At 43.6% G+C, this 122,509-nt stretch overlaps 3 protein-coding genes across 7 annotated transcripts; 2 read left to right on the top strand and 1 right to left on the bottom strand.

Moving 5' to 3' along the window:
- The first annotated feature begins 4,768 nt into the window (after positions 1-4,768).
- On the top strand, positions 4,769-65,396 carry LOC112248479 (adhesion G protein-coupled receptor A2). Of its 3 annotated transcripts, none has more exons than XM_024417540.2 (20): positions 4,769-5,251; positions 5,491-5,796; positions 36,164-36,235; positions 52,813-52,884; positions 53,888-53,959; positions 54,082-54,153; positions 54,469-54,632; positions 56,510-56,723; positions 56,934-57,098; positions 57,204-57,402; positions 57,586-57,735; positions 57,904-58,065; positions 58,153-58,353; positions 58,686-58,875; positions 59,016-59,227; positions 59,382-59,509; positions 59,603-59,726; positions 59,807-59,955; positions 60,849-60,938; positions 61,103-65,396. In XM_024417540.2, exons 2-20 carry the CDS (start codon positions 5,552-5,554, stop codon positions 62,520-62,522), a joined length of 4,101 nt encoding a protein of 1,366 aa, XP_024273308.1. In that variant the 5' UTR covers positions 4,769-5,251; positions 5,491-5,551; the 3' UTR covers positions 62,523-65,396. The 3 variants fall into 3 exon arrangements, with proteins under 3 accessions (XP_024273308.1, XP_024273307.1, XP_042176514.1); XM_024417539.2 differs by having other exon boundaries at positions 4,769-5,376; XM_042320580.1 differs by lacking the exon at positions 36,164-36,235 and having other exon boundaries at positions 4,769-5,376.
- A 912-nt stretch (positions 65,397-66,308) lies between these two features.
- Positions 66,309-82,598, top strand: LOC112248478 (rab11 family-interacting protein 1). Of its 3 annotated transcripts, XM_024417537.2 has the most exons (7): positions 66,309-67,231; positions 67,341-67,670; positions 73,673-74,112; positions 74,214-75,150; positions 76,811-79,759; positions 80,247-80,349; positions 80,437-82,598. In XM_024417537.2, the coding sequence occupies exons 2-7, from the start codon at positions 67,438-67,440 to the stop codon at positions 80,641-80,643; spliced, it is 4,869 nt and encodes a 1,622-aa protein (XP_024273305.1). In that variant the 5' UTR covers positions 66,309-67,231; positions 67,341-67,437; the 3' UTR covers positions 80,644-82,598. The 3 variants fall into 3 exon arrangements, with proteins under 3 accessions (XP_024273305.1, XP_024273304.1, XP_024273306.1); XM_024417536.2 differs by having other exon boundaries at positions 66,309-67,670; XM_024417538.2 differs by lacking the exon at positions 76,811-79,759 and having other exon boundaries at positions 66,577-67,670.
- Positions 82,599-89,478: 6,880 nt separating this feature from the next.
- LOC112248476 (prolactin-releasing peptide receptor) lies at positions 89,479-91,329 on the bottom strand. Its single transcript, XM_024417534.2, has 2 exons — positions 90,869-91,329; positions 89,479-90,359 (listed from the first exon to the last, which is right to left on the bottom strand). Exons 1-2 carry the CDS (start codon positions 91,327-91,329, stop codon positions 89,723-89,725), a joined length of 1,098 nt encoding a protein of 365 aa, XP_024273302.1. The 3' UTR covers positions 89,479-89,722.
- Positions 91,330-122,509: the final 31,180 nt, after the last annotated feature.

Genomic DNA, 122,509 nt, shown 5'->3' with positions numbered 1-122,509 from the left:
GGGGGTATGCAGAGAGAATCTTGGAACGACATTAAAGTTTGTCTGGATGCCATTAAGTACAATTTGATGTTATGTGCCGTTTGGGATGTGAAACTGTGCTCTCCAGATGAGAGATTTTTGGGCTGGTGAGCGGGAGTTGGAGGGGGTGTTGGAGGGGGAGTTGGAGGGGGTGTTGTTCTTGAAGCCTTATTTAACGGCTTGGATAAATAGCCCTCTGTTTCATCGCTGAGCAGGCACCCATCCACTCTTTCTGGTTTCCTTAAGAAATCATGCTGTCTCTCTGAGCCTGCTCCAGTGTACAGTATCACATACAGGAATAACAAACCGGGGGTCTGCAGGGTGGGTCAGAGCACACTGCACCATTGTACGACCGGGCATGCTAGCATGACTTGAGGTGCCTGCCTTTTGGATATGTCTGTGAATACATGTTACCAGCCAATTGCACCAAGACCCCTTTCAAATACTCTCCTGGTTCACCTTTTCATATTTCAAAATGCACTCCAGATTTGAAACTCTAAAGATTAATTCCTCCCCTGCCTCTCATACTGTATATCAGCAAGTATTTTTAAACAGAGTTGCAGCACTGTTGGGATTTTTTAAAGACAAAGACAGACTTGTTGAAATGGACGCCTGCAGAAAGTTTCATGTTTGTTTTTTTGAGTGTTCAAAATTTCTTTAGGATACAAAAAGTCTTACCAGGCTGTATAACATTTTATTCTTTGCTCTCAACAAAACGTCCTTTTAGAGTTGGAGGAATTGTAATGGCATTGCCATGGAATCTCGATTTCAACCCATCAGGATCAATAACCATCACAACCTGATATAGTCTACCTTGAAAGCAACTGCAAAACGTACATTTATCTGTAACTTTTAAGCTATGCTTCTTTCTCCCACATAAAAATGATGCATCTTTCTTTAGATAGGTGATCACTGTGGTTGCCCTTACAATAATGTGGATAACGAACTAAAGCAGACACTTTCATTGGTGATGGGCATAAGCATTAGTTGGGGTCATAATGCTATGAAAACAGTGCCATGAACTAAATCACAACTGCTCACTGGAAGTAAAAGGGACCATCTATTTCAATGACCAGTAGTGTAGTAAGTACTACTGCTTGCTCACTGGAATGACCAGTAGTGTAGTAAGTACTACTGCTTGCTCACTGGAATGGCCAGTAGTGTAGTAAGTACTACTGCTTGCACACTGGAATGACCAGTAGTGTAGTAAGTACTACTGCTTGCTCACTGGAATGACCAGTAGTGTAGTAAGTACTACTGCTTGCTCACTGGAATGACCAGTAGTGTAGTAAGTACTACTGCTTGCTCACTGGAATGACCAGTAGTGTAGTAAGTACAACTGCTTGCTCACTGGAATGACCAGTAGTGTAGTAAGTACTACTGCTTGCTCACTGGAATGACCAGTTGTGTAGTAAGTACTACTGCTTGCTCACTGGAATGACCAGTAGTGTAGTAAGTACTACTGCTTGCTCACTGGAATGACCCGTAGTGTAGTAAGTACTACTGCTTGCTCACTGGAATGACCAGTAGTGTAGTAAGTACTACTGCTTGCTCACTGGAATGACCAGTAGTGTAGTAAGTACTACTGCTTGCTCACTGGAATGACCAGTAGTGTAGTAAGTACTACTGCTTGCTCACTGGAATGACCCGTAGTGTAGTAAGTACTACTGCTTGCTCACTGGAATGACCAGTAGTGTAGTAAGTACTACTGCTTGCTCACTGGAATGACCCGTAGTGTAGTAAGTACTACTGCTTGCTCACTGGAATGACCCGTAGTGTAGTAAGTACTACTGCTTGCTCACTGGAATGACCCGTAGTGTAGTAAGTACTACTGCTTGCTCACTGCCTTTTCTTATTTTTGTTTTTGTTTAAAGCAGACGGTGACTCATGGATAAGGCCCCATAATATTGCTTGCTATAGCAACAGGCAATTGGCAGAAGAAGTACAGTCATTAACCTGTAAAACTCTCTAAACACAATGGTATAGTATTCACTAGGAATATAATGTTTGCAATGAAAGCAATGTTCACTCAACATGTTATTTCCGTTGCAAATATCCAGTCATGTATAGACCTACAGTGGCAAGAAAACATATGTGAACCCTTTGAAATTACCTGGATTTCTGCATAAATTGGTCATACAATTTGATCTGATCATCTAAGTCACAACAATAGACAAACACACTGTGCTTAAACTAATAACACACAAATGATTGTATTTTTCTTGTCTATATTGAATACGTAATTTAAACATTCACAGTGTAGGTTGGGAAAAGTATGTGAACCCCTAGGCTAATGACTTCTCCAAAAGCTGATTGGAGTCAGGAGTCATCTAACCTGGAGTCCAATCAATGAGATGAGATTAGAGATGTTGGTTAGGGCTGCCTTGCCCTGTAAAAAACACTCACACAATTTGAGTTTGCTATTCACAAGAAGCATTGCCTGATGTGAACCATGCCTCAAACAAAAGAGATCTCAGAAGACATAAGATTAAGGATTGTTGACTTAAATAAAGCTGGAAAGGGTTACAAAAGTATCTCTAAAAGCCTTGATGTTCATCAGTCCATGGTAAGACAAATTGTCTATAAATGGAGAAAGTGCAGCACTGTTGCTAACCTCCCTAGGAGTGGCCGTCCTGCAAAGATGACTGCAAGAGCACAGCACAGAATGTTCAATGAGGTTAAGAAGAATCCTAGAGTGTCCGCTAGACTTACAGAAATCTCTGGAACATGTTAACATCTCTGTTGACAAGTCTACGATACCTAAACCACTCAACAAGTATGGTGTTCATGGAAGGACAACACAGAAGAAGCCATTGCTGTCCAAGAAAAACATTGATGCACGTCTGAGGTTTGCAAAAGTGCACCTGGATATTCCACAGTGCTACTGGCAAAATATTCTGTGGACAGATGAAACTACAGTTGAGTTGTTTGCAAGGAACACACAACACTATGTGTGGAGAAAAAAAAAGCACACCAACATCCAAAACGTATCCCAACTGTAAAGTATGGTGGAAGGAGCATCATGGTTTGGGGCTGCTTTGCTGCCTCAGGACATGGACAGCTTGCGCTCATCGATGGAAAAATACATTCCCAAGTTTATCAAGACATTTTGCAGAAGAGGCTGTCTGCAAATTGAAGCTCAACAGACGTTGAGTGATGCAACAGGACAACGGACCAAAACACAGAAGTAAATCAACAACAGAATGGCTTCAACAGAAGAAACTACGCCTTCTGCAGTGGCCCAGTCAGAGTCCTGACCTCAACCCAATTGAGATGCTGTGGCATGACCTCAAGAGAGCGGTTCACACCAGACATCCCAAGAATATTGCTTTTACAATATTTTTATTACAATTTTATAAAAAGGAATGGTCCAAAATGATTCCTGACCGTTGTGCAGGTCTGATCCGCAACTACAGAAAACATTTGGTTGAGGTTATTGCTGCCAAAGGAGGGTCAAGAGTTCACATCCAAGAGTTCACAAACATTTCCCACCCTGCACTGTGAATGTTTACACGATGTGTTCAATAAAGACATGAAAACGTATCATTGTTTGTGTGTTATTAGTTTAACCAGACTGTGTTTGTCTATTGCTGTGACTTGTATTGAATTGTATGACCAATTTATGCAGAAATCCAGGTAATTCCAAAGGGTTCACATACTTTTTCTTGCCACTGTACCAGGCCAATTTATCTGACCCATCGAGAAAGGCTGATTTAAGCTCCTCAAGCTGTGACCTTAGCTTCTAACATGATAGCCCTCATAACATTATGGCCTCACTACATTCTTCCTAAAGCTGGGAGGAATTGATTTATGTGAATATGATCTCTCCTGATGGGCAAAAGCAAAAGTTCAGAAAACCCTTTTGTATTGTAAGAAACATGTCAGAATCATCTGTTAACAAGGAACTTTTAGAGGTTCACTCACTTTCTTTTGCTCTCATAACCCATGTGCTCATTGAAGCCAAGCCCTTTTCCAGTCTTCTATAACCCTGCTCACACACAAGATCTTGGGTGGATTGAAGTCCATGGGAAACTTGCAAATGAGCACTAGTGCCCAAAGATTGGTAAGGGGAAGAAACATATGAATGGCCAGCTTCTTCTTACCGCGTGTGTTGGAATCCAGCAGCAAGGCAAATCCCTGGATGTTGGCTTGTATAAATACTACATCTACTGGCAAACATATTCCAGCAACAGGGGATCATGCATAATCAAATGCATTGTTATTAAAAGAGTGTAGTCAGTCAGAGAGTCACTTGTACATCTGGGGTCGTTTGCAAGTTTTTGTTATCTATTCATCACCTGATAACCAATACTTTAGATCTACTTTTAAAGACAAGTATTGCATTTCTGCTGTACTTCAGAGCAAGCTACACTGTGGGATATGGTAGTTCATTAAGTATTTGATGTGTGAGTACTGTATTGATGAATATATAAATTGTCATTGTTAATTAACTAAAGGCTTGTCTATGACTATTGATGTCATATTGATATTACAGTTATCAATTGAACTCTTCTTTACAAATGTCAATTTATGGCACATGAAAATGGATTATGCAGCATAATATCATGTCGTCGGTAGGCCTTCATATGTTTATGAATGTCAGATGTGCACAGTGCACCCCCTTCAATTGCAGATCTACTTTCAGACAGACTGTAGTCTGGCTACCATAGACATTAAGGCTGGCTACCGGTGACACAAAAGAATTGAGAGCAGACAAGTTAAACTTTCAAAGAAGAATCTGCGCTAGGACCCCGCGTATCAGCGCGAGCAGGCGACGGAATGCGCGCGCTGGGGTAGTAACTGAATTTCAGTGTGACAGAGTGGCAGGCAAAACCGCTAGATTTTGTGAATACAGAGTATCCGATCAGGACCAGTTCTACCGTCTTCCAAATTAACTCAGTTACTTTCAGACAAAGTTTAATTTAAGTTGACACCCGGAGATATCTTCAGAACATCGTGCCAAACGTATTTCTACATCTATGAATAAACTTAAACGGTGGAGGGCATCAGATCTTATTCAATTCAGTATGGAATTTGATTGGATTTGTTTGGATATAGGTGGCTTGGACAGATAATGGTAACCAAATTCTATTTGTAACAATCAAATCCAGTGTTGACGCGTCGAAGTGTGTATCAAGGAGATACAAAGTGACCGAAAATTGGACAAATACTTAATCTTCATCTCGAATCTTCACATTTCAAGTAGAGTTTTAGTTCAGGACAACTGAACGGGGTGAGCTTTACTGGTATTTTCTTATAGATGAGAGCCACATAGGACTATGCGCGCACGAACTTGACATGGCATAATGGAAAGCTAGAATATTGGGAGTGCCAAATACTGGGAATGCCTTATTACTAGTAAGTTTCTAGCATCTTTGAATTTGAATTTAAACGGAAATTGGCCATTTGTCACACATTTGTAAAAATTAAAATTTAATTAAAAAAGCTGTTTTCTTCCTGTCATCGCCACAGGCACCTTCGTGGTGGAGAAATGGGATGACAGGGGGCAGCTGAGGTGAGACTGATAAGGACAATGATTGTGCCCGGCGTTGGCATCCCGCTCCCGGAGCGTCTGTTGCTGATGTTGGTCCTGCTGTCTGTCTCTGAGTCGAGGCTCACTCAAGCTTGCCCTGGGCTCATCACTAGTGGCTGCAGCTGTACCGATGACCGCTCCAAAGCCCACTCCACTCAGACTGTTCGGAAAAGAGTCCGCTGCGGTAACGAAGAACTTTCTGAAACTCCAGAGTCAGGTCTGCTACCGAACCAGACCGTTACTTTGTAAGTCATACATGCTTATTTTTCCCCGCTTAAACCTGTGAATTTAAAATGAAAATAAATTTGATCCAAACGGAGGAGATGTGGTCTGGGCATCATGAGTGTCCAAACCAAAATTCCAAACACTGTAGACTGATGTATCACTAGCATGATGTAGATAATATATAAAATAATGTTGATAGGGCTACATCTTCATCATTAAGAAACTCAGTTGGGCTTTATTATAGCCCAGTACTGAGTAAGAGAAAAACATTATGAGAAAATAATTCTAGAGGATGATAGACGGGGCAAAGTGCCAATGTGTAAATGGATTATGGGAAATCTACACCTTAGAGGATAGTTGAAGTTGTGGCAAATGTTGGTATCCTATTCATCTTAACAGTGTTATTATACACTGACTATAAGTGAATATACACCTGAGAAAATACTTTATAACCTAGTGTTCACATGCTATGGTAGTATCCACCTTTAGTAGTTGCTGGACCCTTGACATTATGAACATTTGAACACTTTATGCATACGGCATATGCCGATAAACCCTCCAAACCTCACCTTGCAGTCTCAGTTATGATGGTATTTAATGACTGCCTGAGATAATGGACATGGTTTCGGCCCATAAAGACCATACGTTTACAGCAGCATAGTAACAGACCACATGAGCTGAAAGCTCAAGTCCAATGTCAGTTGTGTCTCTGAAAAGCACAATGTAGGGAGTCTGGTCTGGTCTGGACTGGTGTGGATCCTGACGGAAGACTTTGTGAAGTAAAGCCATAATCTGACCCTGCCCCTTTGTCACAACTCTGTCACTTTAAATCTGCTTCTGGCGCAAGGAAACACACTGGGGTTCAGTTCCCTCCTCCCTCCTCGCTCCCCATACCCACCCCACAATCCAGCTGACTTGGCCTTGCTAAACTAGAATAAACAGAAACACATTTCTTCTCTTTTTATCCTCCCTCTCTGTGCTTTAATGGCGGCTTGGCTCCTTCCTTTAATATCATAACTTCCCAGCAATCTCAGACAGCCGCCTCACAATCGCCTTCTGTTCAGGAAGGAAGGCTGACTGACAGACCGTTGTCCAGCCGACCGGCCCATGATGAGACCTCACACTGCTGTCTGACACTTCGATCATCCTGTATCACTGTTAGTCTGATAGGCTATTCATGTATGGCAGACAATCTCAATTGCTATGATTGATGTGTCTATTCACCAACAAGGGTGGATTTACATGAGTAAAATATGTCTAGTGAGATCTCGCTTCAACATCAGATTTGCAACTTTTCATTTTACACAAGCCTTGGATGTGGTGTGGCCATAGCCATATTCCTGCTTAAGACGTCCACATACAGTGCCTTCGGAAAGTATTCAGACACCTTGCCTTTATCCAAATGTTGTTATGTTACAGCCTTATTCTAAAATGGATTAAATTTTTAAAAATCCTCACACAATACCCCAAAATGACAAAGCAGAAACAGGTTTTTAGACATTTTTGCAAATGGATTAAAAAAACGAAACAACTTTTTTTTTAAATGTATTTACATAACTATTCAGACCCTTTGCTATGACACTCGAAATTGAGTTCACGTGCATCCTGTTTCCATTGATCATCCTTGAAATGTTTCTACAACTTGATTGGAATCCACCTGTGGTCAATTCTACATGTCCATGTAAGGTCCCACAGTTGACAGTGCAAGTCAGAGCAAAAAATAAAAAATAAATACAAATAAAATAAAACCCATGAGGTCGAAGGAATTGTCTGTTGAGCTCTGAGACAGGATTGTGTTGAGGCACATATCTGGGGAAGGGTACCAAAAAATGTCTGCAGCATTGAAGGTCCCCAAGAACACAGTGGCCTCCATCATTCTTAAATGGAAGAAGTTTGGAACCACCAAGACTCTTCCTAGAGCTGGCTGCCCGTCCAAACTGAGCAATCAGGGGAGAAGGGTCTTGGTCAGGGAGGTGACCAAGAACTCAATGGTCGTACTGACAGAGCTCTAAAGTTCCTCTGTGGAGATGGGATGTCACGCCCTGACCTTAGTTTTCTATGTTTTATGTTTTATTTTGAGCAGGTCAGGGTGTGACAAGGGTGGGTATGCTTGTTTGTCCTGTCTAGGGTTTTTTGTATATCTAGGGGTGGTTGTTAGTCTAGGTTTATTATAAGTCTATGGTGGCCTGAATTGGTTCCCAATCAGAGACAGCTGTTTATCGTTGTCTCTGATTGGGGATCCTATTTAGGTTGCCATTATCCATTTTGGTTTTGTGGGTTATTATCTATGTGTAGTTGCATGCCAGCACTCGTTCTATATAGCTTCACGTTCATTTTGTTATTTTGTTAGTTTGTTTAGTGTTCTTTCTTTACTAAAAGAAGAATGTATTCATATCACGCTGCGCCTTGGTCTCCTCTATATGACAAACGTGACAGAATAACCCACCAAACCAGGACCAAGCAGCGTGAAAAGGAGGAAAAGCTCTTAATGGGGAAATGGACCTGGGAGGAGATATTCTGCAGCGAAAGCAGAACGGCGATACTACGAGGAGAAATACCGGAGAATAAAGGAACAGCGACGATATGAAGGTACACGGCTAGCACGGAAGCCCGAGAGGCAGCCCCAATAAAAACAATTTTGGGGGCACACGAGGAGATTGCATGAGTCAGGTCGGAGACCTGAGCCAACTCCTCGTGCTTACTGTGGGGAGCGTGTTACTGGTCATGCACCGTCATGCACCGTTATGCGGTAGAGCGCACGGTGTCTCCAGTGCGCTATTCTAGCCCGGTGCGCTCTATTCCAGCTCCTCTCATTGGCCGGGCTAGAATGGGCATCCAGCCAGGAAGGAGGGTGCCGGCTCAGCGCTCCTGGTGTCCAATATACCTCTTTGGACCAGGATATCCTGTGCCGGCTCTGTGTACTGTGTCCCCGGTGAGTCCGCACAGCCCAGTGTGTCCTGTGCCACCAGGGTGTTGTGTCCAGTGACAGTACCCAGTCCAGAGCGTCCGGCGACAGTACCCAGTCCAGAGAGTCCGGCGACAGTACCCAGTCCAGAGCGTCCGGCGACAGTACCCAGTCCAGAGCGTCCCGCGACTGTACCCAGTCCAGAGAGTCCGGCGACAGTACCCAGTCCAGAGCGTCCGGCGACAGTACCCAGTCCAGAGCGTCCGGCGACAGTACCCAGTCCAGAGCGTCCCCCGACAGTACCCAGTCCAGAGCGTCCGGCGACTGTACCCAGTCCAGAGCGTCCGGCGACGGGCCACAGTCCGGAACCTCCAATGACGGGCCACAGTCCGGAACCTCCAACGACGGGCCACAGTCCGGAACCTTCAACGACGGGCCACAGTCCGGAACCTACAACGACGGGCCACAGTCCGGAACCTCCAACGACGGGCCACAGTCCGGAACCTACAACGACTGGCCACAGTCCGGAACCTCCAACGGCGGGCCACAGTCCGGAACCTCCAACGACGGGCCACAGTCCGGAACCTCCAACGACGGGCCACAGTCCGTAACCTACAACGACGGGCCACAGTCCGGAACCTCCAACGACGGGCCACAGTCCGGAACCTCCAACGACGGGCCACAGTCCGGAACCTCCAACGACGGGCCACAGTCCAGAACCTACAACGACGGGCCACAGTCCGGAACCTCCAACGACGGGCCACAGTCCGGAACCTCCAACGACGGGCCACAGTCCGGAACCTACAACGACAGGCCACAGTCCGGAACCTACAACGACGGGCCACAGTCAAAGAGGGGCAAAGATGAACGGAGCGAAGTACAGAGACATACTTGATGAAAACCTGCTCCAGAGCGCTCAGGACCTCAGACTGGGGCGATGTTTCACCCTCCAACAGGACAACGACCCTAAGCACAGAGCCAAGACAATGCAGGAGTGGCTTCAGGACAAGTCTCTGAGTGTCCTTGAGTGGACCAGCCAAAGCCCTCACTTGAACCTGATCGAACATCTCTGGAGAGACCTGAAAATAGCTGTGCAGCAATGCTCCCCATCCAACCTGACAAAGCTTGAGAGAATCTACAGAGAAGAATGGGAGAAACTCCCCAAATACAGGTGTTCCCAGCTGGGTACAACTGTATTTCAGGAGTTTCTCCCATTTTTCAACAAAGTACTGAGTTAAGGGTCTGAATACTTATGTAAATGTGTAATTTCTGTTTAAAAAAAAATCTAAATTAGAAAACATTTCTAAAAACCTGTTTTTGTTTTTTCATTATGGGATATTGTGTATAGAAAAACGATTTAATACATTTTAGAATAAGGCTGTACATTTTGAAAAAGTCAAGGGGTCTAAATACTTTACAAAGGCACTGTACATATATTTGGGTTCCCCTAGCAGAACTAGGCGAAGGGACCATCTGTGCTCTCATACTCCCTCAGGGATGGTTAGAAATGTACAGAATGGGGCCCTGGAGGAAAATGGGGTCATGCTTTTTCAATTTCAGTCTGGGGGAGGGTTTAGTCTTTTTTTATATTTAGTCCAGTGGAGGGTCATGTAATGTAATTTGTAATTCATGAAATTCCTATATTTCTCAGTGTTTTAGAATTAGTTGCTTATTAGTCTATATAATAAATATATCGATGTGTGCTAGGCGCGCAATATCAAGTGTGTGTATTGGCTAATTAGTGTGGTCTCAATCAAATGATTCATATCAATTTCTATCTATCTGCTTGCGATTATGATTTTCATATGCACATTTTCGTGGAACAGATTCGTTACAATAATAACGTTTTCATTTCTCAAAAACATTGTCACGTGGTTAATCATAAAAATATGAATTAAAATTATGAAAATCTACAAATCTACAAATTCAGCTAATGTGACCATCAGCCTCTGCCATGTGGACACATTGATACACCAAGAGCCATTGGCAGCTAAAGAAATGAGCGCATGGAACTCAGAGATGGTCTATAGGCCAATGCAGCAGTAGTCCTATAACTTCCATTGTCAACTAAATATCCTAATGAAAATCCAGGTTCATTCAATCGCATTCATCTCTCTACTCCGCCTGTCTGCCTCCCTTTCTTTCTGTCTTGACTAGCTATTGCTTGTGAAGTGCAATTTTTTTAATCAAATCAATCAACTGAGTCCAGCCCGAAGCTGTTGCTAGCAAACTTGCAACAATGTATCAACTGGCCTGTTCCGGGCCCTCGAGTTTCCCGTGCACACTGCTGTGAGAAGTGTTTAACTATTTTATCACGTTTCCACTAGATATATGGGATCATCAGAGCATTTCATTTGGCTCTTTCACACCAAGAATTTAGATTATCAAGGGCGAGAGTGTTGGAAAGATTTTTCAAATAGGCTACTGTAAGGAACTATTATCATTAGCAATGGATGTAAAAAAATATATATATATAGTGTTGAAGTCGGAAGTTTACATACACCTTAGCCAAATACATTTAAACTCAGTTTTCCACAATTCCGAACATTTAATCCAAGTAAAATGGCCCAGTCCACCTGGCCGTGCTGCTGCTCCAGTATCAACTGTTCTGCCTTATTATTATTTGACCATGCTGGTCATTTATGAACATTTGAACATCTTGGCCATGTTCTGTTATAATCTCCACCCGGCACAGCCAGAAGAGGACTGGCCACCCCACATAGCCTGGTTCCTCTCTAGGTTTCTTCCTAGGTTTTGGCCTTTCTAGGGAGTTTTTCCTAGACACTGTGCTTCTACACCTGCATTGCTTGCTGTTTGGGGTTTTAGGCTGGGATTCTGTACAGCACTTTTAGATATCAGCTGATGTACGAAGGGCTATATAAATAAATTTGATTTGATTTGATTTAAAAATTCCCTGTCTTAGGTCAGTTAGGATGATTTATGATTTGATTTATTTCATATTTTATTTTTTTCATCACATTCCCAGTGGGTCAGAAGTTTACATACACTCAATAAGTATATGGTAGTGTTTCCTTTAAATAGTTTAACTTGGGTCAAACATTTCGGGTACCCTTCCACAAGCTTCCCACAATACATTGGGTGAATTTTGGCACCTTCCTCCTGACAGAGCTGGTGTAACTGAGTCAGATTTGTAGGCCTCCTTGCTCGCAAATGCTTTTTCAGTTCTGCCCACAAATTTTCTATAGGATTGAGGTCAGGGCTTTGTGATGGCCACTCCAATACCTTGACTTTGTTGTCCTTAAGCCATTTTGCCACAACTTTGGAAGTATGCTTGGGGTCATTGTCCATTTGGAAGACCCATTTGCGACCAAGCTTTAACTTCCTGACTGATGTCTTGAGATGATGCTTCAATATATCCACATCATTTTCCATCCTCATGATGCCATCTATTTTGTGAAGTGCACCAGTCCCTCCTGCAAAAAGCACCCGCACAACATGATGCTGTCACCCCCGTGCTTCACGGTTGGGATGGTGTTGTTCGGCTTGCAAGCCTCCCCCTTTTTCCTCCAAACATAATGATGATCATTATGGCCAAACAGTTCTATTTTTGTTTCATCAGACCCGAGGACATTTCTCCAAAAAGTACAATATTTGTCCTCATGTGCAGTTGCAAACTGTAGTTGGACTTTTTTTATGGCGGTTTTGGAGCAGTGGCTTCTTCCTTGCTGAGCAGCCTTTCAGGTTATGTCGATATAGGACTCGTTATACTGTGGATATAGATACTTTTGTACCGGTTTCCTCCAACATCTTCACAAGGTCCTTTGCTGTTGTTCTCGGATTGATTTGCACTTTTCGCACCAAAGTACGTTCATCTCTAGGAGACAGAACGTGTCTTTTTCCTGAGCGGTATGACGTCTGTGTGGTCCCATGGTGTCTATACTTGCGTACTATTGTTTGTACAGATGAATGTGGTACATTCAGGTGTTTGGAAATTGCTGGATGAACCAGACTTGTGGAGGTCTACAATTTGTTTCTGAAGTATTGGCTGATTTCTTTTGATTTTCCCATAATGTCAAGACCCACTGGAATTGTGTGAAATAATCTGTCTGTAAACAATTGTTGGAAAAATGACTTGTGTCATGCACATAGTAGATGTCCTAACCGACTTGCCAAAACTATTGTTTGTTAACTAGAAATTTGTGGAGTGGTTGTAAAACGAGTTTTAATGATTCCAACCTAAGTGTATGTAAACTTCCTACTTCAACTGTATGACTTTGATGACTTACTGTGTGAGGTGAAGAAAAAGTGACTGAGAAGCTCAGCTTATTAGTGGTGGATGTGGTGAGTTAAGACAATTAGAAATCAGACCTCCCCAAAAGGGCACGTTCCTACATTTGCATGCAGCAGGCCAGGTACATCTATGCATGCTCAAGCACTCATTCTGTCAACATTAACAGGACAGAGAAACCAGATACATGCTCATTGCTCACATAGAGCACTCAAACAAAATAATAATAATTATGTATGAAATAAACCTAAACTTGTTTCTCACAGGTGTAGCAGGTTGTGAACTTTGCAAACAACTTTTCCACTCTGAGAATGATGTGCTTTAACTGAAATGAATGGACCAAATGACAGGGAGTAAGGGCACATGTACTACTGGTGGCATATATAATGGGGAATTTATCAAATATGAACAAACAAAGGGCAAACAGTTCACACAATGAAACAATGAATGAGCAAGAACTGGCGAAAGACAGCTAAGCACATTCTGAAGAGCTGAGATCATTCTGGATTGAAACATGCCTGTATCTTACCTACACACATCTTCTTGTCTCAACTTTTTAAATTATACCCAAGACACATTATCTTCACATATGTTTTAGATTATTTTCTCTGACAGCCACAACTCTATAATCACCTAGGCTGTTTGTCATGCACGCTGCCCAAATTGTGGGCTCCCCAACTAGGCAAAGGCCTACGTGCTTGTGATTTGAAACAATCCACAGCAATTTTTTTAAAGGACCTAATGATCCTCTGTGGCTAAGTCATGCTCTCTGGAGAAGTATTTTGAATTATTTTATTTAAATTTACTAGGGGAAACTAAGTTTGGAGTTATGTTTATAAGAATATGTACTTCCATACCGAGTCTTTTGCGCTGCTGGGATGGTGTAAATAAAACTGGGCTGCATTACACACTGGTATGGGTATTCCAAGGAGATCAACTTTGATGTCTTGCTATAATTGATTTGAATAAAAACAATATGTTTCTTGCCCATGATGTATTTATCAGAGTTATTGACCTCACAATATGCCAGATTCGAGTAACCTGTGACTCCTGTGTCTACACAGGCAGCCCAACTCGGATCTTTCTCCACTAATTGGTCTTTTGACCAATCAGATTGGATTATTTACCAATAATTGGGCAAAATATCAGAAATTGGGATGCCTGTGTAAACGCAGCTATTGTGGTGCTGAAACTTGAAGCGGCAGCAATCATTAGGAATTGGACAGCTCATGGTGCTGAAAGTAGGCAAGTTCGAGTAGGCATAATTAATTTAAACCGTCTTCATTTTCATTTGACTTTACAAACACCAAGAGGGCTTTGTGTTGGAGGTTACTTCTTCCTATTTACGTAGGTAGGCCTACGTGTTTGACAGATTAATTTAGGCTATAGGTTGGTATCCATAGATTTGTTGGTCAATTCCTTTACCCACCATGCACTCTTTAAATAGCCTACTGTACCTCTGTGTCAGTGAAGGGCTGTTTAAACCACGACTCAAATTGAGGGGGTATGAGAGGGTATGCCATAGGCCTACCTTTTATCAAAGAACATTGCATTGCATTGCATACCCATTGTTAAATAAATATTTTGAAGAAAATTTAACAGATCAAATTATATAAAGTCATTTATAGAAGTGCTTTGGGTCTGCAATGCTTTATGCTAGAAACAAGCTGTAAAAGACGTTGGAAAGATGTGACTCCGATGCATATGGGGATATCATTGTTTAGTTTCTTTGACATTCAGAAGCTGAGCTACAGCTTCTATAGCCAAGGAGCCAAAAATGTACTTTGCTTGGGAAGTAATCTCATTCTGTCACTGTCAATTGATTAAGCTGTTCGCTCTCTGTACAATAGAAGATGATCAAACCCAGAAAGCTTTTAGGGACTTGTGACCTTCTCACAAGGTGACCTTCTGTTGTTGGGTTAAGCCACGGAACAAGAGTAGCTAGCAGTTAAAGCTTACATTTTTCTGTGTTGGTAGGCCTACTCTGTCTGGGATGGAAATTACATCTCAGATTTAATTATTTGCTAACAGGGAGAGTTTCGTTGCAAACAAGACACAGTGTTTTGGTACTGGAGAAATATGATGAAATAAGATGAACGCATATGCCAAGATGAACGTCTCTCTGTCCATTTTTTGCCTATAATTTCAGTAATTTCTGTGGTATTCTGCTAAGGTCTCCAGACATAAAATGACGTAGAATTGCATGAAATGTATATAAAAGGAAAATATGATGATAGATTCAGTGCTTTTACAATAAAGGAGATTTTTCCATCATTACTCTTGTCCATGGTGGTCTACGAACCCACATGGTGGCCCGCAGCACTGTGCGCTATCAAAATGCCTGTGTTGTCATGTAATGCTTACAGTAGGAAGAACAATTTCTAAAACTGTGCAAGTGATATAAAACACAAAATATTCATTGATATGCTGTAATGTGTAAATACTTTACCAAGTAGCCAACCTGCTTGAAACAAACCCTTGTGATTACAGTAAAATACTGTGAAATACAATAGGTAGGTAGCCTAGCGGTAGGTAGCCTAGTGGTTAAGAGCATTGGGAGAGTAATTGAAAGGTCCATGGTTAGAATCCCCGAGCCAACTAGGTGAAAAATCTGTCAATGTGCCCCTGATTCCAAGATGGCTTAGCAGTCGGACATTTGTTTTGTCTTGTCCTGTCCCATGTTTTCTTCGTATCTATTTCGTATCTATTTTATTATATTTTTGAATCTCAATTTCCATCTACGGACTGAACATACTCTCCTGCAACCCACCTCACCCAATATGGTATGGATCTACTATTTTTTATACTTTAGAACCCAAACCCCCATCAGAAACTAGCCAGCTAACTAGCTACTAGCTAGTAGTCAGTTAGCCACTGCTAGCGGTCATCACCGTATCGGACTGCTCGTTCTCTACCACATTTCCAGATTCCTACTGCAAGCTCTGAACCTTACACCGGATCATCGCAGCTAGCTAGTTGCTATCTGAGTGGCTACTCCTGCCTAACGTCTCTCTCCCAAAGCAAGCACCAGTTAGCCTCGAGCTAGGCCCATCTCCCGGCTAGCCAAAGAGATCTATCAGACAATTCCTGGGCATCAATACCTCTTTTGCCAATTGGCCTGGACCCAATGCTGCTGACACGGAGCCCCGCAGATCCATCACGACTGGTCTGCCGACGTAGCGTCTGAGGGGGTTTTAACAGGTCTTCCGTTCCGACGTCCCCCTGAGGCCCATCTGCTAGCCTGCTGCTATCCCCGGCCTGCTAGCTGTCTAAATCGCCGTGTCTTCAGCTCGCCTAGCTACTCACTGGACCCTATGATCACTCGGCTACACATATCTCTCCCTAATGTCAATACTCACATCCTACCATACCCTTGTCTGTACATTATGCCTTGAATCTATTCTTCCGCGCCCAGAAATCTGCTCCATTTACTCTCTGTTCCGAACGCACTAGACGACCAGTTCTTCTAGCCTTTAGCCATACCCTTATCCTACTCCTCCTCTGTTCCTCTGGTGATAGAGGTTAACCCAGGCCCTGCAGCCCCCAGCATCACTCCTATTCCCCAGGCGATCTCAATTTTTGACTTCTGTAACCATAAAAGCCTTGGTTTCATGCATGTTAACATTAGAAGCCTCCTCCCTACGTTTGTTTCATTCACTGCTTTAGTACACTCTGCCAACCTGGATGTCCTAACCGTGTCTGAATCCTGGTTTAGGAAGGCCACCAAAAATCCTGACATTTCCATCCCTAACTATAACATTTTCCGACAAGATAGAACTGCCAAAGGAGGCGGAGTTGCAATCTACTGCAGAGATTCTTAGATTCAGAGATTCATAGTTCTTTCATACTATCCAGGACTTATAAAAATCCACCTTTCCAGAAACAAGTCTCTCACCTTTGTCGCTCGTTACAGAACCCCGCCAGCCCCCAGCTGTGCCCTGGACACCATATGTGAATTGATCGCCCCCCATCCTATCTTCAGAGTTTGTACTGTTAGGTGGCCTAAAGAGGGACATGCTTAACACCCTGGCTGTCCTACAATCTAAAATAGATACCCTCAATCTCACACAAATTATCAATGAACCTACCAGGTACAACCCTAAATCCATAACCATGGGCACCCTCTTAGATATCATACTGACCAACTTGCCCTCTAAATACACCTCTGCTGTCTTCAACCAGGATCTCAGCAATCACTGCCTCATTGCCTGCGTGCGTAATGGGCCCCCGGTTAAACAACCACCCCTCATCACTGTCAAACGCTCCCTAAAACACTTCAGCGAGCAGACCTTTCTAATCGACCTGGCCCGGGTATCCTGGAAGGATCTTGACCTCATCCCATCAGTAGAGGATGCCTGGTTGCTCTTCAAAAGTGCTTTCCTCACCATCTTAAATAATCATGCCCCGTTCAAAAAATGTAGAACTAAGAACAGATATAGCCCTTGGTTCAACACAGACTTGACTGACCTTGACCAGCACAAAAACATCCTAAGGCTAGCTTTTTCAAACATAAATTTGCTTCCTGTAGCACTGATTCCAAAAGGTTTTGGGACACTGTAAAGTCCATGGAGAATAAGAGCACCTCCTCCCAGCTGCCCACTGGACAGAGGATAGGAAACACTGTCACCACCGATAAATCTACGATAATCGATCATTTCAATAAGCATTTTTCGACGGCTGGCCATGCTTTCCACCTGGCTACCCCTACCCTGGCCAACATCTCAGCATCACCTGCAGCAACTTGCCCAAGGCCCCCCCCGCTTCTCCTTCGCCCAAATCCAGACAGCTGATGTTCTGAAAGAACTGCAGAATCTGGATCCCCACAAATCAGCTGGGCTAGACAATCTGGACCCTTTCTTTTTAAAATTGTCCTCCAAATTTTTTTTCACCACTATTACTAGCCTGTTCAATCTCTCTTTCCTATCGTCTGAGATCCCCAAAGATTGGAAAGTTGCCACGATTATCCCCCTCTTCAAAGGGGGAGACACTCTAGACCCAAACTGTTATAGACCTATATCCATCCTGCCCTGCCTTTCTAAAATCTTCGAAAGCCAAATTAACAAACAGATCACCGACTATTTCGAATCCCACCGTATCTTCTCCACTATGCAGTCTGGTTTGCGAGCTGGTCATGGGTGCATCTCAACCACGCACAAGGTCCTAAACAATATCATAACCGCCATCGATTGGCTTCTCAAATGGCTTTCTTGGCTTCTCAAATGACTGCCTCATCTGGTTCACCAACTGCTTCTCAGATAGAGTTCAGTGTGTCAAATCAGAGGGCCTGTTGTCCAGACCTCTGGCAGTCTCTATGGGGGTGCCACAGGGTTCAATTCTCGGGCTGACACTTTTCTCTGTGTACATCAATGATGTCACTCTTGCTGTTGGTGATTCTCTGATCCACCTCTACGCAGATGACACCATTCTGTATACATCTGGCTCTTCGTTGGACACTGTGCAAACAAACCTCGAAATGAGCTTCAACGCCATACAACACTCCTTCCTCCAACTGCTTTTAAATGCTAGTAAAACTAAGTGCATGCTCTTCAACCGATTGCTGCCTTCACCCTCCTGCCAGACTAGCATCACTACTCTGGACGGTTCTGACCTAGAATATGTGGACAACTACAATACCTAGGTGTCTGGTTAGACTGTAAACTCTCCTTCCAGACTCACATTAAGCATCTCCAATCCAAAATTAAATCTAGAATCGGCTTCCTGTTTCGCAACAAAGCCTCCTTCACTCACGCTACCAAACATAGGCTCGTAAAACTGACTATCTTACCGTTCCTACCGGTCTACAAAATGGCCTCCAACTCTCTACTCAGCAAACTGGATGTAGTCTATCACAGTGCCATCCGTTTTGTCACCAAAGCCCCATACACCACCCACCACTGCGACCTGTATGCTCTCGTTGGCTGGCCCTCACTACATATTCGTCACCAGACCCACTGGCTTCAGGTCATCTATAAGTCTTTGCTAGGTAACGCCCCGCCTTATCTCAGCTCACTGGTCACCATAGCAACACCCACCCGTAGCACGTGCTCCAGCAGGTATATTTCACAGGTCATCCCCAAAGCCAACACTTACTTTAGCCTCCTTTCCTTCCAGTTCTCTGCTGCCAATGATTGGAACGAATTGCAAAAATCGCTGAAGCTGGAGTCATATCTCCCTCTCTAACTTTAAGCATCAGCTGTTAGAGCAGCTTATCGATCACTGTACCTGTACACAGCCAATCTGTAATTTGCACACCCAACTACCTCATCCCCATATTATTACTTACCCTCTTGCTCTTTTGCACCCCAGTATCTCTACTTGCACATCATCATCTGCACATCTATCACTCCAGTGTTAATGCTAAATTGTAATTATTTTGCCTCTATGGCCTATTTATTGCCTACCTCCCTACTCTTCTACATTTGCACACATTATACATAAATTTTTTGTTGTGTTATTGACTGTATGTTTGTTTATGTGTAACTCTGTGTTGTTGTTTTTGTCGCAATTTCATTTGTCGCAATTTCATTAATTCATCCATCCATCCATCCATCCATTCATTAATGATTATAGTAGCATTTACTTTTTTACCGAATAATACTGTCAATACACAGTAATTGTTTTTATACCGTATTTATATTACAGTAGGTGCACTGTAATATTAGATACCGAATTTTGCTTTCCACCGAGCTGCCTCCAAAGAACACAATGTTTTTGCTAATTTAAGTGTTTCCCAAGGTACTCCGCTCCTCCACAATCCCACAATACTCCTTTTCTCTGACCCAGTGGGAGCATCACTTGCCTTCATATGGCGCAGTAAAACCTCATACAGGGCCATTGGTGCATGCAAAGGAGGTACATCCAGAGGATTTATGCCAGAGGGAGCCCAAGGCGGTTAGCGGTCCATTTATAGGGCCTTGTGTTTTTGCTTAATAAAGGCAGCATAAACATCTGCGGAACACATTTCTCAGAACTAGAGGAGAGGAAAGAATTTTAAAAATTGCCTAGGTGGCAGCAGTGGAGGTGATGGAAGATAATATCGCATCCCTGCACCTACTAATTTCACTTTATTTGTTTTCCTACACATGTTTAGCATACTGTGACACTTTTATGTTGTTGTGTATTAGGAGCAAACAATTCCTTCCCACATTCATATGAAAAACTGTCCAAGGCCATCCTTACCATTTCTTTACTGAAATACGAGGTGACTGGTAAGGTAATTTGCCAGAAAGCTTTCAATGAATTGCTCCAAACACTGATGCTCTCATCCTCGCCCATGGCATTAGCTCCAGATGTGGAATGTGAAAAGTCGTGTTGATATTCCTGTTATTCCTGACATTCCTTACTCTGTGCAGACTGTATCCTAGGTGCAGTAGGGGGGCTCAGCCTTTGCCTGCTCTGCATCATTCCCTCCCCAGATTTGGTTACCTGTCGCCCAGGCCCTCTCCTGGGGCAGGTTAGAGGAATATCCTGCTCCATGTTTCCATGCAGCCAGCGGTGGACAGGGCTATGGTGCTAGGGGACACCAGGCCTGACCCAGGTCTTCTGGGGCTGACTGCTACGTTTAATGCAAAACAGCTGGCCCTCATGAACATTCCAGCTGAGGCCGCTCAGCCCATGGGAAATCCCAACGGGGGTTTGTTTATTAAAAGTATTAGTTGGATGTTTGTTGTTCCAGTGGACCATAAAGGAACAAACAGTGAGCCTAACACTGTCACCTCCTTCTGCGACTCAACACACCTTGTGGGCTTTGGATTGGTTGAACATTGTGTGGGAAATTTAAATCAGTTAGGTTGAAGTATATCATATAGCATTGGATATCCTCCATTGGTGTACGTTAAAATATTTTAAATGGCTGCCCTTTGGTACATTTTTCATTGACTTATCAGTGGTTTAGGGTTACAATTCTATTCCCAGCCTATTCCCAGCCAATTCTCCATGAGTTAGTCATCTTTTCCCTCATTCTCTCTATCTCTCCCTCTTTCTCTCCCTCCCTCCCCACCCCTCTATCATGAGTTCATCCACACACAGTAACTCTCAACATAAATATTTAGCCGTCTTGGTAGGATACTGCCATGTCTAAACTCCTTCCAGATGTGAGCCTGCTCAGGGCTGGGCTGTGTTTAGGGCTAATTGCACACGGCTGTGAAGGCGAGGGATAGCAGGGAGAGGGAGAGAAGAGGTATAGCAGAGGGAAGAGGGGAGAGGGAGAAGAGGTAGAAAAGAGGTATAGCAGAGGGAAGAGGGGAGAGGGGAGAGGGAGAAGAGGTAGAGAAGAGGTATAGCAGAGGGGAGAGGGGAGAGGGAGAAGAGGTAGAGAAGGGCGAGAATGAAGGAGAAGAGAGAGAAGAGGTACAGCAGAGGAGAGAGAAAAATGGTAGAACAGAGGGAGAGGGAGAAAAGAGAGGGAGAGGCTGAGTCTACAGGCTTGGCAGCATTGTCGGTCGGTGCCGTTTAAGATTAGGGAGGACAATTTGTTTTTAATGAGCATGGCCTTATTTCTATTACAGCATACTAGATGATTGTCATTCATATTCCATTCACCTAGCTCAATGTAACTACGTGATACTCAAACTTGCCCTATACCCATCATGAAGTTTACAACGTAGGTGCACAGATCGAGAGAAAAATTGGAGTAGTCAAGGTGACAGACAGTGACACATTCAATAACGCCTTGCACGCTCTTGCCTGCATCTAGCTGAACTTGGGTGTCAACATAGGTCCAAAAAGTTCAAATTCAGGTAGGTCCATCCCCGTTTTGTTCCGTATGCGTGCGTTTAAGAAACGTTTTGCAACAGAATCGACGGAATTAATACAACCCTGATCACCCGCACACATAGTTCACTTTCAAAGCAGCCACATACAGCATCATCACTTTGCTAGTAGTATACTTCCTTCTGGCATCTACGCACTGTCCTCGTCTCACCTTTTCCCTTCTCTTGTGGACTTCAGTGTACAACACACCAGCTGTCTGTGACCAGACAAAAAAATCTCTCCAAGCCAAACTTTCCTATGATAACTGTTAACCGCTACACGTCCTACATCGTTGTCACCATATTAGCCAACATCATAGTCAACACAATCCAATCCATGTGTACAATCACACAGTACAGTGTACAGCAAGCAGTTTAGCAGTTCATAGGTGGGCCCGGGTGGCAATAAATTAATAAAACCAAAAGATTACCTTGACTTGCTGTGTTGGATAGCCTTAGACAGCTAGCTAACATAAAGACCTTTGTGGTAGTTGTCATAATTACTATGTAAGTCTATGGAAGGGCCTGTGAACCATGATGAGCTTAGGTTTGGTTTTGAAGTCAATGTACCCAGAGGAGGATGGGAAATATATGCCCTCCAGCTACACCATGGTGCTACTCTACAAAGTGCTGTTGAAGTTACTATAGACCTTAATTGCAAAACAGTGTGTTTTAATAGTTACTTGGTGATGTGGATATATTTAGTTTAGTTTTATCTAAAAAAGGATCACTTTTTGTACTTTTCTTAAATTCACTGAGTAGAATGGTCATCCCCTTCCTCCTCTGAGAAACCTCCACTTGTTCATAGGGATGTGGCTCAGGAGGCTGGCTGCTCCCCAGTCTCTGCCTCTCTCTTTGCCCACCGGACCTCAGGCACTGGGGGAAGAGCCAGGGAAGAGACTAAACCTATAGTATAGTTTTGATACAGTAGCATCATTTCATGAAAAGTAATTTGATGTTAACCACCCGGTAATTAGTATTTATTTATATATTTAGCCAAATATTAGGACTTGTTTTGGGAATGTGTGTGTGTGTTTGGTTGTGTGTGTGTGTGTGTGTGTGTGTGTGTCTGTGTGTGTGTGTGTGTGTGTGTGTGTGTGTGTGTGTGTGTGTGTGTGTGTGTGTGTGTGTGTGTGTGTGTGTGTGTGTGTGTGTGTGTGTGGCGTGCATACTTGTGTGTTATGTAGTTTAGCACTTTGTGAAGGATACAGAGGAGCTACACATTGGAGGTTACACATCACATTTCTTTTAGCAAGGTCTGGAGAACCATGGATCCTCTGTCTCTAATGGTAAATACACTGTAGCACTGAGGTGGTGAAAACACATCTTCAGTGGGAGGGAGTGTGCTGCCTATAAGTCTGGGTGGTTATAATTTATGCTTTTCTAAAAGTTAAAACCTCTCCCCTCCTTTGCCATTTGTTTTCACTGTTGCCTGTTACTGATGACCTTGGTCCAGCAAGTGCCAACCCAAAGGAGTGGCCGCAGATGTGAGGGGTGGCAGGCTGGGCGGCACCAATGCCTGTTCTTGGCTGTCAGCAGGCACTGAAAGGAATGTGTAGCAGCAGGACACCCCCTCAGACAGCTGCAGTGAGGCTGCTCTCTGCCTGCGTGGGCACAGTAGGGCCTAGGTTCTGTCCCTACTGTACACCACTGTCTATATGGATTCTAATGGGAGTGTTATAGTGTATCCCATCCATCCAACATTGTGATCCTCAAGTTTCAAGTTTTATTAGTCGTATGTACGGGATACACATGGTATACACCATCCAAAGAAATGCATCTTGGAAGTGGGGTGAGCCGTGTGGGGTTATCAAAAGGGCTAGCAGATGTGCCATTGGTTTGTGTTGGGTCTGTGAGTCAGTATGTGTTGAGACAGGAGTATGTCGATGAAATTTCCCAACAGCCATCTTATCAACAGACAGAATTCCAAATGCTTGGAGTTGTGGAGCACTCGGAACACACAGGCATTCCTGCTGGGAGAGGGTTTATTTGTGTGGGGAAAGGTGTTGAGAGGAGGGGGAGTGGGCTCTCCTACGTCCACACATGTTAGGTGGGGCTAGGGTTGTTGCGGTGACAGGTGACCGTATTACCACCACATCGTCGGTCACGAGTCATAAAGGTAGTCAAATTCCACATGACCTTTAAGTCATGGTAGTTATGCTTCTCCAAGCTCTGATGCTCCTGATGGTCAATAGTAGCCTACCAAACTTTCTAACTGCCTGGTATTCAGCACTCTATTGTTCCTCTTATCACTCTGACATCAATGCAAATGTAATCGAAAATATAATCAAACACTTCATGAGAGCCCATGAGCTCATGTTGCGCAACATTTCAATAGGCTATGCAATTGCACGAGAAAACAGAGTGATGGTATCACATTTCAGGTAAGACCCAAATGCAGACTTTGTTGAAGTAACACTGTTTATTACAGCAACAGGGGCAGGCAAACAACAGGTCAAGGCAGGCAGGGGTCGATAATCCAGAGTAGTGGGTCAAAGGTACAGGATGGCAGGCAGGTTCAGGGTCAGGTCAGGCATAGGTCATTAATCCAGAGTAGGGGCAAAGGTACCGGACAGCAGGCAGGCGGGCACAGAGTCAGGACAGGCAAGGGTCAAAACCAGGACGGCGAGAAAAAGAGTTGAACAAACAAGACAAACTGGCAAAAGACAAACAGAAAACACAGGTATAAGTACCCAGGGGATAATGGGGAAGATGGGTGACACCTGGAGGGGGTTGGAGACAAGCAGAAGGATAGGTGAAGCAGATCAGGGCATGACAGATGGCCTCTACTAAAAATTGGAGGATCAGCTTTTTTTAGGCTAGGCCTACTATATTTATTTCTCAACTTTCCTAATATTAAGCACATTTCTTATATGTACAACAGGAGTATAGCCTACCTGGCTGGCATGCAAATATACCACTGGGAAAAGTGTCCTACACTTGTTATTTAAGTGCATATATTCCTTTTGTTTTTATTTCCACTGACCCTGTTTCGATACATGTGCTTGATAAAGGTCCATTCTAAAGCAAAACAAATTTCAAACATATATTACTTAATATATGTAAAGACAAGATTAAATCAAGAATAGTCTGATGGGTGAAAATATTAGCCTATCACATGTGAATTAAATATTATCACTTGTGAATGATTCCCAGCATAAGAAACAATGTATTTTTTTTGGCAACTTTTTCGAATCATAGCCGCACACCTCACGTAGCCTAGCTCAGAGGCCTATTGTTTTTATAAAGGTAACTTTTTTAAATTAAGCACATTCGCTTTACAAGGGGTGTAGAGCCTAACTGGCATGCACGTGAGTTTCAAGTTTTGGAAGATAATTTTCACCATAAAAATGTATGGGGAAAAACTTGATAATGGTGTTTTCCACTAATGGAACATTTGTGCTTATAGCCTATTACCATGTGCGCATTTCTGTGCTTGTAATGTGATGAAATAGCCTAATAGTTTATCAACATTTTAAGCTAAATGTTCTGATCTGTTGCGTCAGCCACATTACGTAAAAAAGTTTTTGTTGATGCTAGTGGTTGTATTAATTTTGGATCTATTGCATCCCACAACTGTCCCAGACTGTTTGGAACATTTATTTCTCACATAGAATAGAATAGCTGAACCTTTGTACTATGAGGGATAGTAGATTGACATAGGGTAGTGTTTTTGCTGTTCTTTAGGCCTACTCATCTTGTTGGCTGACGAATAGTAAATGTGGACAGTTCTTCTAATATCTTCAATATGCACCTCGGAATTGGATAAGGACGCGTGCAGTTACGTCCCCAATGTGTCTGTCTTCACTTATAGCCTATGTGAAAGACCCGATCATGTGATGGAGTGTGCAGAACTCAGGGAGAAGTGCACAATGGCCACTGACCGCAAAAGGCATGGATTTCTTTTGAATGTATTACGGCCCCACAAAGTGGTTGCCGCCGGGAAATTCTAGGCATTATCAAGTGCTTGTCAAATTGGGAATGAGTGACTGTTGCAGTGTGTACAGCCGGCGCAAAAAAACAATGCAGAGCTCATGTCTTCCAAGCGACATTTTTCAAATCATCATTAGAGTCACATCAGGCAGCCTTATAATGTATTAAAACCCGGCTGACGAAATTGTGTAACCACCACAGCCCTAGGTGGGGCACTGGTCAGCAATAAATAAAAACAAAGTCCTGACACTGGATACCCAGGGCGCTATGTACAGCCTCAGCACCTGTCAATGCCACACATACCCTGGACCCCTGCCTGACTGGGGGCTCAAGGGAAAAGTCACAGCTCTAGAAATAACACTTCTTTGATATCTACTGTATATTTCCGTTTGTCCATCTTTGATGAATTCATACATTTACATTTTTGTAATTTAGCAGGCTCTCTTACCCAGAGAGACTTACTGATAGTGCATTCATCTTAAGATACTGTAGCTAGGGGGAAGCTAGTTCCACCATTGGGGTGCCAGGACAGAGAAGGTCTTTGACTGGGCTGAGCGGGATTTAACCTCCCCGTAAGGGTGGGACGGCCAAGAGACCAGAGGTGGCAGAGCGGAGTGCTCTGGTTGGGGTGTAGGATTTAAGTAATAGTCAGGAGGGAAGAAGTTCCCCTTGCTGCTCCATAGGCAAGCACCATGGTTTTGTAGTGGATGCGAGCTTTGACTGGAAGCCAGTAGGAGGACTTGGGAAGGTTGAACACCAGACGGGCTGCGACATTCTGGATAAGTTACAAGGGTGTACATAGTTCATTCATCACTTGAGATTGTTGCTCAAAATGCCACGATCTTCAGACTTGACAAAAACAGAGAAATATGTTGTCATGGCAACATTACACCCTTGATTGACTTTTGTTATTATAGTGTTTCCTTTCATACAGCTCCTTCTTATCTTACTCCAAAAAGTAAATGACTCTCTGGTTATTCTTCTCCAGATATAGCCCCCACCCGTCTGTCTGTCTTCTCCTTCCCCTCTCTTCCCCGTGCTGAACCACAGAAATGGCCTCCAGAGTTTCTGTTTTGGGAGCAGTAGACTGCAGACCCACAGAATAAGGCGGTGGGTGTCCGTGCTGAGAATGCATGTGGTCACAAGTTTGTGTGTGTGACCACTTCTGTGTAAGTGTTGTGTGATACTGAGTATTGATATCTGAAGATAGTAAGAATATCCACCCGTATGTTTAGTGTTGGACATATTTCAGATAATTCTACTTAATTTGCCAAATGTTAATAATATCTCAAAATGTACCCTCATCACTTCTGATTTACTGATTGAAATTAATCATTGAATTAGTGAAAAAGAAAACGATGCATTTGCTCTCTTTTGAACTAAAACATGATTATGTTCGATAAATGGGTTAAATGTGTCATAAAAACAAATGGTTCTTCGACTATAATTATACAAACTGAGATATCGTCGTTGTAAAAGCTTACACTAAGAACATCTTTTTGGTGAATTATATGAGAACCATTTGCATGGTGTGAAAATTGGTCCAATTGAACTAATTCTAAGGGAACAATGGCTTTACAGACGCCCGTTACTCAGTAATTGGAGTGGAATTGTGAAACCTGTTGATTGTATTCCACTTAGCGTTACAGAGCCACTCAATAAGACAACACCCATTTCTACTGTAGATATTTATTGCATGAAACAAACAGTGTCTAACTCACCATCTAGCCAAACAGCATTGTTAAGTTATTTGGGTCAGAATGATTTTGGCCCTATCCTTTGTAAAAGCAAACCCATTTCCCAGCAGTCTTTGCATTGGAGCAGAAAACAGAGCTTGGTTATGAGACAGAACAATGAGACAATGTTAGTCAGGCATGGACCACATTCCACTTGTTTGAAAAGCCTAGATTCACTAAATTGCCTCATTAAAAGAACAAACTTTACACAGTGATGGAGTTGCTGACTTGATTGGACTTTGCAGTTTGTTACATTCTCTTGTGTAAATCTTAGTTATACTTTCATCATTTACTTGCTGTGTTTTACCCTTGATTGTTAGGATTCTAGGCAGCCACTGGCTTACATCTTTCATCTTTCAGTCTTTGTTGGATGCCCAGGTTTAAAATATGTTGCGCAACTAAAAGGAAATAATGAATAAAAACTATGTAGAATTAAAAACCCACATGTCATGGAAGTTGCTTTCTCATTAATTGATAGTGTTGCTGCTTGAATTGTCCTGAGACTGTTTCCATGTGGGAGACCATCTCTGAACACAGGAGCCGTGTGTGTGTGTGTGTGTGTGTGTGTGTGTGTGTGTGTGTGTGTGTGTGTGTGTGTGTGTGTGTGTGTGTGTGTGTGTGTGTGTGTGTGCACATGCGGGAAGGGCGTGCACGGCCACAGCATCCAAAATAGTATTCCATCCTCCCCTCTCTAATTAGAGACTGTTTATAAATCCCCAATTATAATTTTAGACTGAGGAATTGTTGAAGGACTGCTTGCCATTTTACACACACACATACACTCAAACATATGTATATGCTGTTGCATACATCTGACTGTCTCTCTCTCTCTCTCTCTCTCTCTCTCTCTCACACACACACACACACACACACACACACACACATGCAACCACACACACATGTAACCACAAACCATAAAGACTCCATTGCCCTGCCTGGTTACCCAAGCACAATGCAGTATACTCTATAATAAGCACTTCTACAATACAAATAATATGAAAAAGCTCACTACACTATCCAGCTTCAAGATGAGACACATTGAAATCAACTGTCACAATATAGTTTCAATTTTATATTAATCTTTAATTTCTTTGTTTTCCTGAGTCTTGGAAAACAAATATTGTACATAGCATCTTAGATATACACTATTTGGATGTACACTATATAAATCTTTCTGGTTTTCACAGCCTTTGACTGCACACCAAGAATGACCCTGCACAACTCTGAGAACAAGCAAACTCGTCAGGGAGATTCTGTTCACTTTTCCATAATGCTTGAATAACTCAATCAGTGCCTGTGACATGATTTTACAAAAACATTTGACGTGCAATTACATGGATGTTCATGTACATGACAGGAGATCAATAGGACTTGTAGTCTGGCAAAGCTCCCTGTTCCCTGCTGGAAGCACACTGGTGGCTTAGGGACAATGGACACATTCACGGCTCAAGATGCATTTACTGCTAAAGTGCTTGTTGTGCTCAAGGGCCTTCAGTGGCCTGCTGCATTCAGTGTGGTGACCCAGGCCTCTGAGGGCAGAGCCAGTGCCCCTGGGCCACACAGAACTGCTTCCTGTCAGAGGTAGCTTAGTTTTCTACCACTGAGTGGCTGTGGAGTCTCCCTTGTCCACCTGATTCTCCCTGTGATGGGTCTGGAACATTGGCAGACCGGGGCACTGAATGGTGATTCAAGGGCACTCAACTAGCCATCAGGATAGAGCTACCAGTCCAGTGCAGAGGCACTGGAAGACCTGCCAATGAAAAGAGGCCCTTTAATATTGGGAAGGTCGATCGTACACACACGTTCTCTCTCTTTCTCCCTCTTTTTCTGTGTCTCTCTCTTACCATCTCACTCACTCACTCACTCACACACTCACTCACTCACTCACTCACTCACTCACTCACTCACTCACTCACTCACTCACTCACTCACTCACTCACTCACTCACCTACTCACCTACACACACACCACACACACACACACACACACACACACACACACACACACACACACACACACACACACACACACACACACACACACACACACACACACACACACACACACACACACACACACATGCTCCTGCTGAGATGGGGCTCCTGTGGCTAAAAGCTTACAGCAGTAATTGGTCTGGGCCTTCATTTGTAGCAGGACTGAGGACTGTGACATGTCACAATGAAAGTGTGTGTGTGCAGGTGACCAGACTCCCTCCCTCATTAGCCAGCTAACAAGTGAACACACCCCTTAACCTTATAACCAGCTTCGTGTTTCTCTGAAACAGACCTGCTCCTGGTCCATAACTTGTTGGCCAATGCAGAAAAAGTGGATTGTCATTGCAAACCAGACGCTAAAGCTGTTCAAATGGTCCCCAACCATTCAGAAAGTCACACCCATCCAAAGATGCTGCTTCACTGATTCATTCCTCTACCACCCAATGATCAAACATCATGTTTTACAGTGTATACATACTCACACACACCTTACAGTAGTTTTTGTTGAAGACAATTGCCCCATCTCCCAGTAGAGAGAGGGGCAGGCAGGCTTTGGCTAACTCTTTGGCTGGGGCTTGCCTGTTAGAGTCCATTCCATGTGTATGAGGTGAGGTTGGAAGGTGCTACGTAATGTGCTGGAGTTTGGTAATTGCTTTTGATGTGTTAAACGTGGCACTTGGAAAGACTAAGACATCTTGAGAAACTTGTTAACAGCCAAGTTAAGTAATGGAGTTTTTAATAAAATTGTGGGTTCACCCGCGATATTCATAGACCCGATCTGTCTGTCACCATCAGTCCAAGTTCCAACCTTGTGATGTCTTTATTGAAAAATAGACTGCCATGTCTCTACTTTACAGTAACTGTTCTCCTATGCATTGCCAGGACGCTAAGATCTAATTAATGCATGAGTATGAAATTACTAATGCTTAAATAAAGATTAGTCAAATATGTTTTTTATTACATGAAGCTACAGTATTCTAGATAAAGTGTCCAGACTGAGAATGTACCCAAAGGTGTATTGTGTCTGCTTTAGCGTTGAGAGACATGAAGTCACTTCTTCCTTCTTTAAAAGTCTCATTCGGTTTCCTCTATAAATTACTTTCAATGGGTTATTGGATTTAAATGGCTACATTTTGCTGTGACACAATCTGATGCTTTCAGAATAAAATCACCATGCAGATTAAACTGGTTTGAATTGGATGCTCAGAAACTCTCAGTGAATCATTTTCTTATTGCGGCTGCTATTGGTCTTTTAATCTCTGAGCTATAGAGCCTTGTGTCGTGTGCCGAGTTTGTGGCGCTTTACCAAACTCTTTCAGGGGTTCTTGTCTTTCACCTCGCGTGTGGTCCTTTAGCGAAGAGGTCCATCCAAAGTTAAATTATGTTTAAACAGTGGCGTGTTTAGTTGTTTTGACTCTCTTTATTACATTGAACCTGCACCTCTCTTTGTTTGCCTTGGTCTGGGTGGGGTTGGGCGTGTCGTGTCTAATCTGTACTCATATCCTCATGTTGTTCCATTGGACTGTGTCTCCACAGTGTGTAGTAGGACAGCCCACAGCCATGGCTGATCTTTGAACCTCCCTCCCCTCTCCCCTGTCTCCTGCACCCTTGTTTCAGAACGACTCTGGAGATGATCAGTGTTATGATAGAGAGGGAGATTGTTGATGTTATTGTTGTAATGAGATGCTGGGTTGGCAGGTTAGAGACGGTTAATGAGAGTGTAGAGTTTAGCCTGCGGAGGGATTCTTATTAAATAGAACCCCCTCCTTAAGACTGTTATCCTACTTTTGGTCGGCCGTAGGATAATGCAACTAAAATCAGTTGTTCCCTCTGGAGTGGAGAAAGGGAGAGAGAGGCTCCAAGATGACAGTGTATTTGGGAAAGCAGTGGATATCAGGGAAATGGGAACACGAGACTCTTCATTCATACATTACACATCTCAAACGTCTGCAGTAAGCCATGGAAGATGAACTATCATCTAGTTAGTATTTTGTTTGCTTTTGTTTGTTTCTTTGTAACAGCCCTTCTTTTCTTTATGTTTGATTTGATTGCAATAATGATAATGATGATAACATGATGAATGTAATGTATTGGTAGCACAGTTATTGAAGAGAGAGAAGGTCTCCAAACGAGGACATGATTAGAAAGAGAGCAAGACAGTGGAGCAGAATCAAAACGTGTTTTTTCACACCAATGTTTATTGGGAACAGATATGTGCGATTTGAAAGAGAGGATATCCTGTCTTGTTTGAGAAGGATTTTATAAAGTGGAGCCTGGAGACTCATCCTAAACCAGTTTTTCTGCCCTCAGCTGTCATTTGAATAGCTGAAAGGTTTCTCTTCCGCTGTGTACAGTGTACGCACTGAACATTCTTTAGCATGCCTTCAGATTACCACCAGAGGAACAATTGTTCACTAAAAAAAGATTACTGGCAGAGGAAGACCTGAAACCCAGTGCAGCTGCAGGCAAGCATGCACAAATACACAGAGAGACACACAGAGACACAGAGACACACAGAGGCAAACACGTACAAACACACAGAGACACTCACAGACATAGAGACAGAAATAGACACAGACTCCCACACATACTCTCTCTTTCCCACACACACTCCATCTGCCCACTCTTTCACACCTGTGTGAGTGTGTGCTAATGTTGGAGCTGATCGGATCCATGATCCACCCAGCTGAAGAGGTTCGGCCTGAAACAGACAGTGGCCTGGAGTCACCATTCATCCTCTCCTCTCACCAGAGAGGAAGGAGCAGAAATTAATCAGTGAATGAATACAATTTGAGACATGCTGACATGCCCCCATCTCTCTCTCAAAGGCTTTGTGGGTTGAGGAAGCAAATTGAGCAAACCAACAAAGTGAGTGGCACATCCCAGGGAGGGGTTGCTGTGGTTTGTATTGCTGGGACATGGCTCTTTGTCTGGCAGTCAGTGTGCATCTCCCTGACTTACTGTCTCAGCCGGGCACCAAGAGGGAGGACTAAGGTATAGGCTACCAGCAGTTTCTATTGTCTTTCTGCTTTTACAATATACTCTCCATCTCTCAGAGGTGAATGTATCCGGTTGAGTAATCCCAGCATGATACTGTATCCCTATTAGGAGAGAAACGAGAGGAGATGAGAGGAGTATGTGAACCTGACCAGAGCTGTGATCGGGGTTAAGGCCATTAACCTGTAGACACTCAGCCTCTAATAACAACATGCCTACTGCTCCAACAGCTGAATCCTCCTGGATGACCTGGCTCTTATCATTGGCCCTGCTAGTATTTGATCTTCACTGAATGGCCTTAGATGAAGTGTCTTTGTGTGTCCCCCCATGCTGACCTGCAGCCCTGGTTTTACACACAGCTGATATAGATTCTATTACTGGCTCTGATCTCTGATAAGCCACTGGTCTGAAAGGGCTAAATTAATGAGGAGGCTAATGCAGCGCTGCTGTACCTTAGAGGTCGTCTGGATTGAGTTAGTGCACTTTTCATATTGTGCACCATAGAGCTGCAATTGTATTTGGAGGCAGACTAACTCAATGTGCCGTCTGTCATTGGGGCAGTCAGTGTGGAGACGCAGCAGGCCATTCAAACAACACAGGCCACTCTATCAATTTGAGGGTGAGCAGTAGTGTTCCCCTCCTTCTCTTCACTTCAGTGATGAATGCTGTATGTGATCCATGCTTTTTCAATTAAGCTCAGACTTCGCTCATCTCCAGTGCTTCTGAAAATACACCAATTCTCTATACAGCCTTTGTGTACTCTGATGTAGGAGTTTAGGTTTCTCATATCCCTTGCTTGTTCTCTCTTCCGGTCGCTCCTGTCTTCCACCTGCTCATGGACAGTGCTCTGCTCTGTGCTCTCCTCCTGACCCCTGACCTCTGTCAGCCGCATCCTGAATAAACAGCTAATTGGCTGGTTTCCTGTTTAGCCTGTTGGGAGGGAGCATCCAGCCTATTTCAGGCTGTTTACAGAGCTCTGTCTCACCTTCACTCTTTCTCAGAGTCCTACTCTGTATTGTTTGTGTTGATCAGGTGAAAGAGCAATGTATACTCTGCTACAGACATCAGAGATACATGGGTGTACTAGAATAGGAAAATTACATGCTAATGTCCTGAATCGCCAGACCTTTTGTTTTCCTGGAAATGAACATCTTATGTTTCCAAACAGTGGGTTCAATGAACTTTACTTTATCATGTTTGTGTATTTACTGAAGTGAGCTTTCCAGTTCTTCTGTGCAACGTAGAAAATAGGTTTCATTATTTTCTGTTCAAATGGATGCGCTTGAGACTAATAGTTTTAGATTCTGAGCTGATTGTACACAATCACACAAAAAGAGCAGGTTGATGTTTATCATGAATCTTGTCATGGAGGGAGAACTGAGTGATTTCCCCTTAGATAGGCCAGCTGCAAAGTCAAAATTGGCTATATTGTACAAATCAAAACATATCAAAGTGTATTTGTCACGTACGCCGAATACAACAGGTGTAGACCTTACAGTGAAATGTTTACTCACAGGCCCTAAGCAACAGTGCAATTGTTAAGTAAAAAATAGGTATTAGGTGAACAATAGATAAGTAAAGAAATAAAAAACAACAGTAAAAAGACTGAATAAAAACAGTAGCGAGGCTATATACAATATGTACATGTAGGTATGGTTAAAGTAACTATGCATATATGATGAACAGAGAGTAGCAGTAGCGTAAAAGTGGGGTTGGCGGGTGGTGGGTGGCGGGACACAATGCAAATAGCCCGGGTAGCCAATGTGTGGGGGCACCAGTTAGTTGGGCTAATTGAGGTAGTATGTACATGAATGTATAGTTAAAGTGACTATGCATATATCATAAACAGAGAGTAGCAGCAGTGTAAAACAGGGGTTGGGGGGACACAATGCAAATAGTCCGTGTAGCCATTTGATTACCTGTTCAGGAGTCTTATGGCTTGGGGGTAAAAGCTGTTGACTTGGCGCTCCGGTACCACTTGCCATGCAGTAGTAGAAATATTGATTGCAAAAATGTAATTTAAGGTTAGGGTTAGGCCTTATGGTTAGCACTGTGGTTAGGATTAGGTGTCAAATCTGATTTTATGACTTTGTGGCTGTGCCCACTAGTGACCGCTCTGCAGAGCAGCTTTCAGAACAAGATTCATTATGAAAAAAGCTAACCTGCGCAAAAAGATGAACATGAACACACACACTGTCTGTGTTGAATTAAATGGCTTGTTGTTTTGCCAGACCTTACTTTCTGCTCTGCTATCTGTGTTGAATTATTCAGGCCGTTCCGGATCTTCTGTAGCTTTCATCTCAGGCCTGCATCAAGTTATATGAGAGATACTGTGTCTAACTGATGCATGAGACCTTAGGACTGGGAGTCACAGGGTCAAGTTCAGTTTACGCCCCAGGACGACCACAATACACAAGAGTCTGCATTTTCTGCTCATTGGTATTTGCATATGGATTTGAATATAATTTGGTTCAGCAAAAAAGGAAGGGAAAACAGTATATAGTTTAAGTAGACGGATAGATAGCTCTAGACACTTTGCAGGTATATGTCTACCAAATATATACTTCATTTCTTACAGTGCTGATTTAGTGACTAATGACCAATGTATTCATTATCAACCCCTTAGCTGGAAATGTGACCGGTTGGTGCTGCTCATTACATCTGCTCATTAAGTGAACTAAAAGGTGAGGAGGTGAAGGCTGAGGGTTGTATTTGTATTAATGTGGCAAGAAAGGCTGTTCACAGTCAGCTCCCTCTTTTAAAGACACATACACACCCGTGGTCCACTCGGTTCTGTTCCTCAGCTTCGATTAAAAACACACTTCATCTCACAAACAGCCCATTAAGTGCCCCGGGGAACGGGGAGAAGACGGCGTGAGGCTGGGGGGCGTGTTAATGATGGGGGCTGTCGCCTGAGCCGGGCCCCTGCTGTACCCTGCTACCCCACTGAGGGGCCAGGATCACAAAGACATGGTGTTGCAGACACACAGCCAACCTGACAGGACCCATGACACACAACCAACCTGACAGGACCCACGACACAGGGGTTTGTAGGGTAGTAGGGGTACAGGCTTCAGGACCAGGGACTGTATCTCCTGAGCAGGTTATACTGATAGGGAATGTCACAGTGGACCCTGTGAAGGCCTGGCTGTGTCTGGGGCTAGGCTGGCGGGCTCTGTTGTGGTGTAGCCTCTCTGTCCATCTGAGCTGGTCCGTATGGGCTGGCTGATCACTGTACATTCAGTTTCCTATGATGCCCCTTGAGACAAAGCAGATCTGCTCTGCTCAGTGCAGGATGGTTCTAGAAAGCCCCTCACACTCTTGCCTGATAACGGCCCTATAAGCCTAATGATTTGCCAATAGGGAAAAGGGTAATTGTCATGACGAGTACAGACTTTCCTTTGATGTGAACGCTGTTGGCTTTTGATGTAAAAATGTATCCAGGATGATTATCACAAGCTTCCTCCCCCCCACCCCCTGTCTCCTATTTAGTCCTTAGGATGAATTGGAAACAGCTTTGTGTAATGCCTCTGGCCAGGGTGGTCACGTGTGACTGCTGCTCGTGCAGTTTATTTATCCTCTCATGGAGATTCTGACCCTCTTAGAGGAGTCATACTTTTATCTGAAACCCATTTTCTGGGCAACTGAGTTGTTGGTCGTCTCTTTCTCTGATATTGCCCTTTCTCCTTTCATATTCTATATGGGTCTGACTAATACAACTCAGGTAGGCTAAGTATGAGATGAACGTGTGTCCTTGTGATTTTTAATGTTTTGTTGAAGCACAATACTAATGATATCTTGGTTTGCTCCTTTTTTTTAACAGAATTTTGAGCAACAATCGCATCAGGGTTCTGAGAAATGGATCCTTTGTTGGACTCTATGCCCTGGAGAAACTGTGAGTAACGCTTGTGATTTTCACTAAATCTGAATGAGTCTGTCCTGGGTTCTCACTCATTAGGTTTAACATGGGCAGGTTTAACACCAACAGGTTGGGTGCTTGTAGCCCATATGGCCTTGTGCTGCGGAGCCCACAGTCCCACAGAGACAGGGTATCAGGGAGATCTGTGCTTCTCGCAGCTCTGCTATCCAGTGGGCTGGCTTCCAGCAGGGAGGATGAAACACTCAGTGTGGTTATCACAGAGTTATGTGGAAGAGATCACATAATTACCCCACCATTCGTCATTATCAGAGAAGCCCTGCTCTACAGGACAAGATAAGAGGTTTCCATGGGAGGAGGAGGCTGTTGGCGCTGCCTGCACTGCCTGTAGCTCAGATTGAGGCAGGCAGCTGGCTGGCTGGCTGGCTGGCTCTACCCTGTGGATGTAGGGTCCCACTGCCTAGCTGGTCCACTGGCTGTTTCTTATTGTTTCTTACAGTTTAGATGACATTTGATTCCTCTGAGGATTTCATCAGTGGCACAAACTGTCCCTGCTGTTGTAAACATAAGAACACAAATATAAATGCTGAGTGATACTGAGGAAGGGAGTTTTATGTTGCGTCAACAAAAGGATAGTCTACAGTGGTCTTCTAGTGTTGTACTGTACAATATGGAATGGGGCCAACTCTTGCCTGTGTATGTCTAGGAGGCAGCAGTGTTTTTTTTAGGGGGGAGGGGGGTGCGCTTAAGCAATATTAGTTCCACATGCGTCTCTGAGCTGCCACCAATGAAGTTAACAAGATTTACCGAAATGTTGGAAGATGGACAACTATGGTAATTTGCTGCAGTTGTTATCTTGTTAGTACCTACCTATTGGAGCTCAACACAGACATGACAGGTCTGAAAAAAGAGCAAAATCTGTTGAAACTGCTTGACCCTCTTTTATGTGAGCTAAACCGGACAAGAACACTCCTGTGGGACAGTGTTCTTACTTTCTTCTTACTCTCTCTACTAAGCAAAGTTAGAGCCTCATCTATTCAGTTTGATCATCTTTATGACCAGTATTGTTAGATCGGGTGTAGCTGAGATTTGATTAGTGGTATGGGGCTTTGGCAAACTAGGGGCTTGGGCAGAATTGTTTGTTTGATGTAAAATGAGATGGTATTACTTGTTTTTGCAAGTGCAGATAAGGCCCCCCAGAATGCCATGGGGTTTGTGGGTGGGTAACCTGAGCTTGGCCACTTGCAGGCCCTTGTACCTGGGACAGTGGTAAAACTAGTAGGGGGTAGGGGTGGAGCAGGCTTGCAGTGCTAAAACCATGACCTAGTGAGAGGGACACAGAACAAGAACCCCCGCACACACACACACACACACACACACACACACACACACACACACACACACACACACACACACACACACACACACACACACATAGAGGACATGTTGTAAATCACACAGGGCTCGTTTCACTCCTCTGCTCAGACCTCAGACCTCCACCAGCCCTCTGACACACTGCACTGGAGGTCTGCTCACTCATCTTGTGCTCCACACTCTGTAATTGAGCATTTCACGACTTACAATAAAAAATGAGCTCATGGGAAAACAACAATTTTCATATTAAAATATACCAACTTGATATAATAAAAATCAAACTGGGCAAAGATGGATAGATGTGAAGTAAAAAACCACAACTGCAAGATTAATTGAGCTTTTTTATCCACCTACTGTGCTGCTCCCCCTGCGAGTTGCTATGTTGTTTTGTTTTGTCTCTAGCTTGGTCACCGTTTAGGTCTTTCTCATTATTTCCAGCCTGTTGTCGACATGTGCTTGTCATTTGGTCCAGTGGCGAGCAGTTACTCATATATGTGGTCAGTGCTGTAGAAGCCAGCCCAGCTAGCACATTTGGTTCCTCGGAAGTTGTAGGAACGTACGTTTATGTTTTCCCATTGGTCCTGGGAACAAAGCCATACGTTTCCTGAACGGTAAAATGTTCTGAGCACAGAAGTTAACATTTAGTCTGTTCTGAGTTTTAGGTTGCAGGCCGGTTCTGAGAACATTTTACAATGGTTCCCTGAAAGTTTTCCTGGGAGGTTTAATTAATGTTCTGAGAATGGAAATGATAGGTTATTTGAAAGTAATTAAATAAGGTTTTTAGAACATGTTTCAATCAGACTTTGAATAATGCTGTTAGCTCAACTGTTCTGAACTCCAAGCACAGATAGGACACATGGAGATTCCTTTGCTTAGGCATTAACCATGCAAACACATTTCTTATTTATTGTGTCACTGAGATTCAAACCTATGATCTTATGTTCTCTATCCATGTAATGAGTCCACTGTGCCACCAGGATGCAGCTAGCATGCAGTTTTTTTGGAACTCATACAAAGCTGTTCATTTTAGTCTATTCAACCGGACTCCATCTAAATGGAAACAAGCACTCATTTAAATCAGGTGTAGCCAATTAGTGGGTGTGGTTAACACACCTTAACATACTTAACAGATAGAGGATAGTTTTGTTGATGCTGAGAATGGAATGGATCTGTTTTAAAAAAAAATTTATTAAAATGTTCTTTGAACGGTACTAATGTTTTCTTGTGTTTTCTATTGAAAGTTCTCTTAATGTTCTGAGAAAATGACTTTAAATTGAACCATGACTAAACCTGCAGAAAACGTTATGTTGAAGTACTGAAATTCCAACAGAAGAACGTTGTTTCTTAAGAGTCTCTGAACAATTTGAGAATTACTTTATATAGAACCATGAAGAAACCTGTAGAAAATGTTATGCTGAAGTACTGAAATTCCCACCTTAGAAACATAACAGCTAAGATGTGTATGTATGCTGGGTATCCTACACCATTCCCAGAACATTGTGGGAAGGTTGTATGAAAAATAACCATAGGATAACCACGCTCTCACCAATCTCTAAGAAACATATGGTTCTCAGAATTGTATGTGCTAGCTAGGAGCCCACAAGGGCCCGGCTGAACACACACCAGGGAATAACACCACAGCAACCCCTCCCCAAAGTCAGGAGGGCAACCAGACAGTCAACTGCACCCACACTTTCAGTGGATATCAGTCTCAACTGCAATGTCTGTCTGTGTGTGTGTCCTATTATGGGCATCCCAAACTCCTCCATGCATAATTGTAAGAAGTAGATGTCTAAACAGAAATGATGTCCCTCTCAGCCTACTCAGCCATGTTTGAAACAGTAGTCCAAGCAGAGGCAGAGCTGAGTATAATCAGAGCTTTGCTGTTATAAGTATAAAAGCACAGCTACAGGACAGGAACCCCTTCCTCCAACCAGAGCAGAGCAGGCCACACTGTGGATTCCTCCACACAGTTAGCCCTTTCATTGGGCTAAACCTCCTCAAAGCCACTGTTGCCTTCGTAAACTGTCATGCCACCCAAGAGCAGAGAGCAATTTAGCTATGTTTGTTTTGCCCTCTTATAAGGACATCTTCAGCGTTCCAGTGTACGACACTTAGCGTTCTAGTATACACTCATACACACACCCTCACACACACATTCTCACACACCTTTCCTGGTACCTCCACCTCCTCGCAGCACACCCTCTCTGATGGGAGCTGACGCAGGCCCTAACAAGGCTGGTCCACTAACGAGCAGGGACCTTTATGAGTTGTGGACAGATCCCAGTGGCCTGTCCTGCACTGATTTGAGGCGAGGTAATGAGAATAATGAGCAGAGAGGGGGTCTGGCTCCTGTCCAACTGGGCCCCACTGCACCATGGGACACAGGACAGCCAGGGCATAAGGGTCCCTCATTACCAGGCTGCTCACCCTACAGGGATAGATGGAGCACAGAAGTGGAGAGTGAGAACAGAGGGGAGAGATAGAGTAGATAGGTGAAGGAGCAGGAGCACTGTGGTGGACAGGTAAGGAAGAGCTAAGTTAGCTGCATGGGATTGGGACCGCCAAGCAGGATGGGGCCAGCTCACACACTTGAAAGTTGTCCAAAAATACTCACTTTTGGATGTGATTCTTCCGGAACCTATACATTTCCTTCATAGCTATTTATAGCTATTCTAACCATGGTTCAAATCAAATCAAATTTTATTGGTCACATACACATGGTTAGCAGATGTTAATGCGAGTGTAGCGAAATGCTTGTGCTTCTAGTTCCGACCGTGCAGTAATATCTAACATGTAATCTAACAATTTCACAACAACTACCTTATACACACAAGTGTAAAGGAATGAATAAGAATATGTACATATAAATATATGGATGGTTTGTGTGTAAGACATGTTTGGATTGCAGTTGGCCTTTTTTACCTCCTTTTCCCTTCACTTCCTGCATAGTTAAAGCCACTTCAGCTAAGAACAGGAAATACACACTGTTTGTGATGTATATAGAAGGCTAAAAATGAGGGGACGTTTGCATTGAAACTCCTGGTCATCAGAAGTCAGGAAAGGCATGGGAATTTGCAGATGTGGAGAGGGAGAGTTTAGCAGAGGGTTAAAGTTCTTGATAACATTGAAATAAGTCTACCGCGTCTCTGAAATACTGTGTCCTATTCATTCATATTTACCCTGATAAAATCAGTTATGTAAAGTAGAGACGGGAGCTTCTCAAGTTGGGCTTGAGCCCTGCTAAAACAGACCTTGAAATCGTCTCTGCCATTCTGAGAAGATAGGGTTAGGAACTAGGCCAACTTAAACAATTTTACCACACGATGCAGGGGAGACGAGATGGCTAAAGATGGTGTGAAGGCTGTTGGTGAAAGAGAGTGAGTGCACCAGCAGTTTCCCTTATATACTGAACAACAATATAAACCCAACATGTTAAGTGTTTGTCCCATGTTTCATAAGCTGAAATAAAAGATCCCAGAAATGTTCCTGATGCACAAAAAGGTTATTTCCCTCAAATGTTGTGCACAAATGTGTTTTACATCCCTGTTAGTAAGCATTTCTCCTTGGCCAAGACAATCCATCCACCTGACAGGTGTGGCATATCAAGAAGCTGATTAAACAGCATGATCATTACTCAGGTGCACCTTGTCCCGGGGACAATAAAAGGCCACTCTAAAATGTGCAGTTATGTTACACAACACATTGCCACCGACGTCTCAAGTTTTGATGGAGCGTGTAATTGGCAAGAATGTCCACCAGAGCTGTTGCCAGATATTGAATGTTCATTTCTCTACCATAAGCCACCTCCAATATTGTTTTTAGAGAGTTTGGGCAGTAATCCCAACCGGCCTCACAACCACAGACCATGTGTATGGTGTTGTGTGGGCGAGTGGTTTGCTAATGTCAACGTTGTGAACAGAGTGCCCCATGGTGGCAGTGGGGTTATGGTATGGGCAGGCATAAGCTACGGACAACAAACACAACTGCATTTTATCAATGGCAATTTGAATGCACAGAGATACCATGACGAGGTCCTGAGGCCCATTGTTGTGCCATTCATCCTCGCCATAACATCATGCATGATAATGCACAACCCCATGTCGCAAGGATCTGTACACAATTCGTGGAAGCTGAAAATGTCCCAGTTCTTCCGTGGCCTGCATACTCACCAGACATGTTACCCATTGACTATGTTTGGGATGCCCTGGATCAACGTGTACGACAGCGTGTTCCAATTCCCGGTTTTGCCCAGAAACTCCGCACAGCTATTGAAGAGGAGTGGGACAGCACAATCAGGGACAGGTCACAATCAACAGCCTGATCAACTCTATTCGAAGGAGATGTGTTGCGCTGCATGAGGCAAATGGTGGTCACACCAGATACTGACATTTTTTTCTGATCCACGCCCCTACCTTTTTTTTAAGGAATCTCTGACTAACAGATGCATATCTGTATTCCAAGTCATGTGAAATCCCTAGATTAGGGACTAATTTCCTTATATGAACTGTAACTCAGTAAAATCTTAGAAATTGTTTCATGTTGCATTTATATTTTTGTTCAGTATATAATCTTGTTTTCTTTAGTGGGGGAGGTGAACATTATTTCCACAGAGGCTAAGCAAATGACCTTGATGAGGGGGAGCAGTGCAGAGGTGGGCTCTGCTTTGCTATGTAAATCTGTCTAAACCCTGTCTAAACCCCCCTGGACACAACAGAGCAGAGTCCATATCCAGGTTGCAGGAACGCTCTAATTTAATCTGTCCTCCCAAAAACAACCTGAACTCCAGGCTGGAGCAGCTAGGGATGGCTGGACATGGGACTCTCATTTCGCACAATCCAAACAAATGAGCGTTTGTGTTGTACTTTCTCCTGCATACGGTTTTGAATGGCCCCTGTGAGGCAACGGTCACTTAAAGAGTGTGTGTGACATGAGGGGTCGAGTGAGGAAGGGGTTAAGCGTGCTAGAGAGTGGAAACAGAAGGGGGGGGGGCTGTTGGAGTTGATAGACTCCAGATGTGTCTGGAAGATAAACTGAAGGAGCGGGGAGTGTTTGTATTGCAAGCTTAACCTAATCGTGGCTCTAGGCGTTTATTGAAACGGCGAGCAAGTCCTCTCCTAAGCTCATTACTAAACAGAATTCCTTATATACCAGTGGTTCTTGAATGCACATGCAGCAAACCTGACATGATTTCAATGGCTTTTTCCTTCACAAGTTCTTGAGGTTTCTCCCTGTTCCCTTCCCCCCACTTCCATTCTCACTCCTTTTCTGCTTTCCTCTTTGCATCTACCGGACGGTCCCACCCCCCCTTTCTCTCACTACTCCTCTCTTCGCTGTAGTCCGCCCACTGGATGCATATTCACACATCGCCCATGATTGCCCTCCTTTTCATTGATATTTTGTATGAACAGCATTGTTTGCCAGTTCGCTGGTAGAGTTGGCCCACTCCCAACCCTAAATGGAGTATTTCCAAACTACTGTATGCAAGCTCGTTGGAAGAGAGATAGAGGAGGTGGCCTTTTGCTGGCTTTGTTTTTGTCTGCTTTTTAAATAAGTTTATGGATTTACTACACTTTCATTATCTTTTTATGGGGTGGGGGGCTTCTGTTCATTTACTGCTGAAAACTATATGAGCTGGCTGGTTTTTAGGACGAATATCTCCATACTGTTATGATAGTTCTACATAGAGGGACAGCTGTTCATGAACAAACAGCAAAATAAACATGAATGGGTTCTACATTGGTGACGTAAAGTGAATTGTGGTCAATTCCTGAGTCTTTCCTGGTTGAAGTTGTGTATAACAGTGTTGCTACCAGGACCTCATGCATACTAATTGCAATCAAAAGAACAGCCAAAGTGGACATCACCTCCTTTTTGTCATCTAGCCCTGTTCCTGCCAGAACTCAGAGTTGGAGTCAGTAAGTACATGGTTCCGGAGTTTTCCTTGGCAGAATGATCTCCAGTACCCCTAACAGCAGACTGTGGAAACATATAATCAACCTAGGAAATGTTACACTTCAAATAAAAGTATAACATGGCTATTTCAGTCCTTTCATACTTTCCCCAACTAGCATGCAGTTGGTACCACAGTTTAAATTAGTGCCAGTCTTGGCCAGAGCTGTGGCCATTTTCCTTCAAGACAGTTCACTCTAGAGCTCTGTGGCATGACATGGTTGAAATTACCCAGTGTTGGAAGAGGCTCCTTCTTAGTTGCACCCAACATCAGATGTGCCCATATGTTCCTTCAGGTGAAGCGCTATTTATCACGAGGATTTTAAATCACCTGGATGTTTTTTAATGGTATTTCTAACTGAGGGTTGTGTGTGTGGCCTATTTTAACTGAATTTTCCAGAGTAATGATTGGCTTGTTTCTAATTTATCATTATTATTAGGTGATTATTGCTATGAAAGAATAGGCTGCATGGAGTGGTTAACAACTGTAGCTCTGGAATGGAGAATCAACCGACAGGGCTAAAGCAAGTGGTTTCCAGATGCACACCAGCTAACGTAGATTAGAGATTCAATCTGAGGGGAACCAGAAAAAAATGGAAGAAAATAATCTGTGGAAGGGGCAGGAAAGCAGGAAATTAGTAGAAAAACAAGACCTCAGCAGATCCTGGTTTCCTGTTTTGGGGGGAAGGCAGGAGTAGGTTTTGGGGGCTGTGTTACAGAGCCCCCATTGTGAGCAAGTGTGTTGAGGAGTGGGGGGGTATCGGGGGCCGTTTCACAGGGCCGATTCTACTCAATGCCGAATCCCTCAATCCCCCATCCCCACCTGCCCCTCCCTACAGGGGAAAAGCAGCTCGTAAAAAAAAGAGAAACTGTAAAAATAAACGAGCAAGGGCCTCTATTCTGGAGACACCAACGAGACAGGAAATGACACACGGCACAAAAATGGTCTCCACTGACCTCTGGTGCCAGTTAACCATTCAGTCCATTTCTCTTTTTTCTCTGTCTCACTCTGCACACCCAAACAAACTCTTGTTTCATACCGTGGTTTTTGATTGTGTGAACTGTGTTGTGCATCGCAGCTAGGTACAGTATAGAACATGGGAAATGGAATGTCCTTTCTCTCTACTTATAAAAAACCCTATCCCTAATTGAGTGAAACAGGAAATTCTTGATTCCAGTCTGGCGATAATAAGTGGCCATTCCCTGGATTCAGTCCTTCTCCCAGCATTCCCCAGGGCTATGGTCTGAACAATGTCAATGGAGCACTCCATCCCCTGCCACTGTGGGCCTGATAATGGAGCACTCCATCCCCTGCCACAGTGGGCCTGATAATGGAGCACTCCATCCCCTGCCACTGTGGGCCTGATAATGGAGCACTCCCTCCCCTGCCACTGTGGGCCTGATAATGGAGCACTCCATCCCCTGCCACTGTGGGCTTGATAATGGAGCACTCCATCCCCTGCCACTCTGGGCCTGATAATGGAGCACTCCATCCCCTGCCACTCTGGGCCTGATAATGGAGCACTCCATCCCCTGCGTGCCTGATAATGGAGCACTCCATCCCCTGCCACTGTGGGCCTGATAATGGAGCACTCCCTCCCCTGCCACTGTTGGCCTGATAATGGAGCACTCCACAGTCTGGAGCGCTATACAGCAGTCAACTTAATTATAACCCTCTTGCTGCCCTGTGAGCACGTCACTCCTCTCTCCTCCTCTCTCCTCCCCTCCTCTCCTTTCCTGCCTGGGCCCCAGGTGCCCCGTCCCGTCCCAGACAGGAATGACTCTTCAGAGCAGCAATAGATGTGCCCCATTGATCGGGAGAATGCTTGGAGAAAAAAATATAGTCTTTAATGGCAGATCCTGGTGTCAGGCCCAGCTGAAGAACACAATGGCTCTTTTTAGACTGGCAGTGGGTTGGATGCTGTCAGGGCCCAATCATATGGGCCACATGTGGTACAGGGGATAAAGCACTGGGCTCAGAGGGATGTTGGTTACAAATCAATTTGAGGAGCAGTTATTTCTTTTGAACAGTAAAAAACGTTTTTAATGCTGTCTGGCCAAGGTACTGCTGCCATACGTCATTTAGAAGTGAGGCTTGTGAATATCACATCAGAAGTTAGATTTTCCATTCATTTCAAATATGTTTGTGCTGCAACTATAAGGGATGATAAGTGGGAGTGGGAGTGGGTGATAGTGGATAAGAGTCAATATAAGGGAGGGAATTTACTACAGAATGTATTGTTTTTGTTGTTGAGATGCCAATGATGAGAACATACCCACCATCAAATGTCAGATTCATAGAGGACATAAGGCTGCAATTCCATGCCATTATGTTTCAAGGTGAAATTCAGTACCTTGAGGATATGCATTTGAAATTCCTTCAGACATTGTGTATGCTGCTCCTCTTCTCTGTTGACAGCTGCTGTCATCAGTGTGAGGGCCAGTGAGTTGTGAAGTCGTAGCCTGGGAGAGTGCTGCCTCAGAGGGCAGAGGGGAGTCATTGCCTGGGTGTGTGGCCTGCATGGGGCTGCATGGAGCTGGGGCTGCTGGCTCTGTTGACTCTGGTGCTCTCCTCCACATTCCCCAGCTCAGTGATAAGAGAGTGTATCGGAGTGCCCAACTGTTGATATTCATAGGCCTAAAGCACACATTGCTCTGCCCCTTTCCGGAGATGTGAATGAAAGGGAGATTGTGGAGAGTACAGATTTGTGGGTGCATATGGAACTTGATTTTATCTCAAGACTTTTGTTGACATATTGGGCATCAGATTCATCTTCTGAGAGGCGACGTGTGCTGAGGCTTAAAGGAAAACTCCACCCAAAAACTATCTGTTGGTATTTCTTTCATTAGTCCATTCTTAACATAGTCCCAAAATGTGTTGCATGTCAGTAATCAAGTTTTCAAGATATATAACTTTCAAAATACATAAATACGCAATGAGGCATTTTGCATCATATGATGCTGTGTTTTAAATGCATCATACCGGCTGTATTTTGTAAATTATATATCTTGAAAACTTGCTTACTGACATACATAAAATATTATCAATGGACTAATGAAACAAATACCAACAGATAGTTTTTGAGTGGAGTTTTTCTTTAAGAGGACCCAAGTACCTGACTGCCTGTGTGTCTGTGTGGTACAGAGTGTGTGTCAATGTGGTACAGAGTGTGTGTCTATGTGGTACAGAGTGTGTGTCTATGTGGTACAGAGCGTGTGTCTATGTGGTACAGAGTGTGTGTCTGTGTGGTACAGAGTGTGTGTCTGTGTGGTGTGTGTGTCTATGTGGTACAGAGTGTGTGTCTGTGTGGTACAGAGTGTGTATCTGTGTGGCACAGAGTGTGTATCTGTGTGGCACAGAGTGTGTGTCTGTGTGGTACAGAGTGTGTGTCTGTGTGGTACAGAGTGTGTGTCTGTGTGGTACAGAGAGTGTGTCTGTGTGGTACAGAGTGTGTATCTGTGTGGTACAGAATGTGTGTCTGTGTGGTACAGATTGTGTGTCTGTGTGGTACAGATTGTGTGTCTGTGTGGTACAGAGTGTGTATCTGTGTGGTACAGAGTGTGTGTGTCTGTGTGGTACAGAGTGTGTATCTGTGTGGTAGAGAATGTGTGTCTGTGTGGTACAGATTGTGTGTCTGTGTGGTACAGATTGTGTGTCTGTGTGGTACAGAGTGTGTATCTGTGTGGTACAGAGTGTGTGTGTCTGTGTGGTACAGAGTGTGTCTGTGTGGTACAGAGTGTGTGTCTGTGTGGTACAGAGTGTGTGTCTGTGTGGTACAGAGTGTGTGTCTGTGTGGTACAGAGTGTGCGCCGACAGAGATGGCCGCCTCGCTTCGCGTTCCTAGGAAACTATGCAGTTTTTTGTTTTTTTACATGTTATTTCTTACATTAGTACCCCAGGTCATCTTAGGTTTCATTACATACAGTCAAGAAGAACTACTGAATATAAGATCAGCGTCAACTCACCATCAGTATGACCAAGAATATGTTTTTCGCGACGCGGATCCTGTGTTCTGCCTTACAAACAGGACAACGGAGTGGATTCCATGCAGCGACCCAAAAAAACGACTCCGAAAAAGAGGGAAACGAGGCGGTCTTCTGGTCAGACTCCGGAGACGGGCACACCGTGCACCACTCCCTAGCATTCTTCTTGCCAATGTCCAGTCTCTTGACAACAAGGTTGATGAAATCCGAGCAAGGGTAGCATTCCAGAGGGACATCAGAGACTGTAACATTCTTTGCTTCACGGAAACATGGCTCACTGGAGAGACGCTATCGAGGCGGTGCAGCCAACGGGTTTCTCCACGCATCGCGCCGACAGAAACATCTTTCTGGTAAGAAGAGGGGCGGGGGCATATGCCTTATGACTAACGAGACATGGTGTGACGAAAGAAACATACAGGAACTCAAATCCTTCTGTTCACCTGATTTAGAATTCCTCACAATCAAATGTAGACCGCATTATCTACCAAGAGAATTCTCTTCGATTATAATCACAGCCATATATATCCCCCCCCCAAGCAGACACATTGATGGCTCTGAACGAACTTTATTTAACTCTCTGCAAACTGGAAACGATTTATCCGGAGGCTGCATTCATTGTAGCTGGGGATTTTAACAAGGCTAATCTGAAAACAAGACTCCCTAATTTTTATCAGCATATCGATTGCGTAACCAGGGGTGGAAAAATCTTGGATCATTGTTACTCTAACTTCCGCGACGCATATAAGGCCCTGCCCCGCCCCCCTTTCGGAAAAGCTGACCACGACTCCATTTTGTTGATCCCTGCCTACAGACAGAAACTAAAACAAGAGGCTCCCACGCTGAGGTCTGTTCAACGCTGGTCTGACCAAGCTGACTCCACACTCCAAGACTGCTTCCATCACGTGGACTGGGAGATGTTTCGTATTGCGTCAGATAACAACATTGACGAATACGCTGATTCGGTGTGCGAGTTCATTAGAACGTGCATTGAAGATGTCGTTCCCATAGCAACGATTAAAACATTCCCTAACCAGAAACTGTGGATTGATGGCAGCATTCGTGTGAAACTGAAAGCGCGAACCACTGCTTTTAATCAGGGCAAGGTGTCTGGTAACATGACTGAATACAAACAGTGCAGCTATTCCCTCCGCAAGGCTATTAAACAAGCTAAGCGTCAGTACAAAGACAAAGTAGAATCTCAATTCAACACACAAGAGGCATGTGGCAGGGTCTACAGTCAATCACGGACTACACGAAGAAATCCAGCCCAGTCACGGACCAGGATGTCTTGCTCCCAGGCAGACTAAATAACTTTTTTGCCCGCTTTGAGGACAATACAGTGCCACTGACACGGCCTGCAATGAAAACAAGCGGTCTCTCCTTCACTGCAGCCGAGGTGAGTAAGACATTTAAACGTGTTAACCCTCGCAAGGCTGCAGGCCCAGACGGCATCCCCAGCCGCGCCCTCAGAGCATGCGCAGACCAGCTGGCCGGTGTGTTTACGGACATATTCAATCAATCCCTATACCAGTCTGCTGTTCCCACATGCTTCAAGAGGCCACCATTGTTCCTGTTCCCAAGAAAGCTAAGGTAACTGAGCTAAACGACTACCGCCCCGTAACACTCACATCCGTCATCATGAAGTGCTTTGAGAGACTAGTCAAGGATCATATCACCTCCACCCTACCTGACACCCTAGACCCACTCCAATTTGCTTACCGCCCAAATAGGTCCACAGACGATGCAATCTCAACCACACTGCACACTGCCCTAACCCATCTGGACAAGAGGAATACCTATGTGAGAATGCTGTTCATCGACTACAGCTCGGCATTCAACACCATAGTACCCTCCAAGCTCGTCATCAAGCTCGAGACCCTGGGTCTCGACCCCGCCCTGTGCAACTGGGTACTGGACTTCCTGACGGGCCGCCCCCAGGTGTTGAGGGTAGGCAACAACATCTCCACCCCGCTGATCCTCAACACTGGGGCCCCACAAGGGTGCGTTCTGAGCCCTCTCCTGTACTCCCTGTTCACCCACGACTGCGTGGCCACGCACGCCTCCAATTCAATCATCAAGTTTGCGGACGACACGACAGTGGTAGGCTTGATTACCAACAACGACGAGACGGCCTACAGGGAGGAGGTGAGGGCCCTCGGGGTGTGGTGTCAGGAAAATAACCTCACACTCAACATCAACAAAACTAAGGAGATGATTGTGGACTTCAGGAAACAGCAGAGGGAACACCCCCCTATCCACATCGATGGAACAGTAGTGGAGAGGGTAGCAAGTTTTAAGTTCCTCAGCATACACATCACAGACAAACTGAATTGGTCCACTCACACAGACAGCATCGTGAAGAAGGCGCAGCAGCGCCTCTTCAACCTCAGGAGGCTGAAGAAATTCGGCTTGTCACCAAAAGCACTCACAAACTTCTACAGATGCACAATCGAGAGCATCCTGGCGGGCTGTATCACCGCCTGGTACGGCAACTGCTCCGCCCTCAACCGTAAGGCTCTCCAGAGGGTAGTGAGGTCTACACAACGCATCACCGGGGGCAAACTACCTGCCCTCCAGGACACCTACACCACCCGATGTTACAGGAAGGCCATAAAGATCATCAAGGACATCAACCACCCGAGCCACTGCCTGTTCACCCCACTATCATCCAGAAGGCGAGGTCAGTACAGGTGCATCAAAGCTGGGACCGAGAGACTGAAAAACAGCTTCTATCTCAAGGCCATCAGACTGTTAAACAGCCACCACTAACATTGAGTGGCTGCTGCCAACACACTGACACTGACACTGACTCAACTCCAGCCACTTTAATAATGGGAATTGATGGGAAATGATGTAAATATATCACTAGCCACTTTAAACAATGCTACCTTATATAATGTTTACATACCCTACATTATTCATCTCATATGCATACGTATATACTGTACTCTATATCATCGACTGCATCCTTATGTAATACATGTATCACTAGCCACTTTAACTATGCCACTTTGTTTACGTACTCATCTCATATGTATATACTGTACTCGATATCAGCTACTGTATCTTGCCTATGCTGCTCTGTACCATCACTCATTCATATATCCTTATGTACATATTCTTTATCCCCTTACACTGTGTATAAGACAGTAGTTTTGGAATTGTTAGTTAGATTACTTGTTGGTTATTACTGCATTGTCGGAACTAGAAGCACAAGCATTTCGCTACACTCGCATTAACATCTGCTAACCATGTGTATGTGACAAATACAATTTGATTTGATTTGATTTGATTTGGTACAGAGTGTGTGTCTTTAGCATGGTAGTGTGTCTATTGTGCCGTATGTAGCACAGAGCTAATATGTCTCTATGGCACAATGTGTGTGTATGTGTGTGTGGTACAGTAAGTGTGTGTCTGAAACACAGTAGTCACCATAAGGGAGGAAGTTGTGGGCAGTTCCCCGTCTTTCATCACGGTGTTAACGAGACCCGGGACACGCCAGGCCGGAAACATTATCATTGTTCTCCCCTCCCTGGTTAAGAGCTCCAGCTAGGCTTCTGACTCTCTCTCTCTTTCTCTCTCGCATGCACGCACACACACACACACACACACACACACACACACACACACACACACACACACACACACACACACACACACACACACACACACACACACACACGTTGTAATTTGCACTCTAATACACTCAGATGTTTTCTCAATGCAAATGATGTCTTGCCCTCTCTCTCTCCATACATGCTGACTACTGTTTGTAGGTCAGCGTTGAAGCACATGCCAAACAGACATGGGAAGTTAACATAGTTCTGTGAACACTTTTTCGGGGGAAAATTCCACATCTGTAAAAAGCAGTGAAGTTGTTGCATCAGTGGGCTGGCATACTGTGCTGAAAGATCTGGTCTGCTCTGTCTAAGGCTGTCTGTCTTACTCCTTTCAGATAGACACATCTGTCTCTGGTCCAATCAGTCACAGCCAGAACAACACTACATGAGACCAGGTCCATTGTTATGTGCTGGCTTAGATCATTCTGATATGAGTAATGACCAAAACACATCCTGACCAATGAAACCCCTGCCTGTATCTCACTTTGTTCTAGCCATACATCATTTCTCTCTCTCTCTCTCTCTCTCTCTCTCTCTCTCTCTCTCTCTCTCTCTCTCTCTCTCTCTCTCTCTCTCTCATTTTCCTGGAATCCATTCTCAGAATTACTCTTCCCTGATTTGGTCAAAATAGCTCATCTCTTGGACGGAGGACAAGAGTGCGAGAGGAGATGTCTGAGGTTTGAGGTGGCTCTCATTTTATGAAATGGTGTGAGGCGGTGTGGTTAGGAAAATAGATCTGAGATAATGCATTGTGGGATAGTGGAACAGAAAGACCCTGAAGGTTCTGGCTACCACAATGGCATGCTGGGAAGGATTGGAATGGGGGGGGTTGATGTCTGGGAGCTTCTGTAAGGAAATCCTTCTCTGTTACTGTTCCTTTGGGAGCAGGCGTTTTTCATGCTGTAGGAACAAGGATCACATTGCCTCCACACGTCAGCTTTGTCCTGCCTGCAACCCTTTTGTCTGATGACCTTCTCCAACATTGCTATTCCCACCTGACCAATAAAGAGCCTCCCTGAGTTTCAGAGGTTAATTCTCCGGCAGGTCTGACTACAGCCGGAGAAGGGCATGTGGCTGAGTGGTTTAACACATGGACATGGCTGGGCAAGGCACGGGAAGAGTGTGCTGTGAAATGTGGTGGGTAGTATGAAATTAGCTCTTCAAAGCCATTCAAAGAAATCAATATTTATGGTTTGGCAGTAGCCAGAGTAACTTTATCGGGGGAAGAGATGCTTTCAAACTATTCGATTCCTGCTATGTTTTCTTTGGTGAAGTTTTTGCATCCTTGCTTGACCCAAGCCCAGGTGGCTGTTGGGGTAAGATTTCCAAACCATCTGAATGCAGATATATCCTTCTGTGTCTGACTGGCGGGGTCATGTTTGGGGCATAGGTATCCACTCCCAGTCATTTAAAAGAAAGCACTGTATTGGGGATCCAGGCTGAATATTGTGTCCAGCTATTCACCGTTCAGATTTACTAACCATTTCTAATGAACCCCTGGTGATTGCCCTACCTGTAGCCTTAGTTTGGGGATGTTATGGGCCAATGTTTCAACTAGTTCTATGCAAGGCCCTAGTTCTCCTCTTTGCCATGCAGTCTAATGTCTGTTTCATTGCCATGCAGTCTAATGTCTTGTGTAAAATATTTATTTCGCTCTCCCCTCAGAGACCTCAGGAGCAACCTCATCAGCACCATCATGCCTGGAGCCTTCCAAAGTTTATCTGCTCTTCGGAAGCTGTAAGTGCTTTTCGCCTCTGTTTTCATTATGTGCGTTGTAAACAGTGATGTTGCATTAAAGAAAATGATTTTAGTTGCCACAGTTTCCCTATTTTATTCGTAAGCAGCACACAGTCATAACGCTTTATGATACAGGTCATACCATATCTTCTCAGTTTTAGTGTCATCATAAAAGCCTGGCTGGCTCAGCTATATGTTGTGGATAACTGTGTTCAGTGTATATGCTGGTCTGTGCTAATCTCTGTGGGGCCTGGGATGACATGTCTGGTGCCCTGCTCTGCCGCCATGGAAACCTCAGGCCCGCGCAGAGGCTCCTCACACATCATTGGATGTGACAGGGCAGCAGTTTGCGACCGCTTGTTGCTCACTCATTGTGTGTTTGGACCATGAGGTCTGGTTACGTCGCGGTCGGCTCCGGTCCTCTGCCCTGCGCCGCATGACTCTTTTCCCCTCCCTGTACTGCTTGTGTTTTCCCTGCAAGGTCTGGGGCTTTTCAAAACAAACAGGGAGAGATAAACACACGCTCTCGGCCGGGTTGTGTCAGGGGGACAGTGGAACAAGGCCCTCTCTGACACTGTCCTTATACCATGCAGACACAGCATGCAGGGGCTACAGAGGGCTTTTGCTCCGTCTTTGGTGATAAGGCTTGACAGGAAGCTTCATGGTCTGTTGATAAGGAACATTCACAAGTCATTAGTGTTGCAAATCCTGCTGTGTTACACTCTGGCTAGCTGTATGAATGGAAATTGTGAAAGATAGGCCTACAGGCCAAGAAAGCCTCTTTGGATAATACTTTGTTATTGTAAACAAATGAAAATAAGAAGCGAAAGTCTATTGGCCAATGTGCTGGAGAAGGCAGTCTTTCCCAATGAAATCACAAAAACAGCATACAGTGTCAAGATAGCCCAATCTGTACTTTCTAAATGATCTTGATAAACCTATAAGCTTAAGAAATGACCATTATTCACCGCTGTGCCCTCACTCTCTGTGTTTTCTCTCCTAGTGACCTGTCCAACAACCGCATCGGCTGCTTGACTCCAGACATGTTCCAGGGACTCACCAACCTCACCAAACTGTAAGCAGGCTAAATGACTGTTCATTAAGCGTGTCACATTGAACACATCCTAGTGTACTATTGTGGGTACTGTACCGAGTACAGTGATTGTGATTGAGCATCTGTCTGTTTTCTGCTGTTAGGAACCTCTCTGGAAACATCTTATCTACCTTGAACTCGGGGGTCTTTCAGGAGCTCCACTCTCTTAAGCAAGTGTGAGTACAGTTCTCTGCTTGTAACAGTCATCACCGTTGTCCCTGTTTGCTCCAGACAGATGTTTGTATAAACTTAGTAAGTGGTATGAAAGAAATCTAGGCAATCTGATCACATTATTCTCCCTATAGGCTTAGTTCAAGCAGTGGATAGCCATTTGTCACATCTGACATGTTGATCCTATAATGTACCATCAGAGAATACTGTAGATATTAACTGATGGGGAACATGTGCCATTAGAGGGAAAGTGCACCCGCTCCTCAGTGTAATCTCCCATGATGTATGGTATTGTAAAACACCCTGCTTTTTCTCACCAGGAACTTCAACTCTGACTTCCTGTCATGTGACTGTGGGCTGCGCTGGGTGCCAGGTTACTTTCCTACCAGTACAGCGTGGCTGGGGGACGAGACAGTCTGTGCCTATCCCAAAAGCCTCCATGGAAAGCCTCTGCGTGGACTGAGGGAAAGTCAGCTGAGCTGTGGTGAGTGTCTGACAGGAAATGTAATGCATATGAATGAGGTGGTTCACCACTATCCCCCCTCAAATAGTATGAAAACTTGAGTATGTGAATGACAGAGTCATTGTTTTCTCATCATGATATTGTTTTTCGATGTCCCATATCTATTAGGTAGGTGTACAGTATGTGAAAAATAACTAGCTGTTAGTGACCATTAAATGAAAAAAGAGGTTCTATTGAAAAGCAAAATATCCTTGTTTTGATATCTCTAATTGTCTGCTGTCTATAGTATTCCTGCAGGATAATCTAGTTCCCTTTGGGGTTATTTCCTTTTCTACTCAGTGGGTTTATTTCCTCTTCTACTCAGTGGGTTTATTTCCTCTTCTACTCAGTGGGTTTATTTCCTCTTCTATTCAGTGGGTTTATTTCCTCTTCTACTCAGTGGGTTTATTTCCTCTTCTACTCAGTGGTGTTATTTCCTCTTCCACTCAGTGGGTTTATTTCCTCTTCTATTCAGTGGGTTTATTTCCTCTTCCACTCAGTGGGTTTATTCCCTCTTCTATTCAGTGGGTTTATTTCCTCTTCTAGTCAATGGGTTTATTTCCTCTTCCACTCAGTGGGTTTATTTCCTCTTCCACTCAGTGGGTTTATTTCCTCTTCTATTCAGTGGGTTTATTTCCTCTTCCACTCAGTGGGTTTATTTCCTCTTCTACTCAGTGGGTTTATTTCCTCTTCTATTCAGTGGGTTTATTTCCTCTTCTATTCAGTGGGTTTATTTCCTCTTCTATTCAGTGGGTTTATTTCCTCTTCTACTCAGTGGGTTTATTTTCTCTTCCACTCAGTTTATTTATTTCCTCTTATACTCAGTGGGTTTATTTCCTCTTCTACTCTGTGGGTTTATTTCCTCTTCCACTCAGTGGGTTTATTTCCTCGTCTACTCAGTGGGTTTGTTTCCTCTTCTACTCAGTGGGTTTATTTCCTCTTCTATTCAGTGGGTTTATTTCCTCTTCCACTCAGTGGGTTTATTTCCTCTTCTATTCAGTGGGTTTATTTCCTCTTCTACTCAGTGGGTTTATTTCCTCTTCTACTCAGTGGGTTTATTTCCTCTTCCACTCAGTTTATTTATTTCCTCTTATACTCAGTGGGTTTATTTCCTCTTCTACTCTGTGGGTTTATTTCCTCTTCTATTCAGTGGGTTTATTTCCTCTTCCACTCAGTGGGTTTATTTCCTCTTCTATTCAGTGGGTTTATTTCCTCTTCTACTCAGTGGGTTTATTTCCTCTTCTATTCAGTGGGTTTATTTCCTCTTCCACTCAGTGGGTTTATTTCCTCTTCTATTCAGTGGGTTTATTTCCTCTTCCACTCAGTTTATTTATTTCCTCTTATACTCAGTGGGTTTATTTCCTCTTCTACTCTGTGGGTTTATTTCCTCTTCCACTCAGTGGGTTTATTTTCTCTTCCACTCAGTGGGTTTATTTCCTCTTCTATTCAGTGGGTTTATTTCCTCTTCCACTCAGTGGGTTTATTTCCTCTTCTACTCAGTGGGTTTGTTTCCTCTTCTACTCAGTGGGTTTATTTCCTCTTCTATTCAGTGGGTTTATTTCCTCTTCCACTCAGTGGGTTTATTTCCTCTTCTACTCAGTGGGTTTATTTCCTCTTCCACTCAGTGGGTTTATTTCCAAGTGCATGTGCCTGTGTTGACAACTCCTCTGCGGTCTGCCTTTATGAACTGGGGCTGTCTGCATCCAATATTCCTAAAAAAACTGACTCATAATGCCTTCCTCATAAGCATTAAGCTGAGGTTGAGTAATGAGAGAGCAGCAGAAATAACCAGAGTGATTTGTTATGGTCTCATCTGCCTTCCCTTCCCCTGACTGTGCTGTGTTACTCTCCTCACTCAGATGGGCCTCTGGAGCTGCACACCCTCTCTCTCCTGCCCTCCCAGCGCCAGGTGGTCTTCAAGGGGGACCGAATGCCCTTCCACTGCACTGCCGCCCTGGTGGACAAAATCACTGCGATGCACTGGCGCCACAACGGCCAGCTGGTGACCTCTGACCCTGAACAGGGCGTCAGTCTGGAGGCCAGCGTGGTGCATGACTGCACCTTCATCACCAGGTAACGTTACAGTACTGAGGGGTCTGCTCCCAGCACTCAAATTTTTCATTTTATTGCGACCCTCAGTTGTTTTATTTTAACTTATTTATTATAAAGGTTTAAGTGAAATATGACACTGTTTGTTTAGTTTCTGCTGACAGGACATGCGGTTTAGTGTGCTGTGCTGTATGTGGTGACGGCAGTGAATGATGTGCTGTCTCTTCGGTGCAGTGAGCTCATCCTGTCCAACGTGCATGTGGAGGCCAGTGGAGAGTGGGAGTGTGTGGTGGCCACTGGGCGGGGCAACACTTCCCGCAGTGTGGAGATAGTGGTGCTGGAGAACAGTGCCTCCTTCTGTCCGGAGGAGAGAGTCACTAACAACCGGGGGGAGTTCAAGTAAGGAAGAAAACAATAATTCCCCTCTCCAGAAACAAAATCCACAATAAAAACAGACTTTCTGATTAAACATGCTTCCTCATTATTTCTGGGTGTGGTTCCTAGGTGGCAGAAGACCCTGGCAGGTATCACCTCCTACCAGTTCTGTCTCCAGCTGCGCTACCCCTCCCTGTCCATGGGGGGTGGTGTGGTGCAGAAGCAGGCATCACGCTACTGTGACCGCTCAGGGAGCTGGGAGGAGGGAGACTATGACAACTGTCTCTACACTAACGACATCACACGGGTCCTACACACCTTCATCCTGGTCAGTGCCAGAGGCTGTGCTTGGGCTGTCCCAAGTTATTTTTGTCCAGTACATATAAAATCAAAGTATGATGCATGTCTTATGTAAATAGCCTGAAAGGTAAATGTGTAAAAAGTAACAAAACATATGAGTTATGTTTTGTTACTAAACAAATAATCATACTATCGCTCCCTCTTTTTCCAGATGCCCATCAATGCCTCTAATGCGGCCACTCTGGCACGTCAGGTGCGTACCTACACTGTGGAGGCATCCGGCTTCACTGACACCATGGACGTGATGTACGTGGCCCAGATGATGGAGAAATTCATGGAATATATCCGACCACTGAGAGAGGTAGGGCGATGAGATCTTTATACCCTCAATGCACGTCTTTGTGGTTTTATGTTGTGTCTTTTGACTGGATTCCCTTGTTACTTTCTGCCCCCTGTGTTTATGTGAATGCCTGTTTTTGTATGTGTCTGACTCTGTCCTCATGTCTTTACATGTGTATGTATGTGTCAGCTGTCAGAGATGCTGGTGGACATGGGCAGTAACCTGATGCAGGTGGATGATCAGATCCTGGCCCATGCCCAGAGAGAGAAGAGAGCCTGTAGCTCCATAGTCCACTCTCTGGAGACCCTGGCCTGGCCCCAGCTACACAGCCATGCCCAGGACCTCTCCATGGTACTGTCAAAGTTGAGCATGTTTTTATGTACTAGAATTTTGATTTAAAGGTTGAATTATAATCAAAGTTGTTTTTTCCCTACAAAGATCTCCAGGAACATTGTGATGGAGGCCCACCTTATCCGTCCGGCCCACTTCACTGGAATGAGCTGCACAGCCTACCAACGCAGGGAGACGTTGTTAGGCAACCTGGGCATGGAGGGGGCAGAGCCCACCCACGAACAGCAGCTCCGCTTCCGCTGCACCACTGGCACCCATAATACCTCCCTAAACAACTTCCCCATGAAGGTGAGCAATGTCTCCGTCTCCCTCACCCAGACCTGAACCTAACCTCACCCACTAACAGGACTGTGGTTGTGTGTCTGTGGTACAATGGCAGACAGTGCATATGGTTGTCATTAGAGGGAACACACCTCAGTTCGTGACCTACTGGAGATGGCATGGAACCGCATTTAGCACAGTCATTTACAACAGCTGACATGAAAGAGGGAGAAAATCCTAAGGTTTTAGACTTTGTAATTTAGTGTTTGAACTTTCTGTTGCCTATTCCATTGAGATAATATGGCCAAATATATTTGAAAGTAGGAAAGTAAAGGATCTCCCTCCCTCCCTCCTTCTAGAATGCTGTAGCCCTGGCCTCTGTGGTTCTTCCTGCCTCTCTGTTCCCCCCGGACGCCCCGTCAGACTGTAAGCTCCAGTTTGTGGCGTTCCGTACAGGGAGGTTCTTCCCTTTCTCTGGGAACTCCAACGGTCCTGGAGAGCACGTCCGCAGACACAGTATCAACAGCCCAGTGGTCTACGTAGGCTTGGGTGAGGGAACTGGCTGTTTGGAGCAGTTATTATACTATTATTACACAATTCATCTCATTCACAGAGACGGGTCAAAACATGTCCATTTTTTAATAATAAAAAAACAGTTGGTGATGGTTATCTCCTCCTTTGTTTGGCAGACGGGTGCAGTCTGTGGAACCACTCGGAGGCTATCCTGGTGTCCCTGCGTCACTTGACCCCAGGCAGCGAGCCGGTGGCGGCCCACTGGAGCTTACAGGCACTGCTGCAGAAGCAGGGGGGGTGGAGCCAGGAGGGCTGCCAACTAGCCTACACGGACTCTGCCACCTCCACCCTGCGCTGCTCTGTGCTCAGCAACTACGCTGTGTTGCAGGTAGGGTATCCTGGGATCACTCACTCTCAGATATACATGGTGGATGTAATGTAATGAGGACTGCCCTGGAAGAATGTTCTCTTCTCACGATCTCAGGATTTTATAACAAGCCCCACAGTGTGGCCGTTGCATTCATATATATATTTTTTCCTAGGAGGTTCCTGACTTCCCCCACTCCCCACCCATGTCAGTGAGGGTGCTCCACCCTGTGGTTTACACCTGTACTGCAATCCTCCTCCTCTGCCTCTTCACCATCATCATCACACACATACTACACCACAGGTACTGTGTGTTTGCACATGCATGCTTTATTATCTGACATAACCCACTATCTTTTTTTCACTGCTAATGTTCATCTTTGTTTTCCTCCTGTAGTTCTATAAATATATCCAGAAAGAGCTGGCACACCTTACTCAATATCTGCTTCCACATCGCTATGACCACAGCTGTGTACACAGGAGGCATCACCCTGACCAGCTACCCAATGGTGTGCCAGGCAGTAAGTACCTCTCCTCTCAGACCCAGCTTATGCTCTCTATGTGTGGCGTGTGACGGCTGACCCGGTGTGATTTGTGTCAGGTGGGCATCGCTCTACACTACTCCTCCTTGTCTACTCTGCTGTGGATCGGTGTCAGCGCCAGAGTCCTCTACAAAGAGTCTGTCTGGAGGATACCACGACAACCAGAGGGAGAGTCTACTGTTCCCCCTACTCAGCGGCCTATGCTCAGGTCAGTGATGTCATCAGGGCGAGACAGAGTCGACTTTTATATGAGAAGGTTGTGAGTCATTGTCAAACAGGTCAGTGGTTGAATTGGGAGCTCATCGTGGGGTGCTATTTTAAATGACTGTATTCATGTGAACAGACACCCAAACTGTGTCATATCAAAGACCACCATTGTGTTTAGAAGCAAGGCTCTTCTGTTTTAGAAAAACTTGGAGGGAAAAACAGTAGACTACTGCCAAGGCACAGAAGAGCGGTAGTGACAGATGCAGAGAGCTGAGCCCAGAGCGGAGGAGGGGAGGAATATACGAGCGAGGGATAACAGAGGTTGAGGAGAATATTGTAAATCTGGCCAGGGTGATGGAGGGGGCGTACTGTCCCCTCATTACTGCGCCACTCCCCTCCTCCCCATGTTCCGTTCTGCCCTAGTGCTCCCTAGCTGTGATCATGCACTGTACTGCTGACCTCTCTGGCTTTCCCAAACCCCTTTGTCGACCACCGCCGCATGTGGTCAGCCCTCCAATGACACCTGGCCCTTTGATAAATCACAACCCCGCTGCAGCCTACTGCCCACTGTTACACTGTATCAGCTAGCTGCCCAACTAACAGCTCAGTTCAGCTCAGGAGATCACAGACAACTAGCCTAGGGATCACTACAGCTGTGTGAAGTGTATGTTTGCTGAAAGAAAAAACAAAGGAGCAAAGACCCTAAATATCATATGGACTACACAGAAACTATTTGTCATACAGTTCTTGGGTTTTGGTTGTTGTTTCCAATATTATAGACTTGTATCTCTCACATGATACTTCACTCCTAAATAAGTTCACTGTTATTCACTGTTACTTCCCTTTTCATACAACTTATTTGATCCATCTAATTTGTGTTTTTCCTGAATACAGGTTCTATCTAATAGCTGGTGGTGTTCCTCTCATCGTATGTGGCATCACAGCAGCTGTCAACGTCAACAACTATGGGGACAACAACCCTTAGTGAGTGCTTCACATTTTACTATTGACCCATTGGCCCTTCACACAGTATATTTTGGTTTAGTGCTTATTCAAGAGCAAAAGTTGACATTTTTATGAGATTTTGAATACATAGAGGTGTCCTTGTTTTGCTATGACCTTACTGACTTTTTTATTGCATATTCCAGCTGCTGGTTGGTGTGGCGGCCCAGTTTGGGGGCCTTCTTTGTCCCCGCAGGCTTGGCGGTATTGGTGACCTGGATCTATTTCCTGTGCGCTGTGTTTCGCCTGAGGCACCGGGTGTCCAAAGAGTGCCCGAGATTCTCCCTGTCCTCCCCTGTGCCTGAGAGCCAGCCAGCCCTGGATGGCAGCACCAGCCTCCTGTCCACAGACTCTGTGGTGGGGACCGTACATGCTGCGTTGACGCCAGAGGACCAGTACACCCTGAAGGTGCAGTTCCTGGTGCTGGTAGCCACCCACTTCCTGTTCCTGGCCCTGTGGAGCTGTGGAGCCATGGCCATGTGGCTGACAGGGCGCAGCAGCCTATTGTTCAGCTGTCTCTATGGAGTAGCTGCCACCGTGTTGGGGGTGTTCCTGGTGGTCCACCACTGCTTCCGACGCCTGGACGTGCAGGCCTCCTGGCTAAGGTGTTGTCCAGGAAATCGGCTCTCCCAGCCCATACCAGTCTACACGCACACCTGCACCACTGTGAGTGGGGTGCAGACCACCTCTGAACAGGGATCCCAGATCTTCATTGGCTGCCATCCTCCAGGGGATCCCCACAACACCTCATCAGCCAGGTCCTCCTCCACCCCCAGTGGGATCAGCAGTGTGGGCCCTGGGCCCTGCAAACTTACCAACCTGCTGCAGGTGGCACAAGAAAATACCAACAATGCCACTCGTGCCCCAGCAGGCATCAACACCAGCACCAGTACAGACAATAACAACAAGCAAGCTAACAACCTGCTGCCCACACTAGGCTCTGTAGCCCCTGTCCAGCCTCAGAGGAGGAAGGTCAGTGGCAGAACTAAACAAGGGAGCAGTCAGTATCACCACCGAGGTGAAGGCAGAGGTCACTACCGTCTCAAAGCCATGAGGACTGGTGGGGGAGGGGGCAGTATGGGAGCACTGGGACCTACAGGTATAGAGCAGCACAACACTGCCCATCCAGCCCACAAACAGGCCACTAGTGAGAATGGCAGTCTCCATCACAGCCACTCTGAAAGCCCAGCCAGCCCGCTAACCAACGGTAACGGTAGAAGAGTGGGGGGGACAGTGACCACCAGCCCCTCAGAGGGTAGCGACGGGGGCAGCAGCGGCAGCCGTAAGCCCTTCCCTTTGCTCCCCTCTGTGGCCAGCAGGGTGGCCATGCAAGGTAATAGGTGCAGCGCCAGCCGAGACAATCTGAAACTGGCAGTGGCTGCAGAGCGGGAAGCTAAGCGCTGCTCCTACCCTGTGAACAGTATCACTACCACTGTGCCAGGGGCTGCCCCTAACGGCATCATCAAGAGCTCTGTGATAGAGCTGGAATTGGACACAAGTTGTACAGACCATTCCCAGAGCTCTGTGGGCATGAAAAGTATGTGGAAGAGTGAAACTACAGTGTGACACTCACTCTCTCCCAGCAAATGTCCACAGTGGACCCTGGCAATATTTGATATGACTCCTGTTGTTGTAGTGTCCTACACCTATAGAGACAAATCCTGATCTGAGATCCATGTGTGTAACTCCCCAGCTAACATATAACGTTCTGAGAACCATATGTTTCTTATAGAGCTTGGTGAGAGCATGGTTGTCCTATGGTTATTTTGTATAAAACCTTCCCACAACTTTCTGCAAATGGTGCAGGATAGTTGCTTGTCTTTGGAACATTCTCAGCACATTCAAGGAGCTTGACCAAAAAAAAAATATTTTCTTGGTATTTCATTACTTTAAGAGAACTTTCAAACATGGTTACATTTAATAAAAATGTTGGTAATGTTCTAGAAACTGGTTTGACATTTGGAATGTTCTCAAATAGTTCAGAGAACTTTAAGAAACAACGTTCTTCTGTGGGAATTTCAGTACTTGAGCATAATGTTTCCTACAGGTTGCGAATAAAACATAATTAAATCTAAATGTATTTGTCACATGCTTCGTAAACAACAGGTGTAGACTAACAATGAAATGCTTACTTACAGGTCCTTTTCCAACCATACAGAGTTAAAGATAAAGATAGAAAATCAAAATAGTGTCATGGTTATATTTAAGGTCATGTTCTCAAATTGTTCCAAGAACGTTAAGAAACAACGTTCTTCTCTGGGAATGTCATTACCATAGAATAACGTTTTCTACGGGCTTCGTCAAGGTTCTAATTAAAGTAATGTTCTCAAATTGTTCCGAGTATATTAACTTTCCATTAAAAAAACACCAAAAAACTTTAGTAACGTTCAGAAGAAGTTTTAAGAATGTTATGTAAAAACATATATTTCCATTCATCCGCATCAATGAAACTCTTTCTATCCTTTATCTTGTATCTTGTGTGTTCAGGTGTGTTGGCCTTGCCCACTAATTGGCCATACACGAGTGCTTCTTTCCCTGTAAAATGGGGTCCGTTTGAATAGACTAAAATTAAAAGCTTTGTACTCGTAAAAAAACATGGCATGCTAGCTCCATCCGGGTAATGCAGTAGACTAGTTCCATGAATAGAGAACGTAAGATTATAGGTTTGAATCTCACTGATGCATCACAATAAAAAATAAATGTTTTTGCATGATTAATTCCTAAGGAAATGAATTTCCATGTGTCCTATCTGTGCTTGGAGTTCAATAAAATTGACTAGTTGTGTTGCTAAAAGTCTTATTGAAACATTGAGTTAACGTAAAATCCCAAAACCTCCAGATCACCTAGAATTTCCCTTCTCAGAGCGCTGGGTGAGACTTTCGTACATTTCATTTAAATAATTGCAAAGAACTTCAAGTTGCACTTGTGGATCTCAAATTGGGATTCAGCTCATGAAGAGGTTTTTATTTTAAATGTGTAAAGGAGATAGATCATGGGGATGGAGATAGATCATGGGGTTGTGTTGCTTCTTACTTTTGCTTCCATCACAGTGATGGTATGGGATGTGTACTTTCATCTCTGTCACTTATGAACTGTTTGTTGGGTTTGCAAGGAATTCAAGGCCTGTCTTTTGTGTACCTAAAATACTCATTTACTCACAGGAAGTTTTACAAGCTAAGTCTAAAATTGACATAAGATGTTGATTTTGGATACCTTAAAGGGGAAATTTGCAGTTGTATTTTTATTCTGTGCATATCAACTATAGCATGAAATGGAATCTGAGATTGTCCATTTCTACAGTACGGCTGTGCATTGCCTCTGTGAAGAATCCTTTTGCTCTTATTATGTTGACTTGTATTATTGTGTGCGTGTGTGTGTGTGTGTGTGTGTGTGTGTGTGTGTGTGTGTGTGTGTGTGTGTGTGTGTGTGTGTGTGTGTGTGTGTGTGTGTGTGCGCGCGCGCGCGTGTGTTTCCGTGAATATGTGTTTGTGTGTGAGATCCTTAATCTAGGATGAGAGAATGCAGTTTGTAAAATAATATGTTTTTACTAAAACTCGCATTCAAATACGCATCAGCACTGAGAGGGAACTTCTCCCCTTCATGAACAGGTTGGACAAGTATCAGTGTTTGGATAAAATGAACTAAGAGTGACGTTTCTTTGACCCTGGCATGTACTCGGAAATGTTCCTGGTTATTTTTCATATGAACTGCCCCATCCTTCTTCCTTTTTCCGTTTTCCCTTACTGGCCTATGTTCATTTCGGGATAAAAACGTACTGTAACATTCAATTAAACGGAAACAGTGCTGTTCTGAATGACCAGCTCAAAAACAGGGAGAGATTGGGTTGTGGGCTGTGGAACGCTGTCAGCATGGCCGCTACCCTTTAAATATGTCACTCACTGCTTCAAGCCACACCCCACCAAACGGAGAAAACGTACCTCAAAGTCTGTTCAAGAACGTTGAAGAACAATTTGGGGAAATGTGTCATTCAGTACAAGTGGTTACACAGTGTACCAAATGTTCAATCGAACTGAATGCACCCCTGTGCTCTCACACCCTCAGAGTTTCAAATCTCTGGATTTACACTTATCTAAACACTGCCCCCTCCAGGATTTCAAACATCATTGTTCATGTGCTGACAAGTCAAAGGGATGCATCAGTAAAACCATGTTCAGTTTGTCATCTGCATCAGGAGACTATGTTAACACTTGTTAAATTATGTGGTAAATGGCTCTGGTTTCTAACACATTAATCAAGATACAGTAAGTGCTTACTGACCCCCCCCATCACGCTCCCCACACATACACACACACACACATTTACCTCATAAACTAATGGCTTAGAAGCTTGTTACAGTAAAAATCAACTACTTCTACACTATTTTTTTCTGTTAATGTACAAAGCTCAGAGTAAAGGCAAAATAAATTATGACAGAACTGATTCATGTTATCTACATAATTGCCTCATGTTTCTTCACACACTTTATATCATCCAATATTGTGTAAAACCATATTATGCTATTTTGATCTTGAGTATTCTTTCAGAGTGTGTAAGAATGCAACAACTCACTGCATCTTAGATAAGCTCCTCTAAACAACTCCCATGTGTTCAGGGAAATTATTATGCCAAAGAATTTTGTAGAATAGCAGAGCTTACCTCAATATCAGTGTTTAGCAAATTGAATGCATTTCATAGATTGTATCCTTATTCTAGGTCCTGAAATCTCCCTTTGGGTTAATGTTAATAACTCAAACTCACAAAGCTCAGATTTGTGATAAGTACAAAGCAGTGGTATCACATACGTGAATACATGTATTGTATTTAATTGTTGAGGGGATGTCAAACTGCTAAACCTGCGGCAGTGGCTGGTCACAACATGTTTATATAACCTGTGTCTGATATTCTTGAGTTTACCTTCTACAACACATTGTCACTGAAAAAAACAAAACTTCTTATTCCACTTATTTACATTAGGTATTAAATGTCAAAATGTGCAAGAACACAATGATAAAATGTGTCATCTTTTCACTCATGGTTACCCAGATTTACATTTCATCCATTTACTAACATTCATCACATTGGTGATAGGTCCCTAAATGATTTCCAAGTTTTGTGTCCACTTTCATCTCAAATTGAAAAAGGGAGATTTTAAAATGTTGTATGTATATTTATATTTTAATTTGTCACAGTGACATCAGAATGAAATGATTGTGACAAATAACTGTTTTTAATTCAGTAATATATTGTTTATGAAATTCAGACTGTGCCTTATAGAAAAAACTGATGCAAAATTTTTAAAAATACAACTTCGTATCTTGTCATTGTTCTCATACTGATGGGGCAATTATGCTTCTCTGATATGAGCATGAGATGAATGCGAATGAAGAAGTCTGAGACAAACTCAGTTATTGCTGTCTGCAGACTGTCTGAGTATCAGCTGTCTCTGAGGCCTCGGTTAATATCGTTCTGGTATAATTTGTGACTTCTTTACCCTGTCTGTTCAACAAAGCTGAAACCTTTGTCACAATTTTTTTTTATGACAATTTGTTCCGTTTAGTTTACCAAGAAACAGAGCAAACGACAGAAATTCAGTAAGCCTGAGGGTGTAGGAAGGTCATCATCGTCCTGGGGATTCAGGGATTGTAAACTGATCCTAGACCTGTGCCTAGTGTCGATTAAAAGACTGCGTAATTCACGTTACAATGGCACCAGCACAACTGTCCAATCACGGTAGGTCTTTCATTTATAGACGCAAATCCTTACCAATCAGATAGGTTGTGGGAGAGTATGGGCGGTAACAATGGTTGATGAGGAAGTTTATTGTTCAACAATGAAACAAGTCAAAACAAGAAGAGAGATGCTGTGAAAAGCAAGTATTGCAGTCAGTGGATGCCGTTGTATTAGTATTTTACCTTTCTATGACATAGCAGAGTATAATATGATTGTAGAATAAAATATTATACGATGGTCCTTGCGAAACGTCTGAGTTTATTTTGGGGTGTACGTTAGCAAGTTCTTGGCGACATTTAATCTTTAACTAGTTATAGTAGCTAGATACCCAGTAACGTTAGGTTAGTAAGGACAAACACATGCGTTGCATTAATTGACCCTGATAGCTATATAAGGTCGGCTACATTGTTCAGACTATCCTTGGCATAGTCACCGTGTGGCCTACGTACGTGGACGGTGTTGTACAGTGAACTGGGGAGGCGTGTCAAGTGTTACGACATAATCAGCTAGAGTCCACATTATAGAGGACGGCGAGCTACCGTTTGGTGAGTCAGTCTCTTGAAGTGAGAACAAAGTCGTTGTGATATCTTAACCTGCAAAACTAGTATTTTTGTAATCGCTTAAAGCTTTGAAAATGTCTTTGGCTGACCAAAGTCAGCAGTGGTATCCCACAAGCGTGCAGGTGACCGTGTTCCAAGCCAGGAATTTGAGGATCAAAGGAAAGAATGGAACCAACGATGCCTATGCCATCATGCAGGTGGCCAAAGACAAGTTTTCTACCTCGGTTGCCGAAAAATGTGTCGCACCGGTATGGAAGGAAGAGGCAACGTTTGACCTGCCACTGTTCCACCATGGCAATGCTGAACGCTGCACACTATACATCATAGTAATGCACAGAGCTCTGGTGGGACTGGACAAGCTCCTGGGACGAGCTGTGATCAACCTACTTGATCTACACGATAACAGCGCCCGCAAAAAGACCGAGTAAGTAACTCTCATATTGATTGATGCAAAAAGATCTGAGTGTGTGTGAAGTCATGGAGCTGGTGGGAAAGCAATCTGATTATGTTGAGTCAAGACAGTGAATAGCCTACTTGAGTTGATATCTGAACCCAGCCTAATTATTAACCTTGCTGTTTGAGGAATTCCCTCTGAAAAGAGTGGAAGTAGTTGGGAAATTCCAGCTCATTAGTGTTAACTGTGAAGCCTACTGTATCTCTGGCATTCACAGCTGGATCAGGTAATGCTTATGGTCAGGCCATATCTCATTAAGAGGAATATTGACCAGTGTCTACATTCCTAACATTCCCCATGTTCCTACAAGGTTATTTAAAGCAGAGGGTTAATCACACCATTACACTGACATGTTGTTGAGCTGGGATCCATGGATGACATTCACAACAATGGTGGGATAGGCCCATCATAATGGGTGTAACGAGCTTCATAACAAAACATGGTAAACCATGAATAATTCAAGAAAAATGTACACACCCTTGCCTTATGTAATAGTGTTAATTTAACAGCCACAGTTTTCTAGACCGAAGGACACTGATCTTAATATTTAAGACTGCTGGCTGGCTTTTGAATTGTAGGCTATTTGTCAATTGCTGTTGAGGGCAGTGAGTGACTACTAGTCATATGGTTGTATCCTCCTGTGTAAAATGTTCTCTGTTTAGGCTGCCACACGGGCAGCATTTGTACAGTACTTCCATTACCTAATTCACTTGCTTATTATACACATCTGGAGCCTTATCTAGATTTTACTAAATCGGTTTGTATAGCTTTTGATGATAAAGTTCTCTCTACTAGTCTTTACTTTCCTTCTCACTTGCCTTTTCTTGCTCCTTCCCTCCAACACAAAAAGGGTATTGGATGTTGCTGTTTGTTTCCCCTAGCAGTGCATGGTGTTATATTACTGACCTACTTTAGTGTAATGCTGGGGCGGCAGGGTAGAGCGTTGGACTAGTAACCGGAAGGTTGCAAGTTCAAATCCCCGAGCTGACAAGGTACAAATCTGTCATTCTGCCCCTGAACAGGCAGTTAACCCACTGTTCCTAGGCCGTCATTGAAAATAAGAATTTGTTCTTAACTGACTTGCCTAGTTAAAGGTAAAAAAATAAAATAAATAAATGCTGATAGGTCAGGGTTTGATGTTGAAGTAAGTCACTAGGATCTCCTGCATGGGAGCACTTTGTCCTCTCTCACAATGTAGTAGAATATTTTCTCAGCATGAGACAAAGTTAAATGGTCTGACACCAAATAACACACCATGTTACTGATCATGTTCTGGGTATGGCTCTGAACATGCGCCATCACTGTTCTTAGGCCTATTAGTTGAAAGAGCAAGTTCCAACTTGGATATACAAAAATGTGGAGGCACTACTGACAACTGTATTGGCCTATGTTTGGTGTGTCCTTATCCACATTGGAAATTGGCTTAGCTGTAGGCCTGTTTCATGTTCATGAGATGTCTAAAGTATAATTAGGCTATTTATCAACACCAAATTCATCATGAAATGGGCCTATGTAATTATGTGTGCATGACTCAAGAGGTTTACTGCTTACCACAGTTCCCTAGAACATTTGAGCCAGTCACATGTTTGTAAATGGCACATCAGGAGAAAGCGGGACCAGGTGAATCCAGCTGTGTAGACAGGGGTCGCTTTTTATATTGAAAGTAAAGTTTTCCTTCACAGAAAATACATTGGTGCAACACATTTGGCAGAAAATGGCTTCATTTTAATCAGATGACAACAAAGAGCAATGCCATTTGGCTGGCAGCCTCTCGTAAATTAGTTTACAAAGAAACTAAAGTTTTTTGCCAAAAGACATGCATGGCCATCATATTTCTAATGTTTATTATAGGAAATGTAGCTGGCTACATTCTTTCTAAAGTCTTGCTTAGTTTTTCTCACATTTTACCAGAGAGAAGTATGCGGCTACACCGAGAAAAGTAGTTACAAATCAGTCAGAGCGCTGTCTGCTGATAGAATGCCTGTGAATTCTCACCTGAGAATATTAATCTGATGATGAGCAGACATGACACTGAGAAGTGTTTTTAGGTCTGTGTTTGCAAAACGCAGCAAGATATATTTTTCTCATGCATTTTTTGGGGGATGCAGAATTCAGCATTTAATGCAACCCTTAAGTTTAACTTGTTACTAATCTAAGTTGGTTAGTTAAGGTGACTCTCCATTGGCCTGTTTGTTCCTCCCCCCTCTACTCAGAGCAGGCAGGCCCATTGCCCTAGTGACTCCAGACAGGGTATAAACATGCTGCTCCAGAGCCAATACTGTTCTTTCTTCAGACAAGCATCTATCAACTTTGTTCATTTGTACAATGTCTCTCGTTCACATTCGCTTGTAACTCACCAACAATGATATTCGGTAGCTTGTGTGTATGTACAGTACCAGTCAAAAGTTTGGACATACCTACTCATTCAAGGGTTTTTATTTTTTACTGTTTTCTACATTGTAGAATAATAATGAAGACTGAACTATGAAATAACATGGAATCATGTAGTAAGTGCCTTAATGGCAGCTTTGCACACTTGCCATTCTCTCAACCAGCTTCATGAGGAAGTCACCTGGAATGCATTTCAATTAACAGGTTTGTTCAAAGTTAATTTATAGAATGTCTTTCCTTATTGTGGTTTGAGCCAATCAGTTGTGACAAGGGTATGGGTGGTATACAGAAAATAGCCCTATTTGGTTAAAGACCAAGTCCATATTATGGCAAGAACCGCTCCAATAAGCAAAGATAAATGACAGTACATAATGACTGACCATGTCTTAAAGTAAATCTGGAAAATGTCAAGAACTTTGAAAGCTTCAAGTGCAGTCGTAAAAACCATCAAGCGCTATGATGAAACTGGCTCTCATAAGGACCGCCACAGGAAAGGACGACCCAGAGTTACCTCTGCTGCAGAGGATAAGTTCATTAGAGTTACCAGCCTCAGAAATTGCAGCCCAAATAAATGCTTCACAGCATTCTGCAGCAATACGCCATCCCATCTGGTTTGCGCCTAGTGGGACTATCATTTGTTTTTCAACAGGACAATGATCAATCACACCTCCAGGCTGTGTAAGGGCTATTTGACCAGGGAGAGTGATGGAGTGCTGCATCAGATGACCTGGCCTCCACAATCACCTGACCTCAACCCAATTGAGATGGTTTGGGATCAGTTGGACCGCAGAGTGAAGGAAAAGCAGCTAACAAGTGCTCAGCATATGTGGGAACTCCTTCAAGACTGTTGGAAAAGCATTCCAGGTGAAGCTGGTTGAGAGAATGCCAAGAGTTTTCAAACTGTCATCGATGCAAAGAGTGGCTACTTTGAAGAATCTCATATATAAAATCTATTTTAATTTAAACACTTTTTTTTGTTTACATTATTCCATATGTGTTAGTTTGTAGTTTTGATGTCTTCACTATTATTCTACAATGTAGAAAATAGTAAAAATAAAGACTAAGCATGTGTCCAAACATTTGACTGGTACTGAATGTGTATAACTTGATGAGCTGGATTGCATGTCTTTGCTATTTTTGTTTGCATTTGTTAGCATATTTAGCTACCAGCCTTATTGGAAATGCGCGATTTACTTGTGCTAATTTTATTACTATTCTGGTAATAGATGCCCAATGGGCATTTTTGAGTTCTTTGGTGCCACCTTGTGTACTAACCCGGTAACACTGTAAATCACAGGATGAGAGAAGGACAGTATGACTGTATCAATCTGGATACTGCCCAACCCTAATCATTAGATGGACGTGACATGTTAATCATTATACTTCAGAGAAGTCTGTGCCTCTACCACTTTCTCAGAGAACCGGTCCAACAGGACAGACCACCACTCCTCTATTAGGGCTAGGGTTTTCTATTTCTCTGTAAATGCTATCGCATGTACCTTGTCAACTCTTGTTCCTTTAACTCATAACATCCCTTCACTGATGTGTTCAGGCCAACTAGTACTACATAAACAGAAGTTGGTAGTTGCTGTTTTACTTGGCATGGCCCATTTTGGGAAGAATATTAGTAATGCTTGGAGAAGTTTTAGCACAGCTTTCATTAGCCTACAGTTTAGGAGTCCTGTAGTGCTCTGCTGAGCTTTATGGAAGGTGGGCTAGGTTTTCTCCCATGCATGTTTCCTGACTTTTCCTGCAAGATCATGTCTGGTCATGTTTGTTTTAGTACACCAGTAACAGGGTAATGTTGCACTGATCTTTTACATGAACCACATAGAATATCTGATTTTTAAATAACAGCTACTCTTTGTTTAAGCTGTGCATGGTCACTACAAATTACCAACTAACCTGTACCCCCCCCACACATTGACTTGGTACCCTCTGAATATAGCCTAGTTATACATTCACAGTATTAGGCAAGACTGCCTTCTCTTGTGCACCAGACGCATGGAATAATCTATGATCCATGCTTCATCTAGATATGTTAGTGCCACAGAATTCATTTAAAATATTGATGGGAGTCTTACAGAGGAGTGTAAATGCTATTTTTTTTTTTTTTAGGCTGGATCATGTTGTATGTTTTATCTATTGCATCAATTGTTGCTGCTGCCTTGGCCAGGTCTCCCTTGAAAAAGAGACTTTGGGTCTCAATGGGATTTTCTTGGTTAAATGTTTTTCTTTTTGATTAGATTTTCTTTTTACTTTTTTATTTAGTAAATATTTTCTTAACTCGATTTCTTGAACTGCATTGTTGGTTAAGGGCTTGTAAGTAAGCATTTCACGCTTAGGTCTAAAACTGTTGTATTCGGCGCTTGTGACAAAATTGATTTGATCACTACCCAGCAGAGTACAGAGAACTTCAGCTGAATGCATCCTAAATGTAAGCACATAGGCTAATGATCTACCATGAGTAAAATGTGACCAGCTGCTGTCTTTTGTTTTCCTTGAACCTTTTCCTGCTGATGGATGGATGATGTCATCAGGGAAGAATGTGTGTACTGCTCCCTAGAGCCCCAATTTATCTATCACAACTCTGACCCTGTGAATGCTTTCCTGGTCTCAGCTGACCTTAACCTGGAGGTTCAGTGATGACACTGGATTTAACCAGGGAATTTTAGCCTCTATTGGCTGCCTTTTTATAAGCCAGTCCCAATTTTTTTTTTTTTAACTTCCATTTATATGATGACTTAATTAAATATGCAAAAAGACTAGGGGCATACTGCAAGTCACTGAATATGCAAAACAAATAAAAGCCTATTGCACTAAACTTGCTCCAGGATGGATTGGATGTGTTTCTCTGGTCTTGGAAAGGTGAGAACTCACCTGGGGGACAGTCTGTGAAGCAATACTTTGCATTACCTGTCTACTAATTTACCAACAAATCTAGCAGTGCTTTTGTTCAGTGCAGTCTCTGCAATCACAGAGACTCAGTGTGACAGGGCATACTAATTGCTTGTTTTGTCATGGTTATGGAAAGGCTCTCAAACACTTCTGCCTTTCCCTTGTTCTGAGTAGGCATAAACAATGTGCTCAACAGGGAGGAGATGAGGGCAGAGGCAGAACAAAGGAGTAATTGTCTGCTTTATCTGTTTGACCCAGTGGTTGCTGGAACATGGTGCATGCCAGTCAATGGCATGTATGTGTCTGGTCTTCACTTAAGAGAAACGTATACACAAAGCAAAGGACACTTAGTTGAACTGCAATTCGTTTACAGCCTATTTACGTCAACACTAGAGGAGCTGGATCTATTCTAGGTCCTGACCTCAAACTGTTAGAAATGTCATAGGTCTGTCCCTTTATAGTTCCGCAATTTTTATCAAGTCATGTTTGACCACAATTTCTGTACATCTGATTTCCTGGCAAATCGTGGTGATGTTGAAAAGGTTTTACCTAGGGGCTAGGCTAATTCAAATGTCATTGGTTGCGTAATAAACAATTCCGGTCATATTTGACCTTCAGTAGTTTTAATTAATTGAACAGGAGGATCTAATCTTGTTCTTTCTCTGACTGTCTCTCATTTTCAGTTGGTACAAACTGCTGGATAAGAATGGGAAGGAGGACAAGGTCAGAGGGGAAGTGATGATGGACATCCAGTTCATGAGAAACAACTTAACAGCCAGCATGTTTGACCTTTCCATGCAAGACAAACCACGCTCCCGCATCGGAAAGCTCAAGGACAAAGTGCGTGGGAAAAAAAAGGACAGCTTCTCTGACTCTGCCTCTGCAATAGTGCCCTCTTTCAGCCAGGTAGTCACTGACAGTGAGGGAGAGGCTGACTCCCACTCAGTGTGCCCAGAGTCCCCTGGGGCCAAGAGAAAATCCAAGCTCAAGTCCCTCTTTGCCCCTAAATCCAACCTGCAGCGCAATGTCTCCCAGTCCATGTCCACACTGGGCACTCTTCCTGAGAAGAACGCATCCCTTGGTGGCAGTCGCTCTTCTGGCCTCAATGTGGATTCACCTGATGGTGAGCTCCTTCTATTCAGTTAAACATTTTGACTATCTGCTGACTTTTTCATATTTGAGTAATGATAATTGGCATATGCAGTAACCTCTTTCTATCTACAGTTAAAAAGAAGTTCAAGTTCCTGGGCCACAAGCGCACAGGCAGCAATGACAGCAAAGTGTCTACAGGACCTTTTTCTCTTCTGGGCAGATCCAAGCAGAAAGAAGACCCAAACAGCACGTGCATCAACGGCAATCATGTGTATGCAGAGGAGGTAGAACCCATGTCTGGGTCCACCCTCAGCCTTAACAGCTCTGGTCAGGGCTCAGTGGAGGATGTACGAAGCCACAGGCAACCTTCTGACGCCGCCGTAGACTCCCTCAAGGGCGCCCCTGTCAACACCTACAGAAAGGAGTCTGCAGATAGGGATAGGGCTCTGCTGGAGCAAAGGCGCCTTCAGGAAGAGGGAGAGAAGAGGCAGGCTGAGGAGAAGAGGCATAATGAGGAGAAACAAAGAGTGCAGCTCAAGGTACTGCAGGAGGAGGAACGCAAGAAACAGGAGGAGCAGGAGAGAAGGTTCCAGGAGGATGAGGCAAGGAGGAAGAAGCAGCAGGAAGAGGAAGAGGACCGGAAGCGGCTAGCGGAAGAAAGAAGGCAGCTGAAGGCGGGTGAGCTTCAGAGGCTGGGGGAGGAGCAGAGGCAGCAGGAGGATGCCAAGAAGGCAGAGGAGCAGAAACAACAGGAGGAGGCCTCTGTGACTGAGAGGCTGTCCTCTCTGTTTGGTATGATCAGGAAGAAGGAAGAGCTGCAGCAGAGTGTCGCCAATGAGGTGAGGCCCAACCCATCTCCCAGTCACAGCACCAGAGATTTGGAGGTCCCTGTTCCTGCCCCTCGCCATGCTGCCAACCCATTCAAGGATATTCTCCTCAGTCCAGACCCTCCAATCCCATTTGAGGAGAGCCCGGTGGACCACCAGAAGGGTGTTTGCGGCACCAACACCCCGAGCGCTGCAGTCTTCAACTCCAACCGCACTGCCAAGGTGTCTGCAGTCAAGCCCAGGTAGGTGTCAGTCTTGTTCTCATGCACTTACAGCTCTTTTCTAACTTGAGATCTGAATAGGTATGTCCAAACATTGCTCAAATCTCCCACCAATGCATGATTTTAATAGTGCAGATCTCAAGTTAGGATTTGGCCTTCTATCCGCTGTGAGTTTTGATGTCAGCCTACTAATGTAATGTAGGCCTACCTGATGTTCTGACGGAACACAATGGTAAGTGGAGCTACTATATACACAATGTATTTCACTACTGATCTGGTAACACTAACCAATAACCTTTTTCTGTCTCTGTAGTTTTCATGTTATTTTGAAATATTTAGTGGTGGAATTTTTGACCTCAGAGCCAGCACATGCAAATGATCACAATGACTGCCTTGGTAGCCTTTATCACCCACTTTCCAAACTGTTACTACTGAACTACTACATTCTTATAACTCTCTTAAAATATATATTTTTAATGGAAATTACTTTATTGAACAGCTGTGGTGCTGTTTTCCTCGCTTGATATGATATACAACTGAAGTTAGTAGTTTATTATTCTCAGTTGCAATTGGTTGTCTGGGGACTGTATTGATCAAATGGTGGTTTGGATCAGGATGAACTAATCTGTACACCAGGCCATGTCTCCAATCTATGCTGGCTGCAATTAGTTTCATCTCTTTGTTCCTCTTGATTGTCTTAAGGCTCTGAAAAGCCTTAAGGAATTCCATTTGGCGCGTGATGGACCTGTTTGGCCGGTGTGCTGCTTGGTCTGTAGTGTGGAACCTGTGTGTGTGTGTCTGAAATGGGATGGTATGGTGCAGAACAGGTTGGAAGTGATGACGTGCGCTCGCACAGGGTGACTAACTACACTGAAAGTGTCTGCTGGGGAAAACAAGGCTTTGTTTTTCCACTCATCTATTTCTGTTTTCTGGATTTATTTGAACCATTCTTTCCTAATGGTGAGTTGTCCACTCAATATAGCCCAATTCCTTTAAAGGAGAAAATACTTAGTTTCACTATAGCCTACTCTTATTTGAAATTCAGACATTCTAAATCTGGATTTGTTTACTAGCCTATGTTTGAGCTTTCTACAATAATTATGAAATGGTCCATCCTAAAGTAAATGTACTATGTTTTTTATAACTACCTTTTTTTAAGTGTTTTTAAAAGAAAGGCAATTGTGGGCATTCCAATATTTCCAAATTATGTTGAATTCCATCAAGACCTTACCAGGTGTGATGACGTAACCTTCTCCTTTCAAGAAAAGAATGTCAGAATGTTTGAACGGGTCCCTGTTAATTTTCGCTGTTTCAGACAGGATAGGATATTTTTGTCATAACTGGATTGTTCTTTAATTTTGAAACTAATGAAAACAAACATTTGAAATATCAGACAGAAAAGCCTCTGGTTATACACAATTATCATCATTAGGGCTCCAAATGAAGAACAGAGACAGCCTGGAAAGAGCACACATTTTTCTGGCATTCTTTTCTTGGAAGCATTTGGGGTGCATCATCACATGTGAAGATAAGATCTTGATGGAATGAAACACCACACAAAGATTAGGCTAACTCATGAGAGGTGTGTTGACTATTTCAGCTGTGCTGGGCATGCTCATAACTCTGGTATATTGTGACGGTCAGACACTGACCTCCAAGCATTGTTTTCACTCCTTGGCAGATTGGAGTCTCTGAAGCAGCCTGAAACCCCCAACTCAGACTCCCATAGGCAACAATCTCCCTCCCTGTCCTGCGCCGAATCCCCTCTCTCTAGCGTCCCTTCTGAGTCTCCTGATATGTTCTCAAACCTTCACTCCTCCCTGGCTCCACCTAAGACACGGAGGAGCACCTCTGAGTCCCCCTGCAGCAGCACTGAGAACCTGACTGCCATAGGATCTTCCCCTATCGGATCTGAGAGGAAGCGGCAAGCTCCTCTGCCCCCCAGCCCAATGGAACTGCATGGAAATCCCAATGCAGGCTCCAGAAGTGTGTCTGCTAATTGTGGCTCTCTTGTGTCAATTAAGGAGGTTGAGGCCAAAAGACCTCCTCTACCTCTTCCTGACTATGATCGCCTGTTCCCACAGAAGAGGCATGGAGTACAAGGACAGACTCAATGGGACCATATCATTGCAGAAGTGAATCAGAGACAGCAGGAATACACATCTCAGCTCATTGGAGAAGAGATGAGTGTTGATGGCCCAGGCCTCGACTCCCCAGCACCTCCACACAATGACAAATATTTGTACTTGAAGGAGAGGGCAGCAGAACGCCTTAACCAGCAACAGACACAAGTTCAGGAAGTTCAATCTTCATCTTGGAGGAGAGTGGGGCCCAACAGTTTGCCAGCGCTCATCCCCCCTCCCAAACCTGGAGCTGCAGCTCCCCCTAGACTAGTGATGGACTCAAACAAAAAGCAAGGCCAGAACACTGCACAGGCTAATCCATCTGTTGAAAGACACAATGCCTTCGTCTCCAAAGTCTTGGGCTCTACCATTCCTATGGCTCAAAGCAGCAACGTACCCTCAGTGAAACCTTGGGAGGATGCAAGGAAGGTGCCTAAAACATCAGTTGCTTTAGCCAGTGAAGGCCATTCTGTTCTCCCAATAGAAAAGCCTACTAGACTTACATTAACAGAAGTTTTGGTGTCAAGTTGTACAGATGAACGTAAAGGACTGCCAAACTCTCTCAAAGAGATCCCCGCAACCAAACCCAGACAAAGGTTAACCAGCAAAGAGCCAGTGAGACAAGTGGATTCTGAGCCAAAAGCAGCAGAGTCTACTACCAATGTACAGCAGGAGAACAGATCAGAAATGAGTGCAGCCTCCATAGACATGAGAGTGAGTAGTCCAGTCATGGCAAAGAACACAGAGGTAACTGCTAACAGTGAAAAGCAACCCTCACCTGATTCTGTAGAAAGCGACAATAACAAAAAACAACTGGAACGCTTTATGAAAGAGACATTTTCTGAACCTGACCCTTTTCCCATTGCGGAGGTCCTGCCTAAATACCCATGGGCTCAACCAGAGCAGAGCCACAGTGGAGATGACCTGTTCTCTGGAGGACCACAGAAAGAGGACAAGCTTGAACTGGGAATGAAAACTGACTTGGATAAACATTTTACGCCAAACAATTCAACAGATCCGTCCTCCAGCTGTAATGACAGTGACTCAGAAAAGCATCCAGAGGAAAAACCAGAAGAGCCCAGTCCTACTTTTCAAAGGGGATTTTCACAAAGGAAAAAGGAACGCGCAGACTTCGACCCCCCAGCACCTCCACTTACTGACAAATATTCCTACTTGCAGGAGAGGGCAGCAGAACGCCTAAACCAGCAACGGACACAAGTTCAGGAAGTTCAATCTTCATCTTGGAGGAGAGTGGGGCCCAACAGTTCACCAGCGCTTATCCCCCCTCCCAAACCCCGTAGACTAGAGGCCGACTCAAACAAAAAGCAAAGCCAGAGCACTGCACAGAATAATCCATCTGTTGAAAGACACAACACCTTCGTCTCAGTCTCTACAAATCCTATGGCTCAGAGCAGAGATGTACCCTCAGTGAAACCTCGGGAAGATGCAAGGAAGGTGCTTAACACATCTGTTTCGTCAGCCAATGATGGCAAATCTGTTCTCCGACTAGAAAAGCCTAATAGACCTACACAAGTTTTGGTGTCAAGTTCTACAGATGAACCTAAAGGACTGCCAAACACTCTCAAAGAGATCCCCTCAGCCAAACCCAGACAAAGTTTAGTCAGCTCAGGATCTGCTTTCTCTTTGCTAACATCAGCAGAGCATACCACTGTACAGCAGGAGAACAGATCTGAGATGAGGGCAGTCTCAACCCCGGACATCATGGAAAGTAGTCCAACGATGGCTAAAGCTACTGACTCTGTAGAAAGCGACATTCACAAAAAACAACTGGAACTCATTATGAAAGACACGTTTGATGACCCTTTCCCCATTGCTGAGATCCTGCCTAAAGACCCATGGGCTCAACCAGAGCAGAGCCACAGTGGCGATGACTTGTTCTCTGTAGGACCACAGAAAGACGACAAGCTTGAACAGAGACTGACAAATGACGATTTGGTTAAGCTTTTTGTGCCAAACAACCCAACCGATCTGTTCTCCAGTTGTAATGACAGGTACTCAGAAAAACATCCAGAGGAAGAAAAACCAGAAGGGCCCAGTCCTGCTTTTCAAAGGTTATTTTCTCAAAGGAAAAATAAACGAGCAGCACCTCAGCCTCCAGCTAATTTGAGCAATAAAGGAGCCATGGGAAAGGGTGAGCTGGTTAAACAAGACCCTTCACCCAGAGAAAACGAGACAATCAGGTTAGCCACTACGGGATCTGTCAAACTTGAGCCGCAAGCCAAAAATACTAGACAGAGAAATCTCTATAGTAGAGAAAAGGTAGAAACCCAAGCCAGGAAAGAGAAGTGGACAGCAGACCCTTTTACCTTCTCCCGCATGTCTTCTGACCTGACTTCTCCTGAGCCTCCCCAGTCAGTAGGTGAGCCCAAACCCCAGGCAGGGGCTGAGGGTAAGACCCTGCTACGGGCCTGGGTCTCAACCTCTGAGGTGCAGCCACTCACTGTTCTGAGTAGCAATGGAGATCGGCCAGACTTAACACCACTCAGGTGAGCCTGAACCCCTCTGAGGTCATAACCAGCCCTTAGCCATTCAATGATTGTATGCATTTCACGGCATGGGGGATTTTCTTCTGTTCAATCAATCAACCTATGTCTGTGTAATGGGCAATACGCCTCAAGTCTAGTCTAACAATTGTGTATTTGGAGAGATTGTAATTGTCAAATGTCCAACAAATTGCTGGGTATGTTGGATCAAAGGGAATTGTGTTCGTATTTTTGGTTTTGGTGTGAGCATGGGATATGCTCTTGAGTTCTCTTATTTTATTTTTTTTATCTTGGGAAATGTTTTGGTTGTCAGTGCACCTATTCTGATTCATGATGGGACAGTTTTTGTTTGTCATTTTCCCTGGTTTCTGTAACTGGAGTCTAACTGAAATAGACCTCTGTTCATTCCATTTCCAACTAATCTCTTGACTTCCGTGAACAATTGTTATGCTCCACCCTCTTAGTGTTTTCTTTAATCTTGTCTTTCCAGGCCTCACCCAGTGAAGCCCATGAGCTCCATGGAGAGCCATGCTCTCAACACCCCAGTGGTGAGAGAGATGAAGACCTATGACAGCTCACTGGGAAATATGAAGGTACTACATGTTCATATGTCTATTTACCTTTTGAAAGCAGTGATGGAACGCTAATATCTGTGTCTCCGTTTGCTCCATCATCCTCAGGCACCAGGTAAGGTGGAGAGTGGGCCATACACCCAGCTGACCCAGGAGGAGCTGATTACCCTGGTGGTGAAGCAGCAGACGGAGCTCTCCAAGAAGGACTTCAAGATCGTTGAGTTGGAGGAGTACATAGACAACCTGCTGGTGCGTGTCATCGAGGAGAAGCCCAGCATCCTGCAAGGCCTCAACTCTCCCAAGCAGGCCCTGTGAGGAGTGGGCCAGGGAACTGTAGTATGGAGGGAAAGATTTAGGCTTCTACTCCAATATTCCGTTTAGTTTGTGTGGTTTTGTATTGCTGTCACTGTGTTGGATCAAGAAATCTCTATGAAGATCTTGTGTCCTTTGCTCATATGCACTTTTGTCTCCATGAGGAGTCAGGCTGAGATTCAATTTCCAGGTTTCTTTCAGAAACCGGGATGCATGCTGGAATGCTTTTTTTCTAGAACTAATTAATGAATCATTCAAAGCTACTATTATTTGACCAGCTTTTGCTCTTGTTGTAACACTACGCTACTGGAATTCCTTTTTTATACTAATTTACCGTATGCGCACATTTCTTGTCATTGGGTTGGTACTTTTTTAATCAACTTTTTAAATTGGTCTCCTCTTCAGGCAGAATAGAACTGGATGCCTTCGGTATGTTGATGTCCATGTCACTGATGAAATGTATCTGTCCAGGCCTTTGCACAGTGACTCCATGGTGCCTACAATTCAGTGGACTTTAATTAGCTAGTTATACTTTGATATCTGCTCATCCCAAAGCCTTAACACAGCGCTTCAATAATAAGATGCTAGTATTTTATTTTGTTGCATTCTTGAAACTTGATCGTCTTTCATTGTTTTCTATGGGGTTATGTTTGTTTTTCTTTTCTTTACATTATCATGACTTGCCTTGGTGCTGCCGCTATACTACTTGGTGTAATCACAGGAGTTAATCTAATACCAAATAAAATGGATAATAATTATTGTGGGGCTAGGTACAAGTACATCAACCTTAATCAGAAAGTCCATGTTGTGTGGTAGGAACATGTCGGATAAACAATGGTCTTAGTGTAGTTAGCTCGTTGACGCATTCTTGAACCTGTGGTCGGATTCTCGTGGTTTGATTGGAAACCCTCATCAGTCAACATTCCTTACTTCAGTTTCTTGCATTAGTTACCTTATTACTTTAGTTGTTTATCCTACCGTCCCCTTGTTACATTTTGAAGTCATGGATAAGTGTGGCCTAGTGGTTAAGAGCGTTTGGCCAGTAACCGAAAGGTCACTGGTTTGAATCCCTCAAGGTGGAAAGAACTGATCATGTTCATGAGCAAGGAGAGACCTGATATTCACTATTTTAAATGTATGTATTTTTATCTACTGCTGTTGAATCACTGATGTACCCACTGTGCAGTCTTTTCTTTCTATTGTAAAATATTTATGCAAATATAAGTGCACACACCATGTCAAATATTTATGCAAGAGTAACTAAGAGTTTAACTTTGAGTAAGAGCTTCCAATATAATTACTTTTTATATGGAAATTTAAAAAATGTACAACTTCATATTCATTTCCAGCACAACCCCAACATCAACAAACAGTATGTGAAAATCGTGTTTTTGTTTTGTAATAAAAATGAGAGGTAAGTGTTTCCAATTACATCAAACAATTAGTAGGCAATGCCAAATAATTGGTGCACAATGATGTCATTGGAAACCATCTTCCTCCAGCTTTACTACAAAACATAGAAACGTGCCATTTTCACATGTTGATGTTGGGGAGCTGCTGGAGATGAGGAATATGAAGTTAATTTCCATTTTTAAGCATTATGAATGTTTCAAAATGAACCTTGTCCATGTTAAATGTAATGCCTTTGGCACTGAAGTGCTTATTAAGCGGTAGGTTTTGACACTGACAATGGCCTTACAACTTGTGTAAGTCAATGTAATCTACTCAATGCATCTTCTGCAACTATGCCTTCGTGTAATGTCATAGCAATAAGAAATCTTGTGAAATATTCACATGTCTATGATTGTGCCTTCAAGGGTTTTACACCTAAGAATTTACTTTTTGTGATTACTGTAAGTCTGGATTCCTTAAGAGCTTTTTGTTCATACTGCTTTTAAATTCAGAGTATTGTATACACTTTGATCGTTCCAATTGAAATAAAGTATAATAAATCTTAATGTTTTGTCATGTATATTATTAAGACAGCTTGAAGACTTCTAATAGCTGTAGGTCTTATGCTCCACTGACCTAGACATTTTTTAATTAACTGAGAAATGACTTGTGTATGTGCAAGGAATATATGTTTGGGGTCTGTTCAATAAATGCATCACTACCTTTACATTTCTCACAGGTTATTAGTAAAAATATGAAATGTTGAATACACATTCTGAAGAATTAGGTAACCTTTAGAGGAGTGGTTCGCAAACTGTGGGGAGGACGGGGTGCGTGTTAAATAAATATATTTTAACTAGGCAAGTCAGTTAAGAACGTTCTCATTTTCAATGACGGCCTAGGAACAGTGGGTTAATTGCCTGTTCAGGGGCAGAACGACAGATTTGTACCTTGTCAGCTGGGGGATTTGAGCTTGCAACCTTCCGGTTACTAGTCCAACGCTCTAACCACTAGGCTACCCTGCCGCCCCAAAGTTAAAATATATAATTTAAGGAACTCAGTCCTGCTTTCAACTTACTCTTGAAAGTTGTAATCATCGAATTTTGAAATTGGGTAGTGCATCTGTTTTTGTCATGTCAGTCATTGCATACCTTAGTGCTATTTAGAACTAGCCCATGTCAGGTAAAACATTTTTACTAGGTTTCTTAACCAATAGATTTCATGTTTGAGTCACTCATATCACATGAAGACACATTATACATGGTAAAATGTATATAATTGAAATTACATTTGCTTTAAAACGGCAACATTTTCTCTGCACCCCATGACAAAATGTGTAGAACTACAGTAAATCAGCTTTAGACCTGCAAAATGTTTCATCTGCCAACAAGGGGGGGTGTGAATCGTTTGTGTCATGAACAGCGCTTGTGCCCATAGAAAGATGTGGTGCACGCGGGATGTTTCCCTGCTCTCGAGTATATTGATATTGTAGTGTACTTTCAGACACGTAAAAAATAAAAATAACTGAATAGGTGAGAAATCATGGTAATGAGGTCTCTGACCCACAGACAAGAATTCACAATAAATAACCACAAACCTGTGAATAGAGAGTCCCTCACCATCTCGGGAGCAATGGTCCAAACAAATACATGCAGTGCAAGCTTTCTCATTAAATGTTGAAATTGTACAAACCAGACTGCAGACACTGACAAAACATTTACCTTCAAAAGTATGTGGACACCTCATTAAACATTTCATTCCAAAATCAAGAGCCTTAATATGGAGTTGGTCCCTCCTTTGATGCTGTAACAGCCTCCACTCTTCTGGGAAGGCTTTCCACTAGATGTTGGAACATTGCTGTGGGGACTTGCTTTCATTCAGCCACAATTGCATTAGTGAGGTTGGGCACTGATGTTCGGGGGTTAGGCCTGGCTCGCAGTCGGCGTTCCAATTCATCCCAAAAGTGTTCGATGGAGTTGAGGTCAGGGCTCTGTGCAGGCCAGTCAAGTTCTTCCACACCAATCTCGACTAACCATTTCTGTATGGACTTCCCTTTGTGCATGGGGACATTGTCATGCTTAAACAGGAAAGGCCTTCACCGAACGGTTGCCACAAAGTTGGAAGCACGTAATTGTCTAGAATGTCATTGTATGCTGTAGCGTTAAGATTTCCCTTCACTGGAACTGAGGAGCCTAGCCCGAACCATGAACAACTCTTCATTACTGGCCATTCTACTGCCAATGTTTGTCTATGGGGATTGCATGGCTGTGTGCTCGATTTTATATACCTTACAGCAACGGGTGTGGCCAAAATAGCTGAATCCACTAATTTGTAGGGGTATCCACTTACTTTTGCATATACAGTGTACACCATTGAAAACGCCATAACCAACCTGAGAGAAAAACAGGAGTCTTGAATGTGTATGTGATCATGGCAAGAATTATTCTCCTCTTCAATCTTCTCTTTTTCAAATGTTCTTCAGGAGTCAACTGAAACGCCCATTTATTATTGAAACAGTTTGATGAACCAAAAAATGTAATTAATGTCATAATATATAAATTATGTTTGACTGCCCTTTCATACCAACTTCAGACTTACTTTACCAGACAATCATCTGCATTTTAATAACTTGATTTGGGTGATGAATCCTAACCTATTCGTTTCTTTATATATTTAAATACAAAAATCACATCAATACGGGAAATAAAGAATCCATACTTCAAATTACATTTACAAAGATGTAACATGCATGATGCAACGTCAATGCGGTCACATTAACCCAGAAATGAAAACTACTATACTGAGGAGTGTTTTAACCATGCAATTGATCAAAAATGGAAACCATGTTAAATGGATTAAATGGAATAAATTACAATCTTTCTCAAAATGACCAAATAATGTGTTTCATTTTGTGTTAGTGGTTGAGAGATGAAAGCTATCATCTTTGTCACCAAGCCAGGACCGTAAGAGCATCGCCTGTCAGTCACAGCCTTGAGGTTGTAGAATTCAAGTAAACACCAAACAAAGGACATATATTATTAAACCGTCACTGTGTTTGTATCATGGGAATAACCTGAACAATAAAGAACATTCTTATTTAAAACAGCATATACAGTGGGGCAAAAAAGTATTTAGTCATCCACCAATTGTGCAAGTTCTCCCACTTAAAAAGATGAGAGGCCTGTAATTTTCATCATAGGTACACTTCAACTATGACAGACAAAATGAGAACAAAAAAAATCCAGAAAATCACATTGGAGGATTTTTAATGAATTTATTTGCAAATTATGGTGGAAAATAACAATTTGGTCACCTACAAACAAGCAAGATTTCTGGCTCTCACAGACCTGTAACAACTTCTTTAAGAGGCTCCTCTGTCCTCCACTCCACCACCTTTATTAATGGCACCTGTTTGAACTTGTTATCAGTATAAAAGACACCTGTCCACAACCACAAACAGTCACACTCCAAACTCCACTATGGCCAAGACCAAAAAGCTGTCAAAGGACACCAGAAACAAAATTGTAGACCTGCACCAGGCTGGGAAGACTGAATCTGCAATAGGTAAGCAGCTTGGTCTGAAGAAATCAACTGTGGGAGCAATTATTAGGAAATGGAAGACATACAAAACCACTGATAATCTCCCTCGATCTGGGGCTCCACGCAAGATCTCACCCAGTGGGGTCAAAATGATCACAAGAACGGTGAGCAAAAATCCCAGAACCACACGGGGGGACCTAGTAAATGACCTGCAGAGAGCTGGGACCAAAGTAACAAAGCCTACCATCAGTAACACACTACGCCGCCAGGGACTCAAATCGTGCAGTGCCAGACGTGTCCCCCTGCTTAAGCCAGTACAGGCCCGTCTGAAGTTTGCTAGAGAGCATTTGGATGATCCAGAAGAAGATTTGGGAGAATGTCATATGGTCAGATGAAACCAAAATATAACTTTTTGGTAAAAACTCAACTCGTCGTGTTTGGAGGACAAAGAATGCTGAGTTGCATCCAAAGAACACCATACCTACTGTGAAGCATGGGGGTGGAAACATCATGAATTGGGGCTGTTTTTCTGCAAAGGGACCAAGACGACTGATCCGTGTAAAGGAAAGAATGAATGGGGCCATGTATCGTGAGATTTTGAGTGAAAACCTCCTTCCATCAGCAAGGGCATTGAAGATGAAACGTGGCTGGGTCTTTCAGCATGACAATGATCCCAAACACACCGCCCGGGCAACGAAGGAGTGGCTTCGTAAGAAGCATTTCAAGGTCCTGGAATGGCCTAGCCAGTCTCCAGATCTCAACCCCATAGAGAATCTTGGGAGGGAGTTGAAAGTCCATGTTGCCCAGCAACAGCCCCAAAACATCACTGCTCTAGAGGAGATCTGCATGGAGGAATAGGACAAAATACCAGCAGTGTGTGAAAACCGTGTGAAGACTTACAGAAAATGTTTGACCTCTGTCATTGCCAACAAAGGGTACATAACAAAGTATTGAGATAAACTTTTGTTATTGACCAAATACTCATTTTCCACCATAATTTGCAAATAAATTCATTGTAGGATTTTTAATGTGATTTTCTGGATTTTTTTCTAATTTTGTCTGTCATAGTTGAAGTGTACCTATGATGAAAATTACAGGCCTCTCATCTTTTTAAGTGGGAGAACTTGCACAATTGGTGTCACGCCCTGGTCTAAGTATTTTGTGTTTTTCTTCATGTATTGGGTCAGGCCAGGGTGTGGCATGGGGTTTTTGTATTGTGGTGTGTTTTGTCTTGGGGTTTTTGGTGTGTGTGTATTGGGATTGTAGCTAGTGGGGTTATCTAGCAAAGTCTATGGCTGTCTGGAGTGGTTCTCAATCAGAGGCAGGTGTTTATCGTTGTCTCTGATTGGGAACCATATTTAGGCAGCCATATTCTTTGAGTTTGTCGTGGGTGATTGTCCTTTGTTCCTGTCGCTATGTTAGTTGACACAAGTATAGGCTGTTTCGGTTTTCGTTACGTTTATTGTTTTGTAGTGTTTTGTGTGTATTCGTGTTACGTTTGTTTTATTAAACATGGATCGCAATCTACACGCTGCATTTTGGTCCGACTCTCCTTCACACCTAGAAAACCGTTACAGAATCACCCACCACAACCGGACCAAGCAGCGTGTCAACAGGCAGGAGCCGCAGGAGAGGCAACAGAGGCAGCAGCAACAGGAGCAGCAGCAACTACAGTGGGAGAGACTGCACAACTTGGAGAAATGGACTTGGGAGGAGATTCTAGACGGGAAAGGACCCTGGGATCAGCCTGGAGATTATTGTCGCCCCAAAGCCGAGCTGGAGGCAGCAAAAGCAGAGAGGCGGCATTATGAGGAGCTAGCACTGCAGAGCGGATGGAAGCCTGTGAGTCAGCCCCAAAAATGTCTTGCGGGGGGGGCTCAGGGAGAGTGTGGCAGAGTCAGGAGTCAGACCTGAGCCAACTCTCCCTGTTGATCGTGAGGAGCCAAGGAGGAGACCAGAATCAGAGCCGGTGTTGGAGGTGAGCGAAACAGAGACTGTGAAGGAGTTAATGGGGAAATTGGAGGAGAGAGAAATGAGGGAGTTGCTGTGTTGGTGCTTTTTGCATGGAATTCGCCCGACGGAACGTGTCAGGGATTTGATGGCACCTGGGTTAGCGCTCCATACTCGTCCTGAGGTGCGTGTTAGTCGGCTGGTGAAGTTGGTGCCAGCCTCACGCACCAGGCCTCCTGTGCACATCCCTAGCCTTGCACGTCCTGTGCCAGCACTGCTCTCAAGATCTCCAGTACACCTTCACGGTCTAGCCCATCCTGTGCCACCTCCACACTCCAGCCCTCCGGTAACAGCTCCCCGCACCAGGCTTCCTGTGCGTGTTCTCGGTTCAGTACCACCAGTACCAGCACCACGCATCAGGCCTACAGTGCGCCTTGCCTCTCCAGCGCTGCCGGAGCCTTTCTCCTCTCCTGCGCTGCCGGAGTCTCCCGTCTGTTCAGCGCTGCCTGAGATTTTCTCCTCTACAGCGCTGCTGGAGTCTCCCGCCTGTTCAGCGCAGCCAGAGCTGCCAGTCTGCAAGGAGCTGCCAGTCTGCAAGGAGCTGCCAGTCTGCAAGGAGCTGCCAGTCTGCATGGAGCTGTCAGTCTGTAAGGAGCTGCCAGTCTGCACGAAGCTGTCAGTCTGCAAGGAGCTGTCAGTCTGCATGGAGCAGCCAGAACTGCCAGCCTGCAGGGAGCAGCCAGAGCTGTCAGTCTGCAAGGAGCTGTCAGTCTGCAAGGAGCTGTCAGTCTGCAAGGAGCTGTCAGTCTGTAAGGAGCTGTCAGTCTGTAAGGAGCTGCCAGTCTGCACGGAGCTGCCAGAGCTGCCAGTCTGTAAGGAGCAGCCAGAACTGTCAGTCTGCATGGAGCAGCCAGAGCTGTCAGTCTGCAAGGAGCTGTCAGTCTGCATGGAGCAGCCAGAGCTGTCAGTCTGCATGGAGCAGCCAGAGCTGTCAGTCTGCATGGAGCAGCCAGATATGTCAGTCTGCATGGAGCAGCCAGAGCTGTCAGTCTGCATGAAGCTGTCCGTCTGCAAGGAGCTGTCAGTCTGCACGGAGCTGCCAGTCTGCACGGAGCTGCCAGTCTGCAAGGAGCTGCCAGTCTGCAAGGAGCTGCCAGTCTGCAAGGAGCTGCCAGTCTGCACGGAGCTGCCAGTCTGCACGGAGCTGCCAGTCTGCAAGGAGCTGCCAGTCTGCACGGAGCCGCCAGAGATGCCAGTCTGTAAGGAGCAGCCAGAACTGTCAGTCTGCATGGAGCAGCCAGAGATGTCAGTCTGCAAGGAGCTGTCAGTCTGCATGGAGCCGCCAGAGCTGCCAGTCTGTAAGAAGCCGCCAGAGCTGTCAGCCTACATGGAGCAGCCAGAGCCGCCAGTCAGCGTGGAGCAGCCAGAGCCGCCAGTCAGCATGGAGCAGCCAGATCTTTCAGTCTGCCAGGATCCGCCAGTCAGCCACTCTTCCAGATCTGCCAGTCAACCAGACTCTTCCAGATCTGCCAGTCAACCAGACTCTTCCAGATCTGCCTGTCAACCAGCCAGTCAACCAGACTCTTCCAGATCTGCCAGTCAACCAGACTCTTCCAGTCGGCCAGGATCTGCCAGTCGGCCAGGATCTGCCAGTCGGCCAGGATCCGCCAGATCCGCCAGTCGGCCAGGATCCGCCAGTCAGCCAGGATCCGCCAGGATCTGCCAGTCGGCCAGGATCCGCCAGGATCTGCCAGTCGGCCAGGATCTGCCAGATCCGCCGGTCAGCCAGGATCTGCCAGATCCGCCGGTCAGCCAGGATCTGCCAGTCAATTGGTGGCTGACTAAATACTTTTTTGCCCCACTGTACATACAGAAGATGTCCATATCTTGCTCAACCAACTTCTGATATTTCAACATATCTGAAAACTTCTAATGCAGTACGCATTTTTGCAGCAGTCTTGTTTGTGGCACAGTTTATTGCAATGAAAAACCACTTCATGTAGAGATGTACATAATATGCACAACAATCTATTATTCACAAAATATTTTTTAAGCTTAATTGTAAATTAATGTATTAATTTGACATTCTTATCTTATGCAAAAACCTGACAGAAAATCGTCCAGCTAGTTCCAGGACCAAATACCTCAGGACATTCTCTGAACACATCCAGTGAAAGGTGGCAGCGTGGGATGAAGTGGTTCACAGCACCACGCTGTTTGTGGCACAGTTGTTGGCAGGGATGCCGATGCGGCGGTGGCAGGTGAACATCTTGCGCAGTTCGGCGCGAAAGCGGTCATGTAGCCAGGCATACAGGAAAGGGTTACAGCAGGAGGAGCTCATAGCACACAGGTGGCACAGCAGTTGGATGAGCAGGAAGAAGCGCTTGTCGATCAGGTCAATGTCAATGTCCCGCAGCACGTTGAATACACTGATGGGCATCCAACACACGCCAAAGGCTGCCACCACCAAGGTGACCAGACGGAAGGTCTTACGCTTGCGGGTTCGCTGGGCCTCGGCCTGGCTCTTGGTGCGGTGGCCAGGCGCCACACAATTACGCAGCTTGACAGAGATACAGAGGTAAGAGATGCAGAGGGCAGAGAGAGGCAGGACGTAGGTCATGAAGAGTGTGCTGTAGGCGTAGGCCAACCTCTCTTTCTCTTTGCCCATCCAGAACTCCTCACAGATGGTGAAGCCCTCATTCTTGAACTCCACATGGTAAGTGTGGGCTACAGCCGGGGCCACAAGCCCACAGGAGAGCAGCCAGATCCCAGATAAGAGGTAGGTACACGCCAGCACTGAGATCCGCTTCTTCAGAGGGTGCACTGTGGCATAGTACCTAGGAACAGGCAGGAAAAGAGATCTACTTAACAGCTCATTTACAAACATGAAAGAAAGTGTGATATGGTATGTTTTTTTGCTTTTGATCTGACAGTAATTGCACTGTTGCACTGTGTTGTGCTGATATCACATGCTTGTACTGTTGCTGTAGATTATTGGATTTATTGTTATTGACGTGAAGTGGAAATTAAATCATCTTCAACTGACTTGAGTTTATAGAAGAGTCATATTATGGTGCTGAATAGAGCTGTTAAGAGTATTTTATGTTACAGACCTTGAATGTATACCTAATCATCATTCTGTTACAGCCGCAAATACTGAAACACCATGGAGGAAATGTCAATAGAGGATAAATGATCAAACCTGTGGCGGATATTAAATGACATAATAATAATAATAATTACATAGAAATGTAATAGCAATGTGTTCATTCTACCCAAAATCAAAATGTTTTGTCTAGTCTGACTTAGATGAATGATAGTTAAAGCCACCTCGACCAAGGCTTACCTGTCAACACCAATAGCAGTGAGAGTAAAAACAGACACATAGACAGTTACTGGCTGGATGAGGTAAACCAGGTAGCACATGAACCTCCCAAACACCCAGCCACGGGGGTTGAAGGCATAGGCCAAGGTGAAGGGGACACATGTGGCACACATCAGCATGTCGGAGAAGGCCAGGTTCCCTATGAAGAAGTTGGTGACATTGTGCATCTTGCGGGTGCGGCAGATGACGTAGAGCAACAGGTAGTTGCCGAATACCCCGATCAGCACCACCAGGGCATAGCAGGGGATGATGAGCAGCTTGAAGGACTGCGGCAGCTCCACCCCCACAAACTGAGGGCTGCGTTTGGACGAGGAGGAGTTCTGCAGCGCCACCTCAAAAACCTGACTGCTGGTGTTCCCCTCCATGCCAGCCACACACGGCCCAGGAGAGGCCAGATCTACAGCCCACCCACTGCCCTCCATCTTAGTAGGTCAAGCACGTCACACTGTAGGAAGGGCCAGAGGTGCCTAGAGAGAAGATAGAAAAAGGAAGACTTAGCTTATCAGTCCACTTGTTTTTGTTGGGCTCAATGGATTCTGATGTTGTGTCAAGTCTATTGAAATTCTTCATATCCAAACTGAATAACAACCTAAAAGCCTGTTTCTATTATAGCACTGTGGTGACAGTGAACATATCTGAGAGGTCTGTGCTACCTGTATCCCTTGATTGGACTGATTGTTCTGGATGATACTAGCATCCACTGAATAACCGTTGGTATGTACAGTTGGGTTGGAATCTAATAATTCTCTTTGGCGCCTAGAGTGAATAAAACATGCATAAAATATATTTACACAGCACATCAACCAGCTAGCACATTTGGTTCCTTGGAAGATCTGGGAACATATATTTTTGGATCCACATTGGTTGTGGGAACGAAACCATGTTTCATGACCTGTAAAACAGGATGTCTTTTTTAATGTTCTGAGAACAGAAGTGAAAATGTCTTTAATACTTTCATTGAATGTTTCAAGGCTTTTAATAACACCGTATTTTGGGTTAACATTTTTTTTTTACTCCAAGCACAGATAGGACACATTTATTTCCTTAGGCATTAATCATGCAAACACATTTATTTTTTATTGTGCCATGGCATCAGTGAGATTCAAACCTATAATCTTGTGTTCTGTCCATGGAATTTGTCCACTGTGCTAATTTAATCTATTCAAACAGATCCCATTTCAAAGGAAACAAGCACTCATTAAGATCAGGTGTGGCCAATTAGTGGGCGAGGCCAACGCACCTGAACACACTTAACAAGATAGAGGGTAGAAAGAGTTGTTGCTGCTGAGTACGGAATGTACATGTTTTTAAATAACATTCTTAGAACATTCTCTGATCGTTACTAAAGTTCTGTGGTTTTTATGGAAAGTTTTCTTAACGTTCTCGGAACAGTTTGAGAACATGACTTTAAATAGAACCATGGGGAAACCTGTAGAAAACGCTGAAGTAGTGAAATGTCCACAGAAGAACATTGTTTCTTAGCGTTCCCTGAACTATTTGAGAACGTTCCTAATGTGAAACCAGTTGGAGAACATTCCTAGAACATGACCAAAAGTTAAATGAAATGTAACCATGTTTGAGCTTTCAGGAAAAGTCCTGTTAAAGTAATGAAATACCAAGAAAATACAATTTCTTTGTCAAGTTCCTTAAATCTACTGAGAATGCTCCAAAGCCAAGTAACTGTCCTGCATCATTCCCAGAAAGTTGTGGGAAGGTTGTATGCAAAATATCCATAGGACAACCACGCTCTCACCAAGCTCTAAGAAACATGGTTCTCAGAGCATGTTGTGCTAGCTGGGGCAATGTCTTTAATCAGTGAAATTATAGTAAATCATTCAGAAATCTATTCACTTTATACTATGAATTGTGCTGCAAATGAGCAGCACTCAGACAGTGACACATGAATGACACAAATATGCTCTTTAGTTCAACAAGCCTCTAAATGTGTAATCATACTTTGCTTGTTGATTTGTTGTTGTGACCTCATTTCAGCATTTTTTTGCTAAAGGAGTCACAGGATCAATAGGGTATGACTCTATATAGTCTATAGATGACTGCATACATTCAGCATCTTACTGTGTTAGCAGTGGTTCAACAGAAACTCATGTTGAGAACAGGTACACAGATGGTATGAGTTGAGAAGTTGAACCATGTTCGTGAGAGACACTGTGCCGGGTAGGGAGGGCAAACCATCAGAGCCAAAATGGTTTTACCCAATCACATCTACAATCTTGACTGTCTCTCAAACGCTTTTGAGACATGGATTAGTCATGCTTAAACAGGAAGCACACAGTGCAGTTGATGGACAGATGGATCCAATTTTAGCACTTACACTTACTGGGTACACACTGGTTGAATCAATGTTGTTTCCACATCATTTCAATGAAATGACGTTGAACCATTGTGGAATAGACGCTGAATTTACATCTGTGCCCAGTGGGTAGTATGTGTCTTTCTCGATTTTGAATTCAGCCACATTATGCAGCAACATAGGGTAATGGACTTTTGAGGTCCTCTTCAGATTGCAAAGCGATGGCTGTGCACCAACAAAATAAAATGTACTCATGACTCCCGCTGGTCAGGAAAATAGGTGGAACAGAGCTGTGAATGTTTAGTCAGAGAACCCACCCCACTGGGCACAGATGTCAGTTTCAACATCTAGTTTTGATTTACATTTGGTTGAGTTCTCAACTAAGGTGAATTCAACATGAAATCAACAACAATGTCACTGTGTCATTAGATTTAGTTTAAAAGTTGGGTGAAAAAAATATGAAATGCCTTTTTTTGTTGCAAATCCAATCAGTTTTCCACATTTTTTGTTTGACATTACATGGAAACAACATTGATTCAACCAGTTTTTGCCCAGTGGAACAGGTTGTCTAAACATTCACCCACTCCCCTACTGGGAGACAGACAGGGCTGGAACACTAAACAATCTATATCCCTGTCAGTCAATATCTGTTCCACTGGCCTCATACTCAACCAAGGACAGAACATTTTAACAAAGGGAATATCTGATTCAATATGATCTCAATAGATGAAAAACACAGGACTCAGTATAATAGAGGCACATTATGCACATGGGTTTCACTCTCTGATAAGTGCTGCAACACATTAGCTTGGAACATTTTTGTCTAATAATGCCAGGGGATGCCCCCAGGCACGCAAACATTTCACGTGTTGTTCACCTCTTTCTGAGAATGCATTTGAATGGCAGCTAATACAGGTCTTTATCTTGGTAGTGCTGATGGATGTCAGCCTGTTAGACACTCTGTCTAGGTAGAATCTCTGGTTATTAAAGACCATATAAGTTCTACTATAAAGCATTTGTCATTTTACCTTATAACCACATCCAAATACATCTTATTTAGTAAACATATAGCATACTAAAACTTAGGTTATATAGATTCTGACAAAATATTACCTTATTTGGAAAACATTGTAAAATGTTCTACCCAAATGAATCCTAGAAATATATATTCCCAGGAAATAAAATGTATTCTAACTTTGCAGTGGCACAAAACTGGCTCTGATTGAAATGATTGTAGAATGCAAATGACAGAGGCTATAGGAAAAGTGACGTTACTAATTTAATATTTTCAGAAAAACGATTGTAAAATGATTTCCTATAGCCTATTAAGCCTAGAAAACATGAAAATTCACATTTTAAACCTTACCTATTTGGCAAGAAGAGCAGGTGTCCACGTTTCAACTCCTCCAATATCAGCGGAGACTGACAGTGAATCTGACTGTGACTGTCAACTTATCCACATTGGAGAATCACCAAACTGAGCGCATCAACGGTCCCCACGTTTCCCACTCCAGAGAGAGGAGCAGAGTGAAATAAATAACCCTTGAACGCTCTCAGCTGTTTTACAGCATAGCCTTCATTACAGTAGAGTAATTTGTGAAATTTTGCACCAAATCCTCAGTGGGCTGCCTGCAGTGTGCACAGCTGCCTCTGATGACCACCTGCTTGTATGCAACAGGTACTGGACAGAGGGTCTGTCGCATCCTATACAGTAGCCTATTTGAATGTAACAGTTGGCTATTTGTGATGGCTTTATCAAAAAGCGCATCATGATGGATTCATACAGTTACTCATATCAATCTATACATGTCTACATCACCGTAGATTAAATTGTTTTATTTTTGGAAGTGGATATTGGAACGGCAGAACGGGGGGGTTAAGGTAAGGGTTAAGGTTAGGCATAGGGTTTAAAATTGAATTTATAGGGGTATCACGTAGTAGAAATGCAACAGTAACTATTCAAATGGATCTCCTCAAGCATCCTTATTTATTTGTCAATTAGACTGGGTTGTAACGAAATTCGTCTTCCTCTGACGACGAGTATGACAGATCGGACCAATGTCCAGCGTGGTAAGTGTTCGTCATTTTTAATGAAAAGTCACTGAACACGAAAATACAAAATAACAAAGTGAAAGACAGAAACGAAAAAACGAAACAGTTCTGTATGGAGGAAACACAGAAAACAATCACCCACAACTCAAGTGGGAAAAACAGGCTGCCTAAGTATTTTTCTCAATCAGAGACAACGATTGACAGCTGCCTCTGATTGAGAACCATACCAGGCCAAACACGTAGAAAACCAAAACTAGAACAACACATAGAATGCCCACCCCAACTCACGCCCTGACCAACCTAAAATAGAAACAAAAACAAGGAACTAAGGTCAGGACGTGACATGGGTTGATTACATGATCCCTGTTTTCATGGCCAATGAATGTAGAGAAAAGCCTTCGTCTTCCAGTATCTCTAGGTTTTAATCAATGGCTGTCCATGTTGGAGGGAATGACTATCGATTCTAAATAATTGGCTATTCATTGAATGCCTATTCATTCTAAATCATTGACTGTGATTTAAGAAGACCAGGGCTACGTGCCAGGCCAGGGGCGACCAGGTGTTTCATTCGCTCTGACAGTTGCATTCATTAAAGCATGGGGCTGTTCATCATAGAACACATAGTAGTGAGATCAATAGATGTTAACCTCCCTCACCTACTCGTACAAAACACTGCTCCTGGCTGTGTCAGCCACCTGGGAAGTGAGCCATAGTGACAGTGTGGTGTTAAATTTGAGTGGTGTGAAGGCAGTCTGTAGGCAATAGGCAGGTTTCTAAGCAATGCTACAGTATGCACAATGTAGCCGGTGGCAGTTTTGACAGCTGCAATTGCATATTCATGACTCACTGTGATTGTTGGGAGCTGTAAGCTCAACTACAACAGCAAAAATTATTTTGTTGGTCCTGTTTTGTCTGCTCTCTTACAATTTTACAGATTGGAAGGGATGGATAGTAAAGTAATGTACTTGTACTGGGTTCAGTTGTTTCGCTCTCCATATAATTAATTATTTTGTTACAGCTTCACCAAGCAAACCTAATGATTAGAAATAGATGTTATTTTCAAATGGGAACTGGTATTTGATTCATTAAAGTCATGTCCTGGATGTTATCCTTACAAGTAATCCTGATAGGTATCAGTCTGGTGTTTTCTGTAATGACCTTAGTGATCACTGTTTTACAGCCTGTGTTCATAATGGCTGCTCAGTGAAATGACCTGTCCTGACTTGTCATAGACGCTTGCTAAAAAACTTTAATGAGCAAGCCTTCCTTCATGATCTGGCCTCTGTAAATTGGTATAGAATCCCCTCTGTCAAAAACGCTTGGACCTTCTTTTTTGATATTGTCAGAAGTATTACTAACAAATACGTGTCCATAAAGAAAATTTGAATTAAAAAGAGGTTCAGCCCCTGGTTCGACCATGATCTGGCAGAGTTACTCCACCTCAAGAATTACATTTGGCAAATTGCTCGGCACACACATACTCAGGCTGACTGGCTCTCGTTCAGGCAAATGAGAAATAAGTGCACTCAGGCTATCCGGAAGGTCAAAGTTAGTTACTTTAAGGAGCAGTTCTCTCTCTTGGTCTAACCCCAATAAGTTCTTGAAAACGGTTCAACCCTGGGGCCTCATTTATAAAACGGACTTACGATAAATGTTGATCTGAATTAAGTATAACTTATGCAGAAAACCATGTATAAGTAGTTATTTATAAAACCTCACTTTGATGTGGAAATGATCTTGTCTCTACGCAAAGTCTAGACTTGACGTAAGTGATTTTCCTGCTGGTTTTGTAGAGGTATTGCAGTTTGGGGCGTATATGCGTCCAAGCCTGTGGTGAACTGTGCATTAGCTTTATGAACAATTTGTTAGGAATGATCAATTAAAGGTGCGAGGAATGAATTGCCAGAGGCAATGTGTTTTGAATTAACAACAGGATGAAATGTTCTATATCACAGCCATCATTCAACCGCATCCTGCCACAAGTGATCGAGGCGATGCTACACGTATTGTCCAGGAGATACATTAGTTTCCCATTTACAGCCGACGAACAGGCGCGCCTCAAAGCCGAGTTTGTGCGCTCATTTAATTTCCCAAAGGTCATAGGTACAGTTGACTGCACACATATTGCCTTACGTGCACCATCTACAGATGAGCATGAATATGTTAACAGGAAGAATTTCCATTAATTGAATGTTCAGATCATCTGCAATGCCTTTATGCAACTTCTCAATGTATGCTCTAAGTGGCCAGGGTCTACGCATGACTAATTCATTCTGCGCCACAGCAGAGTAGGCCTGCATCTAGAAGCTGGTGAGAGTGGAGGCGGGTGGCTTCTCAGTGAGTTCTTTTCTTTTCAGTGTATAATAGCCTATTAACCGTGCAAAATAATATAACAACGGTTTTACCCTATTAGGTGACAGGTCTATCCACTGAAAACGTGGCTTCTCACCCCCTTTGCCGATCCCCGAACAGCAGAGGAAATGCGCTACAACTTGCCACAGGGCAGAACAAGGTCGGTTGTGGGGCGCACCATCGGACTGCTGAAGGGCAGGTGGCTTTGCCTTGATGCATCAGGTGGAAAACTCCTCTACAAGCCAGAAAATGTAACTCCATTTAATAAAAATGCGAAACTTTAATTTCCTTTTAAAATGGGTCAACTTAAAGCAACAGATATCAACATTTTATATTTAGCATTTTATTGAAATTACACACCCAAAGGTTCTGGCCAAATAGCTTAAAACAGTTTTTAATTTGGCCCTGCGGCTACTGAGATGTCACCTTGAAGCTTGTGCATTTTGAAGCAACGCTAGTGTAAACGAATGGAATCAGCTGATTCCTATCATTTCCACTAACATTGTAACAGAATGCAAACAGATTTCCAGGGGACATCTCAGTAACTGTAGTGCCCATTAGTAGTGCAAGTTTGTTTGACAAGAAGTATTACATGTTGGCCGGTTTTAAGAACGAATGGTTTTCCTCCCCAATCAAAGGTGAGAGGCATAATACTGGCATGTGGTGTGCTCCACAACATAGCCCTGAGGCATGGCATTAGAATGGACCCCCAAGAGCCTTCTAACCTACCACCCAATTGAGCACCTGCCCCGCCTGATGCAGTGAGGAGGCGGCAGCTCATACAGAGATTGGTGGTAAGAAACAGAATGCCAGACAATATACAAAGAGTTTTTTTGATTCATGTTGTGGAAAACGTTCAACAATTGCATTATGTAAATGATTCAAAAGCCTGCGTATTCTTCCGAGTTCAGTCACAATCTGCCGAACCAATGTGTTCAACTTGTTCTGGGTTTGCAGGACTGAGGAAGTCAACACGCGAAATGTAGACGTGGACGCAGACATGGATGGACCCTCGACACCGGTGCAAAACATTCCCCCTCACTCCTGGCACCTGTGGGTCTGCGACGCTGGGGGGACCCTCGACACCTGTGGCCAAACATTCCCCCTCACTCCCGGCACCTGCTGATTTGGGAGCCTCACGCACTTTATCCCTGGGTGGAGGGCACACGGGCTGCAAACCTCCCTTGGTGGAGGGGGCACCCTCACCCGGCACACAGGCTGCAACGCAACTCCACCCATTTCCATGTGAATAAAATAATAAAATAAATCGGTGCATGTCTTGTATATTGTATATTACAATGACTGACCAAGTTTCACATTCTCTTAATTACTTGCTGTGATCCAGTGATGTAGTCGTGGGGGTTTCGTTGCCCGACTTCACAGTTTCCGATGTTACTGCTAAACGATAAAAGTTGGGATAAACCAAAAAATTTAAATTGCGCTTTCCACAATGATTGCCCCGATGCGCTGGTCCATTTGGGAGAGCTCCGGCATTCCAGGCCCCCCTCCTGTTGCCTTAATGCGGCGGTTATATACGACTATTATTTTTTTCCCTAGGCAGTTTAAGGTCATACCATTTATTTTTCACATCAGCCACAGTTCTGTCTTGCTGCCCCACCTTGTTCAATGCAGCAGTGACACACTCCCAAGCTACCTGTTTGGCTTTGCTGGTCAACCCACTATTTAGTCCACCGAATAAACGTGTTGCCTGTCTTCAATCTCCTCTACCATCGCCGTGATCTCGTCTTCCAAAAAGTGTACTTTTCTCTTTTGGTCCATGGCTTTTCCTGACTAAACCCTCATTTGTGCTAGCATTCTATAAGGGGAAATTGCTGATTGTAAAGGCACGTTCAGGTGCAGTTAATTTGAGATATATAGATCACAGGTGTGTAAGTCACAAATGGGCTTCTTAGAACCTGCATAAGCAAGATTTTTTTATGCTCAGCATTTTTTATGAATCGAACTTAAGCACACTGTCGGAAATTATCTTATGACTAAATTCAAGTATAAATCTAAGAACATTTTTATAAATGAGGCCCCTGGAGAATAAAGCCTTCTCCTCACAGCTGCCCATGTCCCTTAATGTTGATGATGTGGTTGTTACTGACAAGGAGCACATGGCTGAGCTCTTTAATCACCATATCAAGTCAGGATTCCTATTTGGCTCTGCCATGCCTCCTTTCCCATTCAACAATTCTTCATCTCCTACCCCTTCTAATGCGACTATCCCCGATGCTCCTCCCTTTTCCCCCCCTGCCCCACTACAATGTTTCTCACTGCAGGCGGTCACTGAGTCTGATGTGCTAAAGGGGCACCTCAAACTTGACCCCCCCAAAAACATCTGATTCAGATGGTTTAGACCCCTTCCTCTTTATGGTTGCTGCCCCTACCATCGCCAAGTCTACCTCTGACCTTTTTAACCTCCTCTTTGGGGAGGTTCCCATTGTTTGGAAGGCAGCCAAAGTGCATCCTGTATTGAAAGGGGGATATCAAGCTGATCCTAACTGTTATAGGCCAATTTCTATTTTGCCCTGTTTATGAAAAGTATTGGAGAAACTTGTCAATAATCAACTGACTGGCTACCTTGATGTCTATAGTATTCTCTCTGGTATGCAATCTGGTTTCTACTCAGGTTATGGACATGGTCCAAAATTATTTTAACCTATGCCCTTGATTCTAAGCAATGTTGTGCTGCTATTTTTAATGACGGCCAAAGCTTTTGATACGGTAGACCATTCCATTCTTGTGGGCCGGCGAAGGTGTATCTAAGGGGTCTTTGGCCTGGTTTGCTAACTACCTCTCTCAAAGAGTGCGGTGTATGAAGTCAGAACATCTGCCGTCAGCCATTGCCTCACACCAAGGGAGTACCCCAAGGCTTGATCCTAGGCCACACACTCTTCTCAATTTACATTGAGCATAGCTCAAGCAAAATTAAGCATAGCTCAAGCAGTAGCTCATCCATTTATATGCAGATGATACAATCTTATACTCAGCTGGCCACTCCCTGGATTCTCTGCCCTTAACCTTGTTCTGAACTCCTCCAAAAACAAAGGTAATGTGGTTTGTTAAGAAGAATTCCCCTCTCCCCACCGCTGTGATTACTACCTCTGAGGGTTTAGAGCTTGAGGTAGTCACATCATACAAGTACTTGGGAATATGGCTATATGGTACACTGTCTTTCTCTCTGCACAAAGTAAAGCTGCAGGCTAAGGTTAAATCTAGACTTGGTTTCCTCTATCATAATCACTCCTCTTTCACCACAGCTGCTAAACTTACCCTGATTTAGATGACCATCTTACCCATGCTAGATTACGGCTACGTAGTTTGTAGATCGGCAGGTAAGGGTGCTCTTGAGCGGCTAGATGTTCTTTACCATTCGGCCATGAGATTTGCCACCAATGCTCCTTATAGGACACATCACTGCACTCTATACTCCTCTGTAAACTGGTCATCTCTGTATACCCGTCGCAAGACCCACTGGTTGATGCGTATGTATAAAACCCTCTTTGGCCTCACTCTCCCCTATTTGTGATACATACTGCAGCCCTCATCCTCTACATGTCACATTATGTTAAAGGTCCCCAAAGCACACACATCACTGGGTTACTCCTCTTTTCAATTTGCTGCAGCTAGCGATTGGAACGAGCTGCAAAAAACACTCAAACTGCACCGTTTTATCTCCATCTCTACATTCAAAACCTAAATCATGGACCCTCTTACTGACAGTTGTGGCTGCTTCGCCTGATTTATTGTTGTCTCTACCTTCTTGCCCTTTGTGCTGTTGTCTGTGCCCAATAATGTTTGTACCATGTTTTGTGCTGCTACTGTGTTGTGCTGCTAACATGTTGTGCTGTTGCCATGTTGTATTGCTACAATGTTGTTGTCATGTTGCTACCGTGCTGTGTTTTCATGTGTTGTTGCCATGCTATGTTGTTGTCTTATGTCTCTCTTTACGTAGTGTTGTGGTGTCTCTATTGTCGTGATGTATGTTTTGTCCTATATTTTTATTTAATTTTTTAATTTTACATTTTTAACCCAGCCCCCTGCAAGAGGCCTTTTGACTTCTGGTAGGACATCCCTGGAAATAAGTATGTTCTTTAAATTATGCTGATATTGTAGTCTGTTAAGCACTTCCGGCGCTGACAGAGATGACCGCCTCGCTTCGTGTTCCTAGGAAACTATGCAGTATTTTGTTTTTTTACGTGTTATTTCTAAAATTGGTACCCCAGGTAATCTTACGTTTCATTACATACAGTCGGGAGGAACTACTGAATATAAGAGCAACGTCAACTCTCCCGAAGCGGATCCTGTGTTTTGCCTTCCACCCAGGACAATGGATCGGATCCCAGCTGGCGACCCAAAACAACGACATCGTAAAAGAGGCAAACGAAGCGGTCTAAGGTAACTGAACTAAACGACTACCACCCCGTAGCACTCACTTCCGTGATCATCAAGTGCTTTGAGAGACTAGTCAAGGACCATATCACCTCCACCCTACCTGACACCCTAGACCCACTCCAATTTGCTTACAGCCCAAATAGGTCCACAGATGACACAATCGCAACCACACTGCACACTGCCCTAACCCATCTGGACAAGAGGAATACCTATGTGAGAATGCTGTTCATCGACTACAGCTCAGCATTTAACACCATAGTACCCTCCAAACTCGTCACCAAGCTCGAGACCCTGGGTCTCGACCCCGCCCTGTGCAACTGGGTACTGGACTTCCTGACGGGCTGCCCCCAGGTGGTGAGGGTAGGTAACAACTTCTCCACCCCGCTGATCCTCAACACTGGGGGTTGAGCACAAGGGTGCGTTCTGAGCCCTCTCCTGTACTCCCTGTTCACCCACGACTGCGTGGCCATGCACGCCTCCAACTCAACCATCAAGTTTGTGGACGACACTACAGTGGTAGGCTTGATTACCAATAACGACGAGACGGCCTACAGGGAGGAGGTGAGGGCCCTCGGAGTGTGGTGTCAGGAAAATAACCTTGCACTCAACGTCAAAACAAAGGAGATGATTGTGGACTTCAGGAAACAGCAGAGGGAGCACCCCCCTATCCACATCGACGGGACAGTAGTAGAGAGGGTAGTAAGTTTTAAGGTCCTCGGTGTACACATCACGGAAAAACTGAATTGGTCCACCCACACAGACAGCATCGTGAAGAAGGCGCAGCAGCACCTCTTCAACCTCAGGAGGCTGAAGAAATTCGGCTTTTCACCAAAAGCACTCACAAACTTCTACAGATGCACAATCGAGAGGATCCTGTCGGGCTGTATCACCGCCTGGTACGGCAACTGCTCCGCCCACAACCGTAAGGCTCTCCAGAGGGTAGTGAGGTCTGCACAATGCATCACCGGGGGCAAACTACCTGCCCTCCAGGACCCCTACACCACCTGATGTCACAGGAAGACCATTAAGATCATCAAGGACAACAACCACCCGAGCCACTGCCTGTTCACCCCGCTATCATCCAGAAGGCGAGGTCAGTACAGGTGCATCAAAGCAGGGACCGAGAGACTGAAAGACAGCTTCTATCTCAAGGCCATCAGACTGTTAAACAGCCACCACTAACATTGAGTGGCTCCTGCCAACACACTGACTCAACTCCAGCCACTTTAATAATGGAAATTGATGTAAAAATATATCACTAGCCACTTTAAACAATGCTACTTTGTTTAATGTTTACATACCCTACATTACTCATCTCATATGTATATACTGTACTCTATATCATCTACTGCATCTTTATGTAATACATGTATCACTAGCCACTTTAAACAATGCCACTTTGTTTACATACCCTATATTACTAATCTCATGTATATACTGTACACTATACCATCTACTCCACCTTGGCTATGCCGTTCTGTACCATCACTCATTCATATATCTTTATGTACATATTCTTTATCCCTTAAGGTAGTAGTTTTGGAATTGCTAGGTTAGATTACTCGTTGGTTATTACTGCATTGTCGGAACTAGAAGCACAAGCATTTCGCTACACTCGCATTAACATCTGCTAACCATGTGTATGTGACAAATAAAATTGATTTTTAGATGATCTGACATGTAGTTTCCAGTTGGCAGCTGTGAGGTGCCGTTAGTTGATTTTAAACGTTGTTCTAGCTGTGATGTCTCAAACATGTCCCCATATGCATGAAACATAATGAACACTGCAGGCACAGGAATCTCAGGTGTGTGAAGAATAATTTTCAAACCATTGCAACAAGTATGGAGGAGAAGACTACACAATAGGGGAGAAAATAGCATGGAATCATTATTATTTCTGTCACACTTTTTATTAGACAAGAGGATATGTATACAGACTATGTTACACATACAGTAAATAAATATACTTTTACATTCAAATACTTTCCCAAAATACTATTTGTACTGTCTTAAAATATCCTGGTAGAATATTTGGTTTTACAATTTCACATTCAAATACTTTAAATAAAAGTAGGATAGTTGTTTTGGGCTGTGTACACAGAAAAGTTTGTTTAAATTCTCATGTATTTGAACCCAAGTCTGCTGTTTGCTTGTTGCAGTGGTGTTTGTCTCAAGGAATCTTACCAGATATCAGATGGTCAATGCAATCCCTCTTTGTCTGTCATATAAACTGTACATAATGTCCATTCATTTAGCATTGTCAGTAAAACCTCACGCTAACACTACATTTGAAGGGTTCCTTTTTACAGTATACGTGAATACGTGGACAACTACAAATACCTAGGTGTCTGGTTAGACTGTAAACTCTCCTTCCAGACCCAAATCCAAAGTTAAATCTAGAATTGGCTTCCTATTTCGCAACAAAGCATCCTTCACTCATGCTGCCAAACATACCCTTGTAAAACTGACCATCCTAGAAAATCCTCGACTTTGGCGATATCATTTACAAAATAGCCTCCAATACCCTACTCAACATATTGGATGCAGTCTATCACAGTGCCATCCGTTTTTTATCACCAAAGCCCCATATACTACCCACCATTGCGAACTGTACACTCTCGTTGGCTGGCCCTCGCTTCATACTCGTCGCCAAACCCACTGGCTCCATGTCATCTACAAGACCCTGCTAGGTAAAGTCCCCCCTTATCTCAGCTCGCTGGTCACCATAGCATCACCCACCTGTAGCACGCGCTCCAGCAGCTATATATCTCGCTGGTCACCCCCAAAACCAATTCTTTCTTTGGCCGCCTCTCCTTCCAGTTCTCTGCTGCCAATGACTGGAACGAACTACAAAAATCTCTGAAACTGGAAACACTTATCTCCCTCACTAGCTTTAAGCACTAGCTGTCAGAGCAGCTCACAGATTACTGCACCTGTACATAGCCCACCTATAATTTAGCCCAAACAACTACCTCTTTCCCTACTGTATTTATTTGATTTATTTTGCTCCTTTGCACCCCATTATTTTTATTTCTACTTTGCACATTCTTCCACTGAAAATCTACCATTCCAGTGTTTTACTTGCTATATTGTATTTACTTTGCCACCATGGCCTTTTTTTGCCTTTACCTCCCATATCTCACCTCATTTGCTCACATCGTATATAGACTTGTTTCTACTGTATTGTTTTCTGTATGTTTGTTTTACTCCATGTGTAACTCTGTGTTGTTGTATGTGTCGAACTGCTTTGCTTTATCTTGGCCAGGTCTCAATTGTAAATGAGAACTTGTTCTCAACTTGCCTACCTGGTTAAATAAAGGTGAAATAAATAAACAGTGTGATTACAAATGTAATTACACTTGAACAAGTATTGTAATTATTTCATAATAATTAATAGTTACACTGTACAAACAATATGTAATTGGTGGCAATTGCACTCAGTAATAGGCAAGCTATCTTGCCCAAGCATTTCACTACAGCCGCAATCACATCTGCTAAATATGTTTATGTGAGAAATAAAATTTGATTTAATTTGATCTGCATTAGTTTTTTGACATGACTGATCTCTGTCGAAGGTGGAGCTGGCTTCACATATTGTGAATATTTATTTATTCTTAACACATTTACGTTTGTAATGTCAAATCTTGCTTTTTCTAAATACTTACTTTTATGTTAGCTAGCTGGACATGCAAATTCCGCAGAGTACTAAACTGTAAACCAATCAAAACTTTTGTACTATCTATGGTACTAACACTGCTAATCACACCTGCCAATCACGTTAGCCATACTTCTTAAGGCTAGGGGGCGGTATTTTCACGTCTGGATGAAAAGCTTGCCCAAAGTAAACTGCCTGCTACTCAGGCCCAGAAGCTAGGATATGCATATTATTAATAGATTTGGATAGAAAAACTCTGAAGTTTCTAAAACTGTTTGAAAGATGTCTGTGAGTATAACAGAACTTATTTGGCAGGCGAAACCCCGAGGACAAACCATCCAGGAATATTATTTTTGAGATCACTCTCTTTTCAATGTGTTTTCTATGGGGATCTGGATTTCTAAGGCACTTGCTTGCAGTTCCTATCACTTCCACTAGATGCCAACAGTCTTTAGAAATTGGTTGATGTTTTTCCTTTGAGAAAAGAAGAAGTAGGGCAGTTCAGAACGAGGGTCGAGTGAAGTGTATTGTTTGTTAGAGGCGCACGACCTGAAAGCACGCTCCACTTAGTTTTCGACCGGTATTGAACACAGGTTATCCCGTCTGATATTTTATCGATTTACTTACGTTAAAAAATACCCAAAGTTGTATTAGGAAAGTTGTTTGAAATGTTTGGAACAAGTTTACAGGTAACTTACTAGATATTTTGTAGTCATGTTGCATGAGTTGGAACTGGTGTTTTTCTGGATCAAACGCGCCAAATAAATTGACATTTTGGATATGTAACAACGGAGTTTATCGAACAAAAGGACCGTTTGTGATATTTATGGGACATTTGAGTGCCAACAAAAGCAGATCTTCAAATGTAAGGCATGAATTATATCGTTATTTCTGTGTTTTGTGTCGCGCCCGGTGGGTTGAAATATGAATGTCAGGTGTTTGTTTGGTGGGGTGCTATCCTCAGACAATCGCATTTGCTCGGTTTGCTTTCGCCGTAAAGCCTGTTTGAAATCTGACACATTGGCTGGATTAACAACAAGTGTAGCTTTAATCTGGTGTATTTCATGAAAGTTTAATATTTATAGTAATTTAATTGGAATTTGGTGCTCTGCCATTTCATCAGATATTGTCAAATCGATCCTGTTAACGGGATTTGATCCCTAAGAAGTTTTAAGGTAGTAGACAGCTGGTGACAGCTCGAGAGAGCTCTCTGTCTGACAAACTGCTATCATGTAAATAAAGTTGTATTTATTTGTAATCTAACTATTTAGTTATAGAAACTTGATACCAATGCAAGCTGTAAAATGACTCCAAACTTAGAACACAGCAACCTTAGTAATGTAGCTAGCTTGCTAGTTAGCTAGCTAGTTACAACAAGTAGATATGTTGCTAGCGAGCAGGAGCAGATAGCTTTATCACTAGCTAGCATGTCATTCCGGGACAAAGAGCATTTTAGCTATCAGTTTATTCAAAGTAATAATTTAAGACTACAAAATTCTATAGGACAAGTAGTGTATAGCTAATACAGTCATCAAAGCAGACCCACTCATTTCATTCATACAGACAAATAAGACATGTCACATTATTCCTGTCAATAGTTGGATTAGGACGATTGCAGATGACCCTGCCTCAGACTGTCAGGATGTACATTTTTAGTTAAGCTCACAAACTACATTCCTTAGCTGTGATGATTTATATTATTCACTGTTGTCTCTTTCTTTTGTCTCACATGATCTAATCAGCTCTCTTGTGTTCTGCTCCCAGAGATCAACCAAGTGCTATTCACCAAGCATGGGCTGATTTACTCACCTGTGAGGAGAACCATCCTACTGCACTTTCTAGTGCATTTTAGAGTTGAAGAACACCAACTACAGATAAACATGCTTGTTTGAGCATTGTCCCCACAGTGACAGTACGTACAGTTGAAGTCGGATTTTTACCTACACTTAGGTAGGAGTCATTAAAACTCGTTTTTCAACCACTCCACAATTTTCTTGTTAAGAAACTATAGTTTTGGCAAGTCGGTTAGGACATCTACTTTGTGCATGACACAAATCATTTTCCCAACAATTGTTAACAGACAGATTACTTCACTTATAATTCACTGTATCACAATTCCAGTGGGTCAGAAGTTTACATGCACTAAGTTGACTGTGCCTTTAAAAAAAATCAATCCAGAAAATGATGTCATGGCTTTAGAAGCTTCTGATAGGCTAATTGACATAATTTGAGTCAATTGGAGGTGTACCTGTGGATGTATTTCAAGGCCTACCTTCAAACTCAGTGCCTCTTTGCTTGACATCATGGGAAAATCAAAAGAAATCAGTCAAGACCTCAGAAAATTGTAGACCTCCACAAGTCTGGCTCATCCTTGGGAGCAATTTCCAAACGCCTGAAGTTACAACTTTCATCTGTACAAACAATAGTACGCAAGTATACACCATGGGACCACGCAGCCGTCATACCACTCAGGAATTCTGTCTCAGGCGTTCTGTCTCCTAGAGGTGAACATACATGGTGCGAAAAGTGCAAATCAATCCCGGAACAACAGCAATGGACCTTGTTGACTGTGCTGGAGGAAACAGGTATAAAAGTATCTATATCCACAGTAAAACGAGTCCTATATCGGCATAACCTGAATGGCTGCTCAGCACGGAAGAAGCCACTGCTCCAAAACCGCCATAAAAAAGCCAGACTACAGTTTGCAACTGCACATGGGGACAAAGATTGTACTTTTTGGAGAAATGTCCTCTGGTCTGATGAAAAAAAAAATTGAACTGTTTGACCATAATGACCATCGTTATGTTTGGAGGGAAAAGGGGGAGGCTAGCAAGCCGAAGAACACCATCCCAACCATGAAGCACGGGGGTGGCAGCATCATGTTGTGGGGGTGCTTTGCTACAGGAGGGACTAGTGCACTTCACAAGATATATGGCATCATGAGGATGGAAAATTATGTGGATATCTTGAAGCAAAATCTCAAAATATCAGTCAGGAAGTTAAAGCTTGGTCGCAAATGGGTCTTACAAATGGACAATGACCCCAAGCATACTTTCAAAGTTGTGGAAAAATGGCTTAAGGACAACAAAGTCAAGGTATTGGAGTGGCCATCACAAAGCCCTGACCTCAATCCTATAGAACATTTGTGAGCAGAACTGAAAAAGTGTGTGTGAGCAAGGAGGCCTACAAACCTGACTCACCCAACTTATTGTGGGAAGCTTGTGGAAGGCTACCCAAAACGTTTGACCCAAGTTAAACAATTTAATGGCAATGCTACCAAATACTAATTGAGTTTATGTAAACTTCTGACCCACTGGGAATGTGATGAAAAAAATAACAGCTGAAATAAATCATTCTCTCTGCTATTATTCTGACATTTCACATTCTTAAAATGAAGTGGTGATCCTAACTGACCTAAGACAGGGATTTCTTCCTAGGATTAAATTAGTTTAAATGTATTTGGCTAAGGTGTATATAAACGTCCGACTTCAACTGTATATACCTCAACCAGAAACCATAGATTACAGGCAACATCTGCACTGAGCTAAAGGCTAGAGCTGCTGCTTTCAAGGAGCAGGACTCTAACCCGGAAGCTTATAAGAAATCTCGCTATGCCCTCCAACGAACCATCAAACAGGCAAAGCTTCAATATAGGACTAAGATCGAATCGTACTACACCGGCTCTGACGCTCGTCGGATGTTGCAGGGCTTGCAAACCATTACAGAATACAAAGGGAAGCACAGCCGAGAGCTGCCCAGTGACACAAGCCTACCAGACGAGCTAAACTACTTCTGTGCTCGCTTCGACGCAAATGATACTGAAACATGCATGAGAGCACCAGCTGTTCCGGAAGACTGTGTGATCATGGTCTCTGCAGCCGACGTGAGTAAGACCTTTTAACACTTCAACATTCACCTTGCCGCATTGCCAGACGGATCACCAGGACATGTACTGCGAGCATGCGCTGACCAACTGGCAAGTGTCTTCACTGACATTTTCAACCTCTCTGTGTCCGAGTCTGTAATACCAACATGTTTTAAGCAGACCACCATAGTGCCTGTGCCCAAGAACACTAAGATAACCTGCCTAAATGACTACCGACCATTAGCACTCACATCTGTAGCCATGAAGTGCTTTGAAAGGCTGGTCATGGCTCACATCAACACCATTATCCCAGAAACCCTAGACCCACTCCAATTTGCATACCGCTCCAACAGATCCACAGAGGATGCAATCTCTATTGCACTCCACACTGCCCTTTCCCACCTGGACAAAAGGATCACCTATGTGAGAATGTATTCATTGACTACAGCTCAGCGTTCAACACCATAGTGCCATCAAAGCTCAACAATAAGATAAGGACCCTGGGACTAAACACCTCCCTCTGCAACTGGATCCTGGACTTCCTGACGGGCCGCCCCCTGATGGTAAGGGTAGGTAACAACACATCCGCCACGCTGATCCTCTACACAGGGGCCCCTCAGGGGTGCGTGCTCAGTCCCCTGCTGTACTCCATGTTCATTCATGACTGCACGGCCAGGCACGACTCCAACACCATAATTAAGTTTGTTGATGACACAACAGTTGTAGGCATGATCATTGATAACAACGAGACAGCTTCTAGGGAGGAGGTCAGAAACCTGGCCGTCTGGTGCCAGGACAACAACCGCTCTTTCAACGAGATCAAGACAAAGAAGATGATTGTGGACTACAGGAAAAAGAGGACCGAGCACGACTCCATTCTCATCGATGGGGCTGCGGTGGAGCAAGTTGAGAGTTTCAAGTTCCTTGGTGTCCACATCACCAACAAACTAACATGGTCCAAGCACACCAAGACAATCGTGAAGAGGACACGATAAAACCTATTTCCCCTTAGGAGACTGAAAAGATATGGCATGTGTCCTCAGATCCTCAAAAGGTTCTACAGCTGCAGCATCGATAGAATCCTGACTGGTTGCGTCACTGCCTGGTATGGCAACTGCTCGCACAACCTACATACATAGGTAAAGAAGGAAACATGTGCCGTCATCATTGCTTTGCAGAAAAAGGGCTTCCCAGGCAAGGATATTGCTGCCAGTAAGATTGCACCTAAATCAACCATTTATCGGATCATCAAGGACAGCGGTTCAATTGTTGTGAAGAAGGCTTCAGGGCGCCCAAGAAAGTCCAGCAAGTTCCAGGACGTCTACTAAAATGTATTCAGCTGCGGGATTGGGGAACCACCAGTACAGAGCTTGCTCAGAAATGGAAGCAGGCAGGTGTGAGTGCATCTGCACGCACAGTGAGGTGAAGACTTTTGGAGGATGGCCTGGTGTCAAGAAGGGCAGCAAAGAAGCCACTTCTCTCCTGGAAAAACATCAGGGACAGACTGATATTCTGCAAAAGGTACAGGGATTGGACTGCTGAGGACTGGGGTAAAGTCATTTTCTCTGATGAATCCCCTTTTCGATTGTTTGGGGCACCCGGAAAAAAACTTGTCCGGAGAAGACACGGTGAGCGCTACCGTCAGTCCTGTGTCATGCCAACAGTAAAGCATCCTGAGACCATTCATGTGTGGGGTTGCTTCTCAGTCAAGGGAGTGGGCTTTTGGGGTGACAAACAATGCCTTTTCCAGCATGATGGAGCAACTTGCCACAAGGCAAAAGTGATAACTAAGTGGCTCGGGGAACAAAACATCAATATTTTGGGTCCATGGCCAGGAAACTCCCCAGACCTTAATCCCATTGAGAACTTGTGGTCAATCCTCCAGAGGCGGGTGGACAAACAGTAGCCCAGCTACTCCAGATGGGAGAGGAGAGGAGACTGTCTGCTGTGAGGCAGATATGATGGGGGAACTGTGTTGGTCTTGACCCTGAGCAGCAGGAACGGTTGTGGCAGTTGCTGTTTGAATTCAGAGACAGCTTTGCACTGAGTGAGGAAGATGCCTAGTTACTCCATCTATCCACAATGGTAGAAACATAAACAAATCATCTGTGGCGACAAATCATCAGTATCAGAACACCGGCATGGGCCACTGGTATAAATAAGAAAATGGTTTGTGTGGTAGTCATTTTTTTATTTAGTGTTCTATTCGAGTATTCAAGTACTGGTGGCAAATCATGCATTCCGATTCTTGCATAGATGGTAATGGACACATATGATTTGTGTAAAATACTTTTTTGAAGGTTGTACTGATTATGATGAGCTAAGGCTAAGCTATTTGCCAGCTATGTATGGAGCCCTGTTTGTTGACATCATTCAAAGCATTCTGGGTGTCACGTAAATGTGTGTCAGCTATAGGATGCTATTGCAAAATGAGGTGAAGGAATGGTACACTTGTCTTTTGAGTAAACCTCCGGAAGTGAATGATGAAAAGTGAATGATGGTAGACAACACACCCCTTCGCCTTCGGCATGCATACTGCAAACAGGCCCAACTCATTTTTTTCACCTCGTCTTATCTCTGGTTGACATGGAAAAACAAACATGGCGGTATGCACAAACTCTACCCACCGTCGGATTACTATTAGAAAGTGTTTTAGTAAATTAATTTTGATCGCTGATGAGCCCATCATGTCATCAATTGTAAATAGCAATTGTTATTAGCTAATTCATTTTAGGGTTTCTGTCAGCCAAGAGTTAGCTAAACATGACCGCTTGTGTTAGCTTACTCTTTCCCCAGTCAGTGCTAGGACTAATGTAGCTCACATTTTCCGATTTGGATGACATTTGTGTTATGCTGTTTCTACTTCTGTGAATGTCTTAACATCTTCATACAAAAGTGCTCACATTGAGAACATAATGTTGTAAAGACTGTTAGTACAAAAATGTTTCTGTGAAAACACAGCGTGGCCAGCTCAAACACTTACGACCAGGAATATGACTCTCCCGAAGCGGATCCTGTGTTTTGCCTTCCACCCAGGACAATGGATCGGAACCCTAAACAACAACGCTGTAAAAGGGGCAAATGAAACGGTCTTCTGGTCAGGCTCCGGAGACGGGCACATCGCGCACCACTCCCTAGCATACTACTCGCCAATGTCCAGTCTCTTGACAACAAGGTTGATGGAATCCGAGCAAGGGTAGCATTCCAGAGAGACATCAGAGACTGTAACGTTCTTTGCTTCACGGAAACATGGCTCACTCGAGAGATGCTAACGGAGTCGGTGCAGCCAGCTGGTTTCTTCACGCATCGCGCCGACAGAAACAAGCATATTTCTAGTAAGAAGAGGGGTGGGGGGGTATGCCTTATGATTAACGAGACGTGGTGTGATAATAACAACATACAGGAACTCAAGTCCTTCTGTTCACCTGACTTAGAATTCCTCACAATCAAATGTCGACCGCATTATCTACCAAGGGAATTCTCTTTGATTATAATCACAGCCGTATATATTCCCCCCCAAGCAGACACATCGATGGCCCTGAACGAACTTTATTTGACTCTATGTAAACTGGAAACCACATATCCTGAGGCTGCATTCATTATAGTTGGGGATTTTAACAAGGCTAATCTGAAAACAAGACTCCCTAAATTCTATCAGCATATCGATTGTGCTACCAGGGCTGGTAAAACCCTGGATCATTGTTATTCTAACTTCCGCAACGCATATAAGGCCCTCCCCCGCCCTCCTTTCAGAAAAGCTGACCACGACTCCATTTTGTTGCTTCCAGCCTACAGACAGAAACTAAAACAAGAAGCTCCTGCGCTCAGGTCTGTTCAACGCTGGTCCGACCAATCTAATTCCACGCTTCAAGACTGCTTCGATCACGTGGATTGGGAGATGTTCCGCATTGCGTCCAAAAACAACATTGACGAATACGCTGATTCGGTGAGCGAGTTCATTAGAAAGTGCATCGGCGATGCTATACCCACAGCAACGATTAAAACATTCCCAAACCAGAAACTGTGTATTGATGGCAGCATTCGCGCGAAACTGAAAGTGCGAACCACTGGTGACCGGAAACATGACCGAATACAAATAGTGTAGCTATTCCCTCCGCAAGACAATCAAACAGGCTAAGTGTCAGTATAGAGACAAAGCAGAGTCGCAATTCAATGGCTCAGACACAAGAGGTATGTGGCAGGGTCTACAGTCAATCACGGATTACATAAAGAAAACCAGCCCCGTCGCGGACCAGGATGTCTTGCTCCCAGACAGACTAAATAACTTTTTTGCTCGCTTTGAGGATAATACAGTGCCACTGACACGGCCCGCTACCAAAACCTGCGGGCTCTCCTTCACTGCAGCCGACATGAGTAAAACATTTAAACGTGTTAACCCTTGCAAGGCTGCAGGCACAGACGGCATCCCCAGCCGCGTCCTCAGAGCATGCGCAGACCAGCTGGCTGGTGTGTTTACGGACATATTCAATCAATCCTTATCCCGGTCTGCTGTTCCCACATGCTTCAAGAGGGCCACCATTGTTCCTGTTCCCAAGAAAGCTAAGGTAACTGAGCACTCACTTCCGTCATCATGAATTGCTTTGAGAGACTAGTCAAGGACCATATCACCTCCACCCTACCTGACACCCTAGACTCACTCCAATTTGCTTACCGCCCCAATAGGTCCACAGACGACACAATCGCAACCACACTGCACACTGCCCTAACCCATCTGGACAAGAGGAATACCTATGTGAGAATGCTGTTCATCGACTACAGCTCAGCATTTAACACCATAGTACCCTCCAAACTCGTCATCAAGCTCGAGACCCTGGGTCTCGATCCCACCCTGTGCAACTGGGTACTGGACTTCCTGACGGGCCGCCCCCAGGTGGTGAGGGTAGGTAACAACATCTCCACCCCGCTGATCCTCAACACTGGGCACCACAAGGGTGCATTCTGAGCCCTCTCCTGTACTCCCTGTTCACCCACGCTGCGTGGCCATGCACGCCTCCAACTCAATCATCAAGTTTGCGGACGACACTACAGTGGTAGGCTTGATTACCAACAATGACGAGACGGCCTACAGGGAGGAGGTGAGGGCCCTCGGAGTGTGGTGTCAGGAAAATAACCTCACACTCAACGTCAACAAAACTAAGGAGATGATTGTTGACTTCAGGAAACAGCAGAGGGAGCACCCCCCTATCCACATCGACGGGACAGTAGTGGAGAGGGTAGTAAGTTTTAAGTACACATCACGGAGAAGCTGAATTGGTCCACCCACACAGACAGCATCATGAAGAAGGCGCAGCAGCACCTTTTCAACCTCAGGAGGCTGAAGAAATTTGGCTTGTCACCAAAAGCACTCACAAACTTCTACAGATGCACAATCGAGAGCATCCTGTCAGGCTGTATCACCGCCTGGTACGGCAACTGCTCCGCCCATAACCGTAAGGCTCTCCAGAGGGTAGTGAGGTCTGCACAACGCATCACCGGGGGCAAACTACCTGCCCTCCAGGACACCTACACCACCCGATGTCACAGGAAGGCCATAAAGATCATCAAGGACAACAACCACCCGAGCCACTGCCTGTTCACCCCGCTATCATCCAGAAGGCGAGGTCAGTACAGATGCATCAAAGCAGGGACCGAGAGACTGAAAAACAGCTTCTATCTCAAGGCCATCAGACTGTTAAACAGCCACCACTAACATTGAGTGGCTGCTGCCAACATACTGACTCAACTCCAGCCACTTTAATAATGGAAATTGATGTAAAAATGTATCACTAGCCACTTTAAACAATGCCACTTAATATAATGTTTACATACCCTACATTACTCATCTCATATGTATATGTATATACTGTACTCTATATCATCTACTGCATCTCGCCATCTTTATGTAATACATGTATCACTAGCCACTTTAAACTATGCCACTTTGTTTATATACCCTACATTACTCATCTCATACGTATATACTGTACTCTATACCATCTACTGCATCTTGCCTATGCCGTTCTGTACCATCACTCATTCATATATCTTTATGTACATATTCTTTATCCCTTTACACTTGTGTGTATAAGGTAGTAGTTGTGGAATTGTTAGGTTAGATTACTCGTTGGTCATTACTGCATTGTCGGAACTAGAAGCACAAGCATTTCGCTACACTCACATTAACATCTGCTAACCATGTGTATGTGACAAATACAATTTTATTTGAATTTTGATTTGATTTGATGTGTCTATTTTAACTAGACGTTCTAATGAAGTGTTCTAATCAAACCAGTTTGAGCGTATGCTGCAGGGACCACTGTAGAATGATCACAACCATGTGCTCGTATGCGTCAAAGGGTTAGCTAGCTAAATCCTGTGTAACGCCTAGTAATTACATTGTAGTACATGCACTGGTCGTGTACTAGTGGGTTTATTCTCCCAATAATGGGTACCATACACTGAGTGTTTAAACATTAGGAACACCTTCCTAATATTGAGTTGCACCCCCTTTTGCCCTCAGAAAGGCCTCATTTTGTCAGGGCTTGAACTCTGCAAGGTTTCAAACACACCTTGCAGGGATGCTGGCCCGTGTTGACTCCAATGCTTCCCACAGTTGTGTCAAGATGGCTTTTCAGTCCTTTGGGTGGTGGACCATTCTTGATACACATGGGAAACTGTTGAGCGTGAAAAACCCATTAGAGGTGCAGTTCTTGACACACTCAAACTGGTGAGTCTGGCACCTACTATCATACCCCGTTCAAAGGCACAAAAATATTTTCCAATTCACATACACACATACAGAATCCATGTCTCCTCCCCTTCATCTACACTGATTGAAGTGGATTTAACAAGTGACATCAATAAGGGATCATAGACTGACCAGGTGAAAGCTATGTCATGTAAAGTGCTGGTGTTCTTAATGTTTTGTAGACTCAATGTAAATGAAATATATAAGGCTCTTTTAAAGCCCACATTCAGTCTTTGCAATTATAAAATGTTTACATCATCAATGTATGTCTAATAAATCCCTGTGTATATTTATTAAATGGAAATAACTCCAAAATACATTTTATATAATTTATTTCCCTGAGCCTCCTGTTGCCCTTGAAATGCTGTCTGATTGTGTGGGCGCTAGGAAACAAATTTGAAGATAATTACATATACAGCCCTAATTGGTTGATAGGATGGTCTAGAGCCCACCCCCTTACTCAGATGAACAGTCTTTTATAATCAGATCATATTGCAATGTCATGATATGGACCAAAAGTCCCACCTGAACAGGCGAAAATTCCAGCATTTACTTTTCAAAAAGGGCATTATCATAATTTTCACAATTTAGAATGATATTTCTCCCACATAGTTTGGAAATATGATTTAAAAAACTGAATAAGCATGTTTTTAACCGCACTGCCCCTTAAATAGATCTGCCTGTACATGAGTGTTGTCAGTGTCAGGAAGCACCGACAGGTATGACGATGTTCCTGTGGAGGTCATTTACTCAGTAAACCTTGTTTTCTTGTAACTGGGAGCTGTGATCTGCTATGTACACAGAGTCTTTTGTTGTGGACATATATCTTGGTTTTATATACGTGGGTGATATTAATGGCAGCAGAGAGGCTGCCATGGCTGGAGACCATCTTTGCGTGTTTCAGTAAAAGATTGATGGGTGCTTGCCTGGAGCTTATCAGCTCCTATTGTTTTCCTCGGGTTGTTTTTTTCCTTTTGATTTAACATATGATAGATTGTGTGTCTAGAGGCACAGACTGATGTTTGCAGGTATACAAATTACATGACCAAGCACAATACCGTTCAGTTAGACTGTCTTCTCTGTGATGTTAGGGATTGTGTATGATTATGACATCAGCTGTCTATCTGTCAGCTGTCTATTATGACATCAGCTGTCTATGTATTATGGGTTAAGCTCTGACATCTGTGATTATTCTCTTATTCATACATTCATAATGATGTGGCTATGTCACATTTATGAAATCAAAAACATATTTAACTAGGCAAGTCAGTTAAGAACAAATTCTTATTTAAAATGACAGCCTACTGGGGAACAGTGGGTTAACTGCCTTGTTCAGGAGCAGAACAACAGATTTTTACCTTTACCAAGATTTGATCCAGCAACCTTCCAGTTACTGGCCCAATTCAACATACTGTGGGGTCTAACCACTAGGCTACCTGCCACCCCAAATGTTTTTAGAGGTGTAATGTATGCATTATGAACATACTGTGGGGTCTTTAGCTAATATAAATTTGTACCCAGTTTATGCTACCATACCACATAAATAAACAAAAGCCACAAAAAGTTGCCTGGGAAAATTGGCAGGGTGTTGGAGTGGGGGCTGGACTTATCTACACTGGGCTGAAACTATGTGTTATGTGAGGTGTAGGTGTGTGCCGTCTTGGTTGGATTTTTTGGAAGTGACACAGTGTCCTTCCTGCTCACATTGTCAAACTGAATTTAGACAAAAACGGATGAAAGCACAGACATGTCAGGTTCATTATTAAGCAACAATAAAGCATAGACATTAGGCCTCGGTGAGAGGACATGGTCAAACAGAATGAGCTCTAGAGAGCCTACTTTTGTGAGAACATAAATATATATTATCAGGAAAAGCCTTCAATACTCTTTCACAAGAAGGATAGTTTACTACTAATTTAATAGAATACATAATAAAATACACTGAGTATACAATTATTTTTAAACACTTGCTCTTTCCATGACATAGACTGAATCCAGGTGAAAGCTATGATCCCTTATTGATGTCACTTGTTAAATTAATTTCAATCAGTTTTGATGTATGGGTGGAGACAGGTTAAAGAAGGATTTTTAAGCATTGAGACAATTGAGACATGGATTGTGTATTTGTGCAATTCAGAGGGTGAATGGGCAAGACAAAATATTTAAAACCTCTACAGGATAGGTGGGTCCCCCATGGGACGGTTGAGCTAACGTAGGCTAATGTGATTAGCATGAGGTTGTAAGTAACAAGAACATTTCCCGGGACTTAGACATATCTGATATTGGCAGAAAGCTTAAATTATTGTTAATCTGATTGCACTGTCCAATTTACAGTAGCTATTGCAGTGAAAGAATACCATGCTATTGTTTAAAGGAGAGCGCACAGTTATGAACTTGAAAATGTATTAATAAACCAATTAGGCACATTTGGGCAGTCTTGATACAACATTTTGAACAGAAATGCAATGGTTTATTGGATCAGTCTAAAACTTTGCACATACACTTCTGCCATCTAGTAGCCAAAATCTAAATTGCGCCTGGGCTGGAATAATACATTATGGCCTTTTTCTTACATTTCAAAGATGATGGTACAAAACAATACAAAATAAATCATGTTTTTTTTCTTTGCATTATCTTTTACCAGATCTAATGTGTTATATTCTCCTACATTAATTTAACATTTCCACAAACTTCAAAACGTTTCCTTTAAATGGTATCAAGAATATGCATATCCTTGCTTCAGGTCCTGAGCTACAGGCAATTAGATTTGGGTATGTAATTTTAGGCAAACATAGAAAAAAGGGGTGGATCCTTAGCCTTTGGACAGGGTATGGTAGTAGGTGCCAGGCTCACCGGTTTAAGTGTGTCAAGAACTGTAATACTGCTGTGTTTTTCACACTCAACAGCTTCCCGTGTGTATCAAGAATGGTCCACCACCCAAAGGACTGAATAGCCAAATGTCTTGTTTTGTACTAATCAATTGTGTCTTGAGATTCCCCTGAAAGCACAAGGTGCACGATTTAGACTTAGGAAATCTATGAGCCGTTCTTGCGCCTCTCCCAGCTTGGATAGAAAACTAGCTTTCATTCTGCAGTTTACTATCAATAGCTATATTCCGTATTTATCTGCTAATTAGAAACTTTTTTATAAAAATGACAAATCTAATAGCCTAACAATGAGGAAAAAAGTAGTCGGCTTGAGGATAAATTCAGCCACTATTTTTTGTTGAACTCGGGTTTTGTCTGTTTAATAGTCTACACAAATGGGCTGCAATACTCAAGGCTAAATTTAAATTAAATTAAATTAACTTGAGAGACTCGTCTCCTGAAGTTACACTTTCTTGTGTGCAAATGTTTTCTGGGCCGCCTTTGGCAATATTACTTATGGCTAGGATGTAGGGATTGAGTGTGAGTTATCCAGTGTGAGTTATCTGTCCCAAATGTATTACTTAGGCTCGGGCCGATTGGGGCTACTCTCTGGCAGATGATTACACGGGCTGATTTATTTAATTAACATTTCATTATTTATTTTTCTATATTTTCTCGTTGTTTCTGTGATTAAAAAAATACAATTAACATTTAAATGAAATTCTTTTAGAGTCCTGTGCAGTATTTGAGTATTTTGATACTTTTAGTAGTTTGATACTTAAGCATTAAAACTTTGTGGATAAGCATTAAAAACATTGTGGCTGGATCCTCCCGAGTGGCGCAGCGGTCTAAGACTGCAGTGCAAACTGCATTGCTACAGATGCTGGTTCGAGACCCATTAGGTGACGCGCAATTGGCCCAGCTTCGTCCGAGTTAGGGGAGGGTTTGGCAGCCGGGATGTCCTTGTCCCATCGCGCTGTAGTGACTCTTGTGGTGGGCCAGGTGCATGCACACTGACACGGTCACCAGGTGTATGGTGTTTCCTCCGACAAATTGTTTTTTTGTGGATGGGTATAATTTGTATGTACAGTGGGGAGAACAAGTATCAAATACTATTAAGTTCTGCCTTTCTGATATCAAATACTTATGTCATGCAATAAAATCATACAATGTGAATTTCTGGATTTTTGTTTTAGATTCCGTCTCTCACAGTTGAAGTGTACCTATGATAAAAATTACAGACCTCTACATGCTTTGTAAGTAGGAAAACTTGCAAAATCAGCAGTGTATCAAATACTTTTTCTCCCCACTGTATACAATGTATAACAGTAATATTTAAAATGACTAAATCGGGTAATTTTGTATACATTTATTTAAATTTGTATCAGGCCGCTCCTGGGGGATTCTGGTAAGATGTCAGCAAAGTGGGCTGAATTACAGTTGATGGAAAGGGCCCGATGTACTTGGGCCAATTCTGGGCAGTCAATCATTTTGATTCTGGGTCGAGTCCGACACCCGATTCCGGGACGATTCAATCAGTTCCGGCCCTCCGGAAGTGGGCCGCTTCTGGGCCCTTCCTCATTGCTAGCTGGGTAGTTGGTTTAGCCGTGATTGGCTGAGATAATGAGTGGGCTGGACATGCCAAGAGATGAGTTCTGATTGGTCTGCCATGTAGCATGCTTCTGTCTATAACATGAGCTGGTCAGTATGTGTAGGTAATCCTTTCTAACACAGCTTTTTTGAAAGATATCATGTAGTGGAACTGCATAAGTGTTGCTCTCCACTTTCTGGAGGACCAAGTTTTGAAATCTTTGGAATGCACCATGGAATTAGAATACGATAGCTAAGGAGATGGAGACAATTATTGCGTTAGTTTGCAAATTATGCAGATGGAATCAAAAAGAGGACACACTGAAGTCTGTTGTATAAAATACCTGTCTCCGGATTACATCTTCAAACTAAGGGCAACCACGGCATCCAAGACAGAGAGGGCGAAGTGTCCATCCATGTAGGGTAGCCTAACTGGCTACATTTTTCATATTAGACCTTTCTAATTTTGTCAGAAGGCTGTTTTCATTTCAAGTTAAAGTGTACTGTTAGCTAGCTAGCTAATGTCAGCCGGCTGGTTCACTAGCTAATATTGCGTGTATAATCTATGTAGTTATATTATTCGTATGTCAGAGCCATTTGCATTGCTAGTTATAGCCTAATTATACCTGATTGGTTAGCTACCTGCAGATTCATGCAGGGTAGTAACGTTATGAGTTGGGGTTGTGGTTCATTGTTTAACTAGCTAGCTACATGTCTAAACAAAAGACTCCACTATGCAAGTAACCATTTCAATAGAATGTTTATGATGACATTGCGACAACTGCCGATAGGCTTGGCTAGTAAATACTCAGATTTCAGAGCACTCTAGTCTGAGTGTGCCAGAGCAGAGAATAACTGACGAATTTACGAACACTCAACACCAGGGTGAATATGGACGGTGTCCGAAAACGTTGGCAAAGAAATGTAACTAAATTGTTGCCAGAAACACAGTAGCAGTCACCAACGCTCTGGATAATGTAAAAACAGCCTAAGCAGCTCTGCTAGGGCGAGTAAAATGATCAGAGTGATGTGTCTCTCATTTGTGTCTGGAAGTAGCTAGCAAGCTAGCCAAATCAAATCAAATCAAATTTTATTTGTCACATACACATGGTTAGCAGATGTTAATGCGAGTGTAGCGAAATGCTTGTGCTTCTAGTTCCGACAATGCAGTAATAACCAACAAGTAATCTAACTAACAATTCCAAAACTACTGTCTTATACACAGTGTAAGGGGATAAAGAATATGTACATAAGGATATATGAATGAGTGATGGTACAGAGCAGCATAGGCAAGATACAGTAGATGGTATCGAGTACAGTATATACATATGAGATGAGTATGTAAACAAAGTGGCATAGTTAAAGTGGCTAGTGATACATGTATTACATAAGGATGCAGTCAATGATATAGAGTACAGTATATACGTATGCATATGAGATGAATAATGTAGGGTAAGTAACATTATATAAGGTAGCATTGTTTAAAGTGGCTAGTGATATATTTACATCATTTCCCATCAATTCCCATTATTAAAGTGGCTGGAGTTGAGTCAGTGTCAGTGTCAGTGTGTTGGCAGCAGCCACTCAATGTTAGTGGTGGCTGTTTAACAGTCTGATGGCCTTGAGATAGAAGCTGTTTTTCAGTCTCTCGGTCCCAGCTTTAATGCACCTGTACTGACCTCGCCTTCTGGATGATAGCGGGGTGAACAGGCAGTGGCTCGGGTGGTTGATGTCCTTGATGATCTTTATGGCCTTCCTGTAACA

The sequence above is a fragment of the Oncorhynchus tshawytscha genome, linkage group LG04 (genome assembly GCF_018296145.1).
Source record: "Oncorhynchus tshawytscha isolate Ot180627B linkage group LG04, Otsh_v2.0, whole genome shotgun sequence".
NCBI classification, from domain to species: Eukaryota; Metazoa; Chordata; class Actinopteri; order Salmoniformes; family Salmonidae; genus Oncorhynchus; species Oncorhynchus tshawytscha.
This window is presented reverse-complemented; position numbering and strand designations above follow the sequence as displayed.

Bases quoted from the DNA above. Each gene is read 5' to 3' on its own strand.
- LOC112248478 (XM_024417536.2), top strand. From the start codon at position 67,321: ATGTCTTTGGCTGACCAAAGTCAGCAGTGGTATCCCACAAGCGTGCAG. The intron at 67,671-73,672 runs GTAAGTAACTCT...TCTCATTTTCAG, and splicing joins AGCGCCCGCAAAAAGACCGA to TTGGTACAAACTGCTGGATA. The intron at 74,113-74,213 runs GTGAGCTCCTTC...TTCTATCTACAG, and splicing joins CAATGTGGATTCACCTGATG to TTAAAAAGAAGTTCAAGTTC.
- LOC112248476 (XM_024417534.2), bottom strand. From the start codon at position 91,329: ATGGAGGGCAGTGGGTGGGCTGTAGATCTGGCCTCTCCTGGGCCGTGT. The intron at 90,360-90,868 runs GTAAGCCTTGGT...GCCTGTTCCTAG, and splicing joins ACTGCTATTGGTGTTGACAG to GTACTATGCCACAGTGCACC.
- LOC112248479 (XM_024417540.2), top strand. From the start codon at position 5,552: ATGATTGTGCCCGGCGTTGGCATCCCGCTCCCGGAGCGTCTGTTGCTG. The intron at 53,960-54,081 runs GTAAGCAGGCTA...TTCTGCTGTTAG, and splicing joins CTCACCAACCTCACCAAACT to GAACCTCTCTGGAAACATCT. The intron at 58,876-59,015 runs GTGAGGGAACTG...TTTGTTTGGCAG, and splicing joins AGTGGTCTACGTAGGCTTGG to ACGGGTGCAGTCTGTGGAAC.